The sequence below is a fragment of the Rosa chinensis genome, chromosome 4, assembly GCF_002994745.2.
Source record: "Rosa chinensis cultivar Old Blush chromosome 4, RchiOBHm-V2, whole genome shotgun sequence".
NCBI classification, from domain to species: Eukaryota; Viridiplantae; Streptophyta; class Magnoliopsida; order Rosales; family Rosaceae; genus Rosa; species Rosa chinensis.
The window spans coordinates 12,692,417-12,832,390 of record NC_037091.1 but is presented as its reverse complement, the minus strand read 5'-3'; the positions used below and the strand labels follow the sequence as shown (position 1 = coordinate 12,832,390).

Sequence of the window (139,974 nt, the reverse complement as noted above, 5' to 3'; positions counted from 1 at the left end):
TATCATCTTTCAATGGAATATCTGAATCATCTGTCAAAGGAAGATCTGAATCGTCTTTCAAAGGAAGATCATAAGTTGGAGATGGCACAAAGTCTCCTTGCTCATTAGACTCAATAAGCATCAGCACAACTTCTCGAATTGATGGACGGTCGAACGGGGACATACTAGTGCACATCAAAGCAATCTTTAGGACGGTAAGCATGTGATCAACCATACTTTTGTCTTGAAGATTCAACCGGCTGTCGAGTATCCCAGATGTCAAAGAATGTTCTCTGACGTAGTGTCTAACCCAGGTGACAAGATCACCTCCTTGATCTAGTGATTGTACAGGAGTTCTTCCAGTTAGCAGCTCCAATAGCACTACCCCATAGCTATAGATGTCACATTTTTCTGTGACCTTCATGGTGTATGCATACTCTGCCATGAGGAAGAGTCATAATATCAATCATTCCACAAATCACTCATTTCTAAAATAAAATAAAAAATATAAAGAACTAAGCATAGAGGTTAGTGAACAAATGAAAGCTCAAAATGCATGCAGTTAATGAATGACAGCTAGCCACTGGGGGGAGCACTTGGTAGATGACATAAACCACCATGCTGGATGTCAAGCAAAATTACAACTGAGTTTCCTAGAGGACAAAGAAAGCTCCTTATATATTCTATGATTTGAATTTCTCTTGTTGTACACAGCCTCTGAACTTAACTCATGGCCCCTTTGCGTCTTATTTGAGGTTTCTAATATATATACAAGTTTTTTAATTAAATATATCAACTGTGTTCTTATTTGAGGTTTCTAATGAAAAACATAATAAAGGATTAGAAAAAGGTTCCCAAACAAAAAGTTTAGATTCAATACTTGAATGGTTTTTTCTCCTCTTGTTACAATAAGGAATATTCACGGTGTTGTAAGCAAAGAAATACTAAATACAATAAAATTCATTTTTGGGGTGGGGGGGTGAATTTATGAATCTTAGAGAGACTATAAATCAAAACTTTGTTTTTTAGGATTCTCAATGAATGTAGTAATCCAATAATATTCAAGTAAAGTGAACAAAACTAAAGCTTACCAGGAGCAATATATCCATATGATCCTGCAACTGCTGACATTGATTTCGAATGAGGCATATCAATCACTTTTGCCAAACCAAAGTCACCAACATGGGCTTCGAACTTCTCATCTAGCAAAATATTATTGGACTTTATATCACGGTGGACAATCCTCGGTTTGCAGTCATGATGTAAATAAGCAAGACCTTCAGCAGCTCCAAGAGCAATCATGAAACGAGTTGGCCACTCCAAGCTGCAAGATTCACCATGAAGTAATTCACCCAAGCTACCCTTTTCCATGTACTCATAAAGAAGCAGGTTGGAACCCTTGTGATAACAAAATCCATAGAGCTTCACAATATTCCGATGCCTTATATTTCCCAGAGTTAAAATCTCAGCCTGGAAACTGTTTTCAATGTTGTTGCCCTCCCGGTTAGCTGAAAGCTTCTTAACAGCAATAGTAAGTCCAGATTGCATTACTGCCTTGTAAACTGTTCCACAAGCTCCCCTTCCAACAGCATAGCTGTCATGAAAGTTATTTGTCGCCTCAACCAGGTCTTGGAACGTGATCCCCTCCTTTGGAGGTAAGTATATATCTGTATCAGGAGGCAAAGTATCCTTATCTTGCATGGAAGGAACCGTCTGACCTGGACGTCTCATGAAATATAAGATAACAGCAATCAAAATAAGAGAAATACCACCCACAACAGCTGCAATTATTGTAATGATTTTACTGCGAGGAGTATCCACTCTATTTAGAGATGGAACAGAATTTGGAGATGAATTTACACTGCACACACCAAGAGGCCCACCACAAAGACCTTTGTTCCCGATAAAGCTGCTAATTGCCATGTTCTGGAACAATGGGATGGGAGGTAAAGATCCGGTAAGGTCATTGTAAGAGAAGTTGCAGCCCATTAAGCTTGACAAATTTTCAAATGTGCTGGGAATTTCACCGGACAAATTATTGTTATTGAGCAGAAGGAATTCAAGTAAAATTAGATTTCCAAGCTCTGGTGGTATTCTCCCGCTGAGATTATTAAAACTGAGATTCATTGCAATCTGCAAGCTTGAAAGAGAACCCAATTCAGGTGGTATTTCACCAGAAAACAAGTTGCCACCCATCTGCAACTCTGTCAAATGTGAGAGGTTTCCTAGTGCTGCTGGTATGTTTCCAGTAAAACTATTTTCTGAGAGCCTCAGAAGCTCCAACTGCAAAAGCGTTCCCAGCTCATTTGGCAAAGCATTTTCGAATCTATTGCGACTGAGGTCAAGTCGCTGAAGCATCTTGCAGTTAACAATTTCAGGCGGAATTTGCCCAGTGAGTGAATTGGATGATATGTTGAAAGTTACCAATTGAGATAGATATCCTATCTCCCTAGGCAACTCAGATGTGAAGTAATTGTCTGCAATGTGAAGCCTTTGCAACTTTTGGCAGTTTTTAATCTCTGGAGGAATAGACCCAGTGAACTTGTTCCCGTCCAACTCAATCGCAGAAAGGTTCACCAAATTGCATAACTCAGAAGGAAAGCTGCCAGTAAGCCTGTTTCCAACAAGGCGAAGTTGCACCAATGATTCACAGTTCAAAACTCCAGTTGGAATACTTCCATAAAGATCATTAGACTCCAGGTTCAACAAGATTAGATTGGAATGCCAACAAAGGTACGGAGGTATTCTCCCAGTTAGGGAGTTATCTGAAAGATCAACTACCCAAAGTCGACTGTGTCGCCCAAGCCACAGGGGTATGCTACCCCTTAGAGAGTTATCGAACAACTGTAACTGGCTCAATTCAGTCAAATATTGAAACCCATATGGAATAAGACCTTCAAGGTGATTAATTGAAAGGTCAAGCTTTGATAATTTCCTCAAGTTACTAAGCTCATTTGGAATCACACCAGTGAGCTGGTTCTGGAAAAGGTACAGTAAGCTTAGACCACTTATCTTACTTAACTCATATGGGATCTCACCCATCAAATAGTTCTCCGAAAAATCAATCTCAGCAGCAAAAGAAAGATTTCCAATTTCCCTGGGAATGGTTCCATTCAAGCCATTCCTGTAGAGGTACAACCTCCTCAATGACTTGAGATTCCCAATTTCTGGAGGTATTGACCCCACGAGATTGTTCTCATACAAAGCAATCGTCCCAAGACTACTGCAATTTCCAAGCTCCTTAGGAATAAACCCCGAAACCTGATTATCCCACAGAACCAGATCTGTCATGCTCCCAAGCATCCCAAGCTCCTTAGGTAATTCCCCTCCTATAACATTTTGAGCAAGACCAAGCAGTTTCAAGTTCTGACATCCACCTATTTCAGCTGGTATGCTACCAGAAATAGCATTCTGCCCAGCTCGAAAAGTTACCAAACTTTTGAGATTCCCAAAAGAATGAGGTATTGAACCGGTAATATTGTTGGTGTATGCCACAAACTCAACCAGTGAAGACAAGTTCCCAAGTTCCTCAGGAAGAGGACCAGAGATTTTGTTGTTGCAGAGATTCAAACTTCTTAATTTGGACAGCTTACCCAATTCAGCAGGTATTTGGCCAGTAAACTTGTTGTCATTGAGATAAAGGTATTCCAAACTTGAGCAGTTTCCAATCTCCTTGGGTATGCCTCCAGAGAAACCATTGGATGCAAGATCAAGTGAGGTTAGGTGAAGTAAACCACCAATGCTAGGGCTCAGGGTTCCTGAAAGATTCATGGATTTCAAATCAAGACCTTGGACCAGTGGCTCATAACCAGAAGTGCAATTCACACCCATCCATCCGCACGGTGTTTGATCAGCAGAGTTCCAACTTCCCAAATTATTTGCTTCATCCAAAATACTCTTCTTCAGCTCTAAAAGGTAAAGCCCTTCAGAATTCAACCCCTCTGAAGTGCAAACAAGTAGATATAGAGCAAGTAAGATTCCTGCAAACTCCAATTCCGAAGCCCTCCTTGATACAAATTTTCTGGACATCTTAGTAACCCTCAGTCGATCACAAGTTCACAACTACCACATATCTAAATAATTTAGCACCTGCAAATCGATAGCTACTTCAGATTGCAATGCAGTATAACTAAATCGCTTTCCTAGCATCAAGTACAATACTGTTTAATTGCAAAATGAATAAAAATCTCAAAAATGTTGCCTACTATTAAGCAGTCTCAGAATTCAAAATAAAATTATATCAAGAGATCAACTAAATCATTTGAGAAAACAAACTTCACCATTCACATACTTAAACAACCTATATGAATAAATAACATAAAGCACCTACATCAAATTCACACTGCTAAACAGAAAGAACAGCACAGTACACACAAGAGTGATGAATAAACCAATCATTTGAGAAATGAGAGGACCTAATAACACAGTAACTGATGAATTCAGTAAACTACTGAAACTGAAAACCAACATAAAAGAAAAGAGTGAAGAATCAATTTCCAAGACCCCGAAAACAAGTGAAACCGAAAAAAACTAACCAATGACTGCAAAGATTAAAGCTTTAGCAGCATACCTCCCAAAGTCCATGATCACTCATCAAAAAAAGAGATAATGCAAGATGCCACCACTTGGGCACTGAGTCCCTGAAATGACAAGCTGAAAGCCGTGGGATCATGCACCAAGACCCAAAAGCGAGACAAACCCAGCTCGCCTTTTGCAGCAAATGGTGGGGGATCTCCGCTCCAAAAGGCCAAGATTTGAGCAAAAAAGGCCACACCTTTTTATTGCAAAAACAAACTCAAGAGTGCAAAGTGTGGAACAGAAACAAAAGAGAGAGAGAGATCTTGCTGGGAATATTTTATTGCGGAAAACAGCAATAACCCATCAAAATTGATAAAAGCAGCAGCAGAGCCCGCAAGTCCCTTGTGATTATGGCACAGTGTTGTTGTGAAGAGGGAAAAAGGAATGATGGGTGTGAGTGTATGAATTAGGAAAGAGAAGGTGCCAGAGCTTTTGGGTGAAGCTTTAATGGCCGACAAAGCATGGTGTGATTATGTTGCTTTCACTCTGATGTGTAGTGAGAGAGAGTCTGATGTGTACTGAGAGAGAGTATCTGTATCTCTTAACTGTAGAGCAGAGAAGAGAAGCAGAAGAAGAGAGAGTCGTGGGGACTTGGGTCCCCTGTTTTTTAGTGCTTGGGAGAAAAGTAGGAGGGGAACTGTGACAACCTTTTTAGGCAACAAAAAGTTTGAATTCTGTTTTGTTTGGAAAAATTAAAAGCTTCTGGGATTTAGTTGATTGAGTTGGTAGGTAAGAGTAAAACAACACAAGATTCTGCTTCTATCCTAATTATCTTCACTATAATATTATTTATGAAGCTAATGCAAGTTTTTTCCTTTTTTTAATATTTTTTTTGGCAAACAGTATTTTCATTTGTTTATCTATATCAGGTAGTGGTTTGCTTAACGTTTCTGGAACTCGTAAATGTCACATTAATTGTCAAATTACATAATTTACATGCCACTAACATTATCCGATTAGTAAGATTAGATGTTCTTTTTTTTGTTATATTGGAGGGAGACGAACCCCTAATATAGCTTAATTCTAACTAAATTTTCAACTCTAATCACCGCTTAGGCTAACCCCAATGACCGAGTAAGATTAGTTTTTCATCAAACAATAATTATTTACTATTATTAAAAATGCATGAAAAAAATATCGTCCAAAGTTTATAAGATGTCTAAATGTCTAATACAAACATCACATAGTTGTTAGTAGTGGTGTTAATGAGTTGGTTTGTGCCGGGTTTATGTCATGGCAAGGTATAAATGTTAGTAGGCAAACACTAATGCAAGTTCATCTCTGAGAATTTGGGACCTTAAGGCAAAATAAATCCATGGTGTTTGGGATGATTGTGTATATTGATTTTAGTTTTTTAACTAACCTGATTTTTTAAAAAAAAATTAAATTAATGTAAGATAAAATATGCATAGTACAGTAAAGAAATGTATTTCAATGAACATTTGTTTTTCTGCAATTGAGAACTAGGACCAGATTATTAGAAATACAATAATAATAAAAAATCTAATTTACAAGATACGTAGAATTATTACCCATGAAGAATTTCAAAATTCAATGATAGTAATAATGAAGAGAAGGAGATTGAAGAAGTTGGACTTGAAATGAGGGTTTCTATTCATTCTCTTCTATTTATGAATTTTTTATTTTTAGCAGCGAGTGAAAAGAGAGCAGCATAAACTGAAAAAAAAAATAATAATATATGAGAGCAAAACAAATGTTGTATTGCTAGGCGAAGCGGTGGAGTCCGTCATTTTTTGTTTATGCGAGGCATTTAAAGACAAATAATTTTGTTGGTAAATGTGGATCTTTTGTATTTTTCTTTATGGAATACTTGGCAATGTGTGTGTGTACTTTTTTATATAGTTTTATCATTTTTTTAATAATGTCTATAAGTTTATCATTCATAAGTAAGAAGAAATCTTTTTTTAATATATATATTCTCTTTCTAGTGACAACAGATGCCTTAAGGCGACTCTACATAAATCTAAACGCAACTCATTTAATTGTCATGTCAGAAATGTAAATTCGTACCCTACTTGATTTAAAGACTTTATTCAGTACCTAGACATGATCGTCATCTCTTTTTCTTTATGCTGATAAATGTGAGTGATATTTTAATTTATAGGTTTTCTCTAATCTTATTAGAGTTAAGGAAAAACTACCAAGTTGTGTTTTTGATTCGATCTAATCAATAAATCACAATAACTTAAAATAATGACTTATTGGAACTTCTAAATTAACCGATGCATTCACATGATAATATTTTAAACATTAATATCCAACTCATTTTAACATATGAACTTGAAAACTCTCAATGTATATAATAATAATACTTATTAAAGACTCCATGTCAAGTGGTGCTAATAAGTGCAACTGATATCAAATCGAATGTAAGCCTCGTTCTTTGTTTCACTAACGTGAATAAATTGAAGTTGTCATGACGATTCATCCTAGCACATCTCATTTTCCCCAAAGTAGGTAAATATAGACATCATGGAAATGAAACTACAAAACAGGCAGCGTAATGCATAGATATGGTTCTATATGGTCCACAAATCTCAAAGACTTGGACCTCGAAAATTGAAATAGGATGACAAAACTCTCTAAGCTGCCCGACCAGGCAACCACTAGGCACTAGCTGCAGCACGTCCATATCAAATTGGTCCATTGCTGTGGGTTATGAGTCTGACTACTAAATCATTCAATCTTGAAAAGTGACTCGAAGAGTCCCACGTCCCACAGGATAATTCAAGGACATGAGAAAAAATATACAACATGTTGATAACTATTAGAGCACAAAAGAAAAGGGTAAGCGCTTGAGTTGGATAGAAGAAGATGTTGAGGGCCGGCTCATCTCCACTAAAGTCCCCATCAATTTTTAGTCGGTAAAATATTCAGAATCGAATGGGAAAATGAGCCCTCCCTTTGTTCTTTGGTTATGATGATGATGTTATGTTTGCTAGTTGATATTCTCGTAGGTTTTTGGTTCAATGAATAATGTAACTTCAAGTATAATTCAGTCCCTCATCTATTGGCGAACATCCAAGTATGACTTTGTGTTGCTCTTTCAATCAATAATCTACAAAATTAGTGTGTAATGGTGTCCAAACTTCAATTTTCAGACTATACATAAGTGCAACATAAGTTAAAACGTCATTTTAAAGAAAGAAGACGAATTTAAGTACGCAATTTGCTAAAAATACACTAATCAGAATTTTCAGAAAAAGTCACAAAATGTTTTCAGTAAAATGATCGCGCAAGCATATATCTCATTTTGGAAGAGCATTTACAACAAAATTATTCATGTTGTTTTACACCGACTTATCATATCTGATAACCAAATTACAGATCAATGACTAGATCAAAGTAAAACATTTTCTTTTGATCTACATTATGAATTATACAATCTTATTAGTTGCTGAATTGTGAATGTTTTGATCTTTTCTCTTTTGACTAATAGATACAACATTCCCACTACCTTACTTAATTGATCCTGGTCTTCTCTATATCAGTATTCCTTTCTAATTGCGCACATGCCTTGGCCCATAATCTATCATTGCAATGAGGACCATTATCAATGATGCCTTCCTTTACACCTTTTTCTAATAGACACCCTTATTCAATTCTTCAATTTGAGAGCTTCATTTTTAACATGGGAAAAGAAAAAGAAACTTTTTTTTTTTTTTGCCAACACAAGGTAAACAAGATCGGTTTCTGCTTTGATTGGAAGCAGTGCTGCTTTATGGGTTTCAGTGCCCATCTCTAAATTTGATTAGGAAAAAAAACCCTATTTTTAGTGGTTTAATACTTAATGTGCATTCATCTTGAAGTTAGGAGCCTCATCTGCCAAGTCTTAATCAACTCCACCGTCAAGAATCCTTTTTCAAATGAAAGAAATTTTGAGAAAAAAAAATTAAAACTAATGAAAGAAATTTGCTTATTGTTTTTCTGCGATTTAACTTTCCTTGTACGGCATTGCATCACTCCTCATTTTTTTCTTATACTTTACGCACAGAAATATTATCACTGTTTCGTGCTCATGTCAGTATGTCATGTCTTGACTCGTGTGGTATTGTGTTCAATCGTTCGTGTTTCTTGTTCATGCCAGTTCGGCTCATCATACTCCTCTAATCCGGCTAAAGATTTGCTTCGTATGTCACCAAGATCGATTCCATAGAGGGCTATAGGTCATCTTTAGACAAATTTGGAGATGGAAACTATGTTTTTCTAATTGGAAAATTGGGATACCTATCGGGATTTGCTGATGTGAAGAACGTGAACAAGTTGTGGAGAAATAGTTAATTTGTTTCATCATCACTTAAAGAAAAAGCGTACGTGCTCACATGGAGTATGGTTGCAAAAGTTTACAATCTGAAGCAATACTAAAATAATATGCTGGTTTCTTTTGGCTAATATAATCCCAACAGAGATGTGTTTTGAAACCCTAAACAGATTCAGAATATCATCAGCCATATTTACTGGGAGCCACGACCAATATGACATCTTGTTCTGACTAGAGACTCTCCCTTTCTCTAAAAAAGGATTAGAAGGCATAGGGAAACAATCAGAGGTCTTTTGACTCTAGTATGTGTTACTTGATCTTGGACAATGGTAAGTATAAGAATCACATAATTAGTGAATCTCATTAATCACTTCGACATCCAAAATATAAGAGCAAATATTGTCCAAAGAAAAAATATATATGTGCAGGGACATAGCCAGGATTCCTCAGAGGGTTTGGCTAATTTTAGCCTAACAAATATTTTGCACAAAACTCTTTTTCAAGGATGTTCCAGATGACATTCTCAGTGCACGGAGGAGATGACATATCTCCAATATTTGCAGGTTTTTTTTTATCAAACTCCTTCATGTCTATATTTCCGGTAGGAATATGAGCATCCTTATCTCTTCTGCGTACCTCCTCAGCCAACTCCGCCAGCTTGTCCTTGATCTGCAAAATCATAAATTGTGATTTCTATGTCAAATTATTCTAACTAATGTAATGTTTGAATAATCCATTGAATCCTTGAGCAAATTTGGCATGAGGTTTGGTGCATTGGAATTAAGTTTGTCAAGGAACCATCTGCATTCATATGGAAAGGTATTCAATCATTTGATTACTACATGATTTGTATTTGATGGTTTTATCTTTCATTTATGTGGAATCTGGACACCCAACAACCCTTGCCAAAAAAAAAAATTCACCAAAATCCCAATTATGTGGAATCTGGACACCAAACAGCAAACACCACATCACCATTCATCAATCGATTCAACCCATTCCCAATTATCAACATCAAGTCATCATTCATCAACCCATTCGGCCATTTCCAATTCCCAATTACGACCTCACCCTAAACACTAAACATCACGAATTCACGATTCAAACATCATCAGCAAGACAGCAACTCAACATGGGTATTGGGTATACGGTGTTTACCTGAGAATCTGAGATTCAGGGATTGAAGATTTGAAGCCTTCAAGAATTCAAGAAGCAGGAGTCGCACTGTCGCAGAGAATCCAGAGATGCAGACTACAATGGAGGTGGCTCGGTGGACGGTGGTGGAAGAGGTAGATCAGGCGGACTGAAACTCTGAATAGGGAGGTGGCTCGGTGGCTAGAGCCTGGAACTCTGGAAGGTGGAATCAAAATCGATTTGAACTCGGGGAGAGAGTGAGAGTACTCCATACTCGGCTCGGGACCGACAGCAATTGCAAAGCTTCACTATTTTTTTTATTTATTTTTTTATTTGGGCTATACCCCTACTTGGCAGTTTTTGGCCTAATTTTTCCCTTGGGCTACAGCCCTTGTAGTGGCTTCGTCCCTGTATATGTGCAAATGCAGCATCATCTTTTAACAACGCTAAATTTGGCATGTTTAGTGTAAATGGGTTATCACGTAAACTGAAATTCTGATTAAAGGAATGCAAGAAGAAAGGAAGGGGAAAAAAAAACTACGCATTACAAGAGATGTGGAAGTTAAATATACCTTCAAAAGTTAAAGGTTTTTGCTTGGTCTCTAGTAAGAAATGGACTTAAAACAAGAGACAAAATTTTTACATATAATCACAATATTTCTCCATTGTGTCCTTTTGGTTCTATGGATGTAGAATCTAATGATCATTTATTTGATAGTAAGTAAAAAGAGAGGCACACACGCGCCTAATTTGGGGATCTTAGAGCTCTGCTAGGGTTTGCCCGATTGAGTTTCTGGGCCGCCGGAGTAGTGAGATGGTGGCCGCCATGGCCGGGATTTCCCATCCTCTCACTAAACAGCACATCTGCGATCTCATTCTCAAAAAAAAAAAAAAAAAAAAGGCAAATCTGCGATCTACCTTATAGGTGTCAAAGTGCCTATGGTGATTCCATATGGCTCCCGTTGGATCGTCATCAAGGTGTTTTGTCTCGGAAAGGAAAAAGATCAGACTACTTTAATGGAGATCAAGCAAAATATCCAGAAAATAGCAGAGATCACTGTTTTGAGGAGCAAAAGTGGGCACGTGAACTTCGGAAATTGTCAAAATCAGATATTGAGCAGCCCATGAATGATTCAAATGCCCAACCCGTTGGAGATTGATTACGTGAACCTAGCCCAGGTACGTCGACCTAATTACTCATTACTTATATCTATTTGGTCGATTAAACCTTTATTAGCTTGGGTATCAGATCTTAACATAAATCGAGACCATGTTTTTTATTTGGTTCATTATCAATCCCTTGGTTGGAGGAGCATTAATGACACTATGACTAGATTGAGGTCTCCTAGATTACGAGGTATGATTCGTTTGAACTTCCAAGATCCCGCTTGGGGTGTGAGGCATCCTAAGCGTTTGATTCAAATTCTTCCTAGTCCATACAACATTATAAATGAACACTGTTTACCCCCCCAAGATGTCCACAACAGCTAACACAAAACAAAGTCTTAGATCAACAATGGCCTACAGCCCCAATGCAAGAGCCCACGCAGGTACCTCCAAAATCAGGAACAACAACATGTTCAACCCCTACACCAGACCAGCCCCAAATGAACCATCCTTTACCACCATTGTCGGGGATTGCTGTGCAGTGGAATGAAACCCATATCTTTTTTCCCAAAACTATATATTTCCACCCACAAAGAACACCTTGAAAACTACTTCCTGTTGCCAAGGTGTTTGGAAAGAGAGTCCTAGTGAAGAAAGAGATTAGGAAGTGTAGACAGAACTGGGCTAACCTGAATGGTACTATCAAGCTAAACCAAATGGCAAATACCTGGTTCTCCCTAGAATTCTCTATGATGGAGGATGTACACTATGTCCTGGAAAACCGTCCTTGGTTTGTGAAAAGGCACATTTTCCACATTAGAAGATGGTCCCCCAATTTCGACCCTGTCAACTCTACGATTGAGTCTCTGTTTGTTTGGGTTCGTCTACCTAATTTGCCACTGCACTATTGGGATAAGGAAGCTATACAGCCAATAGTTGGTGTCATTGGGACGTTACTGAAAATAGATAAGCATACAGAACAAGGAGAAAACTACATCTTTGCATGTGTCTGCTTGGAAATTGATCTCTGTACGCCGCTAAAACTACTGCTTAGGATCTGTGATGAGGACGAGGAGGAAGCTGACCTCCCGATGGAGCTTCGCAATGAGCCTGCTAGGGTTTTTGTGTCGTATGAAGGAATCTTTGAAGTCTGCTTAGAATGTGGTAGCCATCGCCACAAGATAAAGACTTGTCCATACAAGGAAGTGGAACAGCACTTTGTTGTGGTGGACCGAGCTGAGTCGGATGATGATATTGAATCTGTTCCAACTAAAGTGGGACCAGAGCTGCTTGAGCTAGTTTCGGAAAAAGTCATGTTGTACTTTCCCCAACCAATCAGGAATGATGTGGCTTCTGAGGAACCTAAGGCCAACAATGTTGATCTTAATCCTCCTTCGCCAGGATGGAAGCTGGTCCAAAAAAGCAAAGGCAAAGTGCCCGACAAGGAGGCTAACCCTAAATTGAAGTTAGTACAGGCGGGAAAAAGTTACAGGGATACTGTCAGAGGTGCTGGCACTAAGCCAAAAAACTTATCAGAAGACAGACAAAAACTGTCGTCTGATTTAGAGTGCCACTGTTGTAGAGCGAGCCATTGTCTGTTGAAAATTCAGACATCGGTGGAACACAGTTGTCTAAGAAACAAACAGGCAACGGGTATGTGTTATAACTGTTGTGTGATGGCTCGACAAATGGCTCAGCAGATGTCATGCGCAGCTGCGCAGCAATTGAAGCACTGCCTTCAGACAACAGTGCTAGTTTTGAAGCTGTTGTATGTTGAGCTTCTCAGACAACAGACTTTTATTTTGTGTGTTGTCTGACTGATATTCAAACTTCAGTTCTTGGACTATATCTGTTGTCTGATTAACTTTGGGACAACATAATTCAATTTCTTCTGTTGTCTGATTAAAATTGCGACAACAGAGTTTAATTGCTTCTGTTGTGTGAGTGGCGATTAGAAGACAGTGATTTGTTAAAAACTGATGTGATATATGAATGATTGCAGTGTGATTTGTTCCCATTTTTGGCCATTCAGACAACGGACAGTAATCATTATATCTATTATGTTGTCTAATTATTTGAATATCCCATTCCTGAATTAAATTGTGCATTTGGTCCATTTACATACCAAATTTAAACATTGCAAACCATCAAATGTAAACATTCCAAACCACTAATCATTGAACCCAACATTTTAAATAAGAAAAACATCCTAGTGCATGCCCATCTACTTGGGACATCAAAAAATTGATGCATATATATCCATTGTTCCAAAACATGCAACACATGGTGCATGACAATGTACCAGCAGAGAAGCACAAAGAAAGATGCTTTCCTTAGCAAAAATGGACCATCATCAAGTGCGCTACTTCATGGCTCATGCACATATGTGTTGACAACAAACTTTCCCCACTCATTTCGCACTTGATCAGTATCCGCTTGGGTGTATTGGCTGCTACCACTCATTTCGATTGAGCATTTCTTTAGCTTTATAATATGCTAAATCATGGATCTACAAAATAAGATAGCATTACTAGGGAAAGTTATATCAACATAGAGTAATTGCTTAGAACAAATAATAGTCATAGCCATCATACCTTTTCAACTTTAACTGCCATATCATACTCATGGTTATTCCCCACGCTTAAAGCAGTAGATTGTACCAAAGAGAACATGTTAGGACTTCAACATTTATCCTTTATGGGGAAATTTGATAGATTATGGAATGCAAAGTAAAAATTGCAGTTCACTACCTCATTCTAAATTTCCAGCAAGATAGAAAGGGAATTGATGTTTTTTGAGAGGGGCATATTATAACACAAATATATAGAGTAACCAACCAAACTGAAAAGGCAAAATAGTACAGCAAACAAAACCAACTCTAGACAACAAATACAATATTATAACTAAGAAGAACAAACAGAGGTATGGAGGCTAAAGAAACTCATATTAACAAAATCTTTCCAGTTAGAAGCTCAATATCCCTATTTTAACAAAATGAATAAGGGAAAATAGAATCAAAGAAGTTTTAGACGGCACATGAGAAATATCTATATCACTAACACAAGTCATGACCAACTCTTGAATGCAAAGAAAGAAGAATACCGCATTGCTGTGATAATATATTGCAGGACTATCATCAGGTCCCCACCCATACTGAATAACCATCTATGTAGCTATCTGTTGCAAATTGAGTAAAAGAGTGCAGGGAACTAGAGAAAAGTGAAGGGAATTAGAGAAATGATTATGCATTGCATATCCTCTAAGATTATTTTTTGCTTTACATTAATACCGTTGAAAAGCAGAAAGCATAGAATGAAATTAACCTCCTGTGCTTGCGTTAACTCTGAAGAAGAAAGCAAGTTCTCCTCTCCAAAATGGAGTAGCATTTGTGCTGCAATGTGCGAACCAAAACAAAATACGAGCTTCTTTTCAAGGTATGATCTTGATTCAGCATTTCCATTCCCAGAACCTTCATTTCTCGCCTTCCCTGTAGAAGAACGCTAAATTACTGGTGTTTATTTAGATTTAATTCCATAAAAATAACATTGTTAACATCATCCCCTCCCACAAACTTACAAATTGGACACCTTTTAAGGTTTCACAATTTCTTCGGGACTAAGAGGAGAACTCAAGCTACAAAATTAAAATTCACCATTCATGGATGAGGCTGCATTATAAAACCAATTCGATAATGAAGTAAAACAAGTAGCTATACCATGACACAGTTGGACAATGGACTTCCTATTTTTCTTTGCAATACAAAAGTTCAGCCTAGTTCTTATCTAGTTCTCCTACTTCTACTTTCAATTAGCTGAGAGGAACAAACTTTTAAAAATTTTAGATAGATGAATAAAAACAGTAAGGGCATATTGGTGTAACTTATAATGCATCTATAACATAATTTAAGCCATCATATCAGAATCAGAGGAAAGCAAATAGCCAATTTCACCATTTTTGAGGAAGACAACTGGAAGATAAAGATAAAAAGAGTTACAACATACGCACAAAATACTTATAGAGATATAATAGGATGACGATATAGAGAAGGAGGCAAACTTGCCAAGGCAATGGCTCCAGCCATATATTGTCTACAACATCAAAGTTTGGCAACAGAAGGGCAATGAGACCGTGACCTGCGGCCCAGGCAACATGAGGGAACTTGGTCTCCCTCGTCCATTGGAAAGTTAATGAACTTATGTTAATTCACTGTCTTGCATAAACAAATGGAACCTAAGCTTCCATCCCAACTCTATGAGTATGAAAAAAGGAGTGAGTTCCAGGAGTAAAATAAACTGACAATTTATTTTCTTGGATAATAACAAAGGTCATCAATGAAAAAAATAAATCAGCATTTTTTGAGAAATTAAAAAAATCTCAATAAATTAAGCATAGACAACAAACTGCACCGATAACTTCAGTCTAAGTAAGCAGCTTAGTTGGGATTAAACAGGAGAAATAGGAGAAATCATTTGGCACAGTGTAAACTTTGGAAGATAAAATTATACCTCACCAAGCTATTCACACTCTCACAGCTAACTAATGAAAAGCAAATATATTGAAACAACTAATTTACTTTAAATTAAATAAGAACACAGAGTTGCACCGATATTAATGTACAAATGAGATGAGGGAATTTAATGATGCACAGTATTAGCTTTACACAAGTAAAGCAATGTTAATTTACAACCAAAATGCATAAGATAACTTATTACCTCAAGAGAAGGGTTTAGAAGTTCTATTTCATTGCTTATCTGACCATATGGCTCCATTAGATCAACCACACTCTGCAGGTCTTATTTAGTCAATGTTAGCCCCAGATGATTCACCAACATTTTGCTTAGCTTCTTTGCAATTTTGGTTTTCCTCTCTCCTTTTGGAATAATGCTGCTGAAAGTCTGCAAAAAGCAATAAGGATTACCCATTACATTTTGAAAAATGCATCAAGGCTTAAAAAGATAAAAAATAGAGAGAGAGAGAGAGAGAGAGAGAGAGACGTTTTGAAAAATGCATCAAGGCTTAAAAAGATAAAAAAAAATAGAGAGAGAGAGAGAGAGAGAGAGAGAGAGAGAACAGCATCAATTGTGCCTTACTGCAAATCAACTACTGTAGCTCATAAGCTCATCTGTATCGAGAAACTTGCTCCTAAAGGCACTGCTTCCAACGATACAGGTACCAGCTTTAATTCTATATGCCTTAAAAGAGCAGTCTTTTCAGCAACCTGAATGTATAGAATGTTACCATGTGAAGAAAAGATTATAGCAAAAGATATCAAGGATAAATAAATAACATATAATAAAGGTTCTAGATTGGTCATAGATAGAAGTATCATAAATTAATATAGATAGAAGGACTGGTACGAGTAATCAAGTCCTAGAAGCCACAAGTCACCAAAAGAGATTATATGATTTAAGACTATATTTAGGCAATGATGTGAACATTGACATAACTCTCAGAGGACATATATAACAACCACAATGCAATGAGAAAACTGACAGCTGCAGCAACCATCCTCACACATGTGCACACTACTAAATTACCAATCCATTCAAAATTCTCATGAACCTCAATAACAGCTTTAGTGCGAAAACTAATAGGCTAAGAACTGATTCAGCATTTTACCTTTCTCCAGTCTACAAAATCAATGAGCTCATTATCCATTGTTTCTTTTGCAGCTATGTGTAGTATCTTCTCCCTTTCTGCTTGAGTTGGCCTTTGAAGATGAAATACTCTATCCATGCGACCAGGCCACTTTAAGGCATCATCAATTTGCTTGAGATTTCTAGTAGTAGCCATCAATACAACCCATCTTGTTTCTCAAACCTGCAAAAAGTGTACAATTAATTGAGAAACAGAAACACACAGATCATGCCCTGTTGAGTAACATAGTTTGCCTTAAAGATTATTAGCTACACAAACAGAGTATAGCACAGGAAGGAACATAAAGAAGCTGCAAACTTAAAAGACTTACAAAAATAAAAATTGTAAAAACTTAAGAGTTTGAAACATAAGAGAGAATGTGCCTATCAGCCTATGTCCATGTCTGATAAGTTTGTAAGGATTTATCTATACATTTCAAATAGTCAAATGCTAAGTGGTTTATTGTTCAATAGAACGAAGGATTTCGTCAAGTGAAGTTCATTTTGTTTCCTTCCTCATCCACATAAACTACTTCATTTTAAACCTCTGGGTATGTTATGTAACTTTTAGCTAAAATCACTTCATATTATTTGCTAAAGAATTTATTCAAGGTTGTTAGTCTAATGAATGAAACAAGAGATGAAAGTTACCCATCAAGTTCCACAAGCAGTTGATTGATAAAAGCTTCATGATCCTGATTTAGGTTGGCTGGCTGAAAACTCTGTTTCTATTCAATTACAAATAGTCATTTTGACATAAAGCAAACATTCGAAGATCTGCAGCAAAAAGTCATTCATCCTTTTAATGTCAGCAACCTGATTCATTACCAATTCATAAAGCATTAATTCCCATTCATCCTCTTACTCGTCACTACTTCAATCTCAACTTAACAATTAAACTCATATATAAACTTGTCCATAAACACACATTTAGACATGCACTTAACAACAATCAAAAGATGATGACATGCTTAATTCACATTGCTAAAGACTCAGCAAACTGAACTCACACATATGCACTAAGAAACCAACTAGATCCTACTACAACCAACTAACAGAGAATGACCTTAGACTTTAAAATTACATATATCCTACTGCTTATAATCAAAACAGAGTTCAAGATCCTTACCAATTTCCGATTTCAAACTAACCCAACAACTTTCCCTTCTCCAACTCCTATTATCCAGATTCCTCAAGCCTCAACTACTCCAAACTAAACAACAAGTAATTAGGGTTTTCCCAATCCAAATCAAAGCAGAGACTTCAATCAATAAGGGGGGGTGAGGGAGGGGTGATGAAAACAGGCTTACCGGACAAAAAGAATAAATTGGCTGCATCCACGATGGCGCGGCAGTGTCCCCAATCCCCAAATCCATTTTAACTAGAAAATCAATCAAACCTAAAACACAATCGATTTCAAAAACATGAAAATTCGAGGCAAGAGAAGTACTAGTTAACAAAACCAGTCCTTGGCCACCACCGTGAACTTCACATCACCATAAACTAGCTGAAACGACGCTGATTCGAGGAGCTTGTGGACTTTCTGGTGGAGATTCCGATCGGAGATCGAACTTGGCATCCCCGTGCTGCTCGTCGGACATCATCTGGTATAAGGTTTAGGACTGGCTCGTCCGAGACAAGTGTTGATCGATGCGGTAGAAAATAGAGGCAGCAGAGGGAAAAATAGGGTTTGGAGTTAGGGGAGGAATTGGGGGAGTGGAGCTTGGAAAGAAAGAAGATAGAAGAGAGAGGTGGGGAATGCTAACTACTTCTTCTCCTCACGAACTACTTTATTTCTTTGTAGAGGCAGGAATTGTGTTGGAGTGCGGTGGAGTATGAGGGGGTCACAAATAAGTTGGAGAGAGCTAGTTAGGGTTTCGATGGTTGAAGAAATTTTGGGCTCGGGAGTTGAGGGGTTGATGATTAGGGATCAGGGATGCAAGTTTCAGTGGAGTCGGACACGGAGGTTGGTCGTAGATGAAGATGAAGGTACTTGTCTTTTCAGGGAGAGAAGAAGACATGAAAAAGAAATTGTGCTTGATGGTATTCTGTCTGGCCGTCTGGGTGTTGGAAAAAAATGAAGTGGGAGACAAAATTCATTAGCCCTAGCCAATTAAGTTGTCAAACGCACCGGCTGTTGGCTATTTTTATTTTGTGTTCATGTATCAGACAACACATAATGAAGTTATGTTATCTGATTTCGCACACATTAAATTTGAGTTGTGGCAGCAAAGGAGGGAAAGTTCCTGCTCTTTGTAAGCAAAGTTCAGTTTGGGAGAGGGGAATGAGTAGCGTATGGAGACGCATCGAAACATCTAATATATCTTCCTTGATCATACAACACAAAAACAAAAACTGCTGTATGACAATTTGCAAACTACACTCATACAACAGATATAGCTATTCTGTTGTACAATGAAGTACCAATTTTGAGCCAAATTTGGGTCGACCTAGGAGGGAAATCTGCCGCTATTTTTATTTTATTTTATTCACACAACATATTATTCTTGTAACCGTTGTGCAATGACATTCTAGAAAAAATCTTTAGAATTTTAACCACCTTATACAACGTAAGTTTATAAAACATGTTGTGTGATTCACTTTCCTTCATCACACAACACTTTTTTTTTTTTCGTTGTGCAAAAAGTGTAGCGTGATAAGGATTTTGGCATAGTGTGGGAACATCATCATAGGCAATGATGGGAGAGATTTCTCTACGGAAGAGCACTAAGAGGACAATGACACTGGCAGTGAGGGAGATGGGGTGAGTTCATCTAATTCTTCTTCATTAAATGATATCTCTTTTAACGACCTCAAGGAAATAGCAAAAATTTATTATCTAAATGATGACACCCCTGAACCTGATGATCATGCCAATAGAGCGATTTACTCTCCAACTAACCCTATGGACTATTTCTACGCTAACTTTAGTTCACCATTGAGATTGTAGTATGGAAGTTATCTAGATGAAAGAATGCAGGATACAAGAAGGAAAATGCTCTGAAATTTCTGATTGAGGAAAAGCAATTTCAGGATGGTATGAACAGGAGAGAGGAAGACAACCCAAGCTCTAGTTCTATTGCTACAAAGATGCAGATTAGTGATGGTGGGGACTATAGGAGTCCAAAGAAATGAACCCGTGAGATGGCTGGACATATGGTTATGGATAAGGTTGAGGAAAAGGAGGGTGACAGCCCCTCGTCTGTCAACAATATGAAATGAAGATTATCACTTGGAACAGCAAAGGCAGCGCCTGGCCTGGCTTCCTAGCGCAAACCAAGTTTTATGCTTCTAGTTTAGATGCCGATGTCGTATGTATCTTTGATACTAGGGCATCAGATGAATTATTAAATAAAGCTACTAGGATGCTCCCTTTTGACTACGGTACCACAGTTCCTGCTCATGGACAATGTGGTGGCCTTCTGCTGTTATGGAAAACTAGAGTTTTCAATATTTCTATTATCTACCCCCATGAGGACTTTATTCATTGCATGATTAATGATAACAATTCCAAACTATCCTGGTATACAAATTTTATTTATGCCTATCCACAAAAGGAGAAACAAATGAGTCTTTAGCAGGAACTAATCACTCTAAAACCTCCAAATAATGATCCTTGGGATCCTGATAGGGGACTTTAATAATATTATAAGTCTAAATGAAAAGTTTTGTGGAACTCAAAATGTCTCTAATTACATGACCAACTTCTGCAATTTTCTAAATGATGTCAATGTCTCTTCTCTTAATGCTAAAGGTATGCCTTATACCTGGAGTAATAGACAGCAGAATGATGCAGTTATTTATGAAAGGCTTGACAGAGCTTGCATCAACGCCAGCTGCTTAAATCTGTTTCCCTCTATAACTCTAGAAAGTTTCCCGATTGTTAATTCTTATCATGGCCCAATTTATCTAACTTTGAATCATAAACTGAGGCAAACACCAAAGCCTTTTAGATTTGAGGCCATTTGGCTTTCCCACAAGGACTTTAAACAGGTTGTTACCAATATCTGGAAGCAAAACTTGGAGCAAAACCCTAGAAAGTTTCAAGAGTCATTTGACTGGTTATATCAGAATCTGGAATAAAAACGTGTTTGGTGATTTTTTCAGGAAAATAACTAACCTGCAGGACCAAAGTTATGATATCCAACAACAACTGATAGCATCCCCCAGTTCAAATGTCTTATTGGAGAAGGACAGGAAGATCAAGGAAGAACTAGCTCAAGTTTACAGAGATGAGGAACTTTTTTGGGCCCAAAAGCCAAAGGCAAACTGGCTCTCGCTGGGTGATAACAACACTAGATTCTTTCGAACCCAAGTCAACATCAGAAGGAAACAAAACCACATTAATGGAGTCAAGGACACCAGAGGAATCTGGCTTGACGACCCTGTTCAAATCTCAGCGTTCTTTATCCAAGAATTTAAATCGAGATTTACTTGTAATAGTCAACCAAGTCTGGCCGATATCAATAACTTCATTACACATATACCTGAATGCATTACTAATTAATGAAGATAATGATCTCTTACTGAAGCAAGTGACAGAAGAGGAAATATGGAAAGCCCTCAATTCAATTGGTCCAATCAAAGCTCTAGGACCCGATGGTCTGCATGCAATGTTCTACCAGAAGTGTTGGAACAAGGTAAGGTCAACTGTCATTCCCATAATAAAAGGTTTCTTTGCTTCAAATACACCTTTAGCTGACCTCAACCATACAAATATAGCCCTTATCCCTAAGGTGGAGAACCCTGAATTTGTCTCTCAATTTCGACCCATCAGCTTGTGAAATGTTGGTTACACGATCATCACCAAAATCCTAGTTAATAGGCTGAGACCCTTGTTGGGGAAATGCATCTCCAAAAATTAAGGTGCTTTTGCACCTGGTAGAGCCATTCAAGATAATATCCTAATTGCACATGAATTGTTTTCAGATTTTCATAAAAAGAAGAAAACTGCTACTGACATGGCTATTAAATTAGACTTGGGAAAAGCTTATGACTTCCTAAACTGGAACTATATTAGAGCTTGTCTGTCAAATTTTGGTTTTCACAGTAACTGGATCAACATGAACATGAACTGCATCTCTAGTGTCTCTTTTTCCATGATCATCAATGGGAAAACAGAGGGTTGGTTTAAGCCATCCAGAGCCATTAGACAGGGGGATCCACTCTCCCCTTATATTTTCATACTCTGCATGGAGCCTCTAATTAGACAACAAATGAATAAGCTAGCAAAAAACCGAAAAACCATATAGGACTTCTTTCTTCGCCTCTTGGATTTAGGATTGCAAACTTAATGTTTGCAGATGACTATCTTATTTTTGCTAAAGCTCCCTCTAGAAGAGCCAGGAACACACTCAAAGTCCTTGAAGCTTTTTCTATTGCCTCAGGACAGAAAATCAATTTCAATAAATCTTCTATTTTCTTTTCTCCAAATACACCAAATAACATGAAACGGAATATTGTGAGTACCCTATGGACCAGCAAAAAGCCACCATTGGCAAATACTTGGGAATCCACAATGTGGTTTTTTGGAAAGACCCTAATAATGCAAAAGAGCTACTGCTCAAAATTACTAAAAGGCTCTCAGGATGGACCAAAGGGTCTCTATCTAGAGCTGGAAGAGTGACTCTAGCTAAAGCTAATATAGCAGTAATGCTGAATCATGTTATGTCTTGCTTTAAGTGTTCTGCCAAGTTTACAAAGGCCATTGATAGGGCAACCAGGAATTTTATTTGGGGTTCGACCTTAGGACCCCTTCCAATTGCCTGGGATCAGGTCTGCTCTTCTAAATCAGTTGGTGGATTAGGAATTCGACTTGCAGCCTTCTTCAACAATGCTGCTATTGGGAAACTTGCCTGGAAAGTTCTTACTATACTAAACCCAACAATTGCTGGGTTCAGATCGATCATCAAGAAAAAGTATCTTAGTAAGACTACTTTTTTCCAAGCTAAAAAGAAGTCTACTGCTTCATTTGATTGGAAATGAATTTTAGACTGCAAAAACCTTATCACTGAAGGCATGAGGTGGACTGTAGGTGATGGAAAGACCATAAATTTCTGGACTTTTAACTGGATCTTCTCTTTTCCCCTAGTAAATTTACTTTCTGATACTCAAAAAATGAAATTAATTGGAATGCTATTGTTAGTGATTTCTTTGCAGGGAAAACTTGGGACAAAGCTAAGCTGCTAAGAGACCTTGATTTGGAGGTTGTAAAGCAAATTATGGGAATCCCCATTCCTATTAACGACCAGGAGGATTGCTTTGTTTGGGGACTAGCTTCCAATGGTAAGTACTCTATAAAATCTACCACCTAGATGCAGTGTAAAAACAAGGAAAAACACCCTCAAATAAATCTAATCAACAGAATGTGGAAACTTAATGTACCACCCAAGGTCAAAATGTTTAGTTGGCTTCTCTTGAGAGGAAGACTGAAAACAAAAGATAGATTAACCAAGTTTGGCACAATGATGGATAATAGCTGTGTTATGTGTAATTCGGATAATGAAACAGCTACCCATCTTTATGGTGATTGTCCTTACACGATGGAGACTTGGAAACTTTTAAATATTCATAACTCTTTCAATTGGAGAGCAGGTAATATTCAGGTGTTTAACTCTCTCTTTCAAGGAAACTCCTTTGATACAGAACAGTTCATAAAGCTGTTAATGCTTTTTTGGCAAATCTGGAAAGCAAGAAATGACCTCTCATTTAGAGTTATTTTCACTCACCCCTCTACTGTCCTAGTAGCAGCTGCAGCAATCCAAAAGAGCTGTAGTGAGCATAATCCTAAAGGCAACAAGAATCTTCCTCCAAGCAACCAAGGGGTAATCAAATGGAACCCCCCTTCAAGGAACACAGTCAAGATCAATTTTGATGGTTCAATGAATGGTACTTCAGCAGCCTCTGGATTCATCGTAAGGAAAGAAGATGGTGCTCCCCTCTATGTCGGTGCAAGGAATATTGGCTAAAGCCACTGCTTTAAGAGATGGTCTACATACTGCTTTTCTGCATCATTATTCAAATATTGTTGTTGAAGGCGACTCTAAGCTGCTAATTGATTGTATCACGGCAGATGTGAAGTTCCATGGAGAATTAGGCTAATGATCCAAGATATCAAGCAACTAGCACGGCAATTCAAGGTCATCGTTTTCTGACATATTTATAGAAAGGCGAATTTTGTAACAGATCATCTAGCAACTTTGGCTCATAATTCTCAAAACAATTCAGTTTGGTTTTTCTATTTACCCATTTTTGTGTCCCCAGCGTTCTAGTTTTGGATCAGCTGGGAGAGGGTGTTTGTCGAGGTTTTGTGCTTTAGTTTTTTTTTGTACGTCTGTCATAAAAAAAAAAAAAAAAAAAGTCTCGAAGTACTTTAACCAAAGAAAAATGAGGTACAGAAAAGTTCTCTGCAACTCAAAATAAATTCGAGTCCAAGTCTGCTGAAATGAGACCAAAAAAACAAAGTCCTTGCTAAAAGACATTCCATCAGTTTCACATTCAAACAGTACATCCGCATCACAAGAACAGTACTAATACAGCACACACATAAATCTTCACCGTACACAAGTTATGAGATTAAACAAATCTGAAATGCTTCTGAGTTCTGACCAAGTTTATGAAGAAGAAATTGGTGCATTGGCTTTTACCTAGTCTTTGAGTTTAGCCTCTATGTAGGGTAAATGCATTATCTGAGATTAGACCAATTTATCAGGACAAGAAATGTTGCATCAGCTTTTCACAGGTATTTGAGTCTAGTTCCCAGAGGGTTGAGGCATTTTACAGCTTACAAGTGCAAGAACCAGATTAGAGAAGAGAACTCTTCAGGGCTTCCACAAAATGACAAGAAAAATAAATTCCATGGATCGCAAAACAAACACACAAGTGATACAACTACAATATCTCATCGCTCTATTTCATATATATTCATAGGAGATTTTCACCACAAAATACAACCTGAAAAGTGATGTTACTTGCAATGAACTAATATTCACTTCTACCACTATCCATTAGGGTAAGTCAGTCGAGGAAGGTGAATTCTAATCTTAATCCACATTCACCCTGGATCCATCAAATCCATATTCAAGCAGCATAACCAAACACCCTATATTTCATAGTTCTCTTAATCCTACTAACTTCAAATGACACTGCATAAGAAAAAGGAAATGGCTACTCACCAATAGTGTTCTTTCTATCCACAGGCTCCACCGCCATCCCTACTCCAATTTCTTGCTTCCTCATATCAGCACATTCCTGTAACAATTTGAATGCAACTCTCTCAAGAGAGTCGGGCTACTTGCAGAGCGGTCTCGGCAAAGATCCCTGAATTTGTACCACCTAAGCCCACATGCATTACACAGCGTTTTGGAACCCAGGGGACCTGACCGCCAAAGCGGGGTTTTCTCAGCCCCACAATGCTGGCATTTTCTCTCAATCTCCACTTCAGCACTGGCTTTAAACCAATGATAACAGACTGTACATAGGGTTTTGGGTCCAAGGGGACACAATAGCAATTGCGTGGTCTCTTCAGACCCGCAATGCTGACAGTTTTTGGCAATGTCCACTGTTACGCCGCTTCTTCCCCACAAGGGCTGATACTTATTCCCACAGGCATTACACAGAGTTGTGGGTCCGAGGGGACCCATCCGCCACCTATTTGTCTGTTTTCCACATTGCATACAGTTTTTTCCAACCCCAACTTGCTGCCCTGGAATTGTGCTTCTTCTTCTACGGAGGACCTTGCTTCGGGCTCGGTGGGGGATTTTTATCCTGCAGGAGCTCATGAGGGCTATGCTGTTGTTTGTGCTGCTTTCAAGAACTGAAAAAGGTTTCTGTTGCTCGGCATTGGCTATGTCGCTTGGTTTCTGCGAGAGATGGAACTCTTCAAGAACCGGAAAAGTGCAAGTTGAATTAGTAAACTCTCCCTGAAAAACAAAAGTCAGAACCCATGAGCCCAATTGGTAACTCCAAGCCCTAAATAGTAGAACCATACATGTTGCTGTTAAACTTACCGTGGCAGGTGATGGACAGGCCAGTTTTCCAACCTCCACAGCAATACTTCTTTGCTGGCCAGCCGTGCACTTAGCCAGCCCACAGGCATGACATAGGGGTTTTGGTCCAAGGGGACTTCCCAACCAACTCGGGGTCTGCTGAACCCCACAATTCTGGCACTTCCCCTCACTCTCCCCTTTGGCAGTGTTTTCCTTTTTGGTCCCATTGTTAGCTTGGTTACAAAACAGCTGCTGTTGCACCAGAAATTCGCTCTGTGCTTGGTGGGGCAGTTTGTTAGTCCCACAAGAGCTCATGAGGGTGGTGCTGCTTCCATCACTCTCCACTTTAGCAGTGTCTTTCTTGTTGGGCTTGTTCTTAGCTTGCTGCTGCTGGTCCAGAAATTCGTTTGGAGCTTGGTGGAGAGGCTCAAGGGCCCCAGAGGACCTCATGAGGGTAGAGCTGTTTCCCTCAAACTCCACTGTGGTAGTGTCTTTCACTTTGGGCTTGTTGTTAGCTTGGTCACAAAACTGGTTCTGCGGCGGAAATTCACTTGGGGCTTGGTTGTGCAGGTTGACAGTCCCAGAGGAGCTCATGAGCATCATGCTGCTGCTTATGCTGTTTTCAAACACAGATGCAGGGCTCTGCTGCTCAGAAATGACAATGACGCTTGGTTGCTCTGAGATATTCGATGTCCCGACAGCCGGTAAGGGGTCTTTCTTGGAGTTCATGAGGGCAGTGGTGCTGTTTGTGCTGGATATCAAAAACAACTGCCAATTAGAGCTAATATCAATCAAGAAAAATGATGCACAATATGAATAATCCAAAAATAAAAACCTTTTTAGTGCATATATTCATATTCGTGCCACATTTAGCGATGCAAATTCAAGAAACTGGGGAAAGAAATAAAATTAACAAGAGATATGATTTTAAAATAAAACATCAATCCATTAACCAGTCAACTTGAGTCCATCAAATAATTCAGGCAAGAGAGAAAAGAAAAACAATTTGATACCCTCAAAAGCAGTATCCAAAAGAGATAGAGTTAGTCAAGAAACATGTGCACAATAAAAAGATTACGTCGGGAAAAAAAATTAAAAAAGATTGCCGCAACCCTGGAATCCGGCAGTTCACAATCTCCCTAATCCATCCTCAAATGCAAATAAAGATAGCAAAAAATTAAAGTTTGAAGTGACACCTTATCTTTTAAGGCTATACTTTTTAAAGACCAAATCAACAATCCACTAATCCACATTCTCCCAAATCCATCAAATCCAATTCAAGCAACAAAGCAGAAATATAATGTTTGACCATAACCAAATGCTATCTAGTTGAGCTAAAGTTGGTTGAGACAGATGATTCATTCTGAAATGAAAAAGAGGTCACAACAGAAAAACAATAGAGCAGAGCATTAAAATTTGCAAAACCAAAAAATAAAAAGCAATTTGTAATTCAAGAATAAGCATAGAATGCTAATTTAAAAATCCCCCCATCTTATTAATCAAAACAAAGAACTTACCCATAACTTCTGATGAATCCGAGGTCCCATTACAACAATCCTACTATCTCCTAACCACACTAAAATGACAAGACAAAGACAAAACCTACCATTTATCCCCAGGTTTCACTGCCATCTCCACTTTCGCAATGTCTTCCTTTTTGCGCTTCTTGTTAGAAACTAAAGACATACTTCTTTTCCGCCTGCCTGTGTACTTGGCCAGCCCACAGGAAAGACATATGGTTTTGGGTCCAAGGGGACCCTCCCACCATTGCGGGCTCTGTTCAGCACCACAATTCTGGCAATTTACCGCAATCCCCACTACAGGGCTCTGCTGCTCAGCAATAAAAATGCCTCTTGAATGCTCCAAGATATTCAATGTTTCGATAGCCGGTAATGAGTCCTTCTTAGACTTCATGAGGGTGGTGCTGCTGTCCAAACCACTATCAATTAAGATTAAATTCACTCAAGAAAGAAGATGCATAACATGATATCATCCAAGAAAAAAAAATCCCAAAACCCTTGTCAATATATTCACATAAATTCTTGCGTCCCACAATTTATTAAATTCAAGAATATATTGACGTTTATCAATCCAAATTCAAGAAACAGAGGAATGAAATACAATTTTATATATACTATCCATGAGGGCTATAGTTAATCGAGAGAAAATATGCCAAATTGGGGGGGGGGGGGGGGGGGGGTGACAACATAAACAATGAAAACATTCATCCATTAATCTCCATCCACCTTGGGTCATCTATTCAATATTCAAGCAACAGAGCAAAGAATCACAATCAGATAATCTCAAAAATACTATCCGCTAGGGTGCTAAAGTTAGTCAAGAAAGTTGATGCACAATAAAACGATTCTCTCAAAAAAGAAATACCAAAAACCCTCAATCATTCAATTCATAATGTCCCTAAATCTCCGTCCTCAAGTGCAAATTCAAGATAGCAAAGAATTAAGTTTGACAGAAGTCAAACTCTGTCCATGAGGGCCAAAAAAATAATTAAAAAGCCAACATCAATCCACATTCTCTTGATGGATCCAATTTCAAGCAGCAGAACAGAATCTTAAATTTAGACCATATCCAAACGCTATCCAGCCGAGCTGTGATGTTAGTCAAGAGAGATGATGCACAATAAAAAATCTCTTAACGAACAAAAAATGGACACAACCGTCAATCCATTAATCTAAATAAACTTTCCTCATATCCCTCAAATCAAATTTCAAGCAGTAGAGCAGAAAATTAAGATTTGCAAAACCGAAAAACACAACCTGTATTTCAAGGATAAAAGCATAGCACACAAAATTTTAAAATTCCCCTAGCTTATTGATCAAAACATAGAACTTACCCTTACCCTCCAATTAATCCTAGGCCCCATTACAACAATCCTACTAGCTCCTAACCACACTAAAATGACAAAGCAAAGATAAAGAAAAACCCTACCATATATCCACAGGTTTCATGGTCATCTCCACTTTGGCAGTATGTTTCTTGTTGCACTTGTTGTTAGGCTGGTGCTGCTCCAGAAATTGACTTGGCGCTTGGTGGGGCAGCTCAAGGTTCCCACAGGAACTCGTGAGGGTGGCATTGTTTCCCTCATTCTTCATTTCAACAATGTTTTTCTTTCTGCGTTTGCTGGTAGTTTGGCAACTAAACAGCTGCTGCTGCCCCAAAACTTCGCTTGGCGCTTTATAAGGCAGCTCGAGGGTCCCACAGGAACTCATGAGGATGATGTTTCTCTTAATTTCCACTGAGGCAGTGTCTTCCTGGTTGTGCTTATTGTTAGGTTGGTTACAGAACAGCTGCTGCTCCCTCAGAAATTTGCTTGGGGGTTGGTGGGGCTTGAGGGTGATGCTGCTGTTTGTGCTGTTTTCAAGCACCGAAACAGGGCTCTGCTGCTCAGCAATGACACTTCTTCTTGGTTGCTCCACTGTTGCGACAGTCGGGAACATGTCTTTCTTCATCTTCTCTGGGGCAGTGGTGGAGGCACTGTTTGTGCTGTTTCACAGAATCAAATAGGATTTACATTAAGCCTTTATCATTATCAAGAAAGGCTAAGATTAGTCAAGATGATGCAAAATATGACAATCTACAACATAAACAAATAAATAATAAAATGAATTCCTAATATCCTCATCCAGATGTCCATATCTGTCCCAAATATATCGATCCAAATTCAAGAAACAGAGGAAAGAACTACAATTCTATAAACACTGTTCATCAGAGAAACAGTTAATCGACAGAGATGATGCAAAACATAAAAAAAATACAGAAAGTGTCAATCAAGTAATTCTTATACATCTTGAGTCCATCAAATCCAAATTAAGCAACGGGGCGCAAAGAGTTACAATTTGAAGTCCCAAAATACTATCCATTTGAGCTAAAGTTAGTCAAGAAAGATGGGGCATAACAAAAGATAACTTACCAAGACCCTTAGTCAAAAAAGATGATGCAGTATGAAACATTTAACAAAAAGAACACAAAAATCATCAATCCCCTAATTCACATTCTCTCCAAAGCTATGAAATCCCTTCCCATCTGATTTAATCCTAGCCCCCATTACACAATCCTACTCTGCTCCTAACCAACATTAAAATGAGAAGGCAAGAAAGATGCCTACCATTTATCCACAGGTCTCACCACCGTCCCCTCATTCCCATAGATTTGATTCCTGATCTCCATTACCTTCCTGTGCTTATTCGAATGCAACTCCTGCGAGAACGTAGGGCTATTTGCAGGGCGGTATTCGGGGCAAAGCCTCCCAGACTTGTACCTAACCCCACAAGCATTACACAGGGTCTGTGGTCCAAGGGGACCCAACCGCCACTGCGGAGTCTGTGTAATCCCACAATGTGTGCACTTTCTCTTAATGGTCTTCACCTTGTCACTCTTAATTCCATTCACCTTGTCACTCTTAATGCTCTTCACCTTGTCACTCTTAATGCTCTGCACTTTGGGACTGTCTTCAGTGCAAAGCCGCCCGGACTTGTAGCTAAAACCGCAGGCATTACATATCCCCAAGGGACCCTCCGGCCACTGTGGGGTCTGTGTAACCCCGCAATATGCGCAAACTCTCATACTCTTCACTTTGACACTCTCATCCTTTGTTTTCCTGCTCGGCATTAGCGGCAATAGCAGTGCTCCACCTCCTCCAATGCTTGCTTTAACAACCGAGACAGAGACCGGATTCCCCTGCTCGGCATTGGCCACAGCCTTTTTTGGTGGCTCCTCCGTCAGCATGCAGGTTTCGATGGCCGGAAACACGTCCTTGTTGGATAGCCATTCCAGCTCTTCTTCCTCAGCTAGGTTCTCCTGCAAAGCACAAGATGAAAACCCAAAATTACCAAGCATTTGTTTATAATGTCAGTCGAGTTACAGAAGCACCCAAAACAAAACCAAAAAAAAAAGCCCCTTTCTTTATATTTGGGGAGGCTAAAACCCTGAGACCAAACTAAACTAGTGAACAAGGGGGTGGCTAAAACCCTAAATAATGCAAATAATAATGGTGGTGATGAACTTACTGTTGCCGGAAATGGACGGCTGGGATAGTCCCGGTCATCGGCAAGGCCGGCCAAGAAGTCATCTGGGTCCAGTGACACCATTTCCAAAGAGAGCAAAGGAACCAGGGTTTATGGTTTGGTTTCTAAAGGGAGAGACAGAACCAACCCAGGTTGGGGGTTTATCTTTTGGTTTTTTCAAAAAGAAAAAATAGCTTATATCCCCCTTTTTTTTTTCTTTTTTTTATTCTACTTCACGTGCCCAGCACGTGTTTTCGTTCTCTATAACCTGTCATGGGGATTTGACTGTGTGAGCAGTCTGATGGGTTGAGCAAGGTTGAATCTTTCTGATACAAATTGGTCTTGAAAGTTCAAAAGTTTAAATATGATTGGAATGTTTCTGATGTCCTGCTTTTATGTTTTATTGTATGTACGAATTAGGATTACTGGTTAGACTATTCACCACTAGTGAATCAAGTAAACAGATATGATTCCTTGTTGCTTTTGCTCTGTCTAAGTTTGATCACTGTTACAGGTTAAAAGTAGTGTGATGTGATTTCTCATTGAGCTAGTTTCTGATTAGTTTTGCAAGTTCAAAGCTTGAGATGAAATTGGAAAGTCTCTGATGTCCTGCATAGGTTTTATTGTTGGGTGTGGATTAGGATTACTTGTTATACTATTTGGTGGATAGGTTAACAAATATGATGTTCTAGCTCTGTGTTATTGTTTGGGTATGAACTGGGATTGCTAGTTGAACTATTGAGGGAATCTTTAAATGTATTTGATGTCCTAGCTGCTTTTGTGTTGTGTGTGCAAAAATACTGTTGTGTATGGCTGATCATTTGATTCACTAATTGATTTTCTGGTCTCTGTTCATTCATGCCTTACTAATTGCTCTAAATCCTCTTCCTTAATCTGGGTTCTGCCAATTCAAACAGAGGCTTAAATATTCTGCCAAAGCAATTGAAATCTGTATAATAATATCTTCGCAATTGTTTCAGCTACGAATCTTAAAAAATAAAAACTGTGTTTTGAATAGTTAGCATTTCTAATATAAACGCCTATACAATTTTTAGTCCATGTTGGATTCAACGATGTATAACATTTGATAGTACCCGTTTCTAATAAGTTGCTGTTGCAGGGTTTCTTGACATTCGTTTGGTGTGCCCAATCCCATTTGATTTGACAAATGCAAGGAGTTGTATGAACATCTAGAGTTGTATAAACTTAGATTGCCTATACATTGCTGAATTGAATTCTTCTTTTTATTTTCTTAGCATAAGTTTGTATCTTTCTGAAACTTCAGTAAATGTGTAATAGTATTTGTTGTCTTTCATCCAAGTTTTTGGTGCAGATTTTCAATATATTGGTAATGATTGCTACATTTGTGATGTTTGTACTCACAGATTGGACTCTGTCCATGATTCTATTGTTAGATACATATGGTATATAAGTAATGCCCAAGATGTAGCAGTCTCCAATTGTTTATATAAGCAATGGCTTCGACTCCTTAAATAAGGAGCCTACTCTTCTGTAGAAACTCCTTTGATAGCACTCCAGCAGTGACACTTCTGATGACTTTGTATTGAATATGATTTATTATTGCTGTGCATTAACCATTTTTGGCTGCTGGCCTTGCTTCGTGGTCAACGCACATTTGTCCTTCTCTTAGGTATATTGAGCTTAAAATGGACAGTCTTGCTGCAGAATAGGTCTGCAAGGAAAGCCCTTCGAAATTGGATTGCTGCAACTCCTGCAAAGAGTTTGGAGTCTTAATGCGTGGGCTGTCTTCCAAAAACTCTAGAACCTTGAATTTGTTCGTTCAAGGTTAAAGAATCCTGTGTTGTTAAATCTGCTTCAGGCCTGTCCCAATCCGACCACATGGGATTTTGCAAAACATGCGACTCTGGAGTCCTTAACCAACATTAGAGGTGTCCAATGTTGTTGTGGCAATATAGGGAAGCCCTCTTTATGAAGGTAGAAATTACCTCTACATGAAATGCAAGTATTGGAGATAGGGCTATGGGCAAGGGCATTATGTAAAATATTCTTATTTTTCACAAGAACCATACCAGGCTCATTGGAAGGTCACATATTGAAATCCAAAATCAATTTCACAAAGAGCAACTCCAACAACTTCACTATATTTTTTTTGTTTTTCTCTCTATCTTAAGAGAAAAGTTGCATTTTTTTGGCTCCAACGGCTTCCCTATATCAATCCCTATTTTAGAGAGAGTGAAAAATGAGAAAACAAAAATCTCAATATTTACAGCAAACTCTAAAATTATACTAAGTTATCTTTTAAAAGCAACTCCAACATTTTCTCCATATTTTAATTTTTCTCTATTTTAGGGGAAAATGAGTTTTTTTTTGCTCTAACAGATTCCCTATAACTATCCCCATTTTAGGGATAGAGAGGAAAGAGAAAACAAAATTCCCTTAATTTACAGCAATTTCTAAAATTTTAAGAAAAATTATTGAGATTTTAGAGATTCTATCTATTGGAGTTGGGGATGAAAAATTGTTTAAAATTTTGTCTTTTGCTTCCCTATAATTTAACCGTTGGAGTTGCTGAATATTTTAATATTTTCTCTTCTCTTTTCAATTAACACTATTTTTTTTTAAAGGCAATTAACACTAATTTTAATCGTTAATTATTTAACTACATTTTTAAACATAAAAATTATTAACCTATTTAATTATAAATAATAAATTATAGAGAACATGAGAGAATGATAGATGGAGAAGCTGTTGGAATTACGAAGAAAAATTATAGGGGTTTTAACTTTTGAGTCTATAAAATAAGGATTTACATAAAAACTGTTAGATACTCAACTACAATATCCAATCATCCTGCATTTCATTTGTCATAACAGATTTCACAACAACACCCTACCTAAAATGGTTCATATTCAACTATAACTTCTAGCACCATCCAATTGGGTTAAAGCGTTAGTAAAGAAAGATCCAAACATCATACAAAAGTAAACTGACGAAGTTCCCAAACCCCTCAAAATCCATTGATCCATATTCTTCCCAAATCCATCACATCTAAATTCAAGCAACAGAGCAAAAGAATTAAAAATTGGCAAAACCCCAAAAATACTGTTAAGTCTACAGAATAACCAAACACAATAACTTCAAAATCCCCCTAGCTGTGATCTATTCAACAAAACAAAGAACTTCTTCTAACAATCTAAGTAATCCTAACCCCCCACCACTACAACAATCCTACTATCTCCTAAAACTACACTAAATTTAGCAGTAAAAACTAAACAAGCAAAACGAATTGACCATTCCACAAGAGCCTAACCTGTATCCTCAGGCTTCACAACCATCCCCATTCCATACTTTTGCTTCCTCATCTCCAATACCTTCCTGTGGGAGTTCGAATGCATCTCGCTCGAGAACGTTGGGCTGCTCGCAGGGCGGTACTCGGGGCAAAGCCGCCCTGACTTGTACCTCACCCCACAGGCATTACACAAGGTTTTGGGTCCAAAGGGACCCGCCCGCCATTGCGGTGTCTGATCAGTCCCGCAATGCAGGCACTTTCTCCCAATATCCAGCTTGCTGGCGCTGGCACTGGCACTGTGACTCCTGCTGGGTTTGCTCTCAATCGGTTGGTTCCAAAATAGCTGCTGTGCAGGAATTTCACTCCGCCTGCGGCGGCCTTTGGTTCGCGCTCTGTGGGGCGGCTTTAGCCCCCCACACGAGCTCATGAGGGAGGCGCTGCTGCTGTTTGTGCTGTTCTCCAGCACCGAGACCGGACTCTGGTGCTTGGCAATCGCAATGCCGCCCACCTGCTCCGACAGAATGAACGTTTCCACCGCCGGGAAAGCGTCCTTGTTCGATATCCATTCCAGCTCCTCTTCTGCTTCCTCCTGCAAAATCAACCGAAAGTAAGAAACCCAGTGAGTCGACTCGGTAACTCGGTCGGGGTTTTAGGGTTGACTCAGTGCCGGGGGACAGGGGCAGCAACAAAATCCCAAAAACGTTACGTTGATGTTGGACAAAGATGATAATATCTAGAATTGGATAAGATTGTCTTTTTACACTGAGGAGTGGCATTATCAAATTAGTGTTTGAGAAAGAGAAAGTGGAAAGTGGAAAAATAAAATTTCGGTGGGAATCTGTAACGGCACATCTAATATGGGCCAGAACACTACAGCTCACAACGATAAAGACCCAATCCACATAATTTCCTTTTTCCATAAATACCCTTCTCCTAAAACCCACCAACCCAATTTCAAGGGGCAAAACCGTCATTTAGAAACAAAACAGTAAGGCCTGCACCAATCAGAAGGGAAAGCCAACGGAACCATACCGGCGGGCTCGCCCCAGTCAACTCGGCCCGAACCCGACCGGGTCGAAACGTGGCCGGCAGCCGTGAGACGCCGGCCGGGTCAGAACCAGACTCGGTCCATTTACGACGACTCTGTTAAGCCCTAAAAACAAAGCCAGAAAATGGGTGGGTGGGGTCGGACTTACAGTTGCGATTAACGGACGGCTAGGATCATCGGGCCGGCCGTCGTGGTCGCCGACGTCGGACAAGAAGTTACGGAGGTCGTCGACGAGACAAGACGCTGGGTCAAGTGGCACCATTTCTAGAGAGAGAGAGAACAGAAACGGGTTTGAGGGTTTTAGAGAGAGAAAGTGAGGGCGTGAGAGAGAGAGAGAGAGAGAGAGAAGGGAAGGGTTTCTGAGAAAACTAATATAATCACGATGGGATGGTGGCTTTGGAGAGTTTGATGAGGGTTTTTGGGTGGGAATGAGGGGCTGTGAAATTTTCTCTCTCTAAACCTTTTTATAATTCTATTTTCATTTTTTCTCTCTTTTTCTTCACATATTTGGTAACGTTCATGAAGGAAAAAAGGAAAATATATCCAACGCGGTTTGGATAGTAACTCATATTAAATGGTCATGTACCCTTGGAATATGGGCGGATGCATTCAACCGGTTTTACGGTGATGGGTGGAAAGTACACGCTTCATAATGCTGTGTGCGTTGCAGATATCAATTTTAATGCGTATGTAAAATTTAGACCGATGACCTTGCTTGATATCATACATAGTTTTGTAACACAAATAATGACCCGGTAGGGTAAGTATTAAACTACAGATAGTTTTATTTTGGTTTTATAAAATCAGTTCTTATACAATAGTAAACATGATTAGATTCGAGCTTATTTGATCTTTAACGGGTTAGTTTAGATAAATTATCATGTTTACATATAGGAATTCTTTTCCTTTTATAATGTATTTCAAAAACCAAAGACTACCCATAATTGGAAAAAGGAAAAATTGCAGCATTATGGGTAATGAAGTTTGAAGAGATGGAAAATTTGGATATAGGAGAGATGAAAGGAGGCGGGTGTCCTACGCAGTTGGGTTCCCTCAAGTGGACGACATCAACAAAGCCTCATCTCCCAATTTCAAAAGGACACGTAATGGAACCAATATGACAAGACCACGTGGAGTGGAATAGTAAGTAAGGACTTTTGTTTTCGTTTTGGGAATCTCTGCTCACTCAAAGAGTCTCACACATCGCATATGACTTGGGAGATTAATTAAACCTCCGCAATTCTAGTGTAGACTGTAGAGCATCTCGTGGTCTCGGCAGTCGGCACCGTTGGAAATTTCCTACAAGATTCAAAGACGCACACAGTTTTTCACATGATATATAACTGTGTGTTTGACGCACGCATACTGTTGTTATATAAGAACCGGATAAAACCTGCTCTAGAAATACTGTGTGTTTGAGTTGATGTGCTTAACATGGTATTTTTGGTCATGTTGTATCATTTTCACCGGTTTGATATCATGTTGTAGTCTCAAACTGGTGGTGTTATAGTCACTAAAAGTGAGACCGAAAATCACCAATAAGGCTGTAACCGCGGCATAAACTTTTAAATTTTGATTGATTCGATTGGTGGCCAGTTTGGCCTCTCCCACCAACAATGAATTGAGAAATGTTAGCTTACTGGGTTATTCTCTTCTTTACTGATCAACCATGTTTTGGCTAATATTTTGGGCATATATGATCGTCAAATGATAATTCTGAATTGTTGAGTAGTGGTTATTTCACCACAGGGCCAATTGCGACGGACCTGGACGTGTTTGGCCGTTTTTATGTTTAGCAAATTAACCAACCTTGTTGATATCTGTTATCAGTGGCGGATCCAGGAATCAGAATTTAGAAGGCTTTGAATTCTTAACCCAAAAAAAAAAATTGTTCTTGCACTAGAATACACCAATTCAAAAAAAGATTTAACAACCAAACTTAATTGAAAAAAAAAAAAAACAACAACAACAAAATACACAATCTCTAGCATTGTAGATCACAAATTAACAATGGCAACAATTCTCACCCTAAAACAAAAATAAAACCACTAGACATACAAAGCAAAATATCCTACATTTGCCGCTGATCAACCAAGCATCTAGTGCCTTTGCTTCATTTCGAAAACTTTTTACAATACATGTGCTAATGACATCAGATCAACCAAGTAATCGTCTATAGACTATAGTCCAAATATGAAACAGATGAACCCATTTGGCAAATCAGCAATACAAACTCAAATGTATCTCCATGAAACAGATGAACTCATTTGGCAAATCAGCAATACAAACTCAAATGTATCTCCATGAAACAGATGAACCCATTGGCAAATTAGCAATACAAACACTCAAATAAACAAAGAACAAGAAAGCTCATGAATTTCACCAGTCCGCAGAGGAAGAAAGTGAGCCAGCAACCCAACAATTTCGTGACTCGTGAGCTTTATCTCTTGCGAGTTCCTGCCTTGCCCCAATTCCTCCAAACACATACCCAACGAACCTGATTTGAAATCAATAACAAATTAAAAAATTTCTCCAAATTGAATCAATTGAAATTCAACCAAATTGCAATGCATACCCAAGGAGCTTTCAGGAGAGGAAGAAGAAGATTAGAACTCTAGAAGGCTGGAATTGAAGAATTTTTGAGTTTTTGGAAGAAGAAGACTTACGATTAGAACTGTAGAAGAGGAGAGATGTCTGCGTCGACCTCAGGCCTATGTGGCTCCAGGTCTGTGAACTGCCAAGTCGAAGTCGAACTCATTCCGTCGGGTGGGTTTTTTTTTTTTTTTTTAGAATAAAAATTGCATATTATTAAGCAACTTAGATACATACATCAGTAGCAAGTACATCGGAGAGCCATTGTGGCTCATCCTCTACCCAACCTTGAAATGCAAGAAACAAAAGCGTTTTCCTAGCTAACATATGCGCTGCCTGATTACACTTCCTATGGCAATATGTACAAACAACTGAATTGAAAAGGTGAAACAAATCCTTCACCTCTTCTACTAAACAACTTTCAAGAGACAAATCAGAGTCCTCCTTGTTAAGATCATTAATCACAGATAGTGAATCAGATTCAAGGATGATGTTAGAGAAATGAAAGCCCACTTGAGAGATGACCTGGAGTCCCAACCATCACATCTAGGCACAGGGGAAGTCTGATATGGTTGAGCAATATTAGAGAAGATGAATTTAGCAAGAAAGGAAAGAACCTGGGATAGTAGAGTGTGAGCAGCTACAAGCTTATTTTGGAAAAACTCTTCATTTTTGGCCTGCCAGATGCGCCGACACAAACAAACCACAAGAACAAGTTCTGATGTTGATAAAACAGAAGTTGCGTACTGAAATAGGTCCTTGAAAGAGCCATGCTTCCAACTGCCAACTGACTTGCAAAAAGGGGAGAGCTTCCAGACTTCCTTAGCCTTAGAACAATACCACAAAGCATGAATTGTTGTTTCAGGAAATAAGTGGCAGCGAGAGCAAATTGGAGTTGAAAGGAGATGTCACTTGTGGAGGTTGAAAGCACAAGGAAAAATGTCATTTAAAGCTCGTCAAAAGAAAATTCTAGCTGCAGCCGGTATTTTAAGTCTCCAAATGCATCTCCAAATGATGTTATCTTGTGATGTAGAGTTGGCCTCCTCACCACTTTGCCAATCTCTCTTCTGTACAATCAGTTTGTATCCACTCTTTACTGTATAGATGCCATTCTTGGTATAGTGCCAACATAACACATCCGGGGATGGGGAAATGGATAAAGGAATGGACAATATTGCTTCAACCTCCGAAGTCCAAAAAATTTGTATGATCAAATCATAATTCCAACCACCATCAACACCAAAGAGAGTAGAAACACAAGAATTGAAGAAAATACCAGGTGGAGATTGGTTACGAAAGAAATGAGGTAACGGTACCCAAGCATCTCTATAGATTGAGATTGATCTGCCATCCCCTACTTTCCATCTTAGACCAGAAACAAGGAGTTCTATTCCCCATAGAACGGACCTCCAAATCAAAAAGGGTGATTGTTGAGTCACAAATTACTTATGCAATTGTGCCCCATAATTATGAAAATTGATTTGTCTTCCATGCTATTTTACCCTTTTTAATCCATTTCCTTTTATTTTTAGGAAACCTTGCATTGAGAATAAAATGACTATTTGAGGCTTGAAATGTGGAGATTTGAAGCTAGGGGAAGAAGACACAGAGATTGGAAGAAAATTGCAAATCGACTTTTTCGGCGACTTTTCCGGCAAACTTTTCCTGCGAGCCGCCACTCATGGAGAGTCTTTTCTCCAGCAAAGGAGGACCATGGTGGTGAGAATCTCCCATCACTTGAAATTCAAATATCTCCCTACACCTTGTCCTTTTATCACCTTGCCAATTTGGGACCATTTGGGGGACAATGGTGTAAGAGCATCTCTTGCACACTTTGGGACACATAACTTATCAAAGAGAGGCCAAAGAGGAATTATTCAGCATTCTTGACTCCATTCAATCATCTTCATCCTATCCAAGATCAATTTTCTCTCTAGAGAAGACACCACCATTTCCACCACTAAAACCACCATCTCCACCTCTAAAACCTCCATTTTCCTCCACTACAACCTCCATTTCCTCCACCACTCAACACCACAACTCATCCTAGAGATCCCAAATTTCATTATTCTTACCAATATCAATAGATTGGAGCAAGGAGAAGGAGGTGACTACCACCACATCATGTTCTCGGAGACCCATCTCCACCACCTCTTTCGGCATCATCAATAGTCACCATTTACTCTCTATCTCTTTATGTATTTGATGTTTAATAGAATGTTGAAACTTGTGTATCTAGCTATGTGTGAGTAGTCAACTAGTTAGGGCTAGGGTTGAAAGCCCTAGCCAAACTTGCTTGTATTGATGCTTTTGTTTATAAATTGATGCAAATTCATGTTGTCATTCTCACATGCTAAGTTAATAGTTGAACGCATTACTTAGACTTAATCAATTTGAGTTATGTGTTTGCCATGACATGAAGTTTTTCCTAGAGATTGATTACCTTTAGGCAAAAAGGAGCATGAAAGCACATCATGTGTGCATGTGAGGGTAGTGAGCTAAAATCACCTAGAGATAGGATTGGTTTGCTTGCTTGGTTACCTAAACTCTAAGCTTTATGCATTTAGGGGCAAAGGATTGAGACCTATCCGGTAATTGAATTTGTCTCTAAGTAGTTAGCTCTAGACTTATCCGGTTAGAGTTAATAAAATGAAAGGGGTTTAAGCCTAGTAGTCCTATCCGGATGCTAAGAGGGTAGTTGGACAATTAGCTTTGCATCATTTATATTCAATTGCTTTAATGCTTGCAAGGGAGGCAAAAGGTGAAACCCGATGCCCTAACTCCCATCCATTTGATAATAACTTGTTTTGTTTAGCTTAGTTTATATTACTTGCTTTCATTGTTTCAATTTGAATAGAAACCAATCTCAAATTCAAAATCAAATCTCTACACACCATCTTGCACATACTCACCATGAACTTTGGTTCACTTGTGAGCCTTTGTTTGTGATTGTACATTTGCATATTCTTCTAGTTTTTCCTTAGGTTTTCCCTTGCTAGGAAAGGATTTACCAATCCTCGTGGGTTCGACATCCTTACTCCATCCCCTATTCTATAACTTGTACCTCTTGCACTTGAGGGTGGCTTTAATGCTAACAGTGATCTGCCAACAGGTGCGTTTAAGAAAGAAGTGTGTGGGTAATAGCGACTTTTGTAAATCTGAGCCACCAAGGAATCCGGAAATGAAAGTAACCTCCATGCTTCTTTAGCCAGAAGAGCTTGATTAAAGTCCACAAATTCTCTAAAACCCAATCCTCCTTGTAATTTATTCCAGCAAAGTTTACTCCATATTAACCAATGAATACCCTTCCTACCTTTTCTCCTGCCCCACCAAAACCTGGCTGATAAACCTGATAAATCATGACATAAATATAAAGGCATCCGAAAGACACTCATTGAGTATGAAGGAATAGCTTGGACAACTGACTTCAGAAGAATCTCTTTTCCTGCCTGAGATAATAACTTTTCCTTCCAACCAGACACTTTGTGCCAAACTCTATCCCACACAGACTTAAAAAGAGATCTTTTATTTCTCCCTGCCATGGTTGGCAAACCCAAGTATTTTTCATGACAATCAACTACCAAGATTCCCAAGAAGGAGCTGATAAAGTCAATATAATCAGGTGCAATATTAGGACTGAAACAACAAGAGAAATTTTAAATACACACCTCAAACTACTTCATACACATCCCTATTATTTTATATTTCAAATCAGATTTTATAGATAGATTAAATGACCAAAATAGACATCTATATATTAAAAGAAAAATAATAATAATAATCATATCTTCCTTATATGATTCTATAATTATAAACACAATAAATTTCTATACATGCATCCTCATTTAAAATAAGAATAAAGTTAAAACAAGAATAAAGTTAGAAACCATCTAATATGTATTGTATTAAACCTCACACTTTTTTATCTATATTTTAATGTGTGTGAGAGCCATCCTTTTTGTTATACTGACCGAGCTGCTCTGCTAGGGTTTGCTTTCTAGATTTCTAGAGAGATGGCTTTTCTACCATTTTCAATGGACATTCTCAGTTGCAATTGCAGGGGTATCTGCAATGACACTACTACTAGGGCGTTAAAGGATCTGATTTCCCAAAACAAGCCCCAAATCATGTTTCTATGTGAAACAAAGATACGCAAGATGGAGGCTTTCAAGTCGCTGCATCAGGCTTTAGGGTTTTCCAATTCGAAGGAGGTTCTTAGTGATGGTCAGGCAAGAGGTCTGGCTATTTTCTGGAGTGCTGAGATTGATCTACAAGTTCGCACATGATCAGCGCATCATATCGATGCTATGATTCAAGGCGGGCTTGGGGAACCTCGATGGCGCATGATGGGTTTTTATGGTTACGCTCGTACTGCTGAGCGTGATCGCTCATGGCAGTTGTTAAAAGACTTGGGTGACTCAGACTCGCTACCATGGGTAATCATTGGGGATTTCAACAAGATTCTAAATAACGGGGAAAAGATTGATGGTCCACCTAGGGCTGAAAGGCAAATGCGGGGGTTTAGAGAGGCGTTGGGGTACTGTGATCTACTCGATCTCCTCTTTCAGGGTTCAAAGGCTACATGGTGGAATGCAAAAACTCATCTGCGTCTAGACCGTGCAGTTTGCACTCCTTCCTGGCTTGATGTGTTTGGTTATGCAAAGCTTACTCACCTCCCGCCTAGTGATTCAGACCATATACTGATTCTTCTTCAGGCAAGTGAAGTGCCAATCCCAAAACGACCTAAGCATCAAAGGTTCAAATTTGAATCTTTTTTGCTGCAACATAAGGATTGTGACCCGTTGGTAAAAACAAGCTGGCAAGTAGAGTTCTAAGGAGTCCCAATGTTCCAGGTTGTTAAAAAGTTAGTTCATACCCGGATTGCATTGGATAAATGGCAGAAAAACCCCTTCACACTTAGGCAGCAGCAGATGTTGGGGGTTCGGGCCAGGTTGGGGGTTCGGGCCAGGTTGGCAGAACTCTTGGATTCCTTGACTACTACTTCTATTCAGGATGAGAAGAGGATGCTGATGAACAAACTTGAAACTCTTCTCTCTCAGGAAGAAGCATTTTGGAGACAAAGAGCCAAGGTGACTTGGCTGAAAGCAGGGGACAGAAACACTGGATTCTTTCACCGCAAGGCAGCTACTAGGAAACGAAAAAAAATGCAATTCATTGTTTATATGATGAGCAGGGTGTTTGGTATGAGGACGATGATGGGGTTGAGCATATTGTTACATCCTACTTTGCAAAGATGATCACAGCTTCTTTGGTTGATATGGCGGCTATGAACACTATTTTGGAAGCTATTCAACCCAGTGTGACGCCAACAATGAATGCTCAACTTCGTGGTGAGTATACTGAGGAAGAAATTCATTGTGCTTTATTCCAGATGTATCCCACAAAATCGCCTGGTCTAGATGGTATGCCCCCACTATTTTTTCAACATTATTGAGAAGTAATTGGGAAGGATGTAACTGCTGTACGTTGTTCAGGATTTTTTACATACTGGTATACTCTTAAAACATGTCAACTTTACACACATATGTTTGATTCCGAAAGTCAATAATCCTGAAAGCATGTCAGACTTGAGACCTATTGCTCTGTGTAACGTCCTTTACAAGATTTGCTCTAAGGCAATTGCTAACAGGCTCAAAGTTTTGCTTCCTGATATAATTTCACCATTTCAAAGTGCTTTTATGCCTGGTCGGTTGATCACTGATAACATTCTTGTTGCTAATGAGATTGCTCATTTTGTACATAATAAGAGGGAAGGAAACGATGGTCATATGGCGTTGAAATTGGATTTAAGCAAAGCTTATGACAGAATGGAGTGGCTATTTCGCCGAAAGGTGATGGAACGTTTTGGATTCACAAGGATGTGGATTGACTTGGTTATGCAGTGTGTATGCTTGGTACGGTTTTCTTTTTTTATCAGAGGTAAACCTAGAGGACTTGTCATATCGAGTAGAGGCTTGAGACAGGGTGATCTTTTGTCACCCTACTTGTTTCTACTGGGTGTCGAAGGTTTTTCCTCCTTATTGCAGCAGAAACAAAGGCTAGGGTAACTCCCAGGGATTCAGGTATGTTATGGAGCTCCTCTTGTTAATCATTTACTCTTTGCAGACGATAGCATGTTGTATGCTCAGGCCTCTTTGGATGTGTGTTATGAGATCCAAGATGTTATAGAAACATATGGCAAAGCCTCAGGTCAATTAGTGAACTTTGATAAAAGTTCAATTATTTTTGGTAAAAATGTTCATGAAGATTTACAGGGAGAAATTGCTTCTTATATGGGGGTGGAAGTTGTGGATTCACATGAGCGGTATCTAGGTCTCCCAACTTATGCGGGCCGAAAGAAAATGGCGACATTCCAATATATCAAGGATAACTTGGCCAAGAAGTTAAAGAATTGGCAGGGGAAGATGGTTAGTGGTGCAGGTAAAGACATTTTAATTAGGGTTGTCGCTCAAGCTCTTCCAACTTACACAGTGAGTGTGTTTCAGCTGACAAAATTTTTTGTGAAGACCTAGAATAGATGTGTGCTAGATTCTGGTGGGGAAGCACCGAAGACACAAGAAAAATTCACTGGAAAGCTTGGGGGTCTCTTTGCCATCCTAAAGAAGAAGGAGGACTTGGTTTACGGAGTCTCATTGAGTTTAATATGGCTATGTTAGCGAAACAAGCTTGGAGGATTGCTAATGATCATGAATCTTTAATTGCTAGAGTCTACAAGGCTCGTTACTTTCCTGGGAGCTCGTTTTGGATGGCTCCTGTTCACAGCGCCCCATCATACTCATGGAGAAGCATTTTTGCTTCTAGAGAATTGCTTAAAGCCGGGACTTATTGGCAGATTGGTACTGGTGAATCTGTCAAAGTTTGGTCTGATAATTGGGTTTCAGGTATATCTGCTTTGGTTCCCAATATAGGATTGCCTCTTGTTAATGAGAATATGACTGTTAATGAACTGCTACATGAACCGGGTAGATGGGATGAAGGTAAAATCCGAGCTATTTTTGCTCAGGAAGGGGCTGAAGCAATTTTAAACATTCCTTTGTCTAGGCAATTAGTTAATGACAAAGTGGCTTGGCGGTTGGAGAAGAAAGGGGAGTTCTCAGTAAAGACAGCATATAGATATACTTTCTCCACTTCTTTGGAGAGGCCAGGAATTTGGAGAATGTGACATCTCAATTTTGGAAGAAGATATGGCAGGCTAATATTCCAAGCTCGGCTAAGGTGCATGTATGGAAAATTTGCCACAATATTCTTCCAAGTCTAACAAGACTTGTAGCCAAACATGTTGTCATTGAATCACAACTGTGTGTTCTTTGCATTGGGATGATGGAATCAACTCTACATTTATGTAGAGACTGTCCGTTTTCAAGGGGAGTGTCACGCCCCTGATTTTTAACACAAATAAAAATCGATATACAATTCCATAATTATATATGTGTGAACGTTCAGCCATCAATACAAAATACCTATAAACTTTTTTTCCTTTTAACCCAAGTACATATTGATACCCTGAACCTACTATGTCAATATTGACCCACTCCATAGAGTCATATATTACATAAGCTTACGAATTAAATTGTCAACAACAAAATAAAATGTAAATGCTCCTCAGAGTTTACTACAACGGAAGTCCTTATCAACGGTAAAGTTATAAAAATGGCTTCCTACCGTAAAGCTGCAAAGGCTCTACCTCAACTTCAGCACCGATTATCCTAACCTGCATGATTAACCCCTACACCGTTTGAATAGTGTACCGGGTTGTCACACAACAAACCCGATAAGTTTTTGCAGTCCGTATGAGTAACTCAAAACAGTTAACACAATTCACACAAGAAATAAGGAAAACAACTCACGCTTTGATTCCTTAAAACACGAAATAAAGCAGAATAACTCACACTTTAATTTCCTTTCAAATCGAAACATAGAAAACAACTCACTCCTTAGTTCCTATCAATTGTACCAAAATCGTACCACAGAAAACAACCCACACTTGAATTCTATCAATATAACATAGAAAACAACTAACAACTTGAATTCTATCAAATGTACCATAATCGTACCATAGAAAGCAACTCACACATTGATTTCTATCAAATATACCATAATCGTACCATAGAAAGTAACTCACACCTTGATTTCTATCAATAAAACATAGAAAACAACTCACACCTTGAATTCTATCAAATGTACCATAATCGTACTATAGAAAGCAACTCACACCTTGATTTCTATCAAATCGTTAATAAGGAAAACAACTTGCACCTTGTCCCTTAAAAACCATTAATAAAGAAGCAACTCACACCTTGTTCCCTAAAAACATGTAATGTCATGAGTTATCAATAACCAATTCCCGTTACCCAATGAATTACCTATATGGCAGACATATTAGAGCTCTAACTGAAACGTAACCACTTGTCCGGCCAAAGACGTGATTACCTGATATTCTGCCCAAGGTCATAGACCTTCGTTCCTCGGGCCGCATAGTCCCTTAGAGCAAAACATTAAAGGAGTCACACTGGACCCAAAATGTTACACAAATCACAACGCTTTTGAAAACAATCGAAATCAACATTTCCATAATCATTGTTTTCCGAAAAGCCATAACACAAAACAATAAAAGAGAATCAATCCATGCATATTGTTTTCATACACAAATCTCAACGCTTTTCCCAAGGTCATAGACCTTCGTTCCTCGGGCCGCACAGTCCCTTGGAGCAAAACATTAAAAGAGTCACACTGGACCCAAAATGTTACACAAATCGCAACGCTTTTGAAAACGATCGAAATCAACATTTCCATAATCATTGTTTTCCGAAAAGCCATAACACAAAACAATAAAAAGCATCATTCCATGCATATTATTTTCATAAATCCACAAACCACCAAAACATATATATTTCACGTAAATATATATACGTAGTCATCCACTCAGGAATGCCTACTAATACCAACTATAGTTTGCAGTTAATAAATAACTCTCAAAACAATAAGGGTATTCTGTTCATTAATGAACCTTGTGAGATTACTCACCTCGAAACTCCCGCTGCGTCTTCAATACAGAACAAAGCAGCCGAACCACCCAAAATAGCTGTCCAAAGAATACCTCGTCACGTACCTAAGGAATTACAGCTCTGATTCAGTTAACGAATCACAATTTAATAAAGTTCGAATCCCCAAATCGAACCAAAATCTCAAGATATTGCCAAATTTAGGCGAAACCACTTCCGCGACCTTCCAAAGTCTCTGGAACACTTCCACGATCTATGTATCCAAACCATAAGTCGATCGGACGCTCAGATCCTCACAGATCGAATAAATCAACCGGTATGAAACCGTAAAAATCATAACAAATCCATTCGAACTCCAAAATTTGCATATTATATATCGAAACGCTTATATCAACGAGTAGAACATATATAATACCAAAAACAGTTCCCTACATGGCCGGAAAGCCACCAGAACGCCGCCACAGGCTGTGGCGCACCGCCACCGGCCAAAACTCAATATTTCACAAAACTCCCAACATTAAAGCTGTTCATCTAAGTATGCTTGTGAATTTTCATAACAAGCTTGAAGTCAGAAAACAAGCATAAATGATCGAAAACTACCTCACAAGCCGTGGATTACTGTTCAATCCGAGTTGAACCAAGTTTCACGTGAATTGATCCAAACAACCACCAAGGATCGATCAAGGAGGTTGCTGCGAGCTCCCCAAGCTTTGTTTGAAGCCTCGCCGACCTCGGAGATCGGAGAACCGATCAGGTCCGATTTCTCCAAAAAGTCGCCTCCTTGCTGCACTTTCTCCGCCGAGAATCGCCACTAGAGGCTGCCACAGAGACGACCGCACAAGGGAGGCGAATCTATCTGTGCAGATTTCAAGGTCGGAGATCGCCAGAGAATGGAGTTCCGACTAGGTCGGAATACCGGGTTCGGGTCGGGTCGATCGTGGGTGAGGAGAGAGAACGGAGCGTTTCTGATTTTTTTCCGGAATGGTAAAAGTAAAATGGAAATAGTAAATTTCCAAAGGTGGAAACTCCTATTTATAGAACTTTCCCAAAACTTCCGCAGACCATAACTTTCTGATACGAACTCCGATTGACGCGTTCCATATGTCCACGAACTCGTATCGACGCGCTCTACAACTCTCGTGAGGGAAGTTTTCAGAGAATCCCAACGAATAAAAAGTCAAACTTTGCAACCCCCCTAAAACCACATTCTTCGAATAATAATTCGTCCGAAACACTTCCGCTCCGTCCATGAGCCACGAAACCGTCCAATAACCACAAATTAGATTCTGAAAAATTCTCGGAAAATAAATACGAATTTCCGGAGCATCACAGGGAGTTCTGTGTTCGAATTCTTCTATTGCTCAAGTGTGTTTCACAACTGAGTCTGCAAATTTGGGGGTGCTGGAATGGCTTATATTTTGCTTAGACAGGTTAGCAGCTAATCAATTTGATTGGTTACTGTTCTTGTTATAGGGAGTTTGGAAAGAAAGAAATTGCCACGTTTGGGAAGGAAAGACTAGAGGTGTGAATGATGTTGTTTTAATGTCAGTCTCTAGACTCCAAGATTTTGTTTTCCATAACTCAAGGAGTATTGGTGGTATTAGAAGGGATGCAGGCAGGATATGCTGGAAGAGACCTCCTTTGGGTTCTGTAAAACTAAACACATATGGAGCTTTTATTTCGGAAACTAGCGCTGGTGGAATTGGCTTAGTGATGAGGGATAATCTTGGCCAATTCCTACCATGTGAGGGTAAACCGGTGCGGGGCCTTCTTTCTGCTGAGCATGCAGAACTTTTGACTTGCAAGGCAGCTATTGATCTTATTGTGGATAGGTCTTTGCAACCAGCTATTGTTGAGACTGACTCTTTGATAGTCCAACAGCAACTTGTGGGGGTTGGTAACAACCTTTCAAGGCTAGGAAGAATTTATGAAGACTTGAAGCTTTAATTGGATGCTCTGCCTAACGTCAAAGTCATACATACTCGACAGGAAGCTAATGTGGCAACTCATCTTACAACTGCGCAAGCACTTTCATCAGGCCAAGCTTTCTATTGTTCCTCTACACCTTCTTTCCTTCATGATGTAACAGTTTTTCAGTATTGTAACAGTTGATTCTTTTTTATTCAATAAAGGGTGACATCATTCAACTAAAAAAAAAAAGTTAGAAACCATCTAATTTAAATTTTCCTTAAATAAATTGTAATTACATGGAGTGAGAAACCATATAATTTAGAATTTCAAAATCAATGGCATTAAATGTTTTTAAAACAAATCGCTTAACTCCCACTTTTAGTTTTTTTTTTCTTTCTAAAAGTTATGATTAGTCAATTTATTATCTAATATAAAACATCACATGTTTAAAACTTTGTAATTGTTAATTTGTTTGACCATCCAATGACAATTTCGTAGTTCCGTCATTGTGGAGAAACTACTAATACAGTTTTGGTTGAATGTTTGACTCAAAATTTTATACTTGATCAATATGGTGTTTGGTGGATGAGAACTCAAATAATACAAAACCTATTTCTAAGCATCTATTTGAAGGGAACAATAATGAATTCTTATGGATTTCTCAATAACTATGACAAGTAATTAATATGGTCAATTATACTAATCAAATTAAATAGTAGCCTTAATGTTGTTAAATAATAGTGTATTTCATGATTTTTTAGGTTAAGGATATTTTAGGTAATTTGGGTTGTGTATTTAGTTAAATATTAGAATGAGAAATTAAATGGTAGGTGTATTGAGTAAGGAGTGTGTATTTAAAACTTCTCAAACAACAATTAACAAAAAAAAACATATACATAGTTTTTTTTTTTTAGCCCAAAAAGTTCAGTAGGGCTTGAGCCCAACCGGGCTTTTATCTGGATCCGCCCATGTTTGTTACAGTGTCAAAATTCATACACCAACATCATGAATTCCTCCCAAAAATATCGAGTTGCCACCATTGAGTCTAACCCTAATTTGTTGCACTTGATTTCTTAAACCCAAAGCATCTCAAGTGCAACAAGTTAGAATCAAACTTAGTGGAGGTAATTTAATTTTTGAGAGGAATTGATTACATTACTTTTGCCATTGCAACTACCATCAATTGCGATAGCAAATTTTTGTTTACCCTTAAGCCTCGTTTGTTTCACGGATTTTAAGCTCGGGAAAGGGAAAGTGCTTACTTTCTTGTGTTTGGTAAGTGCAAGGTTATGAAAATGGTTCCTCTTGCAAGGGAAAATAGAAAGGAAAATGAATCATTCCATTCTTGTAAGGAACCATTTTTCTTTCTCATTTCCTAGCATTTATTACACTTTCCTAAAATTTATTACACTATTTGTATGGTAAAATAATTTTATAAAAAAATTAATACCAATTTTATTCAATTATACTATTAGTTATTGATTCCATTCCTTACTGTTACCAAACACACTAGGAATCTTAATTTCCATTCCCAATGGAAATACAAAGGAACAACTTTCCTAAGAAATCAATTCTATGAACCAAACGAGGCCTTAAAGACACAATCACAATTTGTGATAGCAATTTAGAATCATTTTTAAGAGAATTAGTGTGTCTTTAAGTATTTCAGCAATTCAACTAGTATTTTTAAATGAGTCATTGGATTGCTACAATGCTATCATCTATAACATTGATTATGAAAATAAATTACCCCTCTAAGAAAATAGAAGGAAATTATTGTCAATACAGGTGTCATTAGAAAATTCTTGCTAAGAAAGACAGGGTGAAAGCGAAGAACGCGCTAGCCTTATTACTAGTTACAGTTAGCAAAAGACGATTTTTACATCATGGGTTTCTACTTTACCGTTTAGGGGACAAAGAGTTGACTTTTTGTTTGACCCGATAATTTAGAAAAATTTCTTGTGGAAGTTGTAGAATACGTTAAACCAAGTTCGTAGACACGTAGTTTGCCCAAATCGAAGTTCGGATGGAAAAGTTATGATAAAAAAAACCCAAGTTACTATTCCGAGTCTTTGGGTATATATGGAGTTTCTATTTTTGGAAGGGGGAAGGCTTTCCATTTCAGTCAATTAAACACAAAGGTCACAACCCGTGTTTTTGGCCCCTCGGACCCGAAAACCATTTCCTGCGATTTCTCCTCCGTCGGACCACCGCTGGACACGCCACCGGTCACAAATTGATCCTCTTTTTCTTCTCTTCCATCCCATGTAAGTATTTCAAGTTGAAAAGCCTTGATTTGAGCAAATCGAAGTGAGTTTGGTCAGTTAGGCGTTTCGTCAATTTTCGAGGGTTTCCGATAGGAAATCCTGGGGGGTTTTGATGCTGAGGAGGTACTGATCGTTTTGCTACTCGTCTTGCAGCTCAATTTGGCAGGAGGAGGAAGAATCAAAATTGAACAGTGCAATTCGCCGGATTTCTACTTTTGGGCTGATTTCCTGCCAATTGGTTGTGAATTGATTGTTGTTGCAGGTATAAAAGTTATTCTAATTGTTGTGGGGATCATTTTGGTGTTGGTGGTATGGCCGGATGTTGGTGTTAGTGTGGTGGCATGTGAAGCCCAAGCGCCACCACTGGTGGTGGAGCGTGGAGGCGCGTGCAGCCACTAAAAATGAATTGTTTTTAGTTTATAAATTATACCTAGTGAATTGGAGTTTTTGGCCTCACTTTGTTTTAGGAGAATTCGAATTTCGATATTGATCGGAGAGTGTTAGTTTTGAGATATATTGGAGGTTTATATTCATTGTTGTGATTTGAACTCGATGGGTATCCTTAGGGAGTTGGAGCATGTTAAAAGAAGATTAGGGAATGTTAAAAGAGGATTTGGGGATTATTAAATTGTTGAAAATCTTAGATTTCGAGCATTATGAATCCTAAATTGGAAAAGCTGGGTTTAGGGGAAATTATGAGTAAATTGAGTTATTAATATTTTGTGGAAGTAATTGTCGATTTTAAATTGTTCCCCTTTTATTATTTATACACTGCCAATTTGCACAGGATGTAGTGAGCCTATGAGTGAGGAGGATCCCGGTAGGCAGCAGGCATAGCTGTGAAGCTTATCAGTGAGTGGACTTTTGATTTTAATTAAATTATGCATGCAGTATTGATTTTCGATTATGAATTTAATTTGAGACATAAAAATATTTAATTAAATACGATTTCATTGTTATCGAAAAGAATTGTGTTTTTAAAATGTGACTTGACAAGGAGGCTATCATATGTCTCATCCTTGCATTACCTAGTCGGCAGTACCCTCCAGGTAATAGTCTGGTCGGTAATACCCTCCAGACTATATTTCTGTCGGCAGTACCCTCCGATTAGTCGTCTGGTCGGCAGCACCCTCCAGATGGCATGTGGTAGTTAGTCAACATCACCCTCTAACTATCTGTGGTTAGTCGGCAGTACCCTCTAACCACCGCCTCCTAAATTCCAGTCTACATAACACTCCGATGCTTCATCTAGTCGGCAGTACCCTCCAGATGGCATGAAGTGACTAGTCCGCAGTACCATCTAGTCATCGAATGTTTTACATTGAACCTTGAGTTTAAAATTATGGATTTGAATGGTTATTTTACTAAGCTGTATGCCGGATCTAAGATGAATAAAATGGGAAAACATTCACTTTACTTTTATTTCTTTAGTAAATTACTTTATTTTTTTCCACTTACTCTAACGGTTTTCAATGTTTTTCCCTAGGCCCTTTGGTTTTTCAATTGCCCAGATTTCAGATTACCAATGTCATTCGTTTAGGAATTCGAGACTTAGGATCCACCACTTCCGTTTTGACAATAGGTTATCACTTAACCTACTTATGTATTATATTGACTTAGATTCGTAGAATTGCTCTGATAACCAAACTTAAGTTGGAAGAATGTTTAATACTTGAGCATTTGGATGTTATGGGTGTGCTAAGATGAATTACTATCCAGAATGTAATATGCCTAGAATGTAAATATTTGGAATGTATAATTGGCATTGTGATGTTAATTTAAGCTTCATGTTCAGGTTTTGCTAAATTTGGGTAGTCCATTTTTAAGGGAAGTTCTGCCAAATTTTTCTACAAAACTTTACCTAAGGTGGGCCCCGCAGGCCAGATTAGGGTTTTAGGGTGAAATTTGGTTCGGGTTCTGTTACACGCGCCTGAGAAAAGTGGATTTTTTCCTCCCTGTTTGGCGGTGAGCCATTTTACCGTCCTTGAACAAGCCTTTGTCAACCTCATATGGGTCTAGAGTGAGCCCGATTCCTCGGTTGACATTCTCCTTCAGATCAAAGAGATTGTGGTGGTTGTTTGTGAGGTGAGGAAGAGGGAGATCGCAACGGCTAGCTGTCAAGTTTTGCTTGTTCCTCGCTAGCCTAGTCGGCGAAGTGGATTGGGGCCGCAAGTTCTGAGGCTGTTGGGTGGTGCCGTGGTCATGGCAACGCAACTTGGTTAAAAGGAGCAAGGTATGTGAATAACAAACTTTTAAGTCTTTGTAAGTGTGGTTGCTATCAGAAATTGTTAAAAGTGATATTGTGAATTTTGGTTGGTTGTCTGAGTTGTGGTATTTGTTTCCCATGTGGTGATGTTGATTTTAAGATTGAAATGGTTATAGCATGGGACTACTTATTAAGTCTGATTTTTGTTGAGTAAATTGTTGGTATTGAAAGTTGTTTTTCTTTCAATTTTCTAATTAATGTCATCCGAGGAAGAGGAACCCATGAAATGAGAAGAGGATTGGGATGATGAGAATCTTGTAGAGTTGAATTCATTGACACCCCCAGAAATGTGGGATACTGACTCTACCGATAGTGGCCCTTCGGTCTTATGCATGGAAAAATGCACAACATTAGGCAAACATGTAGCCTTCACTTGAGCCCTTTACATCAGGTTCACAATAGCAAGGGAAGACGGTACATCAATATGCTCACCTATTTACTCTTATGTTCAAGGAAAATGTCGTAGCTAGCAAGGAAGAGCCGAGATATGTGACTTTGAGACACTTCATTGCGCCCAAAAGTTCGTGCACATATAGGCGACTACTACAGCAGTGATTATGGTTATGTCACGGTATCTTATAGGGCTAGGGCAGTAGAGGATGTTCTACGTATAGTCGACCGCATTCAGCATTACAAAAGTCATAACTTAAGGATTCCTAAGTTGTTTTGGAATGAGTTGAGAAGTATTGATCGTGGGATGACGATTTACGTCGAGGAGTGTAGACTCCGACACATAATTCTAGAGTGGATTAGCTAGGACACCCTTGTAAATCGTGCACTTCACTCGTCAGAATAAGGAGAAGACTACTTTACATCAGTTGTGGGTAGCGGAATCGGACGACTCTATGTTCGTTTTTATGTTACTAAGTAGGACTGTTTGGCTTGTACACTAGATAATTCGACTTTAGGGTCGACACTCCTTTTGTTTATAACTCTATGGCGTGCTCAAGTTGGTGAGGTGCAGTTTAGGGCGTTACAGAAAGTATTGAAATTAACTTGAATCAAACGAAGGAAATAAAGGTCAACTTAACTATCAACAAGGGAGAAATACTAGCAGTCCCCATAGGATTCTCACTGGTGATATGTGTTATTGGAAGTAGTTAGAATCCGATGACTTGCGAGCTTTCACTTTAGTGATGTTTCATCCTTTAATTCCTCTTCTAAGTGGCGGTAAACGGTGAAGCTCCAAATAAACACAACACACACAAAATACTAGCCATAAAGTTATAAACAAAAAGATTGTCAACCCTAAAATCGAATTATCTAGTTTACATGCCAAACAGTCCTACTTATTAACTCAAAAATGAACCTGGAGTCGTTCGATTCTGCTACCCATAACTAACATAAAGAGGTCTCTTCCTTATTCTGACGAATCGAAGTGAATGATTTACAAGGGTATCCTGGTGAGTCCACTCCGAAATTATGCGTCGAAGTCTACACCCCTATATGTAGATCGTCATCCCACGATCGATACTCCTCAACTCATTCCCAAACAACTCGGGAATCTGTAAGTTATGACTTTTGTAATGCTGAATGTGGTAGACTATATGTAGCACATCCTCTACGGCCCTAGCCCTATAAGATACCGTGACATAACAATAATCACTATCATAGTAGTTGCCCATATGTGCACGAATTTTCAGGCGCAAGCCATCTATTAAACATCTTAGAGTCACATATCTCCGCTCGTTCTTGCTACCTTTAGCATTATCCGCGAACATAAAAGTAAACACGTGTGTATACTCATGTATTGTCTTCCCTTACTGCTGTAAACCTAATGTAAATGGCTCAAGTGAAGGTTGCACGTTTGGTCGAGGTTGTGCATTTGGCTATCCATAAGAACTAAAGGACGCGACACTAGTGATAGAGTCAGTATCCCCCGTTTCCAGAGGTGTCAATGAGCTCACCTCTACAGGATTCTCGTCATCCCAATCCTCTTCCCATTCCATGGGTTCCTCTTCCTCAGATGACATTATCAAACTAAAATGAAGAACAGATTTTCAATACAACAATACATCCAACAAACTCGGAGTTAATAAGTAGTTTCATGTTGTAACCATTCCAATTCCAAAATCAACATTACCAAAAGGGAACTGATACCACAACTCAAGCAACCAACCAAAATTCATAAGATAACTTTCAACAAATTTCAGCACCCACCACATTTACAATAACTTAGAGTTTGTCATTCACATACATTGCTTCTTTTATTTTTACCTCATACTAGGCCCATGTCTTTGCCATAATCTGTGCACTGTAGAGGTGCTTTAGGTGGCAAAACCTGTTCAATTTCAATAGAATAACATATGAACATATAATAGTTGGACTAAAAAAGTTTACAAGATAAATCATAACAACTTGAGCCTATGAGAGCAATCAAATGAACCAAACTCGATAAGACTTCCAAAGAAGGATCAAGTATCAAGTCCAACGATAATGGCAACAAGCTCAATTTAAACGAACCAGATTCGCTGAATAAATCAATAGACAAGCAAAATCGGAAAATGAATCCAACAATTACTCAACATTCGAACAAACAACAGATAACAAGCACAATAGGGTTAAACAACGAGACGAAGAATCAAGACTCTAGACTAACTTCGGAAAACTGTTTAAATCATTGCAGGATTTTGTTTTCGAATCTCAAATGTAAAAAGCACAATAGGGTTAAACAACGACTTCCGCTAAAACTTGCATTTTCCGACAAAACATCAAAATTTGAAACTTTCAAACATTATCGAAAAGCTAATCCTTTGTCCAAATCAAATCACTCTTTGAAAAACCTTTTCAAAACACTTTCCAAAACTTTTTTTTTTATAAATATTTTTCGAAACTCGATTTTTCGAAATCATAAGGCGAACATTTAAGATCATATTTGAAAGTTGTCACGACCTTTAAAGTCAAAGGTTAGTTTAAATATCAAAAACATGTTCTTGAACAATATTTTCTCAAATTGACTTTCCAAAAAAGATTTGAAAACTTTTATGAGCCGACAAAAACTTTTGTGGTATCTGAGATTTTTAAATCGTGGAAAATCAAAAACTCGAAAGTATTACTCTGATACCACTTTTTGTACCGCCCTAAACTAGCCCTCATCAACTTGAGCACGTCACAATGCTGCGAGTCTCTAAAATATAAATCAAATGCTCAATTTACATTCTAGATAACCACAAGGCATTTTGTTTAACAAGTTTTTTGTAAAAGCACAACAAAAACTTGCAAATATTTTTGAGGTAAAAATTTTTAAAGTACTAAATTCAATTTGTTCGTCTAGAACTTGATATGAATGATTACTTGAAAAATAACGAACTTCAAGGAATAAGAATTTAGCTCAGCTCAACACAAGTCTAACTTCCAACAAGTTTCGGAAAACGAAGTTCAAGAAATAGAACCCATAACCTGATTTCTGTTACGATTGTTTATCGAACCTATCTCCACACACTCGGCTTCGTCCGTTACTGTCATATTACCAGTGCACAGTACCTGTATCCACACTATTATAGGGGTGAGTTTTCATCCTCGATTTTACCCTAGCTAGATTTGAAAACCGACAAGTAAATAAACTTTTAGGCTACCTAATATGAAAACATACTTAAACCAATTGTTTAAAGAGACTAAACTTTTAAAATATTTTTTCAGCTTGACCAATTGCGACAAGTTCAATATTTATCCCAATCATCAAACATTTCACTTGAAATTTGAATATCGACCGATTTCCATGCCTCTTAACATTTATTTCTAATTTCTTTAAATATTGCATCACATATTAATTCCATCGAATTTACTATGGACACCCAACATTATTCCAACATAATTTTGACTTTCATACAGCCAAATATGCACTTCAAGGTAGTCATTCTAATGAAGACCACTAAAATGAGGACTACTTGAGGACTTTTTTGGTCAACGATTTTGGAGACCCATTTTTTAATTATATAACGGCAAATCAACCGTTAGATGTTTATGTATGCATTAGTAGATCACTTCTAAAAATTTTCTTCCAAATTGCTAACCGTTAAGTCACTGAACTAGATCAAATCAATGAAAAAATCAAATCTATCAAACATGAACCATTCATGATCATAACTAATAAATCAGTGTTATGAATGTCTTAACGACTTTCAATTTGGTTGAAAAATTGCATAAATAATCTACACATAAATATATGAACATCTAATGGTTGATTTGGGAAAATGTGATTGAAAAGTTGATCTAATATAAAAGTCATCAACTAATCCTCATTATAGTGGTCCTCATTAGAAGAGCTCCTTGCACTTTAATACCATATTCATCAGGGGATCCAAATTCCACATTTTATATCAAGCGACCAATTTCAACGAACATCGGCTTATGAATGGTGTATCCAAATTCACTAAGGGCACCAATACTAATATGAAGTTAATAAACGTCTTTCGACAGTTACACCAATGTCCATTACCAACAATATTCATCAACAACTGCCTTAGCAAAGCAAACATTGACAAAACATGAGGCTTGCAAAACCTGATTTAAGTGCAACATATATAGCTTTCGATTGTCAGTAACTATCAATCCACCTCCCAACTTCAAATCAAACAATCAAGACGCAAACAACCCATTCTGCACAAGCAATCAACACTGCACAATTCCAAGTTTGTTTTTCCAATTTACCTTTGATGATTTCGATGAAATCAACCCGGCAAGCAAGCTTCCCAAATTCTCGTCAAGACAGAAATGTCACGGCAGCAAGCCCGTAATATTTTTTTTTCCTTAATTAATTTCCAAAATTCCAAAACTTTGGAACTGTTAGGAAAATAATTTGACTTATCTTGTGTATAAAGTAGAGATATTCTGTATATAACAGTTTCCTTTTATATTCCTAGATTGTAGTTGTTAGTGATAGCTGATAGCTTGCTTATAGGAGAGACAAACGTGTAGGACACGTCCACCTACTGTATATGTACGTGATTACAGATCAATGATTATTCATTCAGCCATATCTTCTTTTCATGGTATCAGAGCGGGTCTCTCTCCAATTGCGTCTCCAATTGTTATGGCCCGAATTTGGGTTCCTTATATTGCCATCGGAATATTCCGATTGGATTGTTACCAAGTGTCCAATGTAGGCCTTGGATTGTTATATTGGCCAAGTCTCCGATATGAGACTTGTGTCCCAATTTCCAATGTGGGAATTGGATTGTTAATTAATTTCACGTGCAGACCTAGAGTTAGGTTGCACGTGAGGGGGCGTGTTGGAGAGGAAAGATCCCACATTGGAAAAGTGACAAATAAAATATAACTTATAAGTGAGTGGCTCTTACCCAATTGAACCGAGGCCTTTTGTGATTAAAACCCAACACCTAACGGGTGGTTAAGTTGGGACAGTATCGGTACAATTCTTCTTTTCAGGAACTTCATCACAATTAGCTCGGGTATCCAAAAAATTCCCCAAAAATTCTCACGAACTCGTCGTGTCGTATAGTTTACTATTCAACTCTTAAATCAAGGATTTCACTTTGTGAAAAATTCTTAAATATTATTTCTGAATATTTTAATAATCTTCGAGATCGTAAAATAACTATCGATCGATCTCACTTAAGATCATGAAATTTTCCGAGACTCACAACAGGTAACTTCTCGATTCGACCCCCTTTTGATATTTTTACCTTTTTTTTTTTTAGCTAAATCGGTCTAATTCTTATCATCAATCAAAATCAGACTTGAAATTTAGATCAATCATTTTTGAACATCAACTAGAATATGAACAAATTGTTAAGAAGAATGAATGATAAACGACTTAAGCTAGGGTAAAAGATGATGAGAAATAATGATTTGGATTCAAATGTGACTTGAGTGAGTTGAGTCAATGAGTTTGGACCCATGATCTAAACTTCAGTATAGTTGGATAGAAGATGAAGCCAGCCACACTCCCATTGAAAAAGTTTCCAATTTTATCTCTCCTACAGAACACGTGGTAGCATAAGAAAACCCCACCCACAAAATTTAGAACATTTGAGAAAACATATAAAACATAGCTTCTTCGACTGAGCAAAGGTTTCTCAGCTCAATCTCAACTTCTGCTTCTTGAAAACCCAACTTATATAAAAAGGAGGAGTCTTTGGGTTTTGCAGTGAGAGGAGATGAGACTGTAAAAGTGGGTCTTAAAGGAAGGAAGAAATGGAGGGGTTGGTGCTTGTTCATACACCATTGATTCCTAGAAAGAAGCTTCCTTTGTTGGCTTTGGTGGATGCTCTACCATCTTGTACCACTCTTTCTAGAAAACCCATCACACCCTCAAGTAAGTTTGTAACTTCTTATCCAATTCCTGCTTGAAATAGTAAGTTGGATCTTCTTGCATATTGGTTGGTTTAAGACTTATATTGTTGGGTGCCACTTGTTTTTGAGGGAGTTGAGATATAATTGCTTTGATAGTTTAGATTCAGGTACGCGATAAGATACATACTGCAAAATCTAATAGTAAATGTAGTCGTTTCTGTATAACTAGAGTATGAGAATTTGGTTTAGGATGGTTGATATAGTTAGTTGTGGTAGTGGAAATGAATTCCAAGGTACTAAGTTGTGTGAGTTGTAACGATTTTATAGCAAGATCATCAGTTATAAGATTTAGCATCATTCTTGTAAGTTGACCTTTCTTGTTCTATCTATCAACCCATATCTTTTCTGTGTTTTGTACTTTTATAGCATGTTCTAAGTAATACAGTGCCAATTTGTTTACAGTAAGATATAGAGAGTTATCACGATTGGCGGGCAGCAAAGTCCGAGTCCAAGCATCTAATGTTAGTATTGGATCTGGAGGCTATGAAAGCGGGGAGGAAAATAAGAAGCAGAAAATTGTTTCCAGTGATGCAAACAACAACAGTTCATCAGAAGTGTGAGTTATATTATATTCATTGATTGTTTTAAAGTTTAAGATGCGATCGCTACTGCTGTTGATATGAGAGAAAACTGAACCTTAATAGTGAAACAACTGTCAACATAAAATAGTTGGCGGTCAGTAAATCTTCAAGCTCTGAAGGTCACAAATTTATTAGTGTTGCATAGAAAATAAAATTTGGTTCTGAAATTGTGTTCGATGTAAATTGGTCCCCTGTATGACATAAGACAAGTTTAGAGCATCCTAGAACTCATAAAGGTGACTAAATGCAATATTTGACTTCTCAATAAAAGTCAAGATACAGGGGTTTTCTTTTTCTTGTTTCCTTCTATCTTTTTCCATCTTATTTTTAAAAAAAAAACTTTCATTCCAAAAGGTCATGCCATCTATTATTTGTTCTGAAAACATCGTAAGCATGGGATAGCTAAGTGAACTTCATCTGTTCAAGCGATTGTATAACTCAGTTTTATTTGATTGGTTTTCTGAACCATATAGAAATGATATTCATGATCCTTATTTTTCGGAGTCCTACCATCTTGTTGAGCATCATTGTGTTCAACCATTTGATTCTCTGAATTATCAAATGTTTATCAAATGTTAGATGGATAATAGTCCATACAGGCTACCTTCACTGTACTCATGTACAATACTTTCTAGGTTTGGCAGTGAGAAGCCTCCAATTCAAATCCCTTATCCTCTCTCTGTAGCTCTTGTTCTACTTGGGTGTGGCTTGCTGTTTTCTCTGATTGCCTTTGTGAGAGGAGGACCTTCAACAATTTTAGCAGCAATTGCAAAATCAGGCTTCACAGCTGCATTCTCTTTAATATTTGTTTCAGAAATTGGCGACAAGGTAACTAAAAATTCAGAAGCTTATTCTCTCTATTCTTCTAATTTTCTCTTTATTCTTCTTATATTCATCTCATCTTTTCAGTAAAATTTTGATCATTGTGTTTACTGAGATTGGAAATTAGTAACTGATATGAGGTCTTGTGTTCGACTGGCATTCAAAATTTTTAACTATGGAAGCTGACAACTGTATCATAAAGCTAGTTTCCTAGACCAGGAGTTATCCAGAATTTCGTCTAATTATGTGTTGTGCAAGAATTCAAAATGGACCTTATTGACTCTTTCTCTCTATGGAGCAGACATTCTTCATTGCTGCACTCTTGGCCATGCAATATGAGAAAGGACTGGTATGAATCTCTCTCGCCATGTGTGCTTGTGCTGTATAGATTGAACATTACCTGTGTTGATAAACTCAATTGAATAGGTTCTGTTGGGGTCAATGGGTGCTCTTGCACTTATGACAATTCTGTCTGTCATTATTGGGCGTATATTTCATTCGGTGCCTGCTCAGTTCCAGACAAGTAAGTAGTAATTCTTGGCCTTTCTACTCATCATATTCACACTAATTTGCATATATGTTTAGGTAATGGGTTCACAAATATTAGTTGAATAATGTATTTATCTTTGTTGCTTACCAGTGAAAGCATGTTAATTTTCCTATCCAGCATATCAGTTAGATAATGGTAGATATGGTAAATAGTCTTTTAACTCCACTCAGTATACCAGTTAACAAAGGTTTTTATAAAGAGAAGAAGTTGGTCTAAATGACTTCTTCGTCCCCCTCCCCACCCAAGCCCTAAAATCCTTACCCCTACGTTATGATCTTTCTCATCTTTATGATTATTTTCAATATGATCCTTACCCTATATTTTGGAATTTTGCTGCATTCTTTGTGGTTAGGCCTTATAATACACTTTCACTTTTATTGGTCGTTCATTACATATACTCCTAGGGGCTCTCTTTTCATGAAAAAAGGGCAATTTCAAGAGAATTTTATTGCATGCCACACGATGTTTTTCAATAGACTTTCATGAGTTAAGAAATGACCAAATGATCATCACCTACATCCTCTTCGATTTCTACTTTTTCTACTTCTCGTGCAGAATTTTACAAGCAAACCACCAGATAAGGGACATCCATTTTCCAAATTTTACATGGTGCTTCAAAGCCTATACTAAACCTTCATAGACACCTTTATATTTTGAGAGAGATGTTGTACTTTTGAATTGATTAGTGATTATTGATTATTATTCACTTGTTACGGGTTTGTATGTCACTGTGTAAGATAATAATTAGTCCTCAAGTTCCCATTCCAGACTCCGTCCATGGCGGTGTGGTGTTTTCAAGCAGATGTTAACAAGTGAACAGTCAAATTTGTGTTTAATATTTTATAATTTCAATTAAAATTATCCCACAATTTCAAAATTTTAAGAGATATTACGTATTGCCTACCCTCTGATCAAATATCCTGATCTTTCGCCATTCTGTGGTCATGTTAACAGCCTTGCCAATTGGAGAATATGCTGCCGTAACTCTTTTACTATTCTTTGGTCTCAAATCAATAAAAGATGCATGGGACCTTCCATCAAATGTTGTTGAGAGTGGTGATAAAAGCAGCCCTGGGCTTGATGAATATGCTGAAGCAGAGGAGCTTGTAAAACAGAAGGTAGTCTAGTAATTCACTCACTGAGGCTTTGTGCATGTAAAAAGTACGCTGTTGCAATTTTTTTAGGGCATGTGCGTTATTCAGCTTTTGTTTACAGCTCCATATTTGTATGTGTGCGGAGTATTGCATGTTTTCCAAAATCCATTATAGCAAATTCTGTTATAATGCACTTTTTATGTATTTTATATTTTGTCTTTTCAGGCATCAAGGCGGCTCACTAATCCACTTGCAATTATTTGGAAATCATTCAGCCTTGTATTTGTTGCTGTAAGTATATATTCTTTGGACTTATCTGTAGCAACGTGTGGCATGCTTACATGTCTTGGGTATTATTATTTCCAGACATGTTTGACATTAAGGGGAAAAAAAGTTTTATAAAAAAAAATTCTCCATGACCTCCAACCTGATCTCAGTGTGAGTGATGGTGCCTTCATTTGCAATAACAAGTCAGCAACTCCATCGCACCGTGCCATTAAATTGGATGGAGCTTATTCCTTGTGCATTGCACACCTAAGGAATTTTTAAATATTATCAGTAATGTCATTCAGATATGTGAAGGACAATAATATTGGACTATAATGTTTTTGCTTCTAGGAATGGGGAGATCGCTCAATGCTTGCGACAATAGCTCTGGGTGCTGCACAGGTGCAACCTTTTTTAGTTTTAATCAGCACATATATCTTTCTTCCAAGTTTTATTATCTCTTGGTGAAATGGTTTCCTCTAAGACTTGTTGACTACAGTCTCCATGGGGTGTGGCGGGTGGAGCAATTGCTGGACACGCACTTGCTACTTTCATTGCCGTTCTAGGAGGTGCATTTCTTGCCAAATACATTTCTGAGAAACTGGTAAGAAGCACAACTTTCTCTTAACGCTATTATTAATCTTGGAAAACTTGCAGTTTTATGTCATAATTCTCATATTGGAAACTCGTATCTTGAATCAGGTTGGCTACATTGGTGGTGCTCTGTTTCTAGTTTTTGCAGTAGCTACATTTTTTGGAGTTTTCTGAAAATCTTGTTAACCCATGAACGGAGACGGCAGAGTAATAGTTATTGGAGAGGTAGACGAGGGATATATACGTACAAGTGGAGCATTGTTTGTGGGAGACTCGGTTCATATTCAACAAATTTTTAAGTATAAAAGTGGCTGAGTTCAGTCATCAGTTTGATCCCCATTGTGGTTTCCTGGGTTCCTCTGTCCTATGATGTTCCTCAGGTTACCATGCTACTATTATCAAAGGAATTATCAATCTAAACTCAACCTGGCACTAATATTTGCAGCCGTTTTATCCAACTCCATCTTGCTCTTTTCTTTTCAAAGAATCAGTTTGATTTCATAACCTTTATACCCAATTCTTGCCGTTTTAAACTACTATTTCACCTTTCAAAAAAAAAAAAAAACTACTATTTCAAAGAGCTAGCTTGTCAGTAGTTGTCAACTCAATCAAAACAGAAGCTATATTCATATATGCAAAAGAGCAACATCTGGTTAAACAATGATTCAGAATATATATTCTCGAAAGGAAAATACAGATAAAATACCGGTGCATGATGTATGACGCTTCCATTTCACCACCAAGTACTGTACGCCCAGGGAAACCTCAACTTCAAAAGGTGCTATGCCATTCATTTCAACTCTGACGTGCAAGACAAATGCAAACTTCCTTCAATCATCGATTTCTAAACACAAAATATAATTCTGCAAACAATGGGGTGGAGGGCAAATGGCAAGGATCACTTGTACACCAGGACACGGTGGTCAACTCTAATAGCACAATGATACATTTTACAACAATCTCAAACTTCAGCTAAATAAACCTAGTGTTCTAGAAAGAATAGCCCCATAGCAGGTAATCTTCTGCCAAAATCTTCCAAATGGTGGAAGGCAATTACATTATCCTTTCCTCTATCTCTGCTGGGACTGAATCTAGATCACTCATATATACATTGGTGGGAACGAAATGTACCATTTGAGAGCAAACCAACTAAAAGTTTCTCGAGTCCTCTTGCTCTTGGACTAGGCCTCAAAATATCAGCATCTCCCCAAATTGAGCAAGTGTCATTTCCAAACCCACCTAAACACCAACCACCAGGCACAACTTTTCCCCGGCGGCGTTCTAAAATTTCTCTGTCTATACGGTCAAGTATTGGATCATCTGATCGAAATCCTGTGGCAAAGGCAGCTCCATTCCGAACCATAACATCAAAATCACTGGAATTGAGCAGCGGATGCTTCTCTTTTGGGGGTGTGTCAAAATTAGCATATAGTAAATTATGGTTTAGGACAGTTTTATTGAACTGCCGGGAGTTGCAAATAACAGTAGGAAAGTAGTCAGAAAGGGAAGAAGCTGTGTTTGCAAAATACATCAATAGAGTCCGTGGGAGGTTGTCAATACCAAGAACACAAAACTCCATAAAGTTACGACTTAGAATATTAAATGAAGCACCTGCACAAAAAATCATCATAAACAATTAGTTTGGCAAATTTTTATCTGTCCATGATCCAACCACTAATTTATTAAAATCAAACCCACATCGTAAGGAGAAAAGTGGGAAAGAAAACAAGCAAGTCTTGCATAGGAATGCCAGTCAATTGTAAATAACCACAATTACTACCAAGTAGTTGAACAAATTTGAAGATAGCTAATTTATTAAAATCAAAACCATATCATAAGGAGAAAAGGGAAGAAAAAAAAAACACATGCAAGTCTTGCAGAGCAATGCCCAGTCAAATTGTAAATAACCACAATTACTAGGAAGTAGTTGAACAGATTTGAGGATAGCTCAGACGAAGCTTGATAGCCATAACTGGAACATATTAATTGGTCCAAGGTCCAACAGGTTATATAGCAGTCGGTGAATTAAAACGAGTGAATTAATTGCTGTACAGACAAGTAATTTTGAATCTATCGAACTCCAAATAGTGGCATGTAACTTATATAGGCCACACTCTTTGTATAAAACTAAATAGTTAGTTAAGAATATTAGATATTTGCATCAACCACACTGCGGGCTTCAAATCAAAACTTCATCAAGGTCAAAAGTATCTCTGCTCTCTGTTGCATACTTCTATTTTGTGATAAGCAAATAAAGGTAGTGATAATGCCAGAACTATTTGGTTGTTCAAGGCAAATTCGGAAGACCAGCTGAAAGCCAATGGACATCGAGCAGATAGTCCATGCAATAATCATTCTCATAAGGAGAAATTTTATGTTAATCATTTCCATCACTCTATAGTTAGAGACACATCCTAGACTCTTACTTAGCAGTTGACCCATAATGGCATACGGTGCAGAGCACCTTTTTTTTTTGCAAAACAACAATGCCTACTTATATCCCTCCCCTAGAAAGAAAAAAATCCAGAACCCCTTATATTTAGACCGCAGACTAATTTACTTTGGAATAATTGAGAGGAACTCACAAGCTTATCAGAAGTATGAAATAAGCATATACTAGAAAGCATCCTCTATTAACAGCTAGAGATTATATCAGGTTCATTGCACTTGTTTATACTTTCAACCATAAGTTGCTAAACTAGCAGAAAGTGACATATAGGATATGCTATAAGGCAACTTATAACTAGACTGATTTTAGGTCTGCATCCGCACATGTATCATTGATGGATATATCAGATGTTTCAACCAAAAACTCGGATACTCCCCAACCCATAATTCAGACGACTGGTGCTCCAGAATTATGTTTGTCTTCCTCCTTAAGATTACTTTGGATCCTAAACCACTAGACTAGAATACTTCCCTCATCATTGTTGGCATGAAAGGTGCTTCCTTTCCACTTTGCCACCAGCTGTTGCCTGGTAGCACTGGTAGAGAACCACATTAGAAGCTCAAGCCTAACGATTGCACAAATCCAATCAATGCTTGACGAGGTCCATGCTCCAAAAACATGGTCCTATAAGTTGATACTAGTTAACTGAACCATCCTTATATGGCCTGACGCTCTTGGTCTGGTTTATGTCTCCACAACATAAAGATACTACTCATCAACAGGGAAAAAGAGACTACATGAGGATACATAAAGATCTAGCAGTGGGACTGCTGATGTAGTCTAATCACACAATTCTAAAAGCCTACCAGTTTACAGCTTACTCTAGCAACACCATTTCAAAGTTCAATATAATGTGTTCAACTGACCAGATTATGCTACTAATGACTGAAGTAAAATAGAATCATAGATGCCTAAATCCCCAGTAACTTTTGGCCAGATAACCTAGATTGACTATTGACGTTCGCTCACTCACCATATAATTCACAACGTGACATTGCAATTGGTAGTTAAATCTAAACTTATAAGCAATCATAACTTCCACAGTGCAAAAACTAGGCATTTCTCTTTGATAATTGAAATCAACTTAAGAATTTAAACATATAACCAAGTAAGGAAAAGAAATGAACCTGTAAACAACCGGTAAGCATTAGGCAACACCCTTTTCTGTGCTGCATAGAACATCACATTTTTCTCAGAAAGATAAAGCCCCGGATCAACAATGACCGGTTTCAATCTCTTCGACCTGCAGCACCACAAAACATTCAAACCCTCACATACTTCAGCATCCACCACAACATTCAAAACACCAATAACACAAAAACTCGAAAACAACAGATACAACAAAAAAAAAACAAAAAAAACAAAAACAAATGCACCTACTCTCTCCAGCCAATGTAACTCGAATGGTTCACAAAGTTCAGATCTTTGGGCAGAAACGACAAGATGTGAAGAAGATCTGCACAACCCACAAACAAAAAAGCATATCAGAAACACAAAAAATCACAAGCAACCCAGAAACAATGAACTGAAATCCAAGCCAGTACCGTCTTGTTTGAGAAGTGGGTAGTCATCAACAGTGAGGCTAATGAACCAGTCCCAATTGGCTGACAACCGGAGCAGAATCGACGCGCCGTGGAGAGTGAACGAGATGGAAGAGGAGCCTTTTCGGTACACAAAGTCAGCTTTACCGATGAGATGGACATTCTGGGCGGCTCTGAAGATGGGGACGGATTGGACCTTGAGGGCCAACTGGTCACGGTCAGTCTGGGAAGCAAAGCGGTCAAGGTGGAGGAGGTATTGGTTTCTGGGGTGGTAGGTGGCGTGGAGGAGGCGGAGGATCCGACCCAAGTCGCCTTTAGACCCGGAGAGGAGGTAGGCCAAGGAGGGAGGGGTCGGATCGGAGGAGTTGTTGTCGTGGTAGATGACACGGTGGCTCTGCTGGGTCGGGAAGAGAAACGGGTCGGGTGGCATATGGGGGGAGGAAGGAGGGGAGAAGGAGGAGGAGGAGGAGGGTGGGGAGAGAGTGGCGTAGGTGAGGGAGGCGGAGGAGGAGGGGGAGGAGGAGGAGAGGGTGAGGAAGACGAGGAGGGCGAAGAGGGAAGAGGCGAAGATGATGAGGAAGACTAAGAAGCGGTCTTTGAATGAAGGGTTGGAGGGGAATGGCGACGGCGGTGGTGGGTGGTCCGAGTTTTGCATGGCTTCTTGGAGTGTGAGTCTGTGAGTGGGGTTGAGGGTTGGGGAGGACGACGACATTGATTCGGGGGTGTTTGGTTTAACTTGTTCTTCTTGGATGTACTACTGCATTTTCGGTTTGTGTCTGGTCTCTCAGATTCTGTGCATCTCTTGTGAGTTAAATTTACGAGAATGTCTCCTCTGGAAGTAACTTTGGCGCTCCCTCTTTATCACATAGTTTCACCGCTTGCCGTGATTGTCTTTGGGAAATCAAGTTTGTGAATGTATTTATAATTGTATAGTTTATACAATAATGTTCACGTAGCGATAATTGATTAAGAAGATTATGTTGAATGACTTTTAAACGTAAATCAAATGGTGAAAAACAAAACAATTCAATTTAAAAATAATTATTTTCACTATTAAATTTACATACAACAATGATTTAAGTAATTACTAACGAGGTAAACATCATTATTCATTTATTCAAATAAAAAAAACTTGACCTAGCCGTCTTTCTGCTAGGGTTGAGAAACCTCTCCTTTACGGCGGCGGCTTCTCCGACTTCCTTTATTGCTTGCCAATAGAGGCCATGGCCATTCTCTGGCTGATTCTTCTCTTCTTCGTTGCTTTTGGTGACGATGTTCCTGTGGTAGTTTCGAGTTTTGGTGGCGAGGGTGATGTCGATCTTGATGACTTTGCTTGGTGGGTCGACCGGCTGTCTCGATCGGGGCCGAGTGAAGATGGTGAGATCTGGTTTGGTGGTGATAAGGGATCTACCCTTGATCACCATCAGATCCGGTTCGATGGTCCCGTTGACACTGATGATGGACCTGGTCTTGATCCGTCGATTGATGGTGGTGGTAGCGTCCAAAGCGGCGGCCAACTTGATTCTGTTGGCAGTGGTAAGGCTTGGTGGCAGGGCTATGTGCATCCAAATGAGGAATCTAGGCGAGCTGCTGGCTTCGTCTTTTGCTCCAGTTTCTCGTTGTCTTCCGACGTTGGTAATGGAGCAGTGGGCTGCCTTTGCTTCAAGACGGCGGAGTATCAGGTCTTCGATGGTGGAGGTGGTACTTTGGCTGGAGGCAGCGATGGTTTCTGTTCGTAATCTGATCCCTTTAGGGTGGCGATTCACGGGGGTGGCGGCGGCAGCTTGGACGGCTGTGACGGAGTGCTTGGGGTTCCCTTAGCAATTTCGCCCTATTGGGCCAGCTGGGCCTGGGGCTGTTTGGAGGGTTTGTGGTATGGCTGGAAGTGGGTGGGCTGGGTCCTACAACTTCCGGCTTGGACTCTGTCTGCTAGGGATTGGGGCTAGATTACCCTATTGCTAGGGGATTGGATGTTGTGGGTCTCTATGGCCCATAGTGCCGTTTAATTTTTGTTTGGGTCGCAAAAACCAGTGCCTTAGTTGGAACCATTCTATGTAAGCTTCGAGGTGTCTAGGTTTTTGTTATAATAAAAGTGCGTGAATTTACCAAAAGGTGGGTGTACTAGGGATTTCTGGGATTTTATTCTGCTAGAATAGGGTTTATGAGGTTCTAAGGAACGATTCTTTCTGTCGACCCCATAGGGTGTTTCGTTTTTGTACTGCTTGCTGAATATTAATGAAAGGGCTGACCTATTACCATAAAAAAAAAAAAAAAAAAAAAAAAGAGGTGAACATCAATGTATCTATACATTCTAGTTTTTTTGTGTAGATTAATAGGTCAATAAGTGAGGTTGGTTTCTTGTCATGATCACTCACAGTCATCATCATCTTGTTAGGTGTGTGGATCAAAGTGAAGTTCACGTCCCAAATTAGAGAAATAAATGAAACCATGATACTGTAGCAGTGTAGTGTAATCCCAAAAGTACTGGGTTTAAAAACAAAACTAACGGGGAGCACTAGGACACCAACATATCTAGCGACGCTGATACGTTTTCTTGCATCACAAAGAGTTAAAGACAAGTACATTTTTTTGATGAATAGAGTCATATTGCCTGGCTTGTGTGAAGTTTTCCTTGGTAGGATCGGAAACCCTACAATTTCTTGATGGTCAGTATCTGGGACTCTGGGTGCGCTTCATGCTCTTTTTATATATTAGAGTTTCTATGGTGGTAATCAAATGAGATGCATAGAACCGAATAGCAGTTTTTGCAATAAAAAGGAATTTAATCGTATAGGAAGCGTTGTTTGTGGATTGTTGCCTTACAAAACATAATGACCGAAAAAGGTTTTACAACGAGAAAAAAAATATTAAAAAAAAAAACTCCTTTACTGCAACCTTCACACAATTTTAGGAATTTTTTGAGGCAGGGGCAGCAGTGGAAGCACATAGACTAGCACCCTCCCCCGCATGCCCCTTCCTAAGTACGGCATAAATGAATTCAACAATGAAATGAAATAACAAATTTATTCTCATATATGTGGAAGCATGCACATGTGATTTCAAAGTAGTACCTCTTTGTTCCACTCCTTACAAAGGTCGTACTTATTGGTATCATAATTGAACATACACGGACCATTTGAGTTTATAATCCAGGGACAAACATTACACAATTTGGAGTCTCTTTTTTTTTTTTTTTTTAGAATGAGATAGAACTTTCATTCAATCAACCAAAACGCATACATTGGGGGGGACATAAGCCAATACCTCAAAAAACCGCGGTTACAGATATCATCAGTCCAATAGGCCCAAACTCTAACCACAAAACACTCATTTCCAAGGCTATCTTGAGCATGTGATCTCGAAAGTCCCAATAATACCCCGCAGTCAACAGCACAGAAGACGTCGTCCTCTTCAACACCGTGTCCAAACAGTACCAGACCACTTGTAAAGGATCGCTCGTCGGCAAATTGACAACAAAAGTAAACCAGAGTTGAACCAACTCGTCCACGGGAAAAACACCATAGCAATGGCACAACCATGAAACCAATACAATCAAACCCTCGCTCAATTGAGGAGAGACTTATTAGAACTAACCAAAAGCCAAAACCTAAAAACCTAATAAAACAAAGAATTCGGCCACCGCACCATGCTTCCAATTTCCTTTACGTCGGACCCCAACCGCTAGCAAACCGTTGCGCCGAGCCTATCCACACCAGCTCACCCCCTTGTAGACACCCAAGCCTACCGTGTGGCCTTCCATCGCCACTCTCTGCATCGTCTCTAGCCAAAAACAGGACCAAGCCTGGATCATTGACAATGCAAAGGACTGAAAAACATGAAAGAGAGAGCAGTCTACATCGCAACCGCAGGCCTGGATCTACTACCCACCACCAACCTTTGCCTCTCAACCTTTCTGCCCCTTTCCATCCCAGTGTGAAGCCTGCCCATCCACCAACCGCAGTCGTTTGAAGGAAAAGAGAAATCTGCTGCTGCTGCCTAAATCCCCTCAAGCCAAAAGACCTAGATCGCTCCACCAAGGCAGAGCCGACCATCCCAGCGCCCTGTCCGGCAACGCCCGCCACACACCGAAGCAAGCAAAAGCCGTCATCGATGCTGGGACGCTGCCGTACAAGCCACAACCCCGCCCCTCTGTTTTTCAAACCCTACTTTTTGCTCCGAGTATTGCGGAGCTCTCCCAGATATAAAGCCTCCAGCATGGTTCAAAAATTAAAAAAGTTACTCTAATAACTAGCTAATTTAGAGGATCCATCTCTGTTAGTTGTCCTCGATGTGCGGGGGCTGAGACTAAAACTCCTCTTTCATGACTCGTTGTGAATATCAGCCACCAAATCATGCTCATCATTCTCCTGATACTCCCCCCCCCCCCCCCTCTAAAATTTCGTGGTTGAGATCTAGAAATTCAAAGCCATGCCTATTATCTGGTCATAGGGTCTGCATATCCCACACCGCCAATAATAAAAGTATTGTTTCCAAAAATGAGCATCTGTTATCCGTACTTTGACTGCTTTCTAAAAGACAGCATAACCACGATGGAAATTGAAATACTCAGTCACCAGCAACTAAAATGGTTATTTTAAGATTCTAATGCCTACTTATAACTTGCTAAAGTACTTGTTAAAGCCGAGCCCTAGTTGCCTTTGCCTAGCTTGAAGATCCTTGACTTTGACATGTATGGTGATTGGTGGATTTCAGGTGTGACACCTGCAGCCCCCTTATCTCCAGAAATTTCATTCCTAAAGCAAGTATGATAGCGCTTCAACATATCCCCGTGGAAGTTCTGGTTATCCTCCTGATCCTCGTTGACCATCTGTTTCCAACCTTCATAGTGTTCGATTATGGCTGTAAAAGAGTAAACATCAAGGTTTAGACACCGTGAGATGGCTATTTCCAAAAGCAAGGGAAGGTTTTCTCCAAAAGCAAAAGCCAAGTTTCTCACTTCAATTTCCAAAAGCCAACAGTAAAGCACAAACATTTGAGTAACCAAAGAAAAAGTAAAGTTGTTCTCACTTCAATTACCTATCGAAGTCACATATTTGCTTCAATTGAGTATTTTTCTAGTCCACCGCATGAACCAAAGCACTGCCAGTGATCAGATGAATATTTTCTATATTTTTAGTGTATTTCTCTCTTCATTTTACTTGGTTATTCTCTTAACATTATCATTTCTAACCTAGTTTTTGTTTTTAGGTAGTTTTGAGTTGAAAATGAAGGCAAGGAGGGAATGAGGCGCAGAAATGGGAAAGAAATGGAGAAATGAAGCTTTCCTAATCCTACTAGGAAAGGGAATCCCAGTTGAAGTAGGAATCCTAATGCAACTAGGAGTGAGCTCGGAAAAATAGTGTTCAGAAATTAGAAATGACAAAGTCCCAGTTGAACTAGGAAACCTGATGACACTAGGAGTCCTAATGCTGGTAGGAGACCTGGTGGTGCTAGGAGATGTTGTGGCTTCGAGATGACTCAAGATAGTTCAAGAATGTTCTAGAATGCACAAGAAATTTCGACAATTGAAGAATGGGCTTTGAAATTGTCCAATTAAGAAGCCTGGCCCAAAGATTGAAGCATGTGACTTGCATATGAGTTTCTAGACCTTTCTTGACAGCTTGGAAGAATCATAAATTGATTCTAGTTGGGATTTTCCGTGAAAAATAAAGAATATTCAAGAAGATTTCGGAAATCCCAAAAAGGGAGAGTTTTTAGGAATCTGTTTGTGCATATTAATCAACTTCGACACAGTCCTGAGAACAGCTCAGAACGAAAAAAATTGCGATCTTTATATGGTTGGAAAGCTACGGATGTCTAGTTTCCATAACTTTTTACGGTTTGTCAATATCAATTTTCTAGAAGAAATATTTATTGAAAATGAAATTGAAATTTATCGCTTATTATCTATCTTCTCATCTGTAAATCAAGCCGATTCTTATAGAAACCTTTCATAACATATCTGATACACAATTTTCAAAATTAAGAAAAATATATCTACAACTTTTGTTTTCTGTTTTATTGTTTTCTAACTTAAAAATCAGATTCTATAGCGTTCTATGTTTTTGGTTTAATTGGATGTTTCGATATTTTGTGAGAATAAAGTTTATGTTTTGATGTTTAGTTTCCAATAATCATGAAGCATGAAAACGTTTTAGGTTTCTAGAAGACATAAATTGCGATTTTGCTATGTGATGATTTAAGTTCATTGATTTTGTGCTTCAATCCCACCTTTTATGTGTTTTGTGTTCTTTGGTTGCAAACTTAGAATATTGAGCATGTAATTGAATCCAAATTAAGATTGTTAGCGTTCTAGGTCTTAATTGCTAAATGGAAAACCTATAATTCCTTAGGTAAATCAATGAAGAGTCTTGCATGCTTGTACGGCGTTCTAACTTGTGTTCTTGGCTTAAATTAATCAAACTTTCTAAGTGTTTAATGCATTAAATATGTTTTGTTAGTGAGTAGCATTCTATGACTAGCATTGCATGTTTAATAGGGTTAACTATGGTGTGTTCATCTAGTTAATTTAATTAAGGAAAAGAAAAAAAACTTTGTATGCGTTCATCTTTGTTCTTGATTGATTTCTTCATTCACATGTTTTGATCCGTGATTTATGATTAGAAAACTCGTTTTCATGTTAATGATTGTTAACTTCATCATACATATTTCGTATCACCCCTTATCTATTTTGATTCATGGTTTGATTGATCATTGTAAATTGGTTAATTTAGTTTAGAAATAAAAACAATTCGAAACCCCTATTCTATATACTTGTAATTTTCGTATATATTGTATACTTATAATTAATTATTCTTTCTTTGACGTTTAAATGACAGGAGCACCCTCAATCTCAGGCTAGAACGATACCCTACTTACTCATACTACAATTCGTTGCAGGGTTTAAAATTGGCACTCACTTTGAGTGTATCAGCCAGCCAAACCCTGAGGTACTGAGTATCTCTTGATGACAGGACCCGCCTCAGATTCCACCTTGAAATCCGAAGAGACCCTGCGGGGCCCACTTTAGAAGAAATTCTACCAAAAATTTGACAGAACTTCCCCTAAAAATGGACAACCCAAAACCTGTAGAAAAACATCTACACTTCTAAATCATCCATCCTTATTCTCCTGGAGCCACCTTGCTCCCTATATCACAACATCTCTCATTTCATAAACAATTCTGAATTTAAGAATATTAATCTCATAGGTTATCAGAGCAATCTAATGTACAGGCGTACAAGAGAATAAAAAACAAGATAAATGACCGATGCTTTTATAATGCGGAAGCTATGACAGCTATGCCTCAACCCCAAGTACGCTCGACCTCAAGCTAAACTGGCCTGCAAACTGGGCATTTAAAACCGAAGGACCCAGGGGAAAACATTTAAAATCCGTTAGAGTGAGTGGACGAAAAATAAGTACTTTCAAATGTATAAGTAAAACTTAATGTTTTCCCAAGTTATTCTCTAAAATCTCGCATGCAGTAACAATCTTGAAAACACTCTTAATCATCCTCTTTACTGAAATCTCAATCACGTAACAAGAACATCTTTAAACCTCTTAAAATCTCATCCTCAATCCTTCTAAAAACATCCTTTTCATGAGGCTCGTTTGATGACTAGAAAGGACTGCTGTCTAGTCATCTCATGCCATCTAGGAGGGACTGCCACCCAGATGACGCATCGGAAGGGACTGCCAACCGGAATAGGAGGCGGTGGATAGAAGGGACTGCCAACTAGCCACAAGTAGTAGACGAGACTGCCGACTAACCACAGGTAGTAGACGAGACTGCCGACTAACTACCTCATATCATCTGGTAGGGACTGCCAACCAGACTATTACCTAGAAGGGACTGCCAACTAGGTAAGATACGCATGAGCCAAAACTGGTCTCCTTAATAAACTGAATAGCCTCCTCAAGAAACTGAAAATAACCTCAAAATCTCGAAAGCATCCTCGAAAGCATAAAATCAAATACTTTGTAAATCAATAAATGCTTTAAGAAAGAAAACTCAATTTAACTTCAAGGCTGATAAGTACGGAGCTCAAAGCTCAATAAATCTCGATAATTCAATCATGCTCAAAAATTCGATGAAACATTCGTACTCGTGAATCCTCATAAAAACCGATATTCGAAATCCATAATTCTCATAATATTTTCTGAATCAGTCACTTCCCGAAAATCATTCCTCAACTCAATAACTCATGAATGACTATCTCAAAAATCTACTAAAAGCCCTCGGGAAGGAATTTCAATACTAATCTCATAATTCATAAATAAATCTCGATAAACTAAATCTCATAAAACCATAAAACTCAATAATTCAAATTATAAATTAAATCTCAATCGGAAAATGCTAATATACTGCATGCACAATTAATTTAAAATAAATGTCCACTCACTGTACTATTTAGGCGACCATGCATATGAGTTTCTTCGTCAAGCAATAGCTCGGTACGTCGCCCTGTACACAATTATTTTCCGTGAATAACTATTCAACAATTAAATACGATTCTCAAAATTAAATCCTCATAAATCATCTCGCCACTTCTTCTCTGATTCAACCCAAATTTTACATCTTATACCAATTCGTTATCTTAAAGGTTCCAATTCAGAACCAAGAGATATCCGACTATCGGATTCTCGTAAATCAATAATCGAAATCCTAAATTCCCATAAATTCATAATCAATTAAAAACTTCTCCAATTCCAACCAAATTCACATATTCAACCTCTACAAAAATTATAGGATTCAACTAGCTAAAAAAAAAAAAAGAATATAAATCACTGTTCATACACCGCACTATTCACCGTCGCACTATTCCGGCGACACTGTTCATGAGGCGGCCAACTCCTCCTCCGGCCACCAAATTTCATCCACATCATCATCTCAACATTTCCAATAACTTTCTCAACTGTGACAAAGTCAGAAAATACCTTGAAGTAGCCAAACAATTAAGCACTCCAAAGTACAGTGAAATTTTCCAATTATGCTTTCTTCCTCCATGCTTCGATCTGGGTTATGAAACTTGGCGAGCATGAAGAAAGGCTCAAGGCGCTTCTAATGGACCGGGGTTTATGACCGAAGGTGGCCGGAAATCAACGTTGACCAATTTGCTACAGTAAAAATGTTGTCTTCGATCTCCACATTTCCGGCCAAATCGTCGCAAACAACTCCCACATGCGTGATAAGGAGGAGGAGACGAGTCCATCGATACTCGCAGCTCGCCATTTGGTGGCCTAGAGGTGGTGAAAGAGGAGCTTGCAGAAGAGAGAAAGAGAGAGTTGCAGAAGAGAGACTGAGAGAGCACGGGGGAAGGAGAGAGAAAAGAAAGAAAAGTTACCCGGCTACAGTAACTTTTCAAATTTATACCAATCTACTATAAACAGTAACTTTCTTATTTCGCGTATAATTTTCGCATACGAACTCTGATTTTTACATACCACCTATGCACGCGCTCGGTTTAATGTCCTCTACAACTTTCATGAAGAACATTTTCTCAAATTTTGACCCAAACAAAAAGTCAACTTTTAGGGCCCCCTAAAAGCATTGAAACGACAGTAAAAGTGTAAGTAAAAGTTGTTTACCGTCCAAATGACTAGTAAACCGGTGAATTCGGGTTCGGGACGTCACACTTGACCAGTCCATTGTCACAAAAACATAGGGAGTAATTTAATTGACCAACCCATATATACTACTAATCGACATTTCAAGGAAGCTTAAAATTGACTTAGGGTTTTGATACCTGGATTTGCTGGCCATTTTCCCCGTGCACAGTAGCCACATGTGGGTGAAGCAACAGATAATAGGCACAACCCCGGCCCCAATCAGAAAGAGGCCCTTGGTCGTCAACTCAGTACCATAAACAAGGTTTTTGAGCACTTGATATGAGGATGGAGTCACAAGAAACAAAGCACCAGGTAGAACTACATGGTTCCACATAGCCTTGGCTATTTCAGAAAGCGAATGCTCTATAAACGTTTTTGAAAACTTCTTCAAAATGTTCTTCGCCGTTGCTGAAGCTCTGTCTCTCTCTCTCTCTCACACACACTCACACTCATTTGCATAGTGGGTGCTTTACCGTTTGGACACAGCTCAACCCCCCACCGTTGATTGGCGACACCTGTCCTTCCACAAGCTTGCAGATTTCTGATTTCTCTTTTAAATTGGCGTTTGTTATTTTTGGTACAAAGGAAACTTCTTTTTTTCTTTACCCAAACTTTTAATTTTATCAACTAACTTTCTTTTCGAGTATTTTGACACTTGTCTAAATTTTCTTTTCTTTGTCTGATTATAAACCAAAAAAAAAAAAAAAACTTTACTAAATGAATTATGGAGGATTTTTCACATAAGAAGAGTGATCTCTAGCTTTTTCAATGTCGATAACATTCAGGGAGTTGCTCCAGCCATGTCTCGGATGAGCTTAAGCCTACCTAAGATTTTTGAGGAAAATAAAAAATAACAAAATAAAATTCCGCATATATATTAATAACATAAGTACAAATGAGACATCTCAAACTCCCGCGGACCAAGACGACCAAGCATAAACAAGTCAGAACCAGTAATGACTAAACAGGGGCGCTGGAATGCAGAACTATTCTTTCTATGGTTTCGAGTGCAAGAGACAGACCGGATTGAAGAATATGGAAATGGGATCCTAAAGGCCAATTCACTCTTAAATAGCTGCCCGTAGCAATATCTGCGAGGGTAACCAAAACCTCAGCTCTTGAAATATCCATGAACTGAATCACCTAAATACTTTCTGATTTATTGGCTTGCAAAAATTCTTCATACCAAGCAATTGAGGTGGAAATAATTATAGAAGCTAGTTTCTCTTCATTCTTCCATATTTTATCATTTACGTTGTTCCATAGAATTCAGATTATCATCATCAACTTTTCAAAAATTTCAGGCCTAAAAGTAGTGGTTGTTCCGACCTCCATTTCTTAAAAGTAAAGGAATGAGAAAAAAGTGGAAGTGATTGAAACTAACATGACTCTTGTTGTGGGTACCTGATAAACATGTTAATGGACCAGATTTGAAGCAAATTTACCTAAATCCGAATCTATTTAATAACAACTAGACGCCACGACACAATAATCTAGCGGATAATTGATATCCAATCACATTCGTATCAAGTGGACTAACAAATATTCGGTCCACTAATTCAATTTGTTTAGTGTAGTAAGCATTATCAAAAAATACTATAACAAGATGTTTCTTTTTCATTGGGTCAATGTATCTCACAAATACACTATTAACAAGATTAACCGGGTATAAATAAACATTATAAACAAGATGAGAGTAATCATTTCCATTGTAATTTCTTTTAATTAAATGAAGTGATTTCATTCATACGGAATAATACCAACAAAAATCACTAAAGGGCCAACTTGTAACACAACGCAAAACCAATATACATGAATCCAACTCCCAAGTTCTTAATGACCATATTTCGAGTTTGGAACTAAACACTCTCCAATACACCGGGAGACTTCGAAACCGATAGAGACACGGCGGCATACCAACCTACTCACGGCTCTAAATCCATCGTAAATACTAAACTCACTTTCAAAGCTAAAGCATACATATATCACAGGTTCACAACCACGCCAGTCAACAAGAGACCACCTCTCCTTCTACTAAACCCATGAGAGTTCCAAAGCCATAGCCAAACATCCAAAACCAGAACATGGAAAGCAACAAGGAGGAACAAGCAGAGGCAACCCTCTGGGCCAGGAAGTCGTGGGCCCTACTCTCCGCCGTCCGATCCCAGTCGCCGCTGATCCAATGCATCACAAACTTCGTGTCAATGGATCTGATGGCCAACACTCTCTTATCCGCCGGTGCATCACCGGCCATGCTCCACGCCCTCGAAGAAATCCCGGACTTCACGCCTCAGGTCCACGCTCTCTGCCTCAACGTCGGCACACTCTCCGCCGACTGGTTGCCGGCCATGAAGCTCGCCGCCCAACTGGCACGCAAGTCCGGTAAGCCCTGGGTTCTCGACCCTGTCGCCGCCGGCGCTTCCGGTTTCCGGTTGAAGGCTTGTTTGGAGCTTGTGGAGCTTAAGCCCACTGTTATACGAGGAAATGCGTCCGAGATTATCGCCCTCGCCAACGCCTCTGTGGGACCCACTAAGGTAGTGAAGTTTCTGTACTTTGAATATCTGATACTATGTTTAAGTCAGTCCAAAGGTTATTGCTTTACTTAGTTTCATTTTCTTTGAATGTTGTGAGCAATGTTGCTTTACTTAGCAGAGTAAAGTAATCATAAATCAGTTTATGCATTATAAACCCAAGTGAAATTGAACCAATATTTGACATCAACAAAATGGCCATAGTTTTAGTGTTTGGCATCATTAAAGGCTGTAACTTTAGTTGTGTTCTTTAGGGTGTAGACAGTTCCCACAAGTCCACGGATGCAGTGGAATCGGCAAAGTCATTGGCTCGAGCCAGCGGTGCCGTAGTTGCAGTTTCCGGAGCTGTGGACATTGTCACAGATGGGGAGAGAGTTGTTGGTGCTCATAATGGGGTTGCCATGATGACAAAGATTACGGCAACAGGGTGTTCTGTCACTGCTCTCATTGCTGCTTTTATTGCGGTTGATCAAGCACATGTACTGGAAGCTACAGCTGCGGCATTATCCTTATTTGGGATTGCGGGAGAGATGGGAATGGAAATGGCGAATGGTCCAGCAACCTTGCGGATCCACTTGATAGATTCACTCCACGGACTGGATGAAGCATGTGTGCTTTCTCGTGTTAAAATCACCAGCTTGTCGTGAACGATGAGGACCTGTTTATGTGGTATGTTAATTGCCATTAGATTTGTTTATTTTTCTATATAGAGTGCTCATATACTGAGCCATTACATGAATGATGAATAACATATACTGCACTTTGTTCTTGGTTGTAAGTTCCTGAATCATTTAGTGGCACTATAATATTAAATGTTGAATAGCATTTTAACTGAGCATTATTTTGCTTTGTGACTTTTGCCTTGTGAAATTTAGACTTTTGAACTGTGATAAAAATAATGTGTCTCCATATATATAAAAAAGGTTTTTAAGAAAAGAACTTGGTAAACAAATTCAAGTTGTAAGCTTCTATGAATATGTCTACACTTCCCCCAATTATATGGGTTATATAACAGTAGCAACAATTTGGTTAGAAAAGAAATATCCTTTTTCTTTTGTAGGGAGAAATGAAAATAATATCCTACTTGTCCTGTTCCACTTATTACAATGTTATAATTATTCAATTATTGGTATCAGAGTTAAACGTGCACTGGCCATTTGGTAACTACTCCAGTATCAATCAGCACACCTCTTTTGGTCTCCCTTGTTATGTATATATCAGAATTGGGAATGTACCAACCCACTTGAATCATCAAAAAAGTTGTTTAGTAACCTGGCATGATACATTAGGTTGTAGATAATTGGTTGGCCTTGTTTGTTTTTACTGAAAATGGGTATCTAGAAATAATTTGTGGCATCTACAGCCTACTATAGCCATAGCATGTGCTTTCTCCATCAAGTAGGTTCTGTACTTGTGTTTACTTTCTACTTCCTGTGCCATTCATCTTTTAAAGTTGTTAGTGTTTCGTGCAATAACATGTGTCTTTGGAAAACATGTATCTTTGGAAGTTTCTTGTCTAAAACTTAACTGTTTTTGTTTGACTCTTTCACAAATGTTTGGTTTAAGATAAATAAAGCAAAGTGTCTCTGCTAAACTCTCCTTATTTTTGAACTTCTAAAACTGAAGTTGAATTATGAATAGATTAGTTGAACATAGTCCTACACCCCAAGTTTTGCAAAAATGATCTTCATGATCCTTTATTGGATCAAAGAAAGGGTACTTTAACAGAAACATGTCACTGGTTGTTGAAACTCATGTATTTATGATGTAATACATATAGAAGATGCTGTTGTTCCCTCTAAAAAAATAAAAAAGTTAGTGCCTCATTAATAAGGAGCTGTTTTAGGCCTTTGTATGATTATCATCTCACTTTGCAGATGTAGAACAATAAGGTGTCAATGCTTATATTAGAGTTCCTTCTTAAATGTGCCAGCAGCTTATGTTTAGAGTTAAGGTTTGTGGGTAGCAGCTTAACATGCTTACTAGTATGATGGATAGGATTGGTGTTATACACCTGTCATGGTACCGTGATGGTGTATCTATTGGTGTTCTGTGACATTAGTCTGATTATGATCAGGAGATTTTTAGTTTGACTTTGTCCCAGGGATTACCGTATTTGAGACCTTTATTCATATTCAGGGAAAATGCTTAATTTTAAGTCATTTGTTTCATATGAGACTTCTACAAATCTTACTATCATGTGGTTCTGATTGGTGCTTATACATCTTTCATTATACCATTATGGTGCATGTATTGATGTTCTGTGAAATTTAGTATGATTATGGTTAGGAGTTTTTAGTTTGATTTTGTTCTCACCTTCAATTAGGCATTACCATATTTGAGCGCGACACTTTAAATACATAAGACAGATTACAACTGAGATATAACTCCACACCTGTAGCCAATGCAATGACACACTGTAAATCAAAACAGACAGAGTTCTCAATAGTTTAAGTGCACAGTAACCCTCAGCAAAGTTTCTGCACCATCTGTTGCATGTTGGCCTGGAGGAATCAGTGGTCGCAGCTCTGCGATTCCATTGGCATTCTTAAACTTACCTGTGCCACTGGTCACTGACAACTGTGACATGGTACTTCCAATCTTGTACACTCCAAAGAAGTTGAGGTTATCATTATACTCCCCTCCTTCCACCATAGCTGTAAATGCCATCAGCTGTCGTGATCCATCTGCCGAGCTTGCCATATAAATTCCTTGAGCTTTTCCAAGTGTTTGTGATCCCAAGTCGGGGCTAGAGGTCAGTATGTCGTCAATGACAGTGATTGTCCCGAATCCCAGTCCCAGTCCATCTGCTGCTAGCTGGGTTGCGATATTGCCATTCTGGTTCTGTTGATCTGCATTTCCTGCAAAAGCTGTACCTGATAAGCCGGTTCCTAGTGGGAGACCGGTGGCACCATTTACAGTCGGCAGGGCACCATTGGCATTTGGGACAGCCACCCCACCACTTGGAACATTGAATCCTATTGGCTTGGCGAAGGGGACTTGACTGCTGTAGATGTTACCTAGCAAGCCAGTGATCGGCCTAGCTGTAGGGCTACTGCCACCAAGAATGTCATGCATGTATAATTCAAGAACTGGCTCTTTGCCATCTGCTGCAGGATCAACTGAAAATGCTGCGTGCATATTTGCAAGTAGCATCACAAGGAAAACAGATGAAATTGTCTGCTTGAACATCTTGAAAGATTGGTATCGTAGACTTGAGGATTGAATACTGAAGTTTTCTTGCTGATTATGTTTTCTTGCTGATTATGCTTCTTGGAAACAGGCATTGCTCTTGATATAGAGGAGATGGGCACATGGAGTGGTTGAGTGGACTCAAAACTCAGGAGGTGAAGTTGTTAGTTTTGTATTATTTTTGGATTCTGGTTTAGGTGAATTAGGTACTCGTCACATATAATGATGAAACATGGAAGTGGGTTTGTTGTATCACTGATTCCAGGAGACATTCTCTGTAATTATCGGTATTTGCAATTTATTTTATTTTCACAAATTTGATGTTAAGAAAACAAACGAAATTCTATGCCATGAGTGCTAGATCATACATTACTGCCATTAGTGTGTCTTTAGTCATGGGTAGGTCAGCAGAAGAGATCAGAAAGGCATGTGAGCGGGATAATGAAAGACTGGAAATTCAATTCAAGTCTAAGCACACCTTAATCTTCATGTAAATTGTAAAACTTATGTCGATAGTAGACGAAGCAAAGCAACCGAAAGAAAGAACGTGAAAAACCCTAGCAGATTATATTCTGTCCCTCTCAACCTCGTCGATATCCTGATATCGACGTTTTCTTCCTACCTCTCATAGGGCCGCTGTCGTTCCCCACAGACGGTGTTCGAAATCTAGTACCCTGATTTGTGAAGCAAATGAGGGAGTACTTGGGGTTTCGCCCCGATCTTCTCTTGCATGTACATTGTTGGTATTCGAAGCTAGTTGATCTTCGTTTGGGTGTTTCTTGATTTGGGGGTTCTTTTGTTCTGATGGCGGCAACGTTACACCTTCCTCCTGTGTGAGCATAAACTTGATGATGGATCTACTCCCCTTGTGGTCAATCACCAGGTCTTTGGTTTTTAGGGCTCCTCTTCTGTCCGCTGTCTCTTCCTTGGTGCGGAAGAAGTGAAGTGGATAATAGTTCTCCTCTTGAAGGTGGAGGTGTTGCGTGCAGGTTTAGCTTTGTGGCGGTGGTGTTTGGTGGCTGTCCGAGCCCCAAGGTTGCTATACTGGCTCGTTATGGTGGTTTGCGAGCTGTACTCTGTGTTAGCCGATGGTTACTTGGTAGCCTCTAGCAGCCGCATCTTTTGAGACGAGTGAGCTACCCTATGTTTGTTGGTTCCGATGATGGTGGCGTGTAGTCCAAGGCATTACTTGCGTTTAGTCTTGTGGTGGTTCACCTGGCATTACTTTTGAACCCTACATTTCCCTCGGGCTGGGACTAATACTCCGAGTACCTGGCTGGGACTAATACTCCGAGTACCGTCCTAAGGCTCTAGGGAGCTGTTCTTGTTACTTTCCTGAATTTTTAATCATGGAGATGTGACTAGGTTTTGGGGTACTAGTATTTTTTAATAGTTCATGGCTTTAGTTTTTATAAGTTCCATGAGTTCATACTTTTCGGTGTTAGTTTTGTTTAGAAACGAAACTAAAGTTACCTAAGTGGTGTCTCTATTTGTCCTACCCATTCATGTGTAATATTTGTTTGTAATATTATTATCTTCCGATATAAAAAAATAAAATAAAAAACATGTTGATATTAGATTTATTTTCACAAATTCTATTAGATTTATGGTATCGGGTAGTTCACAAGTAATGACCGTCTCTAAGACTTGTATCAAGAGTAATGCTAGGTGAACCACATTTTTGGGTATCACATTCATCTCATATCTGATGTAGCAGAAAGTCCAACCTATCACAAAAATTCACAAAATTCCATTTAGCACTTTTTCCTCCTTTTTGTAGATGTATATCAGTATACACACCAGATGAGCTGCTGGATTGCCTCCTTTTGCATATTTTCCTTTCCTTTCTTAATCTGTATTACGATGTTATAGCAAAATTATCTACTCAAATGAGAAATGAGAAATACTACCATTATGAGAAAAACTGAGAATCCACTACGAAAAAATTAGAACTTGAAATACGTTGAAAGGAAGGTTACATCCACATTGTTTACACATCAATCAAACAAATAAAATTCTTGGTTGAAAACTTCCACATTGTCCGATCATCATCAATAGCTTAGATGTACGATGATCCTCAGCAGAGTCTCTGCACCATCAGTAATATGTTGACCAGGAGGGATTAGTGATCTCACCTCAGCAAAACCACTAGCACTCTTGAACTTCCCAGTCCCTCCAGTCACAGACAAATGTGACATTGGGCTTCCAATCTTAAACACACCATAGAAGTTGAGACTATCACCATACTCACCTCCTTCAATCATAGCAGTGAATGCCATCATCTGTCTTGACCCATCTGCTGAACTTGCCACATAAACCCCTTGTGCTTTACCAATATTCTGTGACCCTAGCTCAGGTGCTGTGGTGAGAATGTCATCAATGACGGTGATGGTGCCGAAGCCCAGGCTCAGACCATCAGGGCCCAACTGGGTCTGGGCCTGCCCAATGGGCTTTCCCGAAAACGTTGTGCCGGACAAGCCGGTTCCAAGAGGGATCCCATTGATGCCATTGACACTAGGGAGGGCACCATTAGCATTGGGGATGGGGACACCACCTTGTGGGGGAAGGAACCCTATTGGCTTTGCAAAGGGAACTTGACCTCCATAGATGTTGCCTAGCAGACCAGTTATAGGCCTAGCTGTTGGGCTGCTGCCCCCAAGAATATCATGCATGTACATCTCAAGAATTGGTTCATGTTCAAGGGCCCTGACTGGGTCAACTGCTGCATTGACCAGTAGTACATGGACTGAGGCAAATAGAATAGAGAGCAAAATGGAATAGACTGGTGATAATTGCTTGACCATCTTGACTTGAAGTTTGTATCTCGATCTGAATGGGTTTTGAGGATTTGAAGAATGGAAGTGTTGTGGTGTGTTTTCAATTGGATAAGAGATCCTGGTTTTATATAGAGACTATAAGAGAAGGAGTTGTTATAAAGTGATAGAGTGTGCATCATTCTGTTTTGGGAAATTTTAGTCAGCTAATGAGCTCACTCTTGCTGAATGGTTGGAGGTGATGTGTATGGGTTTGACTGACTACTTTGACTACAAAATTGTTATTGAAATTTTTGATCAACTTTCATATTTTGGTACTCTTAAATTAGTGCTGTTTTTTCAAAGAAATAGAAAAATAAAAGGAAGTGGTAGCTTTACCACCGGTGCATTGGTTACAACCAAACCAACTCTGATAGTTAATGAAAGAAAAATGAACTGTAAGTAGCTCCTATCCTTTATAGCCACTTGACCTGATAGTCAATATTTCCAATCCTATATTTCATTTATTTAAAAAAATGCAGGTTTCCATGACTAACATGTGAATCAACTAGACCGTATACATTAGAGAATACACAACAATTGTATGCATCTTGTTCTTGATGTCCAAACAATTGTATATCTTTCTTTAATGCAGGGCTCAAAGAATATAGATACAAAAAGAATAATGATAGCAATGGACAATGGAGATATGCAGTATTGTCTATTATCACTCATGGCACATCTGAGCTGTCAATCTCCTGAACAGGTTCTTCATGATCCATAACTTTGGACTGCCTCAGAACTGGGGAAAACAATGTCCATACTGCACGAAAATTTGGAAGAAAAATCCATAAGAAAAGTTGTTATAAGTAAAATTTCCTTTCTAAAGTTTACTTTTTTTGTTCACCGGTTTGGCTGAAATGATAACTTCTTCAAGAAAAAGTTTCTATTCATGATATAACCAATACATTTCACCGCCTTTCAAGTTATCTGAAAATTTTCTTTACGATTTCAGCCCGGTAGACCAGCCAGATTTTGAGTAGTTCTGGTTGGGCATTCTTTTTCTTTCAACAGAAATGCCAAATGGCAGAATCTATATGATGCATGATGGAATTTATTTCTTTCTCTGCTTCATGCATAATCTAATGCATCCTGATAAAGAGGCTATAAGAAGGTTCATGATGGCAGACCATGCATAGACATCTGCCTCAAAAATATGAAATTCAACAATTAAAGCAATGGATCAGGTGCTGATCCAAAAAGTAATTCATATGTATAGATTTACTTACTATATATTGAGGCTGCAAACCACTCATTGACAATCTTCACCCATGTACTAGCCCAGCCAACATCAATGCTCCACCTGATTATTTTGGAATGTTGTGTAAAATGATCCGAATGACGTGAAAGGTATCAGACAAGGAGATCTTAATGCATATAACATGGTAATTGGCTCCTTACTTCTTAGCTGAGTTATTGAGGTTCCAACTGATGAATAGCATTGCAAAATACATGGCCCCCAAGGAAAATACTAGGTGGAAGAATCCATATTTGTAAGGGATGTCATCTTCATGTTGAACTTCATTATGCCGAAACTGCATACCATAGGAAGAACTTTTTAGTATTTGTTATTTAACAGGAATCAAAACTCGGGTCGCTTTTTATCATTAGGTGATAAAAATCCTTGAACATTTTAGACTCACTCTCTTGTTTCATATCTTATTTTGGGGTCTAACAGTATTGAAAAATCACCTTAACCATGCCATACTGAACTATGTATTAAACTTGGTGACAGGCAAATTTTGTTTTTCAGTATGTCAATGGAATTTAAGCCTTGATTGAATTGCTTTTATGCCATTTGATAGCAACCAGATGAAGTTATGCACTGTTCTTAGAACATAAAATCACTCGCCTGAAATGATTGTGAATCAATACCAGTGGAAAAAGTTGCCATGACAATAGCACATATTGCGATCAGGAAGCCCTGCAAGTAAGAGTGTTAACAGACCATACTGAACAAACTTGGTTCATGTCATTCATAAGTACCAGTACAACTCAACCTTGACAAAACTACTTCTCTTGATAACTGGATATTAAGTTAACCTATTCATGTAGATATTGATCAGAAAACCAAACAGTTCTAAATCTTATACAGAGTATGTATCATGCAAGAACTACCAAGTTTTACTCAACTTCTTTATTGTGAATATGTATTTTGAATTATGAAATTAGTAAGCATCTGTTTTTTATTCGATTAAGACTTCTGACTTTTCAATCCAAAGAAAATTAGTCAACTCTAATTACTGTGGTTCATATTATAAAAAAGAACAGAACTATAGAAAAGCATTCTTACTAGTATGGTAGTCCAATCACCATTTGCATTCCCTTGTCTTTGTGGGTTGCATTCCTCATTGGCAGGTTCACTGAAAGTCATATATTGAAACCAGAAAAACAACATTACAGAATTTCGAGTTGCAATGCAAAATGCATAGTAGTTTAATAGCAGATGAAAGGCTATACAGAAACAAATGTAGCTTTAAGTCATTTCACCATGTAGAAACTATCACACACACACTCACACTCTAATAAACATATCTGATTTCCCTAATGTTCTTTTTCGTCTGTTTTAATCCTATCTACAACAAGTGCAACCGAAATTTCAGTTACTAAACCATTTTGAAATAAACATTTTCAGAGACCTTTATATTCTAAATGAACCAAGAAATTATCTGGATTTTAGGCATAAAAGGACGAAATTTGGCAAATATATAAATATCTCTGACAGCAAATTTGATGCACAATATACATACTAGAGTTAAGAACAGTCACGTACAGATATCTCAGAGAAAGTATAGCGGAATCTTAATTGGCAGTTATATTGTAGTTGACATTGGGTCTAAAGTCTTAACCTTCTGATAGCAGACCAACATAGGAAAACAATGTATGAAGCCATGATTCCAGAAGATAAAAGACCTCTGTTTACCTGCATTAAGCATGCATATGACTTTATAAGCACTAGGAAGGAGAACAAAACAATAGCATCCATGTTGATATGTAACTAATAATGCATCAGATAGAATTTTAAAGAGACATACTACAACGTGGGTGTGTAACTACTAACTAGTAATAAACCTTGGAATGTAGGGACACAGACATCATTACGATAAGTAGAACTGCAGTCCATATGATGAAAAAGATGTTGAGAGCACATGATGATTTCATCGCATATGATGAATACATAACTGCAATTCCACACATCGACGCGATGTAAAACAATGTAGACATGAACAAGCCAAGGGAGCAGCTGTAGAGAATATAAGAGATGATATATTAAAGATATTACCAAGGGAAGAAATAAGAAAAATATCGTGTCTCAAGAAAACTCATCTTATTTCAAAAGTACAAAGTAAAATCACAGAACTTGCTTACCAAGGCTTTTGAACTTTTAAATGAAACTATTAAGAACATTATATGTATAAGTTTAACAAGTAATTGTAACTCCCATTTTGAACTGGGTCCTTTAATTGTTTTAGTGCTGGAGCGCATCAGGTTTCACAGCAAGCTAATTCATCTGAGGCCATTCGAAATCGTTTATATGTTGTTATTGTAATCAACAGTATGTCTTTTCTTTCTATGTTGTAGTAGGTATGGTAGCCCTACTTTTTCTTTTCAGATGACTAGTACGTTGATAATACGATAGCACTAAGAAATATTAAATATGACAACTTTCCGGTTAATTAATAAGAAGCCAGACCTCTGCTTCTTTTGCTCATCGGGCATCCAGTACTTATTCCACCATCTAATAAACTGGATCACACTTATAAGCTGGAGAACGAGAAAAATCCTGTCATGAAAAGCAAGGATCATATGTGATCATAATGAAAGGGAGCTGAATACTAAACGCAAATAAATTGCTAGTACGTTCATGATCTATTCTCCTGTACATGACTGCCCATTGATCTCAATTAGGTGATGAAATAATGTTTAGAATCTAAATTAATGGAAGTTGGAAAGTAGGAATAGCTGTATTCAAAATGTCAAATTAAATGCAACAGTCCACAAGCTTTGTTCCTTTTGTTTTCCTTGTCCATCTTTTTCTCAGTGTCTGAGTAATTTAAAAACTCCAAAACCACCATCCATATACTGTTAATTAAGCTGTTCAATATGGTTTTATCACCCTGGTTTGTTTTTCTTTAGTCCTGTTTGAAATCACAGATATAGTTTTCTCCTTTTGAATTCTTTCCTAGAGTAAAAGGCAACAGATATGTAAGTAGCACAAAGAAGAACAAACAATACAGAAAATTTGAAATAGACACACTGCTCGACCATCCTCCATATTACAAGAAAGTACTAAACATGGCCAAGTTCATGCAGGTGTAGACATGTAATAATACGTATTCAATGTGTTTGAAACATTAGACAAAGATTTTGAAAAATTACCCTGCACCAACACGAGCAAGTTCACCTGCAAATAGGAATAAGCTTATCAATTTAGAAATCCTTTTTCAAGTAATAACAAGCAAAGAAGGATACACACAGAAACAGAAAAGCAATTTAGAAATCCTTTTTCAAGTTTCATTCATAAGTGATGCATAAAGGATCAGAGATAACAAAAGATAAAATAGTATGGTATCAAAAGAAGTTTCGTAATTGACTCTCAGATGAACCTACCATATAAATGAATGTAATTGGAAGGGCAGAAGAGCGGAATCATCATTGATACAAGCCATGCAAACAGCTTTGATCCCCACCACCCAGAATGCCATGCATTGCGAGCTTTATATAGTTTTCTTGTTTTACATGTTGTCAGGAACATTAGAAGGAAAAATATCTAAATTCAATGTTAAGGATACTAGTTCTTTTAATCTGTAGCCAATATAAGCATTGAGCACGTAGTATTGAGCTGTTCCTGAATATCAAGTCAGCAGCCGTTCTCGTAAGGGTTTTGATGATCCAACTAGAACTCTAGAAGAAAGATACAAAGCATCCTAAACTCACACGGAGAACTCCTTGTGTATGAAAACAATCACTTCCACCATGTCCACAAGATTTCAAATCTGCAAAAGAAATTTTAAGATGAAAAACACAGAATCATTATGTATACCTTTCCCGTCCCAATCAGTGTGAATGATCACTTCCAGTAATTTACGAGAGGATTAAAAATTCCAGTTTCTAAATGTTGTTTATATGCACAACATGTTTGTGGGATTTAACATAAACACAGAGACATTAGCAAGGTTTTGAAATTGAAACTAACTGACACAGTATCGGCTTTATAGAAGTCACTCACAGTATTGAAATTATGACCTTGAGTTCTGCATAACATTTGACCAAAAATTAAGCAAGAAGGAAATCCAGATCTTTTGGGAAGGGGAGAACAGTTACGTACAGTGGAGCTCAGGTAACACCCTTTGCCCATAATCACGAACAAACCAAGCACAAAGATTTGTTATTAAGAAGATTATGCCATATACATAACGGGCTCGTAAAGCCTTTTTCCTTTCTGTCAAGTGATCAGATCTCCTTTGCTCCAATGATACAGGCACTACTTCCCAAAGAATAACCTCACCCGTAGGTTCAACTACTTCAGCTGATATACTCATTCTGCAATTTAAAAGACTAAGATTTAGCTTCATTTCAGCCAACTTACACATTGTTTCATGGAGGTTCAGCACATAGGAGCTTGTGTATTTGAAAAGGAAACTATAAAATGATTAAAATCCATCAATGTGATAAGAAAAATGCAGATGTTGTGTTAGATTGACAAAAAGAAATGTTTCCACTAGAAAATTTAAAATAATAAGACAAAAAGAAAAAGTGATTGCATAAGAACAATTAGAAGAAGCTCAAGCCTAAACTTAAAACAACAACTCCGATTCCACATCTCCACAATAACAATATGAACCCCAAAGCTTAACTCAAAATAATTCAAACCAACGAGCATAGTGCAAGAAACTTCCACCGGTTGATCATGATACATTAATACCTGAGTTTATGATTTCAGTATGTTAAGGCACAGAAGGAACGTTCTTTTCACACAATGCCCTTATCAGGAGATAACATATATCCAAGAATGGACTCAAAAGAAGCCAGTAACAACGGGAAGAAAATCAAGTACCGACTTGAATCAAACCCTTCATGAATTAGTCTATGATAATGAAAGAAACAGAGAGTTAACTTGTAGAAGCAAAAGAAACTGACCTTTAACCGCAGATTTGAAGTGCAGTGTTAAACTTATTGACAGTGCCCAGCTAGAAATGAAGTGTCCAAGTCTTTTGCCGCTCCCATATAATGAGTAAGTAGGCTGTCAAATTAGGTAGAAATAATATCACAAGGATGGTTTAATAAAAAAGGGTTACTGGAAGCTGGCAGCAATATCATATTAAATAGCAACAGCGCTCCTAGCCGCTGATCCCATGAACCCTTTGTCAGTGTCCTTTTCTGTGATTTCAAGATCCCTCCTTTCAACAACTTACAAACCCCTTTGAATCACCAAAATAAACAAAAATATAATACGAATACATTCGATTACTCAACAAGCACCGCATATCGATAAACTGTTGGTAAAACTTTTGTCTCCTTTTTATTTCCTTGCATTTTGTCAAACATATATGTAGCGTGCATTGCAAGTTAGGTCATTATTCTCAAGCTCATTTCCACACCTTCCAAGCACCAAGCAACAATATTTAACTAGAACAAGGAACATTCAGTATAGAAATCCTGATAAACAATCCATTTCAACCCACAAGATGGTGATGCCAATCGATCAGTGAGCAGGTACAACTACAGGGTTATAATCTATCATAGAAAATGAGTCGCATGCTGAAACTTGCTTTGCAAAAAGGGTAAATAGCAGACCCGTTTTGGGTGTGATATTATTATTGCAGATGGTGGTGAGTTTGGATGGAAAAGACATTCAAATTCTCAGTTTGTTTTTGTGCAGTGTGTGGGGCCCAAGTCTAATACGCCATACGCGCTTCAGTGACCGTTGCCTCTAAACGGCGGTGGCAAAAAGCAAGCGTCTATAATATATTTTCATATTGAATTCTCAGTTTTGTGACTTTGAATTGTTTTTCTACGAACTTTCTCTTCTCCAACCTCGAGAGTTCTTCGGACCAAAACAAAAAAACTCCAGAGTCCGGACGACCCATCTTCCCATCACTTCTCCTTCAACGTGTTGTCTCCAGCAACTTCTCCCATCCCAATCCCACACTTTTATAGTTTGTTTTTTTTTTTAGAATTATAGTTTTATTTATGAAATCACTATTTGTTCATACAAAAATGCTTGAGATTCCAAATAATTATACCAAATGATGTGGCAGGTGCCATATCATCAAACTATTTTTAGCATGTATTCTTATGTTTATTTTTATTCTTTAAAATGGAAAGATTAATAATTAAAAGTTATTATTGTTTAATTAGAAGAAAAAAATGTATATGATAAACAACAACAAAAGGAATGAAGAACCCTAAACCAACCCCACTTTAACACTCAACTGTAGGAAAAGGCCATCAACCAAAACAGAGTAAATAGAATACAAATTAAGTTGTGTATGGCTTAATTCATTAGTTCATTGGTAATTGAATAATGATCTATTATATACTGTTAGTGGTGGTGGGTTTCATTCTGCTGGAAATAGAGATATGTAGTGATGGAATAAATGAGAAATGGTGATTTTCAATTGATGACCTGATCCATCTCTACTGGGTTTCAAATGAGTTTCAAATGAATTTAATATGAATTCTTATTATTGTCAGAGAGAGAAAGAAATAGTTGTACTATTATATATACAGTCTCCCAGATTTTATGTAATTTCTTTGCGCTATTCTCTAGATTTCTTTGCTCTTTTGATCCTGCAGATGTGGTTGCTTGATTTGTTTGAAGAAGGGCGGTAGCAGATTTGGTTGTTTGGTGAACCACGTTCTTCTTTTTTGTTGACTAATTAGTTTTTTAGATAAAATAATTGAAATTTGCTGGAAATTATTAAATTGAATGTCATGGCACGTAAGACGCCAACTCAGACGCCATGTCATTTGGTATTGTTTTTTGGTATAATTTTTTTGTGTCTGTAGCACTGCTCTTGTTCATAACCAAATCAAATCGACTTAGTGAAACAGAGATTTTTTAGAAGAAAACTAGTATGTAATTGTATACACAATAAATTTACTGAAAATAAATTGAATTGATCAATTATTGAATTTGTGATTAACCAAGTTTAACCGGCACTTCAGTGCTACAAATGGTACACGTAACTCATGAGTCACCAGGTTTAAGTACGCTCGTAGAGTAAGAGTAACACATGTCCCATTAGTTAAGTAGGTGGCGTGAATATGTCAATTTATTGCTAATGGTATTTACTCTTGATGCTTAGCTTGACGGATCAATCAAATTAAATGGGTTGATCTAAATTAAAATCAAGCATTAAATATAAATATCAAGCAGATTAAATTTGATTGATACCGAGCATTAGATAAAGTACCATACTTTATAAAAGGACTAAATTTTGCTTACTACCCTATACTTTCAAACAGTTCAGTCCCTGCACTTCTAATTTAATCAGAAAAGTCATTGCGCTCTCCAATTTCAACAAATCGATCCAATCCGTCACCACTTGGAAAATCCAAACTACCCATCTGCATTCACAACATTGACACATCGGCGGGCTGCCTAGCGATGGGTAGTTTGAGAATTTTTCTTGTGTGAAGGTCTCACGTCAGCATTTTAACAGCAAAAATTGAAGGAATAGTGACGGATTGGATCGATTTGATCAAATTGGAGAGGGTAAGGACTTTTCTGATTAAATTACAAGTGCATGGACTGAACTGATGAACCCTTGAAAGTACAAGGTAGTAAGCCGAATTTAATCCTTTATAAAATATATATTATTTTGTATACGTGTCTTTCTTTTATACGTCGCAGGATTTTCATGTTTACAATACCATACATTTATAGAAATATAATTCATGTCCTCCTCATTTATACATAATCATGTATTGCTTTTTACTAAGAGTAATACTATATGAACCATTTTTTGGATATTACTTGCATTCTGCCTTTTTTTTTACTTTGTCAAGGGGAACCCAAAGGCTTCTTAGGCCCAAGATAAACCTTTTGGCGCATATGAAATGCTCCAACTGTGCATTGCAGCACAGTGTCTGACCACTTTGACAGCTTCGGGGTTCGAACCTAGGTTGGGGAGCACACCCAACTAGGCAAAAACCACTAGGCCACTTGCAGTGGTTACTTGCATTCCTCCTTACATGGTAGCTAATGTGACATAGTCACATCATTTAATGAAATGTTCTGATTGAGTTACCTCAACTGCCACATAAAAAATAAGGGGATAGGGGATGGGTTCTCAGAGTGTGGCAGACTCTGCTCCTATGAGATTGAGAGTGTGAAAAAAAAAAATTTAATTACACAAAGTTAATTATATGTATGAAACTAAATATTAGTTTGGCTGTTTTGAATTGTTACTCATAGTCTTTCAGTGCTTAACTCTGTCCAAAGTAATCATTAGCCAATGAGAATGACATTACTTAATGGTGGATTTTTCAGTAGATAGATCGTGGTCGGTCTTGTAACATTCTAGTCAATAAAATGACGTTTCCTCCTCAAAAAAGAAAAACATGCATTGAATAATAAATCTAAACCTAAACTTCAAATATAAGTGTTATTTTGTTAATTATTAAAAAGCAAGAAGGATTTGAATTTGGGAATTCTACACACATTTTGTTAAACACCAATAGTTAATTAGCTTAGATGTTTGTATTTTCATATGATTGAACTAGCAAAGTTTTGACAAGACACTTAGTATATATTTAGTATCAGTATTTTATTGTTTTGTCATAGAGTTTTTAAAGTAAATTTTCTAGATTTCTTGTCCCCATAATTTTTTTTTTGTTTGTAACAAACTTTAAATGAAGCATAGTTGCTACTCCCATAAATTGTTTGGGAAACTCACAACTAGTCCCTAAAGCTTAGCCCATTTGGTACTTTAGTCTATCAGTGCAGAGTGGTCAGAGCTTTGTTGGTCGGGCTTTTAGGTGGCGTTTTGTAGGGATTCTCTTTGGTGGTGTGATAGGCTCTTGGGCTGCTGGGATTGAGGATGAGTGGTGTGAGCTAGTTGGCCATGGCTGTTTATTTTGTCGGTGACACTCAATTTTGGTGACAGTACAGCGCAAGGACTGCTAGGATGGACGACTGGCTTCTCCGGAGCTGCTGGTGGCTGGGGCTCAGGCTTGGTGAGGCGGTGGCTGTAGAAGTAGTGACAGGCTGTTAAGTCCCATTGGGCCCATTGGTTTAAGGTCTCCTCTAGATTAATGGGTTGGGGCTTGGTGTATTTGGATTTGGATATGCTAGTCTGGGCTTGGATCACATTTTTCAGTTTTATTTATTATTTTTATTTGGTCAAAACTTCTTCTCCTTTGGGGGTGAAGTTTGTAGGCATTTGGGTTTGAGGAATGTTGCCAGGGATACCAACAAAGCTCGTTATTTTATTTTCTTGTAGGTAGTGTTAGGTATAGTTTCTGGATATGCTTCACTATTAGATTAAAAATGTTGAATTCCTTATGTAGGCTCTATTAGATAGCCTTATGGGCGGATCATTATGTGTAATTTCGCTGCACTACAATCAAGTTGACAATTTCTCTCAAAAAAAAAAATTGGTACTTTAGTCCTGACATTTAGTATGAGAGTTTAGTCCACATGTACATTGATAAACTTTAGTACTAAACGTGAGGTTTAGTCCTCACATTTAGTACTACTCCATTTGGTCACTCGATGACTCAAATACAATTTTATCGTTATATATTTAGTGCTTTTTAGTAAAGTTTTTTATTATTTTGCTTCATTTTTTTTTAATCGAAATTTGATGTCAATCTATTAATGCTAAAAAGTAGGTAACATTACCCAATGATTCATCATCTGCGGGCTATGCCATAATTGACTCACTGTCTAGGAGACCCTAAAGTGACATAAGTAACATCACCATGAAAATAAGCTTCAAGCAACTAGTTTCCTCAATCAGTTCCTGAGACTACTAAGTATAAAAACCAAACAATTTAAGTTATAACCCCTATTCATAATCCTTAAAGGCCCTTCTATGTAGAGGGATCAACCCCAAGAATGCTAACAAACACTGCATCCATAACCATATTAGCCCTAGGATGCTCAACCGCTGCACCTTGCTTTCTTTAGGTTTAAAAGTGCGCTTCTTCCTCAGATATATTCTTGGATTTTTTGTCAATTTTAGCTTCCTAGGTTTCACCCCATCCTGTTTGGCCTTGTTCTTGGCCCCCAACAACCTCTTTATCTTTCTTTTATTCACAGGAGAAACAACTAGTATGCCCTCCTTCTAGATCAGTGCAAGAGCTAGCTCCAAGTCTAAGGACACTAGGACTTTGCCCAAGGTAAGAAGAAGTTGCTTATTTTTGGTGTTGATTTACCAACTAAATTACCAACAACATGAAGATGCCAGTTTTAGCTAGGGCTGCCACTTGGTTTGGTAATTACCAAACCGACCGAATACCAACCGATACTTTAGGTTTGGTAAACCGACTTTTTGGTAACTGAAACCGATAAAACTGAAATAAAAAATTACCGAAAAAGTTGGGTTGGTTTTGGTAAATACCGAATTTACTGATTATCTAAATATTAGCTTTATATACTATGATTTTCAATACACATACATGTATATTAAGAAATAAACAAAAAAGTTTTCATAATAGTATGAACATTACTGAATATACTACATAATTAATAGTATATTTATTTTGATTAACCTAGTCCAAAATGGTTAAATAACCTAATTTTATTGAAAATAGATAAAATTTGATGTCATATATACAAAAGAAAGCTATGATTAGTAGATAAATACGAAGTTTATGGTTATAAAATTGAAAAACCTAATTTTGTTCATTTTAATTTATATTACAAAGAATTAGTTGTTATAAAGTTGGTAATACCAAAAATCGAAATACCGAATTTGGTAGATATGATTAAAAACCGAAAATTTTGGTTGATAATTGGTAGCTCAATTTTGAAACCGAAAGCTTTGGTTTTGAAGTTGGTAATACCTATAACCGATTCAAACCAACCGAGTGACAGCCCTAGTTTTAGCTAAGATGTAGGTGAGCTGTGACCTGTTGGTAAATTATAATTCTAATATTGTAAAGGTCATGGGTTCAATTCTCATTGGCATATGTAAATGTGAGGTGGACTAAGGGGCATTTTTTAATTATTTATTATTTTTTTAATTAAAAAAATGCTAGTTTTAGCTAAGATTACCAAGTCTAAATATTTTTCCCAAAGGTGTCTCAAAGCTTCTCAAGTGACCTAGGTTTTCGAAACTTATGTTTCGATCGGCGGCGGCGCACTTCCCTTAGGTAAGGCGAAGATCGTGGAGTGGCGAGGTACGGCGGTGGCGCAGGGCAGGTACTCAGCTTCGATCGTGATTGCTGTGAGAAGCTTATGGTCTGGAGCCTTTCTGACTGTATGTTTTTGGTTTCGATCCTAAACCAGATCCGACAGTGCTACATGATTGACTGTGCTTTGATTTGACTTCGTCTAGGTGGTTGTGGATCAGAGCGGGGATAGGGCTTTGAACTTTTGAATTCTAGGTCGGGGTCGGGTCAGGTGCTACATTAATCTCTGGGCGGCGGTTGTTTAGACCAAAAGTTTAGGGGTGGCAGTTTTCTAGGTCAGGGTCCAGGAGTATCGTCCCCAGGCCACGAATATGGAGGAGGACTGGTGACTGGAAGCTACTTCCTTGATGGTTTGTTGCAGGGGTCTAGGGAGGTGAGGTGCAGGAGATGGGCTCTGGCTTGTGGGCCTCCACCTGCCTGGGCTGCTGCTTGTGGCATGGTTGGGCTAGCCCATTTTTTCACCTTTCTTTGTTGGAACAGGCCTGTTGTGGGTTTTTGGGAGAGTAGCAGTTTTTTTTTAAAATTTGTTTGAATAATTGAGCTTTGCTCGGCTCTCATCCTATTCTGCCCTTGATCGTTGCTGTGTGTTGATTGATGAGTGGAGATACCATTGAAGGTCTTAGGCTTCAATGCTTGTCAAGTTGGCTGCTCTGATTTAGGGTTGGATAGGTGTAGGGTTTTTTTACTTTTGACATTTTCTTTTTTAGGTTGGTTTATTTTTTTTTCTGGTAGCTCTGCTCTTTGCAGGCTGATCTGTGCATCGAGATGTAATACGATGAATTTTCGAATTCGTCTACCTTGACCGAGAGAGATCGTTATTATTATTAGAACTTAATTCCGTTTCCTTCAAAAAAAAAAAAAAAAAAAACTACCAACAACATCTTCTTATTTAAAACATGGGTAAGATGTGTAGTAACCATACCTCGAACTAAAGATAATTTCACTAAAGATCATAACTTTTGGAACATAGAAACACATATTATTATCGATTCTCTCTCACACACGATCGTGATCGTTGCTTGCAATTTTGATTAGGAAGAGATGCAATGCGTTTTGTGCCTTTCTACTTGTAGAAGTAAATTGAATTTGTTTTTTGGTGAAAAAAAATTGTTTATTTACTTAAAAAAAAAAAAAAAAAGGAAATAACGGGGGGTCCAATCCAATGCATATAGGCATGGGATTTTATTATGGAAAGAGCTTAATGTCTTATATGTCTCCGCATTCACTTTGGTCAGTTATACTTTCACCAAGACTCGTTTTTTTTGTTCTCTCTCTCAGAAAACCTCACGAGTCTCTGAATCGAAGCACAGAAGCACCAACCCACCACCACCTTCACTACCAGGTTTACTGATCGCAACCCACAACTTCTTAAATGTTAGATCTTGAAAATTTCATTGCTTTTTCTTCAAAGATTTTGCTGTTGAATTCGATCACCAGCAGACTGTTGCGAAATTCTCAGTTTCTTGAATCGTAATTACTCTTTGAGTTGATTCTGAGGTCATCTGAGACCAAGCACAAGAGTGATCTAATGCAAAGTTTCGATTTTTTTTTTTTGATTCAGTGATTATGAGTTTCTGAATTTCTTGTTCAATTCTGTTGTTTTTTCTGTTTGTAGATTTCGATTTGTGGTTGTTGAATTGGCTAAAGTTGAGGATTAGGGGATCTGGGTCGTTGAGATTTGTTGGGTTTTAATGGCAGCTTTTGTGCCTCCTCCAGGGGCACCTAGGCCCAATAACAGTAACACTCCACCAGGGGCACCGCCCCCAAATTACAACCCTAACAATGCTCAGAGAAACCCCGATTCGTTATCCGGTAACATGCAGAATTTGAATCTTAATCGCCAGCAGTCTCCTCCCATGCCCAATTCTGCTCCTAGACCATCATCATCATCCCCTTTTGGCCAACCGCCGCCCTTCCAGTCATCACCGCCTCCCCCGGGGGCACCTGGTGCTTCTGCGCCATATTCTCGGCCTGGCCCTCCCCCGGCGAGACCTGCAGCACCCCGTCCACAAGCAACATTACCCCCTGGCACCGCCGCAGTAAGACCTACTGGCCCACCTGTTGGCCAGTCTTCACCTTTTGGGTCTAGACCGCCTCCTGGGGCTTTTCCTCCTGGGGTAGCTCCTACTTCTGGCCCAGCTTCCAGTCCTTTCCAGACAACGGGTTTGCCAAGTGGTCCAGGTTCAATGCCACCACCGCCTTCATCAGGTCCTCGCCCTGGTCCTGGGCCGTTCGCTAGCGGTCAGGCTGTGCCCCCTATGGGCGCACCTGGTAGAATGAGTAATGGGCCACCGGTCTTTGGTTCTGGGGCTGTGCCAGGTGGACCTCGTTTTCCTCCAACTGGAAATTTACCTCAACCACCTGTTGGATCTTCACCAACTTCAGTTGCTCCTCCTCGTGCTCCAACCATGCATTCGGTGCTCGGTGGTCCAGCAGTTGGTGCTCCACCAGGATCTACCGCCCAACAAGCACCGCCATTTTCGTCAGGTCCTCAAGGCATGCGGCCTCCTCCTCCTGGTTCTCCTTATAGCCCACAGTCATGGCCAATGCAACAAGGGGTGAGTGATATATTTTCACTTGTATTTCTTTTCTTGTTGTTGTTTTTGGTTTTACTAATTATTGATATACCAAATATCATAATGTTGCTTAGTTGTTAGTTGACTGACAACATTAACATGAAGCGGGTATATAATGTATAAAGTTAAGGTAGATGTCCTATTTTAAACAACACCTAAGGTATGTAAATAATCAAATGTAAGATCAGATATGCGAAACCAGATATTTAAATATAAGATATCTGAAAGTAGATAGTTTGACTTCTGCCACAAAATTATTTGAAGGGACTATGTGAACCTAAGTATTATTTAAAATATTTGTTTCCGTTCCAGAAGTACACTTTGTAGCTAACGTGTATACTGTTATAGACAACAAGTAGCAATTGGTTTGTGAGCTTAGCAGTGCACCTAGTTCTCACTATGTACAAACTCAAAGCTTGTCAGCACAAACCTCCACCCTCTCTTCAAGAGAAGCACACTCTTACTAGTGCATGCTCTCAAGTTTCAGCGAAAGCATCTATTAATACAAAAGCATCATGTGCTACAATACAAAAGCATCATATCGGCTCTTCTAAATTTCCTAATATACTAGCAACAATATTATGATGCCACATGCTAAAGCATTACTTTGCATCTTACAACTTTAAGTTATAAATAGTATTTCCTGAAATAAGCATACTTCCACTATTAAAACATGAAAGTTACCATATAGGGTATAAGGTTTCCACTGCTTCTATATACTTTACCAGAGTACCAGTGCTAACAGTAGATATCTTTGTAAATATAATTCTTCTTTTGATCAATAAAGCCAAGTGGTGGACAATAATCGTTTTAATGGGTAAAATTGATGGACCTTTGAATTCATTTCTTATGGGAGTCTGAAATATTTGAACATCATTAGGTGGCTCAACGTCCACAATTTCCTGGGTCTGCTCCACCCCCACAATTTCCTGGCTCTGCTCCACCCCCACAATTTCCTGGCTCTGCTCAACCACCTAGAATGTATGGAATGCCACCACAACCGCTGCCAAATCAGTCCATGACTACCATCTCATCGGCTGTTGGTCAAACTGGAACTCCTATGGCTGGGTCATCAAAGATTGATCCCAATCAAATTCCTCGGCCTGGACCAAGTTCTTCAGTACTTCTGCATGAAACTCGTCAGGCCAATCAAGCAAATCCACCTCCGGTATTTATTCATTCATTAACTTGAAGAAAACTATTAGTTGATTTCAATATATGCTTTAGCTGTATTTCATGATGCTTCATTACTTTTATACTCACTTCAGCCTCCAGTTTGTACTAAAGTATAGTTTAACTTCCATTTCTTACAAAAGTTCATGCTGCAAAGTAAATTTTAGAGAGCTAAAAGGCTGGTTATTGCCAGTCACTTTCTTTATTCTGATTCTTTTATTATCTTTGAGCCTGCTACAAGTGATTATATCTTCCTTCTGATTCTTTTTTATTTTGAAGCCTGCTACAAGTGATTATATCGTCAGAGACACTGGGAATTGCAGTCCACGTTACATGAGGTGCACCATCAATCAGGTTGGGTTAGCTTTTATGGATGGGCTGATCTGTTTGTAAAACACTTTCAGATCTTACTTTTAAAGGAGCAATTTTATTTATTTATTTATTTTTTATTAATGTTATTGTGTTGTCTCTATACCAGATACCATGCACTGCTGATCTTTTGACAACATCAGGGATGCCATTAGCTTTGTTGGTTGAACCTTTTGCCCTTCCTCATCCATCTGAGGAACCAATCCAAGTACTTCATAAATTCTTTTTTTCCTGCACATAGCACTACTGTTTGTTTTAGATACCATAGTTGCTGTATTTGTTCCTTACTCCTCAAAAGTCAAAACGAATTTGTTAATTAATATATTTTTGAGTTTTAATTTTTTTAACGTTTATTTGTTACATCATAATGATCATATAAACAAAGACTTTATTAGAAGAAAGTGAGTCAGGTACTTGATATTTGATAAGAAAAAAAATTAAGTTAGGTACGTTTCAACGTAGGTGAGTAGTTTACCAAGAAACATTTTTTTTTTTCCTGAAAAAGATCCGACACAGAATAAATACGACAATAGAATCCTACCCGTTAGCATTAAAACCATATTTACTTTGCATGGGAACTTGCTATATAATTTTCCTTTCCATAAGAAACCCTAGGTTCACTTTCATAATAAAGTCAAATTTCTCTTAATTAATATATTAGATGAAACCCAAAAACTTATTTTGCACTTAAAGATATAGCGATCAAAAGATGTATCCGGCTATAATTTTTGTACTGAACCTTTTCGTTACAGATTGTAGATTTTGGTGAAAGTGGCCCTGTTCGATGTTCTCGTTGCAAAGGCTACATAAATCCTTTCATGAGGTTCATTGACCAGGGCAGGCAATTCATCTGCAATTTGTGTGGTGAGTAAGATATTTTTCTGCACTTATGTATGTTTATGTGATCTGTTCTTTCTGTTTATGGTGTGGTACGACATTGTTGCTTTGTCTTGTTTTGTTCTTACTCTTTTTTTTTTTCGGTACATGAATTATTTTAATTGGCTTAAAAAGTTTTTGAACTTCTTATATTGTATACAGTAACTGCTATCTTTTTAAGCAATGACTATAAATGTTTTATAGACTTAATGAGGTTTATGTGGTGCCAGTTGTATATTCTTGAGAATATGTAACTTACAATTCCTTCTTTTCTGCTTGACATCTTCTTTTCTGTGGATTAAGTTATATTGTAGAGTGTTTATGTGTATATGTTTCTAAAATGGTGAGCTTACAATGTATGCCATTTCTTGTGCAGGATTTACTGATGAGACTCCCCGCGACTACCACTGCAATCTAGGTCCAGATGGCAGACGTAGAGATGCTGATGATCGGCCTGAGCTATGTAGGGGAACAGTTGAATTTGTTGCCTCAAAAGAATACATGGTTGGTTGATTAATAATATCTGCAATTCTTGTTGAAGTCTGATTATGATATTCCCTTACCAGTATAATAATATGCATCATTTTTCTTACTAAAGAAAAACAAGAGGTTTCCAGCATCTCGGGTGCCTCGTCAATATATTGACGGACTCATATGCATATTTACTTTAGGAATTTTTATAGCCCTCAAAACCTTGCTTCCACCTCCCTCCCTCCCCCTCACTGTCTCCCATTTTCCAAGAAGGTTTTGGCAGACAAGATGGGGACATGCTATACTCTTAATCAGGATCATTGAGATGTGAACTGTTGGTGGGAAGTGTGTGCAAGATTCCCAACTTGGCAATATAACATGCTATATATCTGGCAAGAGAACATTTTTCCTATGTAATATGTGTATCTTGGCCAAGAGACCTACAACTTCAAATTATTGTAGGCGTAATGTTAAAATGCTTTTTGGTCCCTAGAGTGTCTAGAAAATTGCATTAGCATTGAAAAGTTTGATTCCCAAATATCGTTTTCCGAATTTATTTTGCAACAAGATTCTCTTACTTAACAAGGAAATAGACAATGAAATAGAAGGAATGAATATATGGTTTTGCATGTAAGTGTGCTAGTATTCTCTGTTACTTGTTGACATTATCTGTTGTTGCATACTGTCTTTGAACCCTATTGGAAGAGTTTGTTCTTATCATTTGACGGTTCTTTTTCCAAAAGCCTCTTGAACAAAATAAACACTTTTGCTTACCTTCACTGGAGTTGTAACTTTGTTGTACTCATATATATTCTCTTGATCACCTCATTTTCTTATTATTGGCTATAATAATGTTAGGTGCGTGATCCCATGCCAGCTGTGTACTTCTTCCTTATCGATGTATCCATGAATGCCATTCAAACTGGTGCAACTGCTGCAGCTTGCAGCGCAATCAATCAAGTTATTGCTGATCTTCCTGTGAGTTCTTCTGCCTGCATGCAATATTAAGTTTTGAAGCAAGGGTTTGACACTGTAGCCTGGAATTCTACAAAAATTGTCCTCTGTATTGTTTATTTATAATTTGTTTTTCCCACTTAACAGTCTCGAATAATTAAATAGATTATCATTAGTAGTTCATCTTGGTCTTGGATTTCTCAATTTTGCTGTTTCCATGTTTGCTTAATGGCATTTAGGTTGACAGGTGGATGCAGTAGATAAGCACAAATTTGGAGGATTAGCTATAGATTTTTTTTTCTTTTTTCATTCGATTTTGAGAATTTGTGTGGCTGACCATATGACCAAAGTAGGCATAGATTGTGATTGTATATACTTTACTAGTGAAATTTACGAGCAGTCCATCAGCCAGTAAGAGAGTCACCAAACTCCAAACTCCAAAACACAGAAGCCCTGAAAACAACCTAAATCAAAACAATTTAAGTTAGCAGGAATGCTGGAATGTTTTGATACAGAAACCTGATTGATTTATTCCAAATTACTTTCAAAGCCTATATTACTCTGTTTTTGAACATCATGTGTAGGGGATTGTATTTATGAGAGTATGATTTATTGGTTCATTTTCCTGAAAGCTGAATAGTCATTGGTTTTACAATAATTACCAACTGCAATTAGAATTATAGACAAATTATGTTGATGTGTTTATTGTTGCAGGAAGGTCCTCGGACAAGGGTGGGGATAGCGACATTTGACTCGACAATCCATTTTTACAATTTGAAACGTGCACTGCAGCAGGTTAACATAAGTTGTACTTCTTTCTATTTAAAGTCAAATATATGAATACTAAGAGCATGCACTCTTTTGCAATCTCATGACTTCATTAGATGAGGATTCTACTTGATATTTTTGTTTGAGCCAGGTCAGGGTTTAACTCTTGGGAAAGATCTAATTAATTTGTGATTAAACGTCTATCTGCATGCTCACACAAACACCTCTATAAAAATTGAAGACTTTTTGATAGGATGCAAGGTGTCTTCTTTTCTCTCACCCCTATAAAAAATTGATGTTAAGTTCAAGGTATATTGATCTAAGATTGCATTTCTAGTTAGGTTTGAGGAATGGTGGGATAGCTTCTGCTAATCGCTGAAAGCTAGACGCTAGACTATATAATAGTGAAGGGGGAGGAGGGTTTTTTTAATTTTTTTTTCATTTGTGTATCCTTGGATGGCTTTCAATTCCTTTTTGGCCCATAATTATTCTGGAAAGGTTTGACACTGATTATGAATATTGACTTTCAAATTTTTTTGCAGCCTTTGATGCTTATTGTTCCTGATGTACAAGATGTTTACACTCCTCTAGAGACTGATGTAGTTGTTCAGCTTTCCGAGGTTACCAGCTATTTCCCTAAACAACAAGCATTTAATAAGTCAATCTGTCAATCCATAGCAGCTATTATTATCTCCTTTCTGAAATGTATAGAAAAATTGAGAAGTTGTGCATGGGTTATGAAGCAGTGATTTGAAAAAAAAAAAGCATTTATGAGTCGATCTGTCATCATAATTATTGAAATTTTGCATGCCTCTTATTAAACTAAATTATCTTTTGTGGATTTTCAGTGCCGTCAACATTTGGAGCAATTGCTGGAAAGTATTCCAACTATGTTTCAGAATAGTAAAACTGCTGAATCAGCTTTTGGTGCAGCAATCAAGGTATGCTATAATGTCGTAATGCATATTGCATGAGACTGTATTATTTACTTTAAATATTGCATTCAACTCAGAGATCTAATTTGTTTCTTTTAGCTGTGAACTTCTTGTTCATGACTTTTGTGTCTTGTTTCTCTTAGCTGTGACTTCAGTGCCTTTGATATTTGAATGCTTACCCATGAACTCTGCTTTGTTTATTGTTTTATGTGCATAGATAGATTTAGTACTTCAGACAGAAATTCAGTTTTCTTATGAAAAAAAGAAAAGAAAAAAGAATAGACAGTATTTCTCAAAAAAGGAAAAAAAAGAAGAAGCATAGAGTAACAGCTTGACTGCAGTTGATCAACCAGTCCACCCATTGATCCTTGTCCTTTTTATTTATGCAGCAAGGTTTCTAATATTGATTTGACGTGCAAAATGCATTTCAAGTTTGTAATCAAATTTACTTCTTACACATTTTTTTCACATTTGTTGCTGTTGTGGGCTCTAGTCTAGCTACATTTGAATACCTGTACGAATTTCACATTGGTTTTTGTAGATGTGTAAATTCTTAGTGTGTGAATGTAACACACACACACATCATTATTCATACTATTTCCTTTATTATGTAGGCTGCTTTCTTGGCAATAAAGAGTACTGGAGGGAAACTTTTGGTGTTTCAGTCAGGCAAGTTCCAATCTACTTATGCTCGTCCTTTATATGCTATATCTTTATAATCACATCTCTAGATGATTGCAAGCAAAGAATGAAGAAACGAGTGGTTGGGGTTGCAGTTACGTCTAGTTTAGAGACCCAAAAGAAAATAATAAGTATTCAAGTCTGTTGAAGGATCCAAGGTTAAGAGTTCCATATACCATTAGTAGCGTCATAAGAAGAATTTTGAAAAATGTTATAGTTTCATAAAACTTCAGGCAATAGACTCAATAAAGTTACCTTTTTGTTGTTGGTTACAAATAAACAACCCAGAACCAGAACATACATATCAAATTAAATGTTCCAGTTCGCGAGTAAGCTTTTCCTCTATGATTAGAGGTTATGATATCTCACCATGACTCTCAAGTAATACCTATGATATAATAATTTTCTCGCTTTTATCTTGTATACCTTTTATAGACTAACATCATTTACAGTCACTAGAGAAACAAATTTGTATGCAATTGCAAAGCCATGTTAACCTCTCTGCACCTAAGGTCAATGTGTTGTTTTGGATTGCTGCATGCAAGTTAAGCACTTGGTATATGCTGCGAAGGTCTCCATTTTTTTGTTCCTTTCCTAACTGGAGTATCATGTATAGATAGGATGGAAAACATTGATCACGTGTTTGTTCACTATCCGCTGGCTTTTTAGTTTTGGGGAAAGCTATTTATGGATGGTAGCTCAGTAATTTGCAAGGTTGTTGTGCAATGTTAGGAGAATGGTTCAAGGGCTTAGGTGGTGGGAAGCAGTCAAAAGTTACCTGGGTTTGTATTGTTAACCGGAGAGAAACAGATGTGGGCATTGGTTTTGATGAATTTAGGGATATATATATATATATGCTGTAATCTTATTAGACAAAAAAGTAGCTGGGAGTTAGTCTGCTGTTATCTTTGTTTGTTAGGTGTATAACTTGTATTTCCTATTTTATTGTTGAGGTGGACACCTTGCTCCATTCATGTTAATTGTTTTTGTAACTAAAAGGGTCCTTCCCAAAAAAGGATATTTCAGAGTATCTGGTTTCTTGGCATCTCAGAGCATACTAATGATATATGCTGTCTGCAGTGTTGCCATCAACTGGAATTGGAGCGCTTTCAGCTAGAGAGGCTGAAGGAAGAGCTAATATATCTTCAGCTGAGAAGGTACAGTTACGTTATTGTACTGCTTTTGTTGCCATCTCTGTGTTTTTAGAGTATATCACATGACTTGGTTTCTCCTTTCCCTGTCTGGATTGACATTTGCTTAGATAGTATTCTCTTATTAGTTCATGCTTCTCTGAATTGTTGCCATTTTTTAAATCTTGCTTTTGGGCAAACTTTTATACAGTTAAAAAAAAAGGCAATTTATTAATCCCCTAATTATCGCAAAAGAGATTGACATCCTGGGTGGTAGTATATATGTTTTATCATACGCCACTGAGTAGGTTTGAATATGTCAAATGATGATCTGATGCTCATAAGGACCGTAGTTATGTTGTTGTCCCATTGCTTAACAAATTTGACCTACCCCAAAGATGTTGAATGGTGATGAGAATATGTATTGTTGTAGTGTTGGAATTACGTTTTCTTACTCTAACTGTGTTTCAGGAGCCCAATAAATTACTCCAGCCCGTGGACAAAACTTTAAAGACATTGGCAATTGAATTTGCTGAATATCAGGTAAACTTATAAGTAATTTCTATCTCTTAAAGTCTTAATGATCATTAAATTATCAATGGTTAAGTATATCGACCAAGAATTCTACTGGTCATGGTAACTGTTGAGCATAACTTTTTCAAACTAATTTTCTCCATGAAACTTTCCAGGTTTGCGTTGATTTATTTATCACTACCCAGTCATACATAGATATTGCTTCTATCTCAGTCATCCCCAGAACAACCGGAGGGCAGGTATTAATAAATCCTATCTTGTAATTTTACCTGTGTGGTCTTATTGAGGATTTTCTCATCATTTTCTAGTCTTCTGCATAGTTTTTCTTTATTCAAAAACTTAATTCTATCATTAATCTATAAGATTAGATTTGGAATGCATCTAAGAATTGCAATGATAGTTTGTTTACACTAGTGCTCAGTTCATATTTTAACGTTCAAGTTTTTCCACAATCTTCCAGGTTTACTATTATTATCCCTTCTCAGCTCTCTCTGATCCTGCAAAGCTATATAATGATCTTAGATGGAATGTCACAAGGCCGCAAGGTTTTGAGGCAGTGATGCGTGTAAGATGCAGCCAGGTAATTTTATTTTGCAGCCTCTTCTCCACTATTACATTATGATTGCTTATCGTTCTTAAAGTTCTTGTAATATAATTTTCTTTTCATCATTGTAGGGTATTCAAGTTCAAGAGTACTTTGGAAACTTTTGCAAACGCATTCCAACAGATGTCGACCTACCTGGGGTTTGTACAATTCTACAAAACTTCTAATTAACATCTAATATTATGGTCATTTATCTTGCATGGAAGTAGAATGCCGGTCAACCACTGATTATGTTGACCCAGAGTAACATTAATGAAGATCTTACAAACTGAGAATAAATCTGGCTTTTGCTGCTTAACTGTGGCTCATTGAACTATTCTGTTTTCTGTTTTCATTCTCCTCTGTCGTCTCTTTTTCTTTGGTCACTAGTGATGTTGACTCACAGTAACATCAAATCAAGATTGTAAACTGAAAACAAATCTAGCTCTTACTGCTTGACTATAGCTCGTTTTATCACTCTCTTGTTTTATTTTGTGGTTCTTCTCTCCCCTCTTCTTCTTTACAATCTAAGAACAAGGCTAGCTCTTACTGCTAAGCCATATTTTGATTACCTTATTATCTGTTTTCTGGTTTTCACGCTTCCATTTCTCTCCTTTCTTCCTCCCCCCTATTTTCTTGGTCTGGTCTTGGGAAAGTGGCAGTGGTCAAATACTATGTTGAATAATAACCAATTCCTTCTATGCTGCAGATTGACTGTGACAAAACTATTATGGTAACGCTAAAGCATGATGACAAATTACAGGATGGCTCAGAATGTTCTTTCCAGGTAGCTTTTGAGTTCTCTGATCTGTCATCCTAAATGACGTTATCTTATCTGTTGTAATTTTTGTTTCATTGTTTAATCATATTTATGTTTTTCATATCCAGTGTGCTGTTTTATACACGACTGTGTTTGGCCATCGGAGAATTCGGGTTACCACTTTGTCTCTGCCATGCACTAGTATGCTAAGTAATCTGTTTCGCGCTGCTGATTTGGACACTCAGTTTTCATGTTACATGAAGCAAGGTATACAAATATGCTATTTTTCATTAGTTCTCTATACTTTTGTTGCATTTGTTATGGATGTTTTCCCACTTTATGGTTGTACAAATATGCTATTTTTCATTAGTGCTCTCTACTTTTGTTGCATTTGTTATGCATGTTTTCCCACTTTATGGTTATTGTTTTCCAATATGTGGTGATTGTTTTCCTCAATTAAACCCAGTGCTTAAAATTGTGAATTAATTTATGACAATCACTATTTTCAACACCATTTTTCATCGGTCATGTCTGACAGATTGAAATGCAGACGTAGATCCTATGTGTCCTTTGTTTCATTCACATGCTGCATACTGCAGATTTAATACTTTTTAGTGTGCTTGTTGACGATAATATCAAAAATTTCTGATAGTGAGTTCTTTTTATATAACTAGCGGCAAATGAAATCACGTCAAGTCCCCTCTTGCGTGCACGGGAACAAATGACAAATCTTTGCATCAATAGTCTGCTTTCATACCGCAAATTCTGTGCTACTGTATCATCTTCGGGACAGCTTATTCTTCCAGAGGCACTGAAGCTCCTGCCTCTATACACCCTTGGTATATTCTCTTCTTACTATTTTTTTTTTTTTTGGGGCCAATTCTCATGTACCTATACTGACTCATATGAATGCACTTTTTGCTTATTATATATCCAAGTATAAAGCTATATTATGTTTTGCTTTCTGCTTTCTGCCATTGAACCCTATTGTGGCTAGTAATATCATGTATAGTACATGGAGCTCTTCTATATTCTGTTACTGTTTTTTCTTTTTGGGGTAGATTCCCTTTTCTTTAATCATCATCATAGCTTTAAAAGGTTCAATTATCATGTCATTGATGATTATCTGATTGTCGTGTCACATACATACCTTCCATTGAACTCTACATCCTTGAGGAAAGGAACCTTTATAAATCCACATATGACTTGTTACATCATTCATTTCAACTTTTATGAAATTCAATAATACATTATTTCTGAAAGACAAGTTAAGTGTTTCTTTTTTGGCCGAATTACTTGATTTAGATAGCATGACCACTAGAATTCTAACAGATTGCTACTATTCTCATCATTTCTTGGTTGTTGGTGGCATTTTCTGTTCTCATTGATAATGGATTAGCTTCTTCCAGTTTGTGCTTATTTATTTTGATAAATTTTATCATTCTTTCCTTTGTCAGCATTAATCAAAAGTACCGGACTACGAACTGATGGAAAAATTGATGAGCGGTCTTTCTGGATCAACCATGTTTCCTCCCTGTCTGTACCTTTGGCAGTTCCACTGGTGTATCCCAGGATGGTGGCTGTCCATGACCTTGATGCTCAAAAGGTGTGTCATTTTGTTTTTATTCGCCTATCTCCCCATGGGTGTGTTATGTGTTGAAGTACCGCTGAAAGTTCAGATCACTTGGGTAAGATTGTTTAGGGAGGCCAATGTGAGTTTGGTTGCTGTAGCTTCATCTGATGATTCATTATGCGAGAATTATAGGAGAAAGATGTAGTTGATAGTGGGGAATGTGCTGGTTGATGGCTATCTTTGTCAGTTTGGATGGAGAGAAAAAGGAGCATATCTTATTGTTTGAACATGTTTCTCTTTGACATCTAACAATAGTTTGTGGCTCATAACAAAAAACAAGAATTGACTTCTAGTTGAAAATATGCATTGAACACTGGTAGCTTGTTAATTTTCAGGAGGGTGATGGATCTCTTATTCCTCCGGTGATTCCACTTTCTAGCGAACACGTTCGTGATGATGGAATATATCTTCTTGAGAATGGTGAGGACTGTTTAATATACGTTGGGAACTCGGTGGATTCTGGAATTTTACAACAGCTGTTTGGCGTCACCACTGCTGATGAACTTCCTACTCAGGTAACCTTCATTTGAAATTTGACTCTAGAGGCTTGCTTAGGTGACTGAAATATAGGGAAGGTGCTCAATTCACTATTTCTTGCTGTTCAATTGTAATGATTTTGGGTATCTGAAACCTTTGGGCATGGCTAGAATTTGTTATTTTGAACACTTTCTTTTTGTGCAATTTATCTTTGTTTAACATAAACGTTTGTTCCCCCAGTTCGTGCTGCAGCAGTATGATAATTCATTATCAAAGAAGCTGAATGATGTGGTAAATGAAATACGCCGCCAGAGATGTTCCTACCTGCGGTAAGTTTGATAGGATTTCTATTTATTATTTCTTTTTTCCAGGGAAGAAATGAATGGTCATGCACCAAATTAATTTAATATTTGATGTTTTCAGCTAAATCAATTTTTAATTTGTTTTACTTCTTGCAGATTGAAATTGTGCAAGAAAGGAGATCCTTCAGGTGAGCGTCCTAAAACGAAACTCTAATGAAACGGAATTAGAAGTGCTATGTGGAAACAATATGCTGCATATACTTTTTATCATCTTATAAACCCTGCTCTTGTTTTGAAGGCCTCATCGAATGAAAATTTTCAATCGGATAAATCCCCGATAATTTCAAATGGATTTTACTTGCATATATATATACACAGATGCGATGACCAGTACAAAAATATGTAGTATACCATAGAGACACACACATGCAAGAGCATTTCGAAGAACCCAGCCATCGAGTCTGATCCAAGGCTGAGATACTATGTAAATTTTTTCAAAAAAAAGAAGAAAAAGACAGAAAAAAGTAATAGATACTATCAACCAATTAGTTAACATGGTTTTTTAAATTAGAAATGCAATGAGATATTATTAATTGGTAGTTTTTAAAATTAGAAATGCAATGAGATATTATTAATTGGTTTGATCAAGTCTTGTTTTCTTTGTGCTTGCAGGAGCATTCTTCTTATCACATTTGGTTGAAGACCAGAGTCCCCATGGCCCCTCCTATGTTGAGTTTCTGGTACATGTCCATCGGCAAATACAGATAAAAATGACTTCATAACAGCTTATGCTTTAGTTTGGAATACAAGTTTTGAGCACAACTACTTCCTAGAGCACATATTGATTCAAAAGGATAGAAGAAAATTAGATGCTTGCAGTACATCTGCATTCTGGGTTCGTCCCACAGGCACCGTATACATCAAAAGCAAGCAGAGTTGAGTTTTGCTATGATAGGTTTGTTAAAACTGAAATATCAATTTCATAGTGGGACAATCATGTGATAAAACCTTTTTTGTTGTATTCAAGTTATTCTTTCTCCTCTCCCCCTCTTTTCCATTTGTACTTTTGAGTCTGACAATAAAAAATTAGGATGTAATATGAGAACCATGGACGGGAGGAAAAAGATTGTAAGAATGCTCATGAGATGACAGTTTTAAGTTATGGCGATTGTTCATCAAATCTTTGTGACCTTTGTGATCCCTCTTTCACCAAGGATTTTGACATAACTGCAATGCGCTCTGGTATTCTGCTTTGATGTTCTGCTCGGTTGATTATATTCAGTTTGGTGCATTGTAACAAGAAAAAACCACTCGTCCTAGTTGTGGTTAATATATAAACTCATAAAAAAAATGGTCCGTGAAATAAATATATAGTTAAAAATTTTAAAAATATCTATGAACGAAATTTAATGAACAATGTGAGTTAAAACTCAAATTGAAGTTAATTTCAAAACAAATCAGAATAAATCAACCAAAACCGAATTGGACTTTCCATTACAAAGTCACAAACCCTATGTATCATCATCATATGTCCTATATTAGTATTAGTTGACTCAATAAGGCCTATGATTAAATTTTTGAATAAACCCTACAATTGCCCTTAAATTGCTCGATGAGAAAAGATTTATGTTATAAGATCAAAATGGTAAAAATGTATTCAATGAGGTTGGTCTACTGAAAGCATGCTAGGCTTCAAGTGGGGCGAACACCGTAAGACTTCTTCTAGTAATAGGAGGTCTCTGGTAAAAAAATGGTCACTTGGCCACAAATTTTTTTTTTTTTTCAATGGTAAAAATGTAAAAACTAAATAGTTCAGGAAGTGGAGTTTTTGTAATGTCTGAAAAAACTCCTCAATTATAGGATGTAAGTCTGTAACTCGTGTAAGAGCATCTCCAACAGTGATAGTTATCTTGATAGCTAAAAGTAGTTAAAATTGGAATATAGCTAGTTGAATATTGAGTTATGCTCCAGCAAATACCTAAATCTCAAGTTAAATTTAACTTTTAGTTAAATTCTCTCTCCTCTCTAGCTAAATATAGCTAGGTCTTTTAGCTAAAGCTAAATGTAGCTTTTGTTTAGCTAGTCTGCTGGAGATCAAACTTAGTCTAAAACTAGTTAAATTTCAAATTTTTTTTGAAATAAGTATTCTGTTGGAGATGCTTAAGTTTTCAAAATCAGATAAGTTATCCTCATGTAAGTTAACTGTGGATAATTTAAAAAAAAACATTAGAAAATAAAAGAAAAATGGGGTCCAAAAAAAAAGATCAAGTTTGTTGTTGGTTGATGTTATCTTTTTGTTTGTTGTTGGTTGGGAGTTGATACTGGCCGGTATTAGAAACTTTCCAAAATTAGACTGCAGCGTTCTGTCTCTCTCTCTCTCTCTCTCCTTCTCTCCTCGTACGAGTCCGAAATTTATAAAATTAAATTATTTATTAGGGTTTTCAGAGAGGGACGAATTTGCAATCAGCAATCGAAGTAGTATTAGGGTTTTATTCAATTCATAATTATGTCCTTCCTCGAAGAATTTCATGCCAGTAAGCCCTCTCTCGCTCTCGCAATTTCATTACACTATTGATTGTTTTGCTTTTCAGATTCTATTTTGTCTGGGTCTCGAAATAATTTGATTCTAATACGCAATTGGGAAATTGAAATGTACTGGGTTTGTGTCAGATAGTTCACTTGTGTCTCAAGTTTGTGCCTTTGGGTGAGGGAACTGAGCTCAACTTTGTGTGGTTTAATCAAAATTCAATTTGGGGATATTCAATTTATGGAGAACAAGTAGATGAACTTTGGGTGATAGGACACTATATCAGAGGAAAAGAACACTACTTGTCATGAATACCGGAATATCATCCCTAAAACCGAGTTTTTATGTGTTCTTTGGTTCAGTTGAAGCAACCCAAAGTAATGCTTTTACTGCCCATCTCGATAGAATTTTACCCTTCATCGATTATCAAATCCTCGTAAGTGTAAGGTTAAAGTAGACAGAGTGGATTACGGAAAAACAAGTAACTCTGCTAGGCATAAAAACTCTTAACTTCTTTGTGTTTGCATTTGATAGAGGGCTTGTGCTGTTGTGTTGTCAAAGCTTGACTTGTTCCCCTTATTGGCTGCTTTCCTTTGTCTGTGGTATTAAAAATCTAAAAATAAAGTCTCGAGTTCTTATGACGCATTTTCAAGCTAAGTGCAAAAACCATGCACACAGAAGAGACATTCTGCATAGAAAACTTCTCTTTTCTTTCCTGTTTTCGCGTTTCTTCAGAATATGACTGTATATCGAATGTTTGCCCTTTCACAGATCTGGAGTCTCTGCCTAATATTCTGCAAAGGCATTATGCAGTGTTACGTAATCTAGACAAGAGTTTACAAGGTATGCTTCTGCTAACTTCCTCTGTCAAGTGCTATTATCCTCTTATTATGTATTTTTATTGATTTTTCCTTTTTGTGCATCAAGTATTATATCCTATATCCTTTGAGTACCATTTATGACCAGTCGGTCATCTAACTAAGCTATAGATGGAAAATTGCAATCATCACCAATTTTGTCTATTCAGTAGGTCAGAATGTCAGATATGTCTACTAGCAATGATTATATTATTCACTTATAGTTGTTAAGACATAACATTTAAGATATGTGATTGAAAAAAAAGTACTCAGTGCACCACAAAAGGGCCTTATTGTAGTTCTTGTCTTTTGTGGTTGAAGTGTTTTTTGGAAACCTGTCGCATTACCATTTAGATTCTGTACCCCTCTTTTAACATTGTATAGATGCTATTTCTACTGCTTTTTTATGGCTGAGAGGGACAGTCAGATATTAGTAACAGTCACTGGAGACTTTATTTCCATCGTTTTCTTGTATTCTTAAACTTCATGTTGACAGGGAATTTTAAAATCTGTAAGAGTTATGCGTGGGCAAACTCAAACTAGTCTCGAATCTGTTTTGTGGGTTTCTAATGCAGACTGTTGTTTCATGTCTTTTTGTGCAGATATCCAAAGACAGAATGAGCAACGTTGCGAACAAGAAATAGAGGATATAAAGCGCGAGATTAAGTCTGGAAATATTACACCTGATAGTTCACTTATTAGATTCTCAGATGAGGCACTTGATGAGCAAAAGCATAGCATTGGGATTGCTGATGAAAAGGTCATGCTGGCTGTTCGGGCATATGATTTGGTATGTGGTGGATCTCCATCTTTGTCTATACATATAATTGCTGCACTTGTTGGTTTTGCAATTTTTTAAATTCTTGTGATCTTTGGATTTCTATTTTGGTATCAGTAGTTCCCAGATCTTGCTCCTTTCTCTGTAGTTTTTTGTTAGGGGTTGGAACACCTTTTCCATACTGGTTACCCTTGCACTCCTGTTCAAACACATAAAATATAGGGATTAGGAGAATGCTGAAAAGGGGAATGTAAATGGACCCACCCCCTGCATGCAAGATAATGCATTTAACTCCAAGTTTATTCATTTTTTTTTTTAGTTCTCTGTGTTACACTTCTAGTTTTCTGCACTAATTCTATAGAACCAATTTATCGAGTACAATTTGCCTGGAAAATTGTTATCCCAGATCTCTTGTTAAGGCATCTGCTGCAGACGTTTTAATCTTTTATAAGGAACTTGGGATTTGCACGGTAATAGTCCATTCATTTGGGAAGTAACCAACAGAAGTTATCATGGTATCATGGTGGGGATAGGAAGTTCAAATCCTGCAATTGCAACCTCTTAATTTATGTTGAAGTCTGTGTGTTTGGTTCCGTAATTAGAAAGACTCCCCAACATAAGTGTATAGAAATTGGTCTGTTGTTATGATTGGTGTTCTAGCTGGTGTACATAGATGTTTTTTCTCTATGGATATCTTGTCCGCTTTTCTGTATGTTATAAAAAATAATAATAATAATAATTAAACTGCTCAAACTTTTGAAAATTGTAGTAATTGTACAAAATGTATCATTATTTAATGTCTTTTTTCCCCTGATAATTTCTATCTGTAATTAATGTTCAGGTTGATACACACATACAACAGCTTGATCAATATTTGAAAAAAATTGGTGCAGAGCTCCGGCCTGGTATTCTACTTTTATCCCTTTTCCATCTTTTCCATCTTGTTGAGTATTTAGTTTTTACACGTCAAACTACAGTTGTTGAGTATATGTTTTTTACATAGTTTGTCCTCTGAAAGGTTTCATAATTTTTTAAGGACATAATTATTTCAGCCTCAGATGGTGTTGCCGCAAGTGCCATGCCTGCTCCAAGTCTTGATGGTGGTGCAAAATCTGGAAGGAGCAGCGAAGGTGGTAGAGGAGGGCGTAGGAAGTATTTCCCTTTCCTTGATCTTTTATTTGAATTTTCTGATTCCATGCATCTACCAGATTTTCCTCTTTTAACATTTCTTGAATGAATTTGTGCTATCACACCGCCATGATAAGTTGCACCATGTATTAAAGTGTGAAGGCTAAGTTTGAAAGGATAGGGAAAAATTATTCCAAACAGAGACGGTTCCTTGTAATCAGAAATGAATAGGGCAAAATAAAAGGAGGAAGCAAGTAGTTCGCTACAAAGAAAGAAAGAAGCTGAGATAAACGTAATCTTGATCAGGATTTTTTACAGAGGGGACTCCTGAAATTCATGTAGTTAGTTCCGTTACATACTTGGCTCATGAGATGTTATTTTCTTTTTGTTTCTTACTTCTTCTGATTCCTTCAAATTTTCTGGGGTTATTGGGGAAAAGGCAATGATATAGCCTGCCTGGTGGGCATGTGAATGATATGCTTAATGTCTCTCCGGTGAGACCTAATGATACGTACTTTCTCTGCAGAAAACAGGCAACAGTAGCAGCAACAGCACCAGAAGCTACACCTGCCCCTGCACCTGCAAATCCTACTGGTATGGATTTGGATATACCAGTGGATCCAAATGAGCCAACCTACTGTTTGTGTAACCAAGTTAGCTATGGAGATATGGTTGCATGCGATAACCCCAATGTATGTCATCTCCCCCTTTTTTCATCTCCTTTGAGACTCGCTGTGTACTATATTATCTGATGGAAGATTTTCCTCCAACAGTGCAAGATTGAATGGTTCCATTTTGGCTGCGTTGGTTTGAAAGATCAGCCAAAAGGAAAGTGGTATTGTCAAGATTGTTCCGCATTGAGAAATCGACGCAAAAGGTAGATGATGCATAGAACTGGTCCTGGAACCTTGAAGCTGACATTCTGAATTTTAATGTCCTTATCACCATGTTTATTTGGCAGCCCTTGTTTATTTTACACATTTTTAATTGCTTTACAGGAAGTTAGATTTGTATATCATTTTGTATTTATAGAATTAAAGTCGTGGTACCCAACAAAAGTGCTCCTGCAGTGAAGCTAATGGATTTGCACCGAGTTGAAGAGTGAAAGTAATAAATTGCTTATGTCCCCTCTTCAAATTCTGTGTTTTCCTACTACGTTTTCACTCCCGTCTTCAGGCTTTGCTGAATCTAAATTGGCTATTGCAACAGCCAGTAGCATGTGATTTTTCTTTTTATGTCAACAATCTAAATTGACCGTTCGCCTCCTAAACGTTGAATAATGGGGCAAATATTTTAGGCAATTGAGCATGACTTGAATTGAATTTGCTGAAAAAGAAAACATGAGACGCTCTTAGGGAACAAATAGAAAAGTTAGGATGATGTTGCAGTTGCTCTTAGATGATAGCAGGAAATTCAGGCCAGAAAAGAAACTCATCCAACACTTTGGTGGCTCCTAAAATGCTACAATGCAAAAACAAGCTGCAGAAAAAGAAGGAAAAATTTCACAAATGGTCACTCAATTTTAATTATGACTCATTTGTCACTATGGTCGCTCAAGTTTTAAATATATCACTTTAGTCACTCAACTATTACACTGTCAATCACTTAAATTACTTTGTTCAGTTTTTTCATTGAAAAAAATTATAAAAAATATTCTTTAGGTGACTTAAGTGATTTGACAGTATAATAGTTGAATAAACAAAGTGATATATTTGAAACTTCAGTGACCAAATGTCCAAAGTATCGAACTAGTCATAGTTGAGTGACAAACTGACAATTTGTGGAATTCTCCCAAAAACAGAAAGATCATCCTTACCAACCCCAAACAATTTTGAGGAAGAAAAGTTTTTATTTGAAAAGAACTAGATGCGTACATTTAGTTTGAAATTCTTCTCGGCAACAACTTCTCTGTCCTGTATTACAGGATCTACCCACACACTGATCCCGACCAAAAAACTCGTATGACTCGCGATCCAAACAAATCTAAATACTGATGCTAGATTTACATGCCAGTTTTGTGGCCTCTATAGTGAGTTTGGAATGGGACAGCCCTCAATAATCCATGCCACCCATGCCACCCATGCCACCGCCCATTGCCGGGGTCTCCTTCTCACTAGGAAGTTCAACTACGACGGCTTCAGTAGTTGTCAGCAAAGATGAAATACTGCACAGAAGGCCAACAAAAATCAGTGGATGAAGAATCAGAGCTGATGTACTGATTAATCAATAACAGAAAAGGATTGAGGAGCTCTCCAGCTTACCTTGCAGCATCCGTTAAAGCGGTCCTAATTACTTTCAATGGGTCTATTATTCCAGCTTTGACCATATCAACATATTCACCTGCGAAGCAAAATGAAACGAAAAATCAACCCAACCAGTGCGAGGACATATCAATTTCCAGCATCATTTTAGTCATTGTGGAAACATCTATTACCTTTAGCTGCATCATATCCCAGATCAGGGTTATCTTGCTCCAAGAGCTTACCAACAACAACAGCTCCTTCGACCCCCGCATTAGAAGCAATTGTGTGGACAGGTGCCTGCATGGGTTAATACATAGGTTTAGGGTTTAGGCAAAATCCTCATGAACTGTAATTCAAATTAGTTACTCGTAGAAGTCAAACTCAAGAGACAAGCAAAATATACAAACCTTCAGAGCATTCTGAATAATCTGAACTCCAATCTTCTGATCAAAGTTAGCAGTTGGAAGTTTGTCCAACTCTTTAGCTGCATAAAGGACTGCAACACCACCACCTGCAAAGGGAAGAAAGTAGTAAGATTATTCAGTCAAATATATCAGGACAAATAGATTGAAAAATAGAAAGTGCCTTATGCAATAAAGCAATACTTCAAACCTTATCTGGCGTGTATAATGATGAGTTGATAAACAAATAAGCACAAATCGCACGAATAAATTACCTGCTACTATACCCTCTTCAACGGCTGCCTTTGTGGCATTCAGGGCGTCAGTAACCCTATCCTTCTTCTCACTAACTTCAGCTTCACTAGCTCCTCCAATCTGTAGAAGAGTCAAATACAACCCCAATTGTTATCCACAATTCCACTTACCAAGAATGTGTAATAAAGTAAAGGTGAAGAAACTAAACTAGCCGCACAATTTTTTTATCACATTTTTGAGTTCAAGGTTAAAATGAGGTGGGGACTTTACTAGACATAGAATGTAAGTGAGAACATGTCAGAGTAAGCGGACCTTCAACACAGCAACACCACCAGAAAGTTTTGCCAGTCTCTCTTGTAACTTCTCTCTGTCATAATCAGAAGTGCTTGCTTCAATTGCTGACCGAATCTGTTTGCAGAATACAATGGAGAATAGTGGTTAAGTACAAAAGGACAGGTGACTGCAAGTATTAACAAAAAGGAAAACTATATCTTAGCTTTTATATATCACAAGGAGACAAACCTGTTCACATCTTTCCTCAATTTCCTTCTTGTCACCAGCACCGTCAAGAATTACAGTGTCATCTTTTGAAATTGTGACCTAGAACACTCATCCAATCAATAGGAGAATGAAAGCAACCCATAACTAGCAAAATATCACAATTGAAAGGGAATTCCTTTAATCAGTAACAGTTCTACATGTAGATATTTACACCCAAGGTTAAATTCTCCACATCAGAGAATTGCATGCCATGGTTAAGACTGCCAAAGTATAGAGAAACTTGTATACCAATGCTCACCTTTTTGCAAGTTCCAAGCATATCCAGATCCACTTTCTCAAGGTTCAAACCCAGCTCTTCAGTAATAACCTAAGAAACAAAGTAAAAGTAGTCAGTTATGGTTCTAGAAAAATATGATTGATGGGGTCAGGAAAGTAATACACAATTATGAAATAGAAAACCAAGCAAGAAAAAGAAACTTACAGTGCCACCTGTGAGAACTGCAAGATCCTGCAGATTGGATTTCCTATTTTCCCCGAAACCAGGGGCTTTGATAGCACAAACCTGTGGCAACACCCATTAGATTAGAAAATGCTGACATCCAAACATAAGGAACTAGATCACCACATGGGAAGACAAATCAAACCTAAATAATTGAAGGAGTAGAAACGAACCTTGATTCCAGCACGAAGCTTATTTAATATAAGTGTTGCAAGTGCATCACTTTCCACATCTTCTGCGACAATCAGCAAAGGCTTTTGCCTCTGAATGATCGAAGAGAAAGTTGTTAACCAATTTTATCAAACCAAAAACTTGCCAATATAATCAGAGCAAATTTAAATGCTTGCCTTCAAAGCCAACTCCAATACTTTAATCACAGCATTAATATTTGAGACTTTCTTCTCATGGATTAGAACTAAAGGATCTTCCAATTCCTGTCAGCACATGGACATGAATAAGTTTAATTAGCATCATAACATTCTGACTTTGCCAGCAGTTTAACAAAATACTTCTGTAATAGCTTCAACATATTACTAGCTGATTCAAACATACACATTTTTGATTTTTTGTGTTGGTGATGAAATGAGGAGATATGTAGCCTCTGTCTAGCTTCATGCCCTCAACAACTTCCAACTCGTTATACAATGTTTTTCCATCCTGTAAATATTAACCGGTGTGCCTTTAATACCATGGGTATAATACTATAATTCAATCCCCACTAGGCACCAGCATGCCTTAATAGAGACCAGAAGCCAGTTACTTGAAAACTAGTAGACTATGTAACTTACAGCGATCGTGATTACTCCTTCCTTGCCAACCTTCTCCATGGCCTTTGCAATCAATTCACCGATTTCTCTCTCGCCATTTGCCGATATTGTTCCAACCTATCAGCATTAATCCACAGGAACAAAAGAATTTAGATGTATCACAAAGCAAGGATTATATGGAAGAACCACAAATTGATTAACATGGTACAAACCTGTGCTATCTCTTCAGAAGTGCTAATCATTCGGGCTCTGCTCTTCAAGTTAGTTACTACAGAATCAACTGCCATGTTAATACCACGTCTTAGGTCCATGGCGTTCATACCAGCAGCAACTGACTTGCATCCTTCAGTGTAGATAGCTCTTGTCAGGATTGTAGCACAAGTAGTACCTACAAAGACAATGAGAAGTTGTAATTTAACAGTACCAGTGATGCATTACATAAGAACTAATTCCCTTTTCAGATAATAGTAGAATCTAAGAATACATCATTCAGCTTAAAAAGTATATGGATAAATGATTGAAACCCCATGTTAGAGTATAGGACTTACCATCACCCGCTACATCATTTGTGGCATTAGCAACCTGTTTTACAAGGCTAGCTCCAACATTCTTAACTTTATCCTTAAACTCGATACTTTTTGCAACTGTTACACCGTCTTTTGTTACTTTGGGTGCGCCAAAGCTTTGCTCAATAACCACATTACGACCCTTTAACAACAAAAGTTTAGTCATATCAGTAAATAAAAAAATTAAAAATCAAGAACAAGTTACTAAATTCAAGGTTTTTCCTTCACCCGATAACCAACCAAAATGCTTTGAAAGACCACTGGAAAGTTTACACATATCTAGAAAGGCTAAATATTTTGGAAGGTTTCACCCACTTTCATTTCAGATTTATACAAGAATTGAGGAATCAATAAACTTCCAATCACATATGCGCAAAATGCACCAACAGATCCATGTCACCGGATCCATAAGCATAGTGTCAGGCACACGAAAACCACAAATCCGACAAAGATATGATCCAAATTCACAAACGCATAAAATGATTGAATTTGATCATAGTCCAAGTTGAGCACTCTTAACAAAATAAACTCTACAGTCCTTTCCGAAATCAAAACATAACACAGATAACTTAACAGCACATGAATAGAAGATTAGCACAAAATGATGGGATGTGGAAGAAAACCTTAGGGCCCATTGTGACTTTAACAGCATCGGCGAGGTCTTCGACACCATTGAGCATGAGGGCTCGGGCCTCCACGCCAAATTTAATGTCTTTTGCTGCATAGTTTCTGCTCCAACTCAACCTACCACCAATCTGAAACCACAAAGAAACAACACATCAAAAAACAGAGTTTCTCAAACAGAACAAAGAAGCGTTGTATTGCTTCAATCAATAAACCCTTCAAAGCAAACCAATCAAACCAACCTGCTGGGCACTGTTCCTAGCAACCCTGAAATCCAAAAAAAAAAAAAAAAGAATCAAACTTCGGAAAAGATCAACTGCCATAACATATAGCACAATGAAATGAAACTTGTCAGGCGAAAGAAAGAATTGGGTCCCTGAATTGAACAAGTGTACATTACGTTTTTCTTCTGAGGACTAATGTGTAGAATTGGAAGAAATGAAAAGAACCCAAAAGAGAGAGGAGATTGAGTAAGGAAGGGGGCAAAGTACCGAGCTTTGGAAGCGAGGCGATACATAGTGAGAGAGACGAAGCAGAGAGAGTGAGAAAGACGGTGCAAACTTGCAGAGGGAATGGTTGGGGGAGTCAGCAGCGTGTGTTCTGGTTATTTAAAAGTGAGGGTGAGGAAGGGTCTAGAACCGTTTAGGGTTTTTGCCCGAGGGTTTTACTTGAAACACTAGTCTTCACAAGTCACAGCTTCTAGTACATCTTTTGAAACAGTTTGATGAAGCCCACTATAGTCAAAACCCAAATAACCCACAAATTGGAATATAGTTTGGGATTTCTCACGTGTATATCGGGTGAAAGATTTTGGGTCAATATGTCTAGTCCACACTAGGAAATACAGCCCGTGCGATGCCACGTAGGCAATTTTAACGGGACTAGTGTATTTGATAATGGCATAATGCTTGAGGTACCATTTAAGGTGAGAAAAAATTTGTTAAGGTGTTTCTTTGAAAATATTGTAATGTATTCTGGAATGAGTGTTTTGCTTTGGGAATTTGGTTTCTGTGTGTGCATTGGATTTGATCGTGTTCCATGTTTTCTTGGTCTTCTTTACTTAAAGAAAAATTAAAAAAAAATTGTAGTGTTGTTCTCTTTTATTTGATTGTGATTATTGTCATGGATTTATAACCAGGTTGAGATAACCATTCCAAAAGGTGCTATTGAGGAGTTCTTGATCACGAAGATGGCATCCAGAGCAATGCCGTTAAGATCACTCAACAGTTGAAACTAAATTAGTAACGGATTGTTCGGTAATGCTTTTAAAAGAAAGGAGAAAACGAGAATGAAGTGAAGTTTTTTTTTTTTTTTTGCTTTTTGTGAAGAATGAAGTGAAGTTTTTATGAAAGGAAAACGTTTAGGATTGACTAATATCTACGAAGGCTTCTTGAATGAAACAATTCCAATAAGGCGTCATGCTTTTGGTGGAAAAGGATATACGTTTTTGGAGAAGATGGATCTTTAACCAAGTTGAGATTACCATTCCAAAAGGTGCTATTGAGGAGTGCTTGATCACGAAGATGGAATCCATAGCAATGGCGCCGTTAAGATCACCGAGCAGTTAAAACCAAATTAGTAACAGGTTGTTTGGTAATGCTTTTAAAAGTGATTTTCAAAAACAAAAGGAGAAAACGAGATTGTAGTGAAGTTTTTATGAAAGGAAAATGTTTAGGATTGACTAACATCCATGAAGGCTTCTTGAATGAAACAATTCCAATAAGGTGCATGCTTTTGGTGAAAAAAGCATATACGTTTTCGGGAGAAAATTGGTGTAGATATGCAATGAAAAATAGTAGTGACTACCTACTGAGTGTGAAAGGAGCAGCAAAAGTTGGTGATGAGTACTTAATTGTTACCGAGACCTTTAGAGAAACACTTGGCATTTGGCTTAAGAATGAGAAGAATTTGATCTTACAAGATGGACAATTGTTGAGTAAGCCTTTCATGTGATGCTATAAGCTTCATGTTTATTGTGCCCAGATAAACTACATGTCTTATGTGAGGTTTAAAAAAACTTGTTATATTGTTCCAATGGAAATTGAACCTGCAAATGAATATTTTTTTTTTGTCAAACTAAAGTTTGAACTAAAATCTCAAACCAAAGTACCAAAATACAAATGTTAAACAAAAGCAAGTACCGAAAAGAAAATCAAAGTACAAAACATTTCTAGGGTATATGCCAAAATAAATAAAAATCAAATGATCCACCAGGCTCCAGTTACCTTAAACAGTCCTTCAATGCGGCAATCCTCAAACTAACTTAGAGAGAACAATTCGATAACCATACTTGACGGCGTAGGTCCTGCTATCATGAATGTTGTCACGCTATCTCCAAATGAATATGTTCTTGCTTCAAACTGCTAAAACATCTAATTGCATCATTGACAAAAAGTAAAATTTAAATTAAAATCTAATCATATCTAAATTAGATGATCTAATACATGTCTTTCATCTATTTTGTGAAACCAGAATATCTAAGGGGTTGTTTAGTAACATTTTTTAAAATGATTGTTAAAAACAAAAACGAGAATTTTTTTTTACCAGATGACACTATATGCCCATAACATTATCAAATTGTTTTTAGTGTACAAATTCAGAAAGTCAATCACAGAAAGTTAAAAAGAAAGTCAATCGGAGCCCCTCTCTAGTAGCATGAAATTATGAAGTACTTCTACGCTAGGCTTATAAAGCACTGCATTAATAAACTGATTCTTATTATTCTTCGGGTATCTTAGCCGTATCCCAAAAGAATGGTCACTTGCAGCTCTCTCCGCAGCTTCAGCATCATGGAAATTGATAATTCTTATCACAGTCGTTTGGATTGAAATGACATGTGTCCGCCAGTTGGGAAATAAGTCCTCAAACATCTCGATAAGCATGCTTTCGGTTTCAGGGGTATAGTCCATAGTCTTGGTCACACAGAAAAGTGACTTCGAAAGTAGGGGAGAAAGATATAGATTGTCTGAGCACAATAACTCCAACACTGATTGGGCCTTGTATAATGTGTAGTCTCCAATTCTAGGTATCGTAAGCGTTTGGATACCACCACCCGAACTACTGAGATTGAAATGAAGTTTATGAAAGGAAAACGTTTAGGGGATTAACTGACATCTACGAAAGCTTCTTGAATGAAACTATTACAATAAGGTGCATGCTTTTGGGGGAAAAGCTTATATGTTTTCGAAGAAGATTGGTGAAATATATGTGCAATGAAAAATAGTAGTGACTTCTACCTACTAAGTGTGAATAGAGCAGCAAAAGTTGGTGACTAGTACTTAATTATCACCGAACCTTTAGAGAAACACTTGGCAGTTGACTTCAGAATGAGAAGAATTTGATGTAATTAAAACTTAAAAGATGGACGATTGTCAAAGCACTTCCGCAATATTTTACTGTGAGTGTTGTCCGTTTATCCATCCTTTGAAACACATGTAAAGGATAACGAAAGCAAAGACCCACCTAATAACCTCGCTGAGAACGAACCCAAAAGCAAATTGAGACCGAACATAACTTGAAGAGAAGAAAAGAAAGCATATATTTCTAACACTCAACTCCAAAGGTAAGGCAGATAAAATATGTTTAGTATTAGATTCAATGATAGTTTTTTTTTTTTTAACACTTGGCATTTGGCTTAAGAACGAGAAGAATTTGATGTTACAAGATGGACGATTGTCGAGTAAGCCTTTCATGTGATGTTATGAGCTTCATGTTTATTGTGCCTAGATAAACTATGTAGTTTATGTGAGGTTTAAATAAGCTTGTTACATTGTTTTAGGGGAAACTGAACCTACAAATGAATTTTTTTTTTTTTGGGTCAAACTAAAGTCTGAACTAAAATCTCAAACCAAAGTACCAAAACGCAAATGTTAAACAAAAGCAAGCACTGAAACAAAAATCAAAGTACAAAACAATTGATTTCTAGGTATATGCCAAAATAAATAAAAATCAAATGATCTACTAGGCTCCAGTTACCTCAAATAGTCCTTCAATGTGGCGATCCTCAAACTAACTTTGAGAGATCAATTCGATAACCATACTTAACGACGTAGGTCCTCTTATCATGCATGTTGTCGCGCTGCCTCTAAATGAATATGCTCTTGCTTCAAAGTGCTAAAACATCTAATTGCATCATTGACAAAAAGTAAAATTAAAATTAAAATCTAATTAGATGATCTAATACATGTCTTTCATCTATTTTGTGAAACCGGAATATCTAAGGAGTTGCTCAATAGCATTTTTTAAAAATGATTTTCAAAAAATGACTGTTAAAACCAAAACGAGATTTATTTTTACCAAATGACACTATATGCCCATAACATTATCAAATTGTCTTTACTGTACAAATTCAGAAACTTAATCGCAGAATGAAAGTAAAAAAGAGAGTCAATTGGAGCCCTTCTCTAGTAGCATGAAGTTATGAATTACTTCTAAGCTAGGCTTATAAAGCACTACATTAATAGACTGATTCTTATTATTCTTCGGGTCTCTTAGCCGTATCCCTAAAGGATGGTCACTTGCAGCTCTCTTCGCAGCTTCAGCGTCATGGAAAATTGATAAATTTTATCACAATCGTTTGGATTGAAATGCCATGTGTTCGCGAGTTGGGAAATAAGTCCTACAACATCTCGATAAGCACGCTTTCAGTCTCAGGGATATAGTCCATAGTCTCGGTCACATAGAAAAGTGACTTCGACAAGAGGGAGAAAGATATAGATTGTCTGAGTATAATAACTCCAACACTGATTGGGCCTTGTATACCATGTAGTCGCCAACTCTAGGTATCGTAAGCGTTTGGACACCACCACTCGTGCTATTGAGATTGAAATGAAGTTTATAAAAGGACAACGTTTAGGGGATTGACTGACATCTATGAAAGCTTCTTGGATGAAACTATTTCAATAAGGTGCATGCTTTTGGGAGAAAAACATATACGTTTTCAGAGAAGATTGGTGAAATATATGTGCAATGAAAAATAGTAGTGATGTCTATCTACTGAGCGTGAATGGAGCAGCAAAAGTTGATGATTAGTATTTAATTATCACTGCACCTTTAGATAAACACTTGGCAGTTGGCTTCAGAATGAGAAGAATTTGATGTTAAAAGATGGTTGATTGTCAAAGCACTTCCGCAATATTTTACAGTGAGTTTTGTCTGTTCATCCATCCTTTGAAACACATGTAAAGGATAACGAAAGCAAAGACCCACCTAATAACCTCTCTGGGAATGAACTCAAGAGCAAGCGGAGACCAAACATACGTTGAAGAGAAGAAAAGAAAGCATATATTTCTAACACTCAACTCCAAAGTTGAGGTAGATAAAATATGTTTAGTATTAGATTCAATGATAGTTAAACACAAATACATAATATTGCAATTTCTTTTGGGCTTTGTTGAACCTAATACTAAACTATCATTGATAAACTTTTTATTGAAAATAGTATTAGAAGTTTTTTTTTTTGAACGATAATAGGTTAGCCCTTTCATTAAATTCAACAAGCAGTCCAAGAACGAAACACCCCGATGGGGTCGACAGAAAGCAATCGTTCCTTAGAACCTCAACAAAACCCTATTCTAAACGAATAGCATCCCAGAAAGTCCCAAGTACACACACCTTTTAGGAAGTCCACGCACCATTATTCTAACAAAAACCAGAAACCTCGAAGCAGGCATAAAAGGTAACAACTAAGGCACTAGTTTTTGCGACCCAAGAACAAAGATTAAACTAAAATAGGTCCATCCTCAATTTGTATAAAAAGAGGAAAGCCCAAAATTAAAATTAAAAATACAACCCCAGAGCCCATATGGACCCAATTCATCCCAGTCCAGACCAAGCCCAATACTTGAGCCCAACTGCCCAAATTTTCTTAAAACAAACAGCTGCTCCTCAATATAGCAGCTACCAAGTTGCATGACGCCGTCGCCGGAAAAGACGTCGCCGCCCCTACTAACCTCGTTCAGGCCATCACCAGCATAGCCTAAATAGCCACCACGTTGAGCATCCCCATCCCGAGATCAATCACCAGCCCAGAAAGCCCAAGTAGGAACACCGTCGCCTGGGAAACCTCTAACCCCATAGCCAACAAGCAAAGAGAAAAACTCAGTACGTGGCTGCACGAGATTGGAAATCAAACACCGCACCGCCACAGCCACTGAAGCACCACTACCGTCAGAAGGCCAGAAGCATAGCCCCTGTGTAGCACCATCGACGCCACCAACAGAAGAATTAAGAAGGGGAGGCCGACAACGCCACCCCACCTTTACTGCAGTCCTCTGATCCGACAATAGCCAAGGCGGATCCAGCTTCCACCACCGAGAAACATGAACCATACACGGCACCAACCCGCCGCTCCCCTCCCCCATAATCACCACAGGGATCGATCTTCCAAAGAACTTGGTTAGATCTAATCCCACAACTTCCGCACTACAGCCATCGCTGAACGCAAAACGCACACAAAATATTAGCAGACGAAAGCCTGCCACGGTCTCCATTGACATAACGGAGAAGGTATAAGAGATTCATGCCACAAAGGAGAGCCTCTCTCAAACCCTAGCAGAGCTCTAGGTCACGTTTTCTTATGAGTTGATCTTCCCACAAGGATTATTGTATTAGAAGTTGATATTAGAGAAATCTAATACTAAATTATCACTGATAAACTTTCAACTTCTATTTTTATCAACATATTAATTGATTAAAATATTATTCAGGATTATTTTAGTAAACAAATATACTTAAATGGATATTTTCGTCAAACTACTCTTGAATATAGGTTATGTGCTTTGCACATGTTAGTTTTTAACAGAAGTTAGTAATATGTACCATTTAAAATGAAATCAAAAAGTTCAAGTACTGGTTGTGATCAAAATTGAAGTTCAGGTACCATCGATAAGATAGAAGATAAATTCAAGTACCATTTATGATAATAACCCTAAATTAATTGACTAGATGAAACTGTGATTCTTTCTCTCTCCCTCTCCTTACGCTCTGCTTGGGTTAGTTTTTTTAGATCAAATTGTGTGGTGCTCCTATTCACTTCATGGCCGTTGCTATTGCTTCAATGACTGGCAGGCTAGCAAAAAAGCTCTCACTCAAGGACGGCGAAGAGCCGATGGATTTGGGAAACCTCTGTGTTCCAAGGAAGGAATTTCTAGCCCGAAACTTCTATTTAGTTTGCCAGCTAAACAGTAGTCGACTGTGGCTTTGGACTCGTTTCGAAGCACCATTAGGTCTATGTGGAGACTGACATGAACAATGGAGGTTCAGCCTAGAATAGATCGCTTCCTGTTCACTTTCACCCATGAACGTGACATTGCTTGGGTGAAAAATGGTGGACCTTGGGGATTTCAGTGTGCTATGATCCTCCTCAATGACTACGATTGCTTCTCGGATAAAGCAGCTATGAAGCTTGACTTCGTGTGGACTTGGGTGGTGTTGCAGGGACTACCTCCGGGGATTTTGACTGAGCCAATTGTTAGATTGGTTAGAGAAACCATTGGCGAGGTCTTGCAGATAGACAAGACAGGTCGCACGTGCGTCTGGTGCTGTCCATCAACGAACAAGTATGCCTAGATCGTAGGGTTAGGATTCCCCCTGTGGATGTCCTAACCCTTCAATTAAGGTATGAGAGATTATTTGGTCGTTGCAGACAATGCTTAATGTTGAATCATGGTGGAGAGAGATGCCCGACGAAGGCGAGGTAGCGTGGAGCTGGTTGTGGGTTCTAATCCCGTTCAGGCTATGAGATCTACTGTCTTGGCCCTTATGTTTAAGGCCAACGTTAAGCCTGTCATTCCTCCATTTCTTCTTCCTTCTTTCAAGCTTCCTAATTTATTGAATAAGAGACCTGCGCAGATCCGGCCTTTTGCCGGAGATGGTGGAGATACATACAACGGAGGGAACGTCGGTCATTCCCAAATCACGGGGGTGCGACGTCAGAGATAGGAGGAGGTGCCAAATGAGGGTAAGAAGGCGAAGCAGTGTCTGGTCTTGGTTCCGGTTGGCCTGCAGCCAGAGAACCTAGGTTTCAAACTTTCAATATCTCTTATGAATGACTATTCGAGGTGACAGTTACTTAGGCCCAAAGGTGTACAAGAAATGTAGCAGGCGTCGTGGCCAGAGAAACAAATGCAAGGCTTTACTGGCGGCTTCAGGACCGAGTTGGTGATGTCAGCTTCCTTAGAGGGCGATATTGGTGGGCAGTATATGGTGGTCTCGAGGTTGAACTATCTTCCCCAATCGGGCTAGGAGAGACACACTTATGAGTCTTAGGGTTTCACATAGCTGTTTTGGTCATTTGCGTCGTACACCAGTATGGTCTTAGGGGACAAAGTTGGTCAAAGAAGTGCTATATCCTAGGGCTCGTAGGTTTATAGGAGTAAAAGTTTAGTTTACTTTATTTTTTGGCATGTCTTTCGGACTTTAGTTTTTTTCCTTTTTGTTTAGTTGCAATAAGCATGTTCATGTAGACTTTGTTTTGGTTGTCCTTTAGATTTAGTCGCTATTAGTTGAGCATAAATATTGTAATTTGGGGATCTTTGAATTCTTCAAGCCTGACCGAATGCAGTCGTATGATTTTATATTAATGGATTCGTTCCCTTACCCTGAAAAAGAGTGACAAGATGAACCCGACTGCACTAGAGGATCATCAGTCGCAGAAAAAATAAATGAAGGCCCTCAAACTAGAAGCCCAAACCCGAATCAGCCACACGCCCCGACCCGAGTCACTCATTCACTCCCTCAATCTTGAAAAGCTTCTCCAACTCCAAGCACCTATACCAGACTACCAGAGTCACCTGAGATTCTGAGAAAGAGTGGTAGAGAGTCTGAGAGACTGTGAAAGATGACGGAGGCGATGATTAGAAAGAAGCCAGGGATGGCGAGCGTGAAGGACATGCCGGTTCTCCAAGACGGTCCGCCACCGGGCGGGTTCCCTCCGGCCCGATACGCCCGTCGGATCCCCAACAAGGGTCCCAGCGCCGTCGCCATCTTCCTCGCCGCCTTCGGTACCTTCTCCTGGGGCATGTACCAGGTCGGCAAGGGCAACAAGATCCGAAGGTCAGGGCCTCTCATCCCTCCTTTTCTTCATTTTTGCTCAAATTGAGGGTCTTTGTTAGGTTCCTCTTGCTATTTATATGAAATGAGGCCCATGATCATTGGTTGTTCTCGATTTGACTGGATTTCTTTGCAATTTTTTTACAATATTTGTGCATTTTGTTAAGTTAGCATTGTTAGAGTTATACAGCATAAATTAGTTATGAGTTTTTCATCAGATTTTCGTATAGTAGTTACTGCAAACTATTAGTTTCGGCATTGTTTGGAAAATGTGAATGGGTTAGTGATGATTAGCATGTTGATAATACCAATTAATGTGAATTTGGGTTGTGCTGGGTGAGGGTTTAGTAAAATGAGCACACTGTTGATGGGGCAAAGGTTGGAATAGTAAGAGTAACTTATTGGAGGAGCGAGAAAGGCAAACGCTTTGGCAATTATTTGGGAATTTGTTTGTAAAGGAATATTTGAATCTTTGAGGATCGAAGAGAGTAGGGAGTGGAGGAATTGTGGGAAGAGGCTGTTTATTGGTCTTCTTTTTGGGCTGGTGTTTCTGAGTCTTTCTGGGGGTGTAAGTCTGACTTAGTCAGCCTTCCATTTTGCGGAATTGGAAGGCAGCCATTGTTAGTCATCTTCTAAAGTGTCTGCTTTTTATCTTTTCCATCCTGCAAATTTTTGTGGTTCACAGATTGTTCGATAAGGTATCTTTCTTTAAAAAAATGAAAATAATTAGAATAACTAGTCTCTTTAAGCTACGGCGCTCCAAATCATTTATATTTGCATGAATCCCCAAGTCCCGCAAGCTTGCAATAGGGGCTTCACTCATCAGGAAAGCAAGATAATCTGTATCAATGAGGAGAAGTTTATAGTGCTGATTCGTCCACCGAACACTCTGTCCCAACTGTCAGTATCTTTCTCTTTCCCACCTTAAACAGACAAGAAGAGGCTAAAGTGGGAATACCTTGAGAAGAATCCAAGGATATCGAATTGAACCTCTAGTCAAATTCCTATTCGCAGATGATGGTTTTCCCTCCTCTTGTTTAGTAGTAGAGAATGAGAAGGAAGGCCATGGAGTTCAAATCCTTTCTCTCTTTACCAGTTATTGGATATTGACCCAACAATCATACAGACTCTATCTGGTTAAGTTGCCATTTGAATTGGTTTGCTTTCAAACGATGCAGTTAAATCGTGTTTGACTACACTCTTTTATATATGGATGAGGATAGGTTGATAATAATAGTTCAAAACTGAACCTGAGTTCCACACAGTATGCATTGGATTTTCCTGAAATCTCTATGGCTGATACCTTCCGTAGTCCACAAAGTAGAGGTTATTGTCCATCCTTTTCATCTTGTTTCTTACTTTCAGGTCTTTGTAACCACTTCATTTAAGGACGAAATTTTTGGTGTTAGTTCAAGTGGAATGTTATCCAACCCTTGATCTAACATCCATAATCAATTTTTGTTGCCAAACATCTTCACACTGTATAGTCTTGCGCATTGAAAGTTTTCCTTGAAGTCAAACCTTGAGCTAGGTTACATCTCTAGGCAAGTACATGTGATGTAATGAGAAGAAGGAAGTAAATTGGACTGCAAGGGCAGTAGAAAGTTAATTGTTCGTCTTTTCCTTTACTGGCCAAATTGCAGGGTTTCTGCTACTGAGCAACAGCAAGAAACCAAGCAGAAAATATCTGCCTTTTTAAATTTAGAATTACTCTGGGGACCACGATATGGTGATCTTGGTGCCCTGGATGCTTGTGATAAAATTTGCATTTTAGTATAATTGATTGGTGCCCATTTAACTAACGGGTTCTTACCGGGTCGGCCCGTTAAGAACCCGCACTATACCCGCACGTTGCCAGGCCTAATTGGTGGAAAGGTTACATGGACTTTGTGGTAATGCTGTAATATATCAGTGGAAGATTTGTAGAGTTGATCTCTTCTGTAGGGCAGTCTTAAGATATGGTCATTGTTGGTGAAGCAAGTCATTTGTACCTTTAGTTTCATTTTTGGGTGAGGATGGGACTGTAGAGGAAGATCCATATATTAGATTGATTTGGGTAATTTTGTCTTATACCTTTGATAGGAAAATGCTTGGTTTTATTTTTCACTCATTATTCTATTTCAGTCATCATAAAAGTAAATGATTATCTGGGTACTGGGAGACATCTATTAGTTTTCATTAAGGATTTTGTTGATAGATGATGTATTATATGCATTAAAAATTTGATGTTCTGTAGGGCGCTAAAGGAAGAAAAATATGCAGCTCGCAGAGCAATACTTCCGGTGCTTCAAGCTGAAGAAGACGAAAGGTAATGAAGAATAGTAGTGATTGTTCTGTTCCATTCATGTCTTGGGCCTGTATTCATCTCGGTGGGTTCCTAGTACTGAACATCTTGGTGTGTTTCTCTCATGTTTCTTTAGATTTGTCAAAGAGTGGAAAAAGTATCTTGATTATGAAGCTGAGGTTATGAAGGATGTTCCTAACTGGAAAGTTGGTGAGAGTGTCTACAACTCTGGGAGATGGATGCCCCCAGCTACTGGCGAGCTGCGCCCTGAGGTTTGGTGATTCTTTTTCGATGACAGTTATGTTGGTGGTTGACTCTAGTTGGTTTTCCCTCTTCATGCATGTTTTCTTTGGTGCAATGTCATAGCCCTGTTATTGTGAAATAAAAGTGCAACAGGAAACCTCGTTTACATGTTTGCAGACACTACAACTGTATTTGACTTATTTTATCTCTTTCATATCATTCTCTTCCTCATTTGCCTAAGAGTTAGAACCAGGAAGACTTTGTTCATTGTGGGCTTTAGATGGAATGCTTGGTTGTTCTAGAAGAAATTGTATCATGGGATGTTCATCCGTGCAAAGATCTCCAATTTTATGGTTTGCTGAGATGATCTTCAAAAAGTAATTTATAGAATGATTTGTTCATATTATCAATATTTAAGGTGAAAACATCACCCCACGTACTTCAGAATTTTACTTCTATAAAGTGAAGAAAAAAAGATGTAGATTTTTTTTCTTCTTTTTTTTTTTTTTTTGGAGGAAATGTGAGAATATATCATGACCGTAGGGCGTAGACGACTCCAGAATAAGAGACAACAACTAGATAATTTCAGCTGCTCTTTAACGGAATTAGTATAGAAAACACAGATCGTAGAAGCAACCATTAACAACCTGTGACCTGGGGTACCAAACTTTGGAAGCTCGCCTAAGTTGGAGCCGAGTTTGCCAACTCGACTACACCTTTGAGTTCAGAACTTTGTGTATAGTTTTACTCTTAAAAAAAAAATTATAAAAAGATGAAATAACCCAAATGCTACAAAACATATACGATAACTAGAACCATCGCCCTAGAAAAAATTATTATATGGTTCCGGACCATGATACACGTGGTGGTCCGAATTGATATAGTTGGTTCATACCCATCTTTAGCAATACTAACTATTTTTCAGTCAAAGTAGCTAAAAAGTTATTGTAGTTAGCCACTTTAGAAATACGTCTGCATCAGTTCTCTCTATTTTAGCTAGACTTAAATTTTATATTATTTATTGAATGATGAAAAAATAATTTAAATGTATTTATAAATTACATAAAATGACAAAAAAGAAATGTTTTAAATTAAAAATAATAATAAATAGAGCCTCATATCGCTCTCTATATTTAAGAGTGAGATAGTTAAAAGTTAAAATAGGTTAATAGGGTACCACTTAGGAATATGGTGTAACTGCTAAAATTGATAAAAAGCTAAACATCATCTCCAAAATAGCTATGGAGCCAAGATAGAGAGTCTGCTAAAGATATGCTCTTATTAGCCTAGACCACCAAAGGCGTAGCTAGAATTTTGAACTTATTGGGGCACCAAAAGATGAACCCACTGTAATATGTATGGAATTAGATCCTCTACCATAAGTGGATCTACTAGGCTTTTTTTTTTATTTTTTTGATGGAAAAAAGAAGATTACAAAGAGAAACCCCTAAAACAACTGAAGTTAAGAGAGTAAAAAACAAAAGCATTTTGAACCGCCGGAGGCAGAGTATGAGACCAATTGCCAACACCAACTTGATGACCAAGATTTGCCAAAACGTCAGCAACAAAGTTCGCTTCTCACCAAACATGATTAAACTGAATCGAAGTAAAATGGTTGGCCAAAATCTGGATAGCATGTACTCAGGGGAATCTACTAGGCTTTTAATGTGAAGTTGCCATGTCTTGCTAATAAGAAACTGTTTGTATAAATAATTAAAATATACATGTTATGAAAAAATAAAATAAAAAGTCATATTTCTATAGTAGTAAGAGAATCAAAGGTCAGTCACCATTAGCTCAACCATGAGGAAGGATTGGTACATGCTCCTTAATTTTGCAGTGAGGGAAGCATTGACTCCTGATTTATTCCACCATGCACCGTACGTGCTAGGGCTAGCATGCAACCCCACCACCATCCGAAGCTAGAAGAAACCCCAACCGAGCACCGCCGAGTCCATGAACGAGCGAGCTCCACCTACCCAAGATTGATTGGGTAGAGCGAAGAGAATTTCAGAGTGAAACTCAGACAACTCAATGGAGCAGTCAAATCGAATTGGACCAGAAGAGATCAATGACCTGAACTAGTATCAAAAAGCTACATTAAATGATGAAATTATTGGGGATGCCACTGATGTGAAGAAGGTGAAGCCGTTGATGACATGGGGAGAGAGTAGAGTGCATAAGGGTTTGTATTAGGCGAGGGGAATAATTGATAACGTAGAAACAAACTCAAAAAATCATGTACTCGTATATATGTCTCTAGGTATCCTAGTAGAATAGAGAAGTAAAGACCAATAACAGCAGACTATCATATCCAATGTACGTATGGATCCGATCGACTTGCATTCTCTTTCATAAATTCAAGAAAAATATGTAAAACTCACTCAATCTTTCTTGAAAGAAGGTACAGGGGTCAGATAACATGCATTCACCACTTTTCAATTTTTGATATATTTATTTAAGTTGCAAATATCATAACATTCCGATCGATCACGTATATGATACTAGTCATGCCAATTCAACTTTTTAACCCAGTTTATATTATCAACGCTAACAAAGAAACCATCCTCAGTCACTTTCCAAAAGCACTCCTCATTTTCCATGCACTCAAGGGGGCTTTCATCAGGAGTATTGAAAACGTCGATGTGTTTCTCTTGTGAATCCCATTTGAAATTGCAATAGAAGAGAGTCGTAAACCAAAAGTTCAGGCCGAAATACCAGCGAAACTCTTGATTAATCCATAGTGTGTGGTCACCAAGATCATCGTTTTTAGATTTGCAATGAACAATCAATGGCTCATCGTTGCGGGAAAAGCCATTGACGACGTGAACGTTGTGCCAGTGAGTCCATTTCACAGCTGTCGCTTCAGAATATGTTATTGTCAGGGTTGCTAGGACCAAGGTGATGATCACACAAGAGCAACTGGCGGTGAAAGACATGGTGCCAATGTGATTGAACTAAAGTCCAAAGAAGCTTAATTTATAGCAACCATGAATCTCCCTTGATGTTAACAAAAATGCGCAGGTGATTAAATTCCTTATTTAGTTATTTACACTGATTAATGTCTCTTTATGCCCAGAATTTTCTCACCCAATGCCAAGTCATATTATTGTATTAAGGTACATCTTAATACCTTGTCAGAAAGAAATCAATTCAATTATCAACAAATTAAATGAGAAATCTACTTCTTCCATTTGGTGTTATCTTGCTCTATCTCTCTGGATAAGATTTGGATTAGGTTCATGTTTTTTTTGCAATTTTTTTGGTTGTTATAGGTAGGTTCTCTAGAATAATATTGTATTTGTTAGGGAGGAACGCGCTCTCCGTGTGGAGAAGAAAAAGAAAAACCCGGAGTTGTTCGTTTCTCTTCCGGCCGAGCGCCACCGGCTATCCTGCCGTTGCGTTCCGGCCCGGGAGGGGATGTCGTTGCTGGTTAGTGGTGGGTCTTCAAGATAGAGGCATGGTCCAGGGGAGGAGGGTGGGCTCTTGACCTCGGGTTGAGATCTGTCCCTCTTGGATCAGGGGCGACAACGGTTGTGGGGATGCAGCAAATTGCTTCTGGCCGGCGGTGGGAGATGGCGTCATCGACGAAGCGATCTGGGTTATGATGGATGGGGGCAACTCGCGGCAGAAGGGATCCTGGTTGGGATATGTTTATGTCTTGATTTTGGATCTGGTTGCGTTGTCACTTGTGTGTAGAATTTGTATGCATATTGGCAAGGTGGAGCGGCGGTATCAAGAAGTGGCGAGGCCACGGGGTGGTGTTGATGGTGCTTGCCGGTGGTGGGATTGGTTTTCTGCATTGGTTGATTACTGCTCAGGGAAGTGGGTGTTGGGCCGGGCCCCTATTTTTGGGCCTTGCTGGTGTGGCTTGGTTTCCATTTGTTTTGGTTTTAGTTGTGTTTTAATTAGGGTTTTCTGTTTGGTTTGGTCAGGTTTAATAAGTCCCTACTCTTCTGAGGTAGGGTTGGTCTCCTACTCTGTTGAGATAGGAGTTGGTCTAGGTGTTCGGCCATGTAAATGGTGTCATTCCCGAGGATTAGGGCGATTTTGTTCAACTTTGGTTTACTTTTGTTGTCAATTTGCTGGTATGCGATCCTTTACACGTGGTCTAGTACCTTCGGACACGGTGTTGAAGAGGACGCTGCCTTCTTGGCGATTGATTATAAGGTTTTACTGGAATTTTTCGGGTTCAAATGCTCAAAGTAGCCTTGAAAATGGGCGTTTGTGGTTAGAGTTTGGGCCATTTGGTTTGATGGTTTCTGTAACCGCGGTTTCTTGGGGTTTAGGTTCATGTCCCTCCCATTGTAAGCTTTATTGATTAATGGATATTTTCTGTTCTAAAAAAAATTCTCTAGTTTGTAGAGGAAATGATCGACGACATTTAACCACTTTCGGAGGATCTGCATAGTGAGGCAGACTCTGGGTCAGGGCTTGGCTGCTGTTAGGTCTTGGGCTAGGCAACTCTTTGGGCCATTTGGGCTGTGGCTTGTTTAGTTTTTTTTTTTTTTTTTTTTTTTTTTTTTTTTTTTTTCAGGGTTTTGTTCTTCTTTCCAATATGTCCCTCTTGTTTAGGCGAGTCCATGCATTTAGTTGTATTTTTTTTAATTAATTAATTATGTATTTATTTTTTAGTTTAGGTTTGATCGAGTTTGTCTTGTCTATAATATAAAAAATTCTTCGATGATTCTTCTTAGAAGTGTTATCTATGTTTTGTTCCACAATTGCATGCTCGCCGGTGGCAGGTAATAGCCTACCTATATGTTTCCTTCGAAGGGGAAGTGCTTTTGTTTAGCATAAATTGGAGCTTTATTGTTCAAGGAGTAGTTATGTACCAATTTAAGTGTGCGTACCTACATTTATGTATTGGTGTATGTACTATCCGACCTCTAACGAAATTAGTACAAATGAGACTTGCCTTAAAAACAACAATTAAAAACTTGAACTTAGATTCATCAGTATTTTGTTTATAGCTTATATATATAAGGGCTAATTTCATTTTACCTTTCTAATTTTTACACTCTAAATCATTTGTGCCTCTATACTTTTAGTTTCATCACCCGCTTACCAACTTCCATTAATCATGTCCAATAATTCATTTTTTTTGTCAAGTATTTTGTAAATTGAAAATGTGGTTCTAATGGGCTCCCTTGTATGATGTTCACTGGTGGACACAGCATAGGACAACTGGGGGCT

At 38.0% G+C, this 139,974-nt stretch overlaps 16 protein-coding genes across 26 annotated transcripts in view; 6 read left to right on the top strand and 10 right to left on the bottom strand.

Annotated features, from left to right (window-relative positions):
* Nucleotides 1-5,234, bottom strand: part of LOC112197574 (probable leucine-rich repeat receptor-like protein kinase At5g63930) — a 5,488-nt gene extending 254 nt beyond the window's left edge. The window contains exons 1-3 of the mRNA XM_024338308.2: nt 4,550-5,234; nt 1,071-4,068; nt 1-417 (exon numbers count right to left, since the gene is read on the bottom strand). The exon at nt 1-417 is cut by the window's left edge and continues 254 nt beyond it. Coding sequence (XP_024194076.1) covers nt 1-417; nt 1,071-4,008 — 3,355 coding nt within the window. The 5' untranslated portion in view covers nt 4,009-4,068; nt 4,550-5,234. The remainder of the gene's footprint in view (nt 418-1,070; nt 4,069-4,549) is intronic.
* A 10,946-nt stretch (nt 5,235-16,180) lies between these two features.
* Nucleotides 16,181-16,895, bottom strand: LOC121052535 (probable inactive ATP-dependent zinc metalloprotease FTSHI 5, chloroplastic). Its single transcript, XM_040517770.1, has 2 exons — nt 16,700-16,895; nt 16,181-16,298 (listed from the first exon to the last, which is right to left on the bottom strand). Exons 1-2 carry the CDS (start codon nt 16,871-16,873, stop codon nt 16,191-16,193), a joined length of 282 nt encoding a protein of 93 aa, XP_040373704.1. The 5' UTR covers nt 16,874-16,895; the 3' UTR covers nt 16,181-16,190.
* A 7,681-nt stretch (nt 16,896-24,576) lies between these two features.
* LOC112197139 lies at nt 24,577-33,547 on the bottom strand. 3 transcript variants are annotated; one of them, XM_024337712.2, is made up of 6 exons: nt 30,731-33,547; nt 29,830-30,521; nt 28,653-29,207; nt 27,310-27,642; nt 25,725-26,454; nt 24,577-25,637 (listed from the first exon to the last, which is right to left on the bottom strand). In XM_024337712.2, the coding sequence occupies exons 1-6, from the start codon at nt 30,809-30,811 to the stop codon at nt 24,951-24,953; spliced, it is 3,078 nt and encodes a 1,025-aa protein (XP_024193480.1). In that variant the 5' UTR covers nt 30,812-33,547; the 3' UTR covers nt 24,577-24,950. The 3 variants fall into 3 exon arrangements, with proteins under 3 accessions (XP_024193480.1, XP_024193481.1, XP_024193482.1); XM_024337713.2 differs by having other exon boundaries at nt 27,310-27,630; XM_024337714.2 differs by having other exon boundaries at nt 27,310-27,627.
* A 150-nt stretch (nt 33,548-33,697) lies between these two features.
* On the bottom strand, nt 33,698-35,502 carry LOC112197140 (GATA transcription factor 1). The gene is made up of 2 exons (XM_024337715.2): nt 35,195-35,502; nt 33,698-34,587 (listed from the first exon to the last, which is right to left on the bottom strand). Exons 1-2 carry the CDS (start codon nt 35,306-35,308, stop codon nt 34,015-34,017), a joined length of 687 nt encoding a protein of 228 aa, XP_024193483.1. The 5' UTR covers nt 35,309-35,502; the 3' UTR covers nt 33,698-34,014.
* A 6,482-nt stretch (nt 35,503-41,984) lies between these two features.
* On the top strand, nt 41,985-44,821 carry LOC121052783. The gene is made up of 7 exons (XM_040518649.1): nt 41,985-42,353; nt 42,492-42,728; nt 42,833-43,061; nt 43,201-43,540; nt 43,666-43,721; nt 43,765-44,079; nt 44,316-44,821. Exons 1-7 carry the CDS (start codon nt 41,985-41,987, stop codon nt 44,819-44,821), a joined length of 2,052 nt encoding a protein of 683 aa, XP_040374583.1.
* Nucleotides 44,822-59,073: 14,252 nt separating this feature from the next.
* On the top strand, nt 59,074-63,786 carry LOC112197570 (protein PAM71-homolog, chloroplastic). Of its 2 annotated transcripts, none has more exons than XM_024338303.2 (10): nt 59,074-59,382; nt 59,823-59,976; nt 60,637-60,829; nt 61,125-61,172; nt 61,250-61,346; nt 62,328-62,491; nt 62,693-62,758; nt 63,086-63,136; nt 63,234-63,338; nt 63,437-63,786. In XM_024338303.2, exons 1-10 carry the CDS (start codon nt 59,262-59,264, stop codon nt 63,500-63,502), a joined length of 1,065 nt encoding a protein of 354 aa, XP_024194071.1. In that variant the 5' UTR covers nt 59,074-59,261; the 3' UTR covers nt 63,503-63,786. The 2 variants fall into 2 exon arrangements, with proteins under 2 accessions (XP_024194071.1, XP_024194072.1); XM_024338304.2 differs by having other exon boundaries at nt 59,078-59,382; nt 60,646-60,829.
* Nucleotides 63,787-63,921: 135 nt separating this feature from the next.
* Nucleotides 63,922-68,176, bottom strand: LOC112197569 (beta-glucuronosyltransferase GlcAT14A). Its single transcript, XM_024338302.2, has 4 exons — nt 67,322-68,176; nt 67,158-67,233; nt 66,905-67,020; nt 63,922-64,939 (listed from the first exon to the last, which is right to left on the bottom strand). The coding sequence occupies exons 1-4, from the start codon at nt 68,028-68,030 to the stop codon at nt 64,425-64,427; spliced, it is 1,416 nt and encodes a 471-aa protein (XP_024194070.1). The 5' UTR covers nt 68,031-68,176; the 3' UTR covers nt 63,922-64,424.
* A 10,627-nt stretch (nt 68,177-78,803) lies between these two features.
* Nucleotides 78,804-82,985, top strand: LOC112200353 (hydroxyethylthiazole kinase). Of its 2 annotated transcripts, XM_024341375.2 has the most exons (3): nt 78,804-79,464; nt 79,716-80,130; nt 82,745-82,985. In XM_024341375.2, the coding sequence occupies exons 1-2, from the start codon at nt 79,015-79,017 to the stop codon at nt 80,106-80,108; spliced, it is 843 nt and encodes a 280-aa protein (XP_024197143.1). In that variant the 5' UTR covers nt 78,804-79,014; the 3' UTR covers nt 80,109-80,130; nt 82,745-82,985. The 2 variants fall into 2 exon arrangements, with proteins under 2 accessions (XP_024197143.1, XP_040375016.1); XM_040519082.1 differs by lacking the exon at nt 82,745-82,985 and having other exon boundaries at nt 79,716-80,315.
* Nucleotides 81,721-82,736, bottom strand: LOC112200354 (dirigent protein 18). Its single transcript, XM_024341376.2, has one exon. The coding sequence runs from the start codon at nt 82,651-82,653 to the stop codon at nt 81,904-81,906; it is 750 nt and encodes a 249-aa protein (XP_024197144.1). The 5' UTR covers nt 82,654-82,736; the 3' UTR covers nt 81,721-81,903.
* Nucleotides 82,986-84,592: 1,607 nt separating the features above from the next.
* Nucleotides 84,593-85,514, bottom strand: LOC112200830 (dirigent protein 18). Its single transcript, XM_024341838.2, has one exon. It carries the CDS (start codon nt 85,455-85,457, stop codon nt 84,705-84,707), a length of 753 nt encoding a protein of 250 aa, XP_024197606.1. The 5' UTR covers nt 85,458-85,514; the 3' UTR covers nt 84,593-84,704.
* A 436-nt stretch (nt 85,515-85,950) lies between these two features.
* On the bottom strand, nt 85,951-91,547 carry LOC112199900 (probable serine incorporator). Its single transcript, XM_024340880.2, has 13 exons — nt 91,393-91,547; nt 90,796-91,010; nt 90,387-90,463; nt 90,078-90,237; nt 89,847-89,871; nt 89,161-89,250; nt 88,539-88,710; nt 88,316-88,389; nt 87,760-87,829; nt 87,319-87,390; nt 86,868-87,001; nt 86,696-86,769; nt 85,951-86,229 (listed from the first exon to the last, which is right to left on the bottom strand). Exons 2-13 carry the CDS (start codon nt 91,007-91,009, stop codon nt 86,138-86,140), a joined length of 1,254 nt encoding a protein of 417 aa, XP_024196648.1. The 5' UTR covers nt 91,010; nt 91,393-91,547; the 3' UTR covers nt 85,951-86,137.
* A 7,481-nt stretch (nt 91,548-99,028) lies between these two features.
* On the top strand, nt 99,029-113,243 carry LOC112196916 (protein transport protein Sec24-like At4g32640). The gene is made up of 25 exons (XM_024337396.2): nt 99,029-99,174; nt 99,448-100,390; nt 101,289-101,576; nt 101,861-101,935; nt 102,060-102,158; nt 102,703-102,814; nt 103,203-103,330; nt 104,156-104,275; nt 104,966-105,046; nt 105,562-105,639; nt 105,868-105,960; nt 106,569-106,623; nt 107,716-107,792; nt 108,237-108,308; nt 108,455-108,538; nt 108,760-108,879; nt 108,975-109,043; nt 109,592-109,669; nt 109,771-109,909; nt 110,317-110,481; nt 111,100-111,248; nt 111,611-111,790; nt 111,993-112,081; nt 112,211-112,242; nt 112,727-113,243. Exons 2-25 carry the CDS (start codon nt 99,524-99,526, stop codon nt 112,834-112,836), a joined length of 3,360 nt encoding a protein of 1,119 aa, XP_024193164.1. The 5' UTR covers nt 99,029-99,174; nt 99,448-99,523; the 3' UTR covers nt 112,837-113,243.
* Nucleotides 113,244-114,359: 1,116 nt separating this feature from the next.
* Nucleotides 114,360-118,481, top strand: LOC112198020 (PHD finger protein ING1). 2 transcript variants are annotated; one of them, XM_040518171.1, is made up of 7 exons: nt 114,360-114,584; nt 115,352-115,424; nt 116,041-116,228; nt 117,058-117,121; nt 117,269-117,368; nt 117,871-118,036; nt 118,118-118,481. In XM_040518171.1, the coding sequence occupies exons 1-7, from the start codon at nt 114,561-114,563 to the stop codon at nt 118,223-118,225; spliced, it is 723 nt and encodes a 240-aa protein (XP_040374105.1). In that variant the 5' UTR covers nt 114,360-114,560; the 3' UTR covers nt 118,226-118,481. The 2 variants fall into 2 exon arrangements, with proteins under 2 accessions (XP_040374105.1, XP_024194793.1); XM_024339025.2 differs by having other exon boundaries at nt 114,361-114,588; nt 115,353-115,424.
* A 675-nt stretch (nt 118,482-119,156) lies between these two features.
* LOC112198018 (chaperonin CPN60-2, mitochondrial) lies at nt 119,157-123,825 on the bottom strand. 6 transcript variants are annotated; one of them, XR_005809840.1, is made up of 18 exons: nt 123,443-123,762; nt 123,200-123,331; nt 122,559-122,718; nt 122,223-122,398; nt 122,032-122,127; nt 121,796-121,900; nt 121,591-121,677; nt 121,417-121,506; nt 121,226-121,318; nt 121,043-121,111; nt 120,766-120,843; nt 120,556-120,651; nt 120,264-120,363; nt 119,995-120,098; nt 119,779-119,884; nt 119,606-119,684; nt 119,300-119,508; nt 119,157-119,265 (listed from the first exon to the last, which is right to left on the bottom strand). XR_005809840.1 is itself a non-coding variant. In XM_040518169.1 (18 exons), the coding sequence occupies exons 1-18, from the start codon at nt 123,715-123,717 to the stop codon at nt 119,397-119,399; spliced, it is 1,734 nt and encodes a 577-aa protein (XP_040374103.1). In that variant the 5' UTR covers nt 123,718-123,825; the 3' UTR covers nt 119,157-119,396. The 6 variants fall into 6 exon arrangements, 5 of the variants coding, with proteins under 5 accessions (XP_040374103.1, XP_024194792.1, XP_040374101.1 ...); XM_040518169.1 differs by having other exon boundaries at nt 119,157-119,508; nt 123,443-123,467; nt 123,692-123,825; XM_024339024.2 differs by having other exon boundaries at nt 119,157-119,508; nt 121,226-121,306; nt 123,443-123,467; nt 123,692-123,825.
* An 8,139-nt stretch (nt 123,826-131,964) lies between these two features.
* LOC112200953 (NADH dehydrogenase [ubiquinone] 1 alpha subcomplex subunit 13-B) lies at nt 131,965-135,140 on the top strand. Its single transcript, XM_024341965.2, has 3 exons — nt 131,965-132,254; nt 134,488-134,559; nt 134,672-135,140. Exons 1-3 carry the CDS (start codon nt 132,040-132,042, stop codon nt 134,814-134,816), a joined length of 432 nt encoding a protein of 143 aa, XP_024197733.1. The 5' UTR covers nt 131,965-132,039; the 3' UTR covers nt 134,817-135,140.
* Nucleotides 135,141-137,282: 2,142 nt separating this feature from the next.
* The window catches only part of LOC112198819 (S-protein homolog 5), a gene marked incomplete at its 5' end in the record, with an annotated part of 9,132 nt that continues 6,440 nt past the window's right edge, over nt 137,283-139,974 (bottom strand). Inside the window, one exon of the mRNA XM_024339924.1 lies at nt 137,283-137,573. Within this exon, the coding sequence (XP_024195692.1) occupies nt 137,283-137,573 (291 nt within the window). The remainder of the gene's footprint in view (nt 137,574-139,974) is intronic.

Excerpts from the sequence above, each read along its gene's own strand:
- LOC112200353 (XM_024341375.2), top strand. The coding sequence starts at position 79,015 with ATGGAAAGCAACAAGGAGGAACAAGCAGAGGCAACCCTCTGGGCCAGG. Across the intron at positions 79,465-79,715 it reads CCTCTGTGGGACCCACTAAG|GGTGTAGACAGTTCCCACAA; the intron begins GTAGTGAAGTTT and ends TGTGTTCTTTAG.
- LOC121052535 (XM_040517770.1), bottom strand. The coding sequence starts at position 16,873 with ATGGCTACTACTAGAAATCTCAAGCAAATTGATGATGCCTTAAAGTGG. Across the intron at positions 16,299-16,699 it reads ATTTTGTAGACTGGAGAAAG|GTTGCTGAAAAGACTGCTCT; the intron begins GTAAAATGCTGA and ends CTATACATTCAG.
- LOC112196916 (XM_024337396.2), top strand. The coding sequence starts at position 99,524 with ATGGCAGCTTTTGTGCCTCCTCCAGGGGCACCTAGGCCCAATAACAGT. Across the intron at positions 107,793-108,236 it reads ATATATCTTCAGCTGAGAAG|GAGCCCAATAAATTACTCCA; the intron begins GTACAGTTACGT and ends ACTGTGTTTCAG. Across the intron at positions 110,482-111,099 it reads CCTGCCTCTATACACCCTTG|CATTAATCAAAAGTACCGGA; the intron begins GTATATTCTCTT and ends TTCCTTTGTCAG.
- LOC112197569 (XM_024338302.2), bottom strand. The coding sequence starts at position 68,030 with ATGTCGTCGTCCTCCCCAACCCTCAACCCCACTCACAGACTCACACTC. Across the intron at positions 67,021-67,157 it reads AGTTACATTGGCTGGAGAGA|GTCGAAGAGATTGAAACCGG; the intron begins GTAGGTGCATTT and ends GTGGTGCTGCAG. Across the intron at positions 64,940-66,904 it reads TGCTTACCGGTTGTTTACAG|GTGCTTCATTTAATATTCTA; the intron begins GTTCATTTCTTT and ends TTTTTTGTGCAG.
- LOC112198018 (XM_040518167.1), bottom strand. The coding sequence starts at position 123,523 with ATGGCAGTTGATCTTTTCCGAAGTTTGATTCTTTTTTTTTTTTTTTTG. Across the intron at positions 122,719-123,199 it reads AAGTCACAATGGGCCCTAAG|GGTCGTAATGTGGTTATTGA; the intron begins GTTTTCTTCCAC and ends TTGTTGTTAAAG. Across the intron at positions 122,399-122,558 it reads AAATGATGTAGCGGGTGATG|GTACTACTTGTGCTACAATC; the intron begins GTAAGTCCTATA and ends TTGTCTTTGTAG.
- LOC112200953 (XM_024341965.2), top strand. The coding sequence starts at position 132,040 with ATGACGGAGGCGATGATTAGAAAGAAGCCAGGGATGGCGAGCGTGAAG. Across the intron at positions 132,255-134,487 it reads AAGGGCAACAAGATCCGAAG|GGCGCTAAAGGAAGAAAAAT; the intron begins GTCAGGGCCTCT and ends GATGTTCTGTAG. Across the intron at positions 134,560-134,671 it reads CAAGCTGAAGAAGACGAAAG|ATTTGTCAAAGAGTGGAAAA; the intron begins GTAATGAAGAAT and ends ATGTTTCTTTAG.
- LOC112197140 (XM_024337715.2), bottom strand. The coding sequence starts at position 35,308 with ATGGTGCCACTTGACCCAGCGTCTTGTCTCGTCGACGACCTCCGTAAC. Across the intron at positions 34,588-35,194 it reads GCCGTCCGTTAATCGCAACT|GAGGAAGCAGAAGAGGAGCT; the intron begins GTAAGTCCGACC and ends TTGATTTTGCAG.
- LOC112197570 (XM_024338303.2), top strand. The coding sequence starts at position 59,262 with ATGGAGGGGTTGGTGCTTGTTCATACACCATTGATTCCTAGAAAGAAG. Across the intron at positions 60,830-61,124 it reads TTTCAGAAATTGGCGACAAG|ACATTCTTCATTGCTGCACT; the intron begins GTAACTAAAAAT and ends TCTATGGAGCAG. Across the intron at positions 62,492-62,692 it reads AGGAGCTTGTAAAACAGAAG|GCATCAAGGCGGCTCACTAA; the intron begins GTAGTCTAGTAA and ends TTGTCTTTTCAG.
- LOC121052783 (XM_040518649.1), top strand. The coding sequence starts at position 41,985 with ATGGGTTTTTATGGTTACGCTCGTACTGCTGAGCGTGATCGCTCATGG. Across the intron at positions 42,354-42,491 it reads ATATACTGATTCTTCTTCAG|GTTGTTAAAAAGTTAGTTCA; the intron begins GCAAGTGAAGTG and ends CCAATGTTCCAG. Across the intron at positions 43,722-43,764 it reads GGTAACTCCCAGGGATTCAG|ACGATAGCATGTTGTATGCT; the intron begins GTATGTTATGGA and ends TACTCTTTGCAG.
- LOC112197139 (XM_024337712.2), bottom strand. The coding sequence starts at position 30,811 with ATGGTGTCACTGGACCCAGATGACTTCTTGGCCGGCCTTGCCGATGAC. Across the intron at positions 29,208-29,829 it reads GTGAGACCTGTGGATAAATG|CACAAACAGTGCCTCCACCA; the intron begins GTAGGCATCTTT and ends TCTGTGAAACAG. Across the intron at positions 26,455-27,309 it reads GTGAAACCTGGGGATAAATG|CACAAACAGCACCACTGCCC; the intron begins GTAGGTTTTGTC and ends TTTGATATCCAG.
- LOC112200830 (XM_024341838.2), bottom strand. The coding sequence starts at position 85,457 with ATGGTCAAGCAATTATCACCAGTCTATTCCATTTTGCTCTCTATTCTA.
- LOC112199900 (XM_024340880.2), bottom strand. The coding sequence starts at position 91,009 with ATGAGTATATCAGCTGAAGTAGTTGAACCTACGGGTGAGGTTATTCTT. Across the intron at positions 89,251-89,846 it reads CTTGCTCGTGTTGGTGCAGG|GATTTTTCTCGTTCTCCAGC; the intron begins GTAATTTTTCAA and ends TTTTCATGACAG. Across the intron at positions 88,390-88,538 it reads CTGTGTCCCTACATTCCAAG|GTAAACAGAGGTCTTTTATC; the intron begins GTTTATTACTAG and ends TGCTTAATGCAG.
- LOC112200354 (XM_024341376.2), bottom strand. The coding sequence starts at position 82,653 with ATGTTCAAGCAGACAATTTCATCTGTTTTCCTTGTGATGCTACTTGCA.
- LOC112198020 (XM_024339025.2), top strand. The coding sequence starts at position 114,561 with ATGTCCTTCCTCGAAGAATTTCATGCCA. Across the intron at positions 117,122-117,268 it reads TGGTGCAGAGCTCCGGCCTG|CCTCAGATGGTGTTGCCGCA; the intron begins GTATTCTACTTT and ends TAATTATTTCAG. Across the intron at positions 117,369-117,870 it reads GGTAGAGGAGGGCGTAGGAA|AAAACAGGCAACAGTAGCAG; the intron begins GTATTTCCCTTT and ends CTTTCTCTGCAG.